This window comes from Aquarana catesbeiana, linkage group LG12, assembly GCF_042186555.1.
Source record: "Aquarana catesbeiana isolate 2022-GZ linkage group LG12, ASM4218655v1, whole genome shotgun sequence".
Taxonomy (NCBI): Eukaryota; Metazoa; Chordata; class Amphibia; order Anura; family Ranidae; genus Aquarana; species Aquarana catesbeiana.
In genome coordinates, this window is record NC_133335.1 from 187,590,764 (window position 1) to 187,734,942 (window position 144,179).

The window sequence follows — 144,179 nt, forward strand, 5'->3', positions numbered from 1 at the left end:
TAACTTGCAGAAAACCGGCACATTTTGAATACCCAGCCTGTCCATCCCCCTCCTCTATTCACAGAAGGTGTACTGCAGCCTCCAGCAATAAAATCCAACCCATCCCATAAATGGAGGATGGGCAGAAGAATGAAAGGTCCACCTCCTCCTTTCATAGTGAGCTTTTCATTGCTCTAAGCTACAGTGCATCTTTATGAATGGATGAGGGGGGCTCACCCAGCTGTGTCTTACTCCACTCCACCTTACAGACACCTGCTTCTTGCTTTCTTTCAGGTCTCTCCTGCAGGTACTGTAGGTTAACCCTTTCAGGACAACAGTCTCCATAGTCAGAGTTGGAGGTTCTTTCCCACCCAGAGATTCCAAATTCTGGGTCCCAAATAAGGACTCACCAATTCTGAGAGAACTGTAAATGAGTTTTCTCCTCTCTAACTCGACCACCCCAGAACCCCTCACCCTGCATGGGTAAGAAGCCCTGAATACTCCAAAAATGTCTTAAAGGGACCCCAACCCAAATAATGAGACACATTTCTCCAGTCCAAGACCCATCCTTGGCGTCCTGTACAATATGTAAAATAATTATGTATATTGTGACATGTAAAGGGTACCATATCCAAGTCTTTGTTGTATTGGTTGAAAGGTCTTCCCATATTCCCAGCTGAACCCTGTTTACCTTCTGCTCAAAACTCATCTGCCTCCATTTTCACTCACTTCTTTTGAGAGTAGGTGTACGTTGGACTCTCACTTTCGGGGCCTGATCTCCTGCTTTCAAGCTCCCATTAATGAGTCGCATACCAAAACTACTACTCTTTACCAAACAAAAAGGGCAGAGGAATTTAGCACTGTTGTAGCAAGCAAGGATTTGGAGGAGATTTTGTCAGCAGTGGCAAAAATAGTTAAAGAAATATACTTGAACTCGAAAGTACTTGTATGTGCCTGTTTAAATCTACACCATTTTATCCCCCTAATTGTTTTCAGGACTGTACCCAGTTAGGTTCTATTTCACAAATATGGTGGACATGCCCCAAGGTGAAACAACTCTGGGTTTAGGTATATACCTTAATAACATGTTGTCCTGCCAGCACCTATGTTAAAATTTGGAAATCCGGCAACCCTGAAATACCTATTATGTCCCCAAGAGTTTGATACCCTCCTTGTGGTCTCCTATATTACTTTACTCGTAACAGGAGGATGCTCAATGTGCTCAAGCATCTGGTATTTTTTTTTATTTTTTTTTCCCCCTACTTCTTTCTCTGCTCAGTTACTGCACCCAGGGCCAGCCCTATATGGGTCCCAGTGGGTCCACTGGACCCAGGCAGCACTTTGAGCGGGGCATCAGATTGAACCATGGCCTCTCCTTCTCTTCTATTTACCCAGCAAATTGTCAACCAAGATTTTTTTTCCAGCAGTTTTGTGTGTCATGATGATAACTGCCCCCCAGGCCACTCTGCCTTCCCCTATACTACCCTAGCACACCCCTATACTGCCCTAGCCTGTCTATATACTACCCTAGCCTGTCTATATACTACCCTAGCCTGTCTATATACTACCCTAGTCTGTCCATATACTACCCTAGCCTGTCTATATACTACCCTAGCTTGTCAATATACTACCCTAGCCAGTCCCCTGTCCATATACTACCCAAGCCTGTCTATACATTACCCTAGCCTGTCTATATATTACTACCCTAGCCTATCTATATACTACCCTAGTCAACCCCTATACTGCCCTAGCCGCTCCCGAATATACTGCCCTAACCTGCCCCTTGGAATTGAACATAATGGTATGTCATATAATTTTGCATATAGACAAGGTGCTGTTGCATGTAAATCAGACTTCCTGATAAATGTAATTTTAGTTTTAATTATCATGATATAAAATACCCCTGATTTTCATCTTTTGCCCACCTCCCCTCTCCTTCCTGCTTTCCCTCTCCTTATATTCTTATCGACCCTTTTACAATCCATTACCCTAAACTATGGGTGGGTTTAGCTGTAGAACCCACCTTTCCTTTTTGCAATTGTTACAATGATAGTGATATGACATTTGACATCCTAATCAATTTTGAGCTATTGTTATTGGCACCAGCCCTAGAGAAGGACATAAATTGTTTGGATATTTTGGCTTTTAGTATCCCTTTATGATCTCCCGGCCTACAGGTTGTGTAATATCTCACTAGATGACTTGTTGCCTTTGGATTTTCTGTAATTTTTGTCTCCTTGCCTAAGGCTGGAACGCCTATTACTTTGTCTTTTATGCTTCAATGTTCACAAATTCACAATGTTTGTTTCCTTCTTCAGAAAAAATGTTGCAAAAGAAAAAAAAATCCCTTTGATCACATAAACAGTTGTTTGTTTATGTGAGATATTATGTTGATAAAATGTTTACGAAGTCACCTTTTTTTATATTTACACCACCTACCCAAATAAAGCTGACAGCAGCTGTAAATGATTTATGTGATAAATTTATTAGACTAATTAATATTTAAAACACTTTGATGAGTAAAACCAAACACCAATTAGTACTTTTCACCTGAGCACCTTCTGAGTATAATTATAGTGTGTGTAATGCAGTAAACACATTTCAGAACTTTTTGTGAAAGATTGTTTGAGGAGTGCCTTTTTATTTTATTTTTCCAGGCTGGTAACCTTTTAATTACTTATGATATCCTTTTTAATATTTGGATATGTTTGATTTTCAAACTTGTATTGTCTTTGACACAGATTTTTAAACACTGAAAAAGAAAAATAACCTTAAAAGATGTTATAAAAAACAACTGAATGCCACATGACGTTCCAAAATAATGTGTCATCTTAGACACACCTGGTATGACAGTCCAGGAAAAAACAGGTTTAGGAGTTACCATATATGCATGTTAATGTGTATTTACTAAATGTTTGGGTGTATATGTGTGTGTGTCTGTGTGTACATGCGATCAATACAGATTAGCAGAAACAGACAAATAGTTTGAACAAGTCGATGGGACACCCAACAACCAGAGACAATCTAAAACCAAATAATTATGTATGGTTAAATGTACCCTTTTTGCAAAACCTATATTAAATATGCATGTATTTAGAAATAATAAGACCAAAACATACTCTTAAAATATATTTTAATTTTCTTTTTTGGGGAAAATGTTCAATTTCAATAGACACTTCCATAATATTAAAAGATTTCCACTTACAATATCACATTTGTCAAAAACATTTTGAAAAACTAGAGTCCAAATAATATTCCACCTGTCATCATCCAAAGATGCTTCATTGGTAGATTGTACCATTTAATATTGAGAATTAAGTAGGTGGTTTACAACAAAAGTAAGATCAAGGGAAATTGCCCTTTGTTTTAACTTTCCATTAACATTCTTAGGTGCTTAAAGCAAAGACTGGAAATTGTTTAGCAAGTCTTTCCCTCTTAGAATGATTTTCTGCTGGCTGGCACTTAGCGCTACTTACTGTCCACGATCCAGTGCCACCTCTGCTTCTATGACAGAGGGCCGCTGCTTAGGCCCCTTTCACACAGATGGATAGATTGGTGCTTTTAGCTGCGGATTTTCTAATTTTCTACCGCAGCTAAAAGCACACAATGCTTTCCTATGGCCCCATTCACACACTGTGTTTAGCTGCGAATTATATACATGCGGTTCTGTGCGGATAGAAAAAATAGAATTGCCTGCGTCCAGGAGCAATTTAGCGCAGCTATCCGCACATAACCGCAGGTAATCGCAGTGCACTGTGTCAGCTGCGGATAACAGCGCCGAGCTGCTCATCAGGAAAGGAAAAATCATTTTTCCTTTCCCAATGAGCGACAAGCACGGGGATCCGACTCGGATCCCCGCCAATGCCCGGCACTGTTTGGTATGAATCTTGAGGGGGAACTCCACGCCAAATTTTAAATAAAAAAATGGCATGGGTTCCCCCTCAGGGGCATACCAGGCCCTTCGGTCTGGTATGGATTTTAAGAGGAACCCCTACGATGAAAAAACGGCGTGGGGTCCCCCCCAAAATCCATACCAGACCCTTATCCAAGCACGCAGCCCGGTCGGTCAGGAAAGGGGGTGGGGGACGGGCGAGCGCCCCCCCCTCCTGAGCCGTACCACGCCTCATGCCCTCAACATGGGGGGTGGGTGCTTTGGGGAAGGGGGGCCCTGCGGGCACCCCCCACCCCAAAGCACCTTGTCCCCATGTTGATGAGGACAAGGGCCTCTTCCCGACAACCCTGGCCGTTGGTTGTCGGGGTCTGCGGGCGGAGGACTTATCGGACTCCGGGAGCCCCCTTTAATAAGGGGGCCCCCAGATCCCGGCCCCCCACCCTATGTGAATGAGTATGGGGTACATGGTAGCTGTCTAATAAATTACTTGAAAAATCTGTGTAGTGTTTTTTTTATTGACACTTTTTCCCTAGGTGAATGGGTAGGGTTACCATGTACCCCATACTCATTCACATAGGGTGGAGGGCCGGGATCTAGGGGCCCCCTTATTAAAGGGGGCTCCCGGAGTCCGATAAGCCCTCCGCCCGCAGACCCCGACAACCAACGGCTAGGGTTGTCGGGTAGAGGCCCTTGTCCTCATCTACATAGGGACAAGGTGCTTTGGGGTGGGGGGGGCCCGCAGGACCCCCCTCCCCCAAAGCACCCACCCCCCATGTTGGGGGCATGCAGCCTGGTACGGCTCAGGAGGGGGGGGCGCTCGCCTGTCCCCACCCCCTTTCCTGACCGACCGGGCTGCGTGCTCGGATAAGGGTCTGGTATAATTTTGGGGGGAACCCCACGCCGTTTTTTCGGCGTAGGGGTTCCTCTTAAAATCCATACCAGACCAAAGGGCCTGGTATGCCCCTGGGGGGGAACCCACGCCATTTTTTATTTAAAATTTGGCGTGGAGTTTCCCCTCAAGATTCATACCAAACAGTGTGAGTCGGCACCCTATCGGGTTGCCATGGAAATGGCAAACCGCAGCCAAACGCGACCGCAGCTAATCGCACTGTGCAAATGCAGCTGATCGCAGTGTCTGGAGTCTTGAACTCCACAGGAAAAAAAACATGCTTTTAACTGCGGCAGAATAGCCGTCCATGTGAAAGGCGTCTTAAAGTGTAACTTCACTCTCTGAATCAACATTGGCTATTTTTAATCCTTATGTTGCTTGCATTTTTAAATAGATAGCAATGCATATCATATTTACTTGTGTTAAACAAATTTTTTACGTTTCTTCATTCACTTCCTGGTTCCTTGCCTAGACAAATGATGTCATATATCCCAGGAGTCTTCTGGAGGGGAGGAGGGTTTTTCTCAGCTAAGCACGCCCTCCTGCTTGTACACATGAACTAAGGGCAGATGGATTCCAGGAAGTCAATGCTACATTAATCATTTTGCCCTTACTTAAGATGGCCACAGCCAGAAATGTTAGGGGATGTTTTTAAAAGTGATTTCTCAGCAAAATAAATCATGTAGACATGGATGATGAATTAGATGAAATAAATAGCATTTTTGCTTTGTGGTGCTGTGTAGTTCCACTTAAAAAAAACAGTTATTACAGTAACATGGAAGCTGCCATTGTTGACTTCTTTTTCTGTCAATGTTATATGCCAGTCATCATGCTGACACATGTTGAACCAGTGGGGCTCCTGATCATGTGACTACCAAGACAGCCAATCATAGTGTTCACATGCAGGCTGGAGGTCATTCATAAAAATAAACCACAGCAGCCTGACAATGGCAGTGTGCCTACTGTATGTTTAATACAGTAACTGTCAGATACAATTATAGTATTAAGTGGAACATAAAAAAATCTAGAACAAAAAATAACTTTCTCACATTTTTATCTAGTTGTCAGACTTTAATTAAAAACATAAACAAACAAAAAAAACATCCAAACAAGCAAACAAACAACGGAGCAGTGAATTTACTAAAGCAATGTATTAATAAAAAATGTTTATGTCCTTAAAAACTTGATTTAGGTGGGGAAATTAGTCCTAGAGTTATTGTTAAGGTCCCCAGGCTTCAATATTGATCATAAAGAGCGGAAAATTCTCTGACTTTCCTCCGAATTTTTGGATCCGCCAACTTGTTTATAGTCTTAGAAGTAACAAAGAAATAGGGGAAAAAAGGGACTTTCAAGGTATGACCCCCTCAACAAATGAATTAGTTTGAACATAAAATATAAAACAAAATCGTTATTAGTATACAAATGATTTGAAAGTCATATAGAAGGCTGTACAGGACAATAAATATTGATGCATATCTATACTTTACATCCAAATAAGAGGCTACATCAAGAGCCAGTAAGTGAATTATCCAGGTGTACACTATATTGTATTTATATCTGTACATCTGGATAGTTCACTTTATGGCTCCTGATGTAGACACCTATTCAGGTGTAAAGTATACATCAATATTTATTATCTTGTATAGCCTTCTAGCCTTGTATAGCCTTCTATGTAGCTTTTTTAACCATTTGTATACAAATAAAGATTTTGCTTTGTATTTTATGTTCAAAGTCATTATTTGCTGAGAGGTCATAATTGAAAGTTACAGTTTTTTTATTCTTTCTTTATTATAGACTTTATGGGATGTGATGTGACTATATGCCCAGTTTACTATATTCCCATATTTGCTTACATAGTCTAGAAGTACAGAAGCCAGTCAGCATAACTACTCTGCTAAAATGTTCTGCTATGGCAGCCTCTGTATTTATCTCATAACATGGATACTTTAAATCAGAATGGCATAGTTATCAAGACAAAGTTGCACATGACCTTTACCCAGGGAATGCCTTTACATAACTCCAAAAGTTAAATACGACTGACATGTCTTTTTTAAGACCTGGTTCACACCTATGCATTTTTTAGTGCGTTTTCAGATTTGCAGAAACACACTACGGTCCATTTAACATGGTTTCCTATGGGTTACGTTCACATCTGTGCATTTTATGGAGAGGGCCAGGGACTTTTTTCTGGTTTTTGGTTCCACAGACTTCAATGGATCAAAAACATGTATTGAAAAATGCAAAATTGCACCTGGAATACACAAACTGCAACCTGCATAGCTGAGAACCAAGCCTAACTAAATATCATTTGCAATCATTTATTTTTATTCTCAATAAACAAATGTACAAAAGTACCATGCAGTTCCTCTCACATAATGCGAATCATAGAATACAGGCAAATAAGTTAATTATACTGCAAATGCAATGCTACATTTGACTTTATATTTCAACAAACAGTTGCTGAAAAAACAAGTTAAACAACTGCTGGCTATACTTAGATTAAATATTATTTAAGGACAGTGCTTTGCAAAAGCAATCTGCTAAACGTTAACTCAATTTCTAATATTAAATATACGTATAAAAGCTTTACAATACAAGTACATTAGTGGGTCAACCTGCTTTACTCCTTTAGGTAAAATTCTGTTCCAGAACTTATCGGAATAAAGTGCAGCTAAAGCTAATTTTCAAAAGTTGATACTTAGGCCCCTTCCACACGAGGCAGATCCGCTCAGCGGAGTTCGCCAGCTCAGTAGGAGATCGCCCCGTTGATCTCTGCTGAGCCGGCGGATGACAGGTTTGTCTCTGCTCTTTGAGTGGGGAGGGGCCTGTCAGAGCGCCGCTGATTCATATGGAGAGATCGGACGAAAACTGACAGCATGTCTGTTTTCATCAGATCTCATCTGAACCGATGCGCCAAGACGGATGGCGAACGTATCATCATACATCTGATTTTAGCGGATCAGATGGCAGATGGGTGTCAGCGGACACATCTCCGCTGACATCCATCTCCCCATAGGAGTCAATGGATGGCCCGCTCGGATCCGCCTGAAAAACGGACAGGAGGATCCGAGCGAGCTTGTCGCGTGAAAGGGGCCTTAGGGTTACAGTGGCCATTTTATCTACCATTACAGGCATCAGAGACAGAATGCTTAACCAACATAAAGTTGTATTGTAGAGGCCTGGAGTGAAACTGGGCAAATCTTGAAGGAGGCTATCATCAGTCCTAGGACTCTCATGCAATAGCAAAGAATTAGACAACTCCCAGACTGGAAAATTGATTCAGAGACCAGAAAGTTTAAAGTTTCTCCTGTGGAAGATACGCTCTGTCCTGAGCTGTGTCCGAGACTAGACCCAGATACTGCAAATGAAGAACCAATTCCAGCAACAATTTTTGAATGATTAAGATTCACTCAAACCACTGCAACTTCTAGACAGTCATTACCCAAAAGAGCCAGCGCCATGTTCCCATCAATGGGAGGTTGTCTAAGCATCCCACAATGACATATTAGGGTTAACACTTTGGTGGACACCCAAAGTGCAAACAAGCGTCAAAAGGGCAGACTATGAACTTGTAGTGTAGAGGCCCAATAGCAAGCCGTAGGAAACCTAAATGTGAAAGTACATGTCCTTGAATTTATGGATTCAAATAAAGACATTCTGAACTTTGAGATCCAAGATGAGGCAAATGCCTCCTTTGTGTATGGGAACGCTGAACAAGTTGGAGTAAAGCCCATGAAATCGTTATGCCACAGGAAGTGGTGCAATGATATCTTGATCCAGAAGACCTGAAAGGGCTTAATGGAAATCTGCTAATCTGTGGAGAGACACAGGAAAACTGAAGGTGAGAATCCAAAAAGGGGACAAGGAGCAAAACTTCTGGAAAATCATCTCCTGTACCCAAGCATCAGAGATGCAAAACTGACCAAGCATCACTCCCATTCTGGAAAATGGGGACGTGTCTATATGTCAAGGAATACTTGTCTGAGAATTTGGCAGAGTTTGAGTGCCGGACCTTAGGATTGGAAAGGGAACCAAGCTTGAAGGGTCTCAAGGAGTTAGTTGAGAAACAAAAATAAACATTTCTTAACAGTCACTGAGAGAAAGACTTATCAGTCTATGTTTAGCTTTTTTCTGCTGAGAAAAATAGTGATGTTGCTGTCACTAGCGTCCTAGATAAACAGTATCTAGAATTGATCCAAAGAGACATTGTCCCTCAAAGACCATGCAGAACAAATGCTTCCTATACAAAAATTTTGCAGTCCAGCACCTTAACCAGGGTGCCCATGCCTTAATGCTGACAGGAGAACCATGCAATAGCAAAACCAGGAAACTTTTAGTGGACTGGCATAGCTACAATTAAAAATGACAGCCATTTGACCATAAATTTGTCCATGGTCTGACAAGCTGACAACCGCAACAAAAAGAAGACAAATGCTGATGTGGACATAATAGTCACAGATCGAAATTAATCAAAACAATTCTTCCTCAGACAGATGGGGTGAAACACTGTTAATAGTTGCATCAGGGTAGGTAGAGCTGCATGAGAACAATTGCACGTATTAATCCACAACAGCTGTTGTAAATCAACCAGATGAAACTTCAAATTTAAACTAAACCAAATTAAACCAAGTACTATTTGACTGTGTTCTGTTAAAAAAGCACCAAGTACAATCTGACAGTGATCTGTTACTCAGGATGCATTGGCATAGAGTACAATATAACTGAGTGTAGAGTGTGCCTGCTTGTGGAGAAGATATCACATGGTCACACTAATTCAGGATCCTGCCAGCTATCCAAAATTGACAATGTAATTCCACACTGAGAACTGGCTGTACTCATTGAAGAAATACACCATGTGAAGCAAATTTACAGCTTGGACTATTAACACTGCTTATCCAAGTTATTCTTCTTACTATGCAAGAAATTATAGTGGGTGTGTATGCTCCTGAGTGCGTCCTGCTGTCTTAAAGCTGCATTATCAACCCAAGCAGAAATAAATATGAGGGAACCCCCATATGCCCAACATGCAAAGTATATAAAGTGTAAGCAAGCTGAGAAAGAAAAGGAAAATTTAACTCTCTCAAAAATATCCAGTCAGCTATATTTGCTACTGTAGCAAATACCCTATACGTAGCCTCAGTACCAGACAGAGGAAACCTAAAGGACAGGAAAAATACCTTATCTCTGCACCATTAACTGCATAAGGAATCCCCAGACCTACTGGTCTGATTATAAAATCAGAGCCCTGTGTGAACTGGAACATGGATGGGCAGTCACTGTTGACTTCAGGACTGTCACAGAGAGAACACCAGTATAGATATTGAACTGGGAACCTGTGGGGGTTGGCTAACTGGAAAGCTGTTCTGATTGGAGAGACTTTCAGGGTTTAGGTTGTCTGGCACAAATCAACCGGCGTGTCAGAAACCATGAAATCAGACCGAGACAGAAGTACAGTTAAATCACGCTTGTTTAATAATAAAAGTAAAAAGAACAAACGTAGTCAAAACATAGCCAAAGTTCAGTAACCGGAACGGATAATAAGCCAAGCCAGGAGTTAGGGATCAAAGTAGTGGAACAGCAAGCAGGATCTGTAGCCAGAAGGGATGTCAGCAAAGCCAGGCTTTAAACAGGAACGCAGGAGATAGTTTCTTGTGACGTGACCAAGGCGAAGGCAGAGCTACTCTGGACTGGACGGCTTAAGTAGGCAGGACTGACGAGCAGATCATCAACAGCTGGGTAACTTTGGAGAGAGATGAGAGCTGGCAATTAGCAGACAGCTGAGCGGCCAGCTCAGAGAAGGAAGGGCTGAATCCAGCCCTGACAGTACCCCCTCCTCAATGACCCCTCCCCCTCGAAGGACCACCAGGCTTGAGGGGAAAACGTCTATGGAAATCAAGGAGGAGGACAGGGGCATGTACGTCCGAGGATGAGACCCAAGAGCGTTCCTCTGGACCGTACCCTTTCCAATGCACCAGGTACTGTATGCGCTCATGGAACCTATGGGAGTCAACAATGGACTGTACTTCATACTCCTCATGGTTCTCAATCTGTACAGGGTGAGGACGTGGCACTGAGGTGGTAAAGCGGTTTTAATAAGGAGACATGAAATACATTCGAAATACGCATATTAGAAGGAAGGTCTCATGTGTAAGCCACTGGGTTAATCCTGCGAAGAATACGGAAAGGCCCAATAAACCGAGGTGCGAACTTCAGTGAGGAAACACGAAGTCGGAGGTTGCGACATGACAGCCAGACCCTGTCCCCAACTTGGTAGGAAGACGCAGGCTGGCGTCTGCGGTCAGCATGGAGTCTGTACCTATCATTAGTATGACGCAAAGCCTCCTGGACTTGTGTCCTAGTGGAACGAAGACCACGGAGATGCTCCTCTAACGCAAGAATACTCTGCGGAACAAACGAGTCAGGCAACATGGAAGGTTGGAAGCCATAATTCACCATAAACAGGGACAATCGAGAAGCAGAATTCAAGGCACTGTTGTGAGCAAACTTTGCCCACCGTAATAGGTCTGACCAGTTGTTATAATGGTCAGAAATATAGCAATGTAGGAATTGCTCCAAAGACTGATTGGCTTGTTCTGTGGCCCCATTAGGCTGCGGGTGATACGCAGAGGAGAAAGCAAGCTGAATTCCCAACTGTGCACAAAAGGCTTGCCAGAACCGGGACACAAACTGACTACCCCTGTCCGATACAATCACCTTGGGTAGTCCATGTAAGCGAAAGATCTCCCAAGCAAAAATGGAAGCCAGTTTCTTAGAAGTGGGCAACTTTTTAAGTGGAATACAATGACAACTGGTCCACCACCATAAGGATAACCGTGTTGCCTTGGGTAACTCCACAATGAAATTCATAGACAGGTGGGTCCAGGGCCTCTCTCCATTGGGTATGGGTTGTAGGAGGCCCACCGGAAGGTGTCCTGGAGTCTTACTCTGAGCACACACAGAACAGGCAGCTGCGAAGGCAGTTACATCAGCACGTAGACTAGGCCACCAGAATTGTTGGGAAATGGCCCAAACAAATTTATTCTTCCCAGGGTGGCCAGGTGCCTTGGGAGAATGGTAAGTCTGGAGCACGGCAGTACGGAGACTCTCTGGGACAAAGCAGCTTTCACAAGGTTTCTCAGGAGCAGCATGGACCTGAGCAGCAAGAATTTTGTCACCTAAAGGAGAAGACTGGTGCAAACCATAGCCAGAATACGATCAGGAGGAATCACAGGAACCGAAACCGACTTCAACTTGGAAGTGGAGGAAAATTGTCGTGACAAGGCATCAGCCCTTACATTCTTAGTACCGGGTAAGAATGAGACAATGTAACTGAAACTTGACAAGAAAAGAGCCCATCGCACCCTTCTTGGAGAGAGGCATTTAGCCTCAGACAAGAATGTGAGATTCTTATGATCAGTAAGAATGAGAACCGGCACAGTGGTACCTTCGAGGAGATGTCTCCATTCTTTCAGGGCTAAATTGATCACCAACAGCCCTCTGTCACCAATCTCGTAATTGCACTCCGCAGGTGACAATTTCTTGGAAAAGTAGCCACAAGGATGCATAGCGCTCTCAGAGGTAGGACGTTGAGACAGAAGGGCGCCAACACCAGAAGCATCAACCTCAAAGATAAAAGGTAACGTAGGATCAGGATGTGCCAACACAGGAGCAGAAACAAAGGCAGCCTTGAGACTCTCAAAGGCCTTAATGGACTCCGGAGACCAACTCTGTGGGTTACTGTCCTTTCTGGTCATATCAGTCAGGGGCTTGACCAGAGACGAGAAGTTACGAATAAACTTCCGATAATAGTTGGCAAAGCCCAGGAAACACTGCAGAGGACGTAATCCCATGGGACGGGGCCACTGTAGGACTGCCGAAAGTTTCCCTGGGTCCATCGAAAAACCAGCAGTGGAAATGACATAGCCCAGGAACTTAACCTGTTCACGATGGAACTCGCACTTCTCCAGTTTACAATAGAGATTGTTCTCTCTTAGTTTCTGAAGCACACGACAGACATCTGTGTGGTGGTTCTCCAGGGACTTGAAAAATATGAGGATATGATCGAGATAAACCACTACACATAACTGCAACAAATCTCAGGGGACACCGTTAATAGATTCCTGGAAAACTGCCGGGGCGTTATAAAGGCCAAAAGGCATTATGAGGTACTCATAATGGCCTGTTCTGGTATTAAACGCAGTTTTCCACTCTTCGCCCTCCTTAATCCTTACAAGATTGTATGTCCCTCTCAAATCAAGCTTCGTGAAAACCATTGCTCCCTTGAGGCGGTCAAATAACTCTGTAATCAACTAAATCGGATAGGTATTCTTAATCATGAAGGTCAATTGCACAATCATACGGCCAGTGTGGAGGCAAACTACCGGCTTGACCTTTGTAAAAGACATTGCTAAAATCGCGGTACTCCTCCTCCGGCAGGGAGGAGAGTGAAGGGGTGCACAGGACCTTGGCTACCTTCTGGAAGCATGTCTCACTGCATTGTGGTGACCAGGAGAGAACCTCAGCATGGAGCCAATCAACAGAGGGGTTGTGCCTCTGTAACCAAGGATAACTAGCTGAAACTTAGGCGAGGAAATAACTTGGAATTGGATTATCTCATGGTGAAGAGCCCCTACGGCCATGGACAATGGAACCATCTCATGAGTCACATGGGCAGGCTGTAGAGGTCTCCCATCAAGAGCCTCAATGGCAAGTGGAGTGTCACGCAGCTGCAGTGGAATCGAGTGCTTCGATACAAAGGCGGCATCAATGAACAGGCCTGCAGCCCCAGAGTTGGGTAGAGTCTGTATCTCGACGGACGACTCAGCCCAAGAAACGGTGCCTGAAACCAGCGGCTTATCCTTCTGGATAACTGGGGACGAAACAACGCCACCTAAGGTCTGTCCGTGACAGGACCTCAAGGTTCGGGCGTTCCCTGGACGGGTAGGACAAAACTTCAAAAAGTGACCTGCCTGGCCACAATAAAGGCACAATCTCTCCATCCTCCTAAAGGTTCTCTCATCCACAGAGAGACGCGTGAAGCCCAAGTGCATGGGTTCATCTTCACTGACCGACTCGGTGCCAGGAGGCATGGGAGGTGAGGGAGGCACGGGTGGGACTGCAAAGCTCGGAGGCAAACGTACAGGAGGCTTCCGCAAGCGCTCCATAAAAGAGTCTTTCTCTTAGTCTGGAGTCAATGAGGATGGCAAATGTGATCAACTTTTCCAGCTCAGTGGGTATATCTCGGGCTGCTATCTCATCCTTGATGGAATCCGAGAGACCATGAGAAAAAGCAGCCACAAGGGCCTCATTGTTCCAAGCGACCTCTGCTGCCAGAGTACGGAATTCAATGGCGTAGTCGTACTCGGTTTGATGGGCATGAGGCACTTGGTAGAAGAAGCGGAGTGTACGGGAACGTCAAATACCATTTTAATGGAGGCCACAAACTCAGAGTAACTCAAGACTACAGGTTTTTGCGGCAGGGCTCTTTCCGAAAGGAAAGATATCACAAAACCTACTTTGCTTCTGTCCGTGGGAAACGCCTGGGGCAGCGTCTCAAAGTATATCTCAACCTGGTTAAGAAACCCTCTGCATTGAACTGGATTGCCCCCAATCGCTGGGGAAGTGGAGCAGAACCAGACATACCTCTTATAGAGGTAATACTAGAGGCGGGTGCCTGCACAGAGACTGGTGCAGCAGCAGGGACGGCCTACAACTCAGGTTGTACTGGAGCAGCCACAGTGGGAGATTCCTGGTGAGCCGTGCGACTCAGGAGCGTTTGTAACGCTATGGCATACTGATCCATGCGGTGATCTTGCTCATCCAATCTGGAAAAAATATTACCAACAAGTGGATTGACTGCATCTTCTGGATTCATGGCCTTCGCCTACTGTCAGAAACCATGAAATCAGACCGAGACAGAAGTACAGTTAAATCACACTTGTTTAATAATAAAAGTAAAAAGAACAAACATAGTCAAAACATAGCCAAAGTTCAGTAACCGGAATGGATAGTAAGCCAAGCCAGGAGTCAGGGATGAAAGTAGTGGAACAGCAAGCAGGATCTGTAGACAGAAGGGATGTCAGCAAAGCCGTCTTTAAACAGGAACGCAGGAGATAGTTTCTTGTGATGTGACCAAGGCGAAGGCAAAGCTCCTCTGGACTGGACGGCTTAAGTAGGCAGGACTGACGAGCAGATCATCAACAGCTGGGTAACTGTGTTGAGAGATGGGAGCTGGCAATTAGCCAACAGCTGAGCGGCCAGCTCAGAGAAGGAAGGGCTGAGCCCAGACCTGACACAGCGCTCATTGGCTGACTTCACAGACTTCCAGGATTTAACATATTCGGCATGAATCTTCCATCACTTTTCCATTTTTTTCACTTTTTTATTTTCCAAACAGAGAAAAGCACACATTAAGAAAACGCATCAACTCTCCTGAGGATACTAACAAATAACTGAGGCGTGATGGTTGTTGTTGGAGTTATTATGTGCTGGCAATTTTTTATTTATTTTACCAGAGTATTTTTCTCCTGTAGGAGGTAGTATAACCCAAAGATCTAGAAAGTCCTGTGTTCCTCCATGGATAAGAACGTTTTGTCTTTAGTTATACTTTAAAGTGACCTGCTTGGGGAAAGCAATAGCTTCACTTTAATCCATTCCCAACAATGCATATGCACCTTTCATTTGTTTCCCTGGTGTTCTGTTTAGCTGCCAAGAACAGGCGAAGCTACTCTATGTAAGCTGAAAGGTACTCAAGTCATACTTACCTAGGGATATGGTCTTAAGTGACGGCACTTGTTGATTGGCCCAATGTTGTCACATAGGGCGAGACATGCTCCTTCATAACTGAAAGTACCCAGAATTTTGTTTACTCCTATTGGCCCTTGGGGAGTGAAGGAAATGTAAATATGAGCTGCTGGAGATTGAAGTATAAAGGGGAACCTGTGTTTTGCTTGAATGGCAGCTGCAGAGACAGCTGAATGGGGTATGGTGCTGCTCTGCTTTCAGTTACCTCTGAACACCAATGATTCATTTCCCAGTGGGAGCCATATGGCACTGACACCAATGTAATAGAATCACAATAGCACTAACATAAACATAGTGGGCGAAAAGACTTCGCTTTAAGTCAATACTTTAATTTTTTGGCATAAAAAATTAGATAATATAATAAAACATTCTGCTTTTTTGCTGATGTATCTTTTTGTACTAATACTATATGGTAATCAGTAAATTAGGTTAACATACTTTCCTTTTACATGCATTTCTACTAAAAGTGCAATTATTTGATGGTAAAAATAAGGAAATTGAGATGACAAATTACATAATAAGTTCCACATGACTTTATGAGTAAATGACTTGGATAGGTACAGTAAGCTAATACTTTAAAAGCCCAGACACTTTTTTATTTATTTTTGATAGAGTTGGAAAAGGTTAAAATCTTTCAACATTTTGCAGTCTGAGTTTCTGTTTGGGGTGAGGCCTCACGTTCTTTCTATGTGACAGTAGTCAAACAAGAAGTGAAATCTCTCCAGCATGGGGCATGGACATCAATTAAAACCCAACCGTTTAAATGCTTCCTCACTCTATAAAAAAAAAATGGCTAGAGCTGGTTTTCAAAACTTTAAAGCATCAATAATTTCTTGTGGTAGAATTCCCCTTTCAGCAGAAATACCCAGAGAAAAATGTATGTAATTAAAAAGTGAGCATCGTGCTGCAGTAGAGCTATGTTGCTAAATTCTAGCCTCCAATAATGAAAAAGGCTTTGAATTTACCAGTTTACTGAATAAATAAAACATGTAACATGATTAGAAGACAATGTTGGTTGGTTACCAGGACTCCACATTTATCAACTGGTATCCTTTGATTGAAAAATATCTACATTTAAAATTGGCTATGAGTTGTCTTATTCCAGATCTGTATGGTGTTAGCTCCACCTTGAACTTTATTCTTTCATTCGGCTTCAGGTAAGGAACCCTGCATGAAGCATAAGAAAATGAAATTAGAAGTCATTATATTAACACCAAACTGGGGCAAAGCTAGACCCTTTGGGTTCTGAAGCACAATGGTAAGCAGTTTTTTTAATAAATCCAACAGGGTTTCACTGCAAAGAAGAAAGTTAATACTTACCTCTTCTGCAGCTGATAAATTGCTGTCTAAAGACTCAAGTTCCTCCTGCCAACCCATACGTCCCTTTAAGATACAGATACAGGAACCACTAATCACAGCAGGGGACTAGGAGATTGACACTCCCATAAAAGTTGATTTATGAAGCAGTGGCAGCTGGTGCTCAATTTTTTGTTGGGGGGGACAGCAAACCAACTGGGCCCCCTCACTTCCCTCCAGTCACCCCCCCCGCTCGATCGATCACCCGCTTGCTCGCTCGCCCATCCGCCTGCCAGGCCATCCACCAGCCCCACACTTGCCGTGACTTTGTTGGGGTCAGTTGTTTCCCCTGCATCTCCTCCTGAGTCCCGAGTGGTCGATTTTTCTCCCGGCCAATCGGGTCTTAGGACTCCCTGCCAATCGGGTCTTAGGACCAGCTTCCTGATTGGCTGGGAGGAGAAGCAGAAAGACTTAAGCGAATATTTAATTCACTAATATCACACAAGTGTGTGGGCCCTTTTTTAAGCCAATTAAGGCCTCAGGCTCTAATTTGTGTGCTTCAAAAAAAAAAAACCCACTGAAATTCATGCGCCCTGAATGGGGATTAGGGGCCGGGTGCATGGATTAGCTCGCAGCGCCCCTGCGCCCCTTATGAACGGCCACCACTGTTTTGAAGTCTGCAGGCAGCAATTTCTCTTCTTAGTGTCTGGGGCAGTAGGAAGAGGTAGGTAAGTATTTGCAATCTACAGAGAGGCCATGTATTCACTGTCTGACTTTCAGCTACCATATGCACAAATAATGTATGCATTGCAGAAAACCTGTAGGCATTCTAGGGAAAAAACTATTTCAACGAGGCATCCAAGTGAGCAACAAAAATGGTGAGATGTCTCAAGAATAGAACATATGAGAATAGACTTAAGGAGCTTAATGTGGTTTGTACAGCCTTAAGGAAGGAAAGGGAATGTAGGATATGACTGAAACCTTTAAATACATTAAAAGTGTAAATAAAGCTTAGCAGGACAGTATTTTCAATATTATTATGAGGCTATTAGGAACACTGGACATTACCTCAAACCGGCAAGAGGAAAGTTTAAAACTAACATTAGAAACTATCATTTTACTGAAAGAGTAGCGGAAGCTTGGAACAGACTTCCAAAAGAGGTAATGAGTCAACAGTAAGGACCCATTCACATCACACATGTTGGCCTAATGCCAAACTATTGCAGTAACAAGCCCAAATACATTGTTTCTAATGGGCTGAGTTCATGCCAACTTCTTGCATGGGTGTGCCCTTTGTGAAAATAGAACTGCTGCATGTAAAGTGCTATTAAAGGCTGATTTTTACAAAAATAACAAACATGTTGTAGTTACCTGCTCTGTATAATAGTTTTGCACAGAGCAGCCCCGATCCTCCTCTTCTCGGGTCCCCCAACAGTGCTCCTGGCCCCTCCCTCCTGCCGAGTGCCTCTATAGCAGGCAGCTTGCTATGCAGGCACCCGAACAGGCTGGCTTCTGAACCACTGCTCTGTGTGTCCATTCACACATGGAGCATGTCTCGGCCCCACCCCTACTCTCTTCTCTTTGGCTTACTGGCTGTGATTGACAGTAGCATGAGCCAGTGGCTCCTGCTGCTGTCTCAGCCAATGAGGAGTCGCTGCTCTTGTTGCTGGATCGAGATGGGTCTCAGGTAAGTATTGGAAGGGGGAGAAGCTTGGGGGGGGGGAGGGCTGCTGCACACAGAAGGTTTTTTACCTTGAGCCTTTACAACCACTTTAAGCACATAGCAACACGCTATAAGGACAGAAATATAATGTATGTTGGATCCTACCAAAAAATCTGCACATCATAGCAACATATTGAAATGATGTACATCAACAGAAAGCAATGTTTTTGAAACCAATGTAGGTGGACATCCACTAAAGTGCATTTAACATGCACTAAATGCAACAGAAGTGTTGTGAATCCAACATGCTTAGGATAAACCTAGGGCTATACACAGATGGGAAAGTTAAAACTCCTTCTATATTTCTTTTCCCTTACCTCAGTAAAAGGAAGCTAATTCTTAAGATGTAATTGGAGCTGGAACCAACAGAGCCGTGGTCCACAGTCTCCTATGCTACAGTTGCTACCACTGTTGCTGCACAATTAATGCAAGAGAAGTACTTTTCTGCAAAAAAGTGTAGAAAGCCCAGAATCCTCAGCAAACATGGTGTAACAAAAGCATCCTGTATTAAACATTTATTAGGTAATACATTAGAAATAAGGTAACACTCTGCATCAATAAACAACACAATTACATGTTCTCTACAACAGTTGTTACAAGTCAAAATATTAAAGGCTGGTTTTAGAATACACTTGTAAGGATTATCGTAATACTTACACTGCTATAAGTTGTCTGTCAACCAGTCCACTGCCTTCCACTACCAGGGTGCAGTCAGTAACCGCCATATGAAGTGGGTTTGTAAACCGGATCTCCAGTGCCATTGTTTTGTGCAGCATAGCAGTAGATAGAGGCTGGTAAAGAAAAGATGACATTCAGTCATTCAGGTGGTTTCTAGACAGTCCACTATGGTTGCTTATTCATGCTTATCAATTTAAAGATCCTGCAAGGGCAGAAAAATATTAATCTGCCAGAAATGCACTCAGCTCCTAAAGCTGGCCAAAGACCGTTCCAATCCCTGCCAATTCGAAACATGTATGGGCAGGCTGAATGTACCCAAGTTGATCGACCGATCAACTTGGGTACAACCAGCCAGTCAGATTTTACATGCGATTATTGCTAGTGGCTATTATAGCTGCTAGCAGTAATCACTGTGTCCTCTGGGCGGGGATGGCTCCGCCAAACTCCCCTGCGGGGAGAACACAATGGCTCCATGGGAGGGATTTCCCCATCAAAACTGACTGTGTTAATTGGGGTAATCAAGCAAATCACTCCGTCCGAGGCTGTCTTAAGTCATATTGTCGACTGAAAACACACAACACTTTTTGTGTAGTGGGGGGTTGTCAGGCCTGCTCAGTTCTCCCTGTTCAGTACTCTGGCTTGGGTTTTGTCCAGCTAGCTGCTATTCTAGCTCAGAGATCTCCCCCAATCTATTGCAGGATTCCATTTCAAGGGCATCTTAAGGACAGTGCTCTCAGAGAAAAGCACCCTTAAAAGATGTATTAGAAGGTGTAAAGATTTTTCTTAAAGTCATGGCACTCTATAGTTCCTTATTAAATAGACAATAAAAGTTGTGTAGCGCTAGGTGCTACAATGCAAGAACGGCTTCAGGTTAGCCTTACACTGCAATTCCTTGATGACATTTCCCTCCCCTGCCTTAATCATTGACATTTATTCTCTACATTTTTTGGGCTTATCTTGCACACCATAACTGCTTTTGACCCTTGTAGTGTCCTGAAGGTCTAGCTGTTAGGTCCTACTATAGAATAATGAGCTAATAATGTGGTCAAAAAGATAGCCATTGCTTTGTAGTCTTGGTAGACATGGTCCTTCTGCTGGGCCAAAGCACAGATAAACACCCAGTGGCATTTCACAGTGTTGAAAAACACAAACATGTCCATATTTGCTACTTCTATATGAATTGATAAGCCAGATTTCAATGTAACAGCAACAATTTCTTACTTCCTAAACAAGAATAACCACATACTTGTGAGTGGGTGTCAGCAAATTATCTGGTTTAATTGTTTTCTGTAATATCTTTTTTCCTGATTCACGATTGAAGAAGTTTATTGAATAAATCCACAAACTAATTTGCATAACTAGTTACTAGTTAATATCTATTTTAACAAACTACCAGTTGGCCTTTCCATTCAAGCAAAGAGCATTGACATTCCTATATTAGGAGCAATGGAATTGCAGTTCTGCATAATCTCCAACAGTTAATCTTCTAGACCAAGAACTCTAATGCAGAGTACACACAGTCGAACTTTACGACCGGACCGGTCCAATGGACCGAGTCCAGTGGACAATCCGATCGTGTGTGGGCTTCATCGGACCTTCAGCGGACTTTTCCAGTCGAGAATCTGACGAACTTTAGATTTGGAACATGCTTCAAATCTTTATGTCATAACTCCGCCAGACCCGGAAATCTGCTCGTCTGTATGCGAGTCAGACGGACAAAAAACGACGCTAGGGCAGCTATTGGCTACTGGCTATCAACTTCCTTATTTTAGTCCGGTGTACATTATCACATACGAATCCGTCGGACTTTGGTGTGATCGTTTGTAGGCAAGTCAGTTTGTTAAAAAGTCAGTCGGAAGTCCGTCAAAAGTCAGTTGAAAGTCCGTCGGAAAGTCCGTCGGACCAGTCCGGTCAAAAAGTCCACCCGTGTGTACGCAGCTTCAGTCCCACTTTTCTTTGTTTTTTTTTTTTTTCTGGTTTAAAGATCTTAGTAAACAGAATTATATCAATATCAGAAGTATAATATTGCACTAAACTTCCCCTGCTACACATTTAAATGCGTGCATTTCTTTTCACACTCGAGTATTAAGTAAAAGAGGTCTAAGTGAAAATCCTAGGACCCCATAGCAAAGTTTTGACAGGGCCCTCCCTTCTTGAGTTGGACATCTGCTTTTATGGTGATAAATAAACTGTCATGAGAAAAACAGCCCTAGAGTGGTACTGCCTTACATACAGAAGAGAAAATGACTTAGAAATAGGGAAAGACTGTCCTGGACACCTTAGAAGACTGCCTCGGATAGAGAAAGACTGTCCAGAAAAGGCTTGGGTGGGGAGCAACATAAAACCTCTCTGATGGGCTTACAGGGAAGTATCCTGTTTCTTTCCTGACTTAGAGAAAGGGAGACACTGTATCAGAGACACTTCTAGAAAGAGTCTTTTATGGAAACATGAAGTATGGGGGGGTATGTCAGGTTATGTCAAACTTCCATGTCATGGGCATTTTTTTGAGTAGCCCCTAACATACCCCCCCCATAACTCATCACTGTCTTTTATGGAAATATAAACAGATTTTCCTGGGAAAAAAGGACTGTCTTGGAGAGCTTTGGGAGAGACAAAAGAGAAAGGTTCTCTGAAGGGCCTAGAGGCAAGCATCTGGTTCCTCTCCTGCTTTAAAGAGAAGGAGAAGCTGTCTTGGTGACAATAACGCCCTGTACACACGGTCAGACATTCTGACGGAATATGTGCGATCGGAGCTTGTTGTCGGAAATTCCGACCGTGTGTGGGCTCCATCTGACTTTTTTCATCGGAAATTCCGACACACAGACTTTGAGAGCATGCTACAAAATTTTCCGACAACAAAATTCGATCCTGTAAATTCCGATCGTGTGTAGACAAATCCGACGGACAAAGTGCCACGCATGCTCAGAATAAATTAAGAGACGAAAGCTATTGGCTATTGCCCTGTTTATAGTCCCGACGTACATGTTTTACGTCACCGCGTTCAGAACGATCAGATTTTCCGACAACTTTGTGTGACCGTGTGTATGCAAGACAAGTTTGAGCCAACATCCATCAGAAAAAATCCGTGGATTTTGTTGTTGGAATGTCCGATCAATGTCCGACCGTGTGTACGGGGCATAAGAGACTATCCTGGAGCCACTAAAAGACTGCCCTGAAGACACTAAGAATGTTTTGGGAAGAGAAAGATTGTTTTGGAGATCCCTGAGGAGAGACAAAAGAATTTTTTTGAAGGGCATACAGGAAAGCATCCTGTTCCTCGTCTAGCCAAAGATCACTGCAAAAGCATAGTCCTGTGATTTTTTTTTTATGTCATTTTTAAGGAACTGGGTCACTGCAGTCAGCTCATACTGAGAAAGGCACAGCATGGTGTTGTATTTAAAGATTTTAAAAGTAATTTCTGCCAATTTCATTCTACTCACTAAAACTTGCTGGGCCCTCTCTCATCCCTGGGCCCCACTGCAACTGCCTAAGCTGCTTTTGCTGTAATTATACCTTTTTGGAAACGTAGTGTTGAAAACAGCATGAGGAGGCTTAATCATTCATTTTTTTTGCATGAATTCTTATGGCCTTCCAAAAAATTGGATCATGGCAGGCATTTGTAGTGTGCTTATATACTTTTCATTGACTATGTCCCTCTTTCCTACCTCAGAAAGTTGGGAGGTTTGGTCATGGAAGCCCTGTTGAGCAGGATATTTAGTACACACTTTCTCTGCTGTTTTATAGCTCCATATCTTGGACCTGTATATCTTTTTCTTATTACATAACAATACATGCTTACATTGGTTTTTTTCTAACTGTTGTGAGGACTGGCACCAGATTCTCCTAAATACAGTGGGGACGGAAAGTATTCAGACCCCCTTCAATTTTTCACTCTTTGTTATATTGCAGCCATTTGCTAAAATCATTTAAAAAACACAGAATTGTTGACATTTTTTGCAGATTTATTAAAAAAGAAAAACTGAAATATCACATGGTCCTAAGTATTCAGACCTTTTGCTGTGACACTCATATATTTAACTCAGGTGCTGCCCATTTCTTCTGATCATCCTTGAGATGGTTCTACACCTTCATTTGAGTACAGCTGTGTTTGATTATACTGATTGGACTTGATTAGGAAAGCCACACACCTGTCTATATAAGACCTTACAGCTCACAGTGCATGTCAGAGCAAATGAGAGTCATGAGGTCAAAGGAACTGCCAAGGTTACAAAAAAAATTTCTGCTGCACTTAAGGTTCCTAAGAGCACAGTGGCCTCCACAATCCTTAAATGGAAGACATTTGGGATAACCAGAACCCTTCCTAGAGCTGGCCATCCGGCCAAACTGAGCTATCAGGGGAGAAGAGCCTTGGTGCGAGAGGTAAAGAAGAACCCATAGATCACTGTGGCTGAGCTCCAGAAATGCAGTCAGGAGATGGGAGAAAGTTGTAGAAAGTCAACCATCACTGCAGCCTTCCACCAATCAGGGCTTTATGGTAGAGTGGCCTGAAGGAAGCCTCTCCTCAGTGCAAGACACATTCTTTGTCTGATGAGACCAAGATAGAACTTTTTGGCCTTAATTCTAAGTGGTATGTGTGGAGAAAACCAGGCACTGCTCATCACCTGTCCAATACAGTCCCAACAGTGAAGCATGGTGGTGGCAGCATCATGCTGTGGGGGTGTTTTTCCAGCTGCAGGGACAGGACGACTGGTTGCAATCGAGGGAAAGATGAATGCGGCCAAGTACAGGGATATCCTGGATGAAAACCTTCTCCAGAGTGCTCAGGACCTCAGACTGGGCCGAAGATTTACCTTCCAACAAGACAATGACCCTAAGCACACAGCTAAAATAACGAAGGAGTGGCTTCACAACAACTCCGTGACTGTTCTTGAATGGCCCAGCCAGAGCCCTGACTTAAACCCAATTGAGCATCTCTGGAGAGACCTAAAAATGTCTGTCCACCAACGTTTACCATCCAACCTGACAGAACTGAAAGGAGGAATGGCAGAGGATCCCCAAATCCAGGTGTGAAAAACTTGTCGCATCTTTCCCAAAAAGACTCATGGCTGTATTAGATCAAAAGGGTGCTTCTAATAAATACAGAGCAAAGGGTCTGAATACTTAGGACCATGTGATATTTCAGTTTTTCTTTTCTAATAAATCTGCAAAAATTCAACAATTCTGTGTTTTTCTGTCTATATGGGGTGCTGTGTGTACATTAATGAGGAAGAAAAATGAACGTAAATTATTTTAGCAAATGGCTGCAATATAACAAAGAGTGAAAAATTTAAGGGGGTCTGAATACTTTTTGTCCCCACTGTATATATTTTTGTACATGTATAAATGATATTGGTAGCAGCGCGTCAACCATTTTAATCAACCACAAAAACAAAATGAGGACTTTGTGGGTGGTGATCTTTTTTAAGTTTGTGTCCAACATACAGTCCAGTATATGTATACTCTCTTTTTTTTTTTATATTACCTTAATAATAATTGGTGGGTTCTCCAGCACAAGATCCTTAGTAACGACCAGTTTTGCGCCAAATGGTAATTCACAAAGGGCAACCACTTGAATCATGTTACCTTCATTGAGACCTTTGCTGTAGTGAGAGTATGGTATTTGTAAGGAAATATGCGCATCTGGAAAGAAAATATAAGTAATAAGAATTTGCTCACAATAAAAGAAAATATACATAGTATTTTGAAACTTTCTGACAGCACACTTACAAAATGGACTCTCTGTTAAATTGTGTATTAACTGCTTTAAATTTTGCAGTAGTGTGGATGTAAAATATGTTGGGGCATAATTACGGAGGGGCAGATAATGCAAGCACTACTGAGGCTATGAAGTATGCTCACATATATTAAAATACAGTAATTGGACACAATCAATTGAGATCTGCTATAAAAAAGAGGCATCATTAAAACCTGTTAACCAGAGGAAGGCCAAAAAACCTAAAGCTTGGTACACTTAGTTCTATTATGATATCTGATAAGTAGTTTCCTACAGGGTATGCTAGATCTACTTCCTATGGGAGAATATTCCACATTTTGCCTGCTCTTACAGTAAAGAACGCTTGCCATATGTAAAAGTAAACCATTTTTCTTTGAGTCACAATGAGTGTCCTCGTTTCTCCTGAAGTGACTTCAGTTTGAACAATTTTCTAAGAAATGTCCTGTTATTATGCAGCATATACATAGCCCCTTTTCTCAAATAAGAATGAATTCAGTTGAAATAATCTTTGCTGATATAGGCCTTCCTTTTATTAACATAGTTACCCTTTGACAACCCCCCCCCCCCTTGCATATTCAAGTTGAGGTCACACTCAGTGATGAGTCATAATAACGGCAAAATACATGGTTTTCTGGGGCCCCATACTCCAGGGGGGCCAACAGCGACACTAAAAAAGGTTCTGCACTTTAGTCTTGTTTCTAGTAAGTCAGTTTCAGCTTTGAAACACTTTGGACTTTCATCACAGCTGGTATTCTTCTCAGTAAGGGATTCTTTAAGAGAATCAATCATACACAACACATATTTCCTTTACCTAGAAAAATTGTTTTGACACTATCTTTACTATAATATGTGTCAATTTCAAAGAATTACTGTATCACCACATAATATTCTGTTCAAAATTTGAATTTTGCCTTCCAAATCCTTCAGAATAGCTTTATAAACACAGATGGCTAACTACATACTCTTATGCATGATCCCATTAAACTGGCCCTTGAACTGAAAACGGCCTGTGGCCCATGGTTCAAAAAGCCCATTCTTGGTCACATTAATACATTGTATAGTATTATGTAGTATCCTTTCCTTGACATTCCTGTTTCCTGGTGTTATTAGTTCTTTATTGATGGCATATTATTAAAACATCAGTTACGGTATGTATATAATCCAAAAATATTCACAGTATTAAAATATTTTTAAAAAATATTATACTGTATATTTTTGTATTCATTTTTTTTGTATGATATATGAGTGAACCCTGTTCATAATCAGCACTGGCATTTAGTTACACATCTGTCTTTCAGTAATTCCGTGCCATTCTCATTATATGAACCAAAATTAGGAGAATAAATTTCTGCTAATTTTTTAAAACCATTTAAAATGTGGCATTGTTAGTATTATTTTTAAATGTCTCTTAAAACAAGAAAAATAGAGATGACTGCTTTCTTTTCTCTTGAGTCTTTCCCAACCAATATAAAGTAAAACAGTGTGGCCTGGTGGACACTTTTAAAACTGCAGTTATAATCGTTCTCAGCTATGTTAGGGAGACATTCACACCTATGCTTGTGCATTGCCATGAAACTTATAATGCGAGTCAATGCTTGTTGCATATATGCATTTTAGGGATGTGTCCATTTATTTTTTGGGGCCCCCAACATTAATTCCTGTACAAAACATGTATATGATACAGGCAAGGCAGTGCAACACATACATCAGACACCTGCTCTGTACTGCAATGCATGTGGAGTGAAACCAAGACACTGGAAATTACATATTTGGATTTATATGGCAATAGCATATTAACACTTTGGTCATTTATTTAAAAAAAAAAACACGCAGAGATGAGGGGACATCTTTGAAGATGTCCTTCACTCTGCACAGTGCACTGGAGATTTTAGGTCTAACAGGGACACACAACCTCTATGTAAGCTCCTGCTCAGTAGTGTTTAAAGTGTTACTAAACCCACAACAGTAAAATCAGTCTGCATATGCAGTAAAGCATGCTTGTTATACTCACTGTGGGACCTAAGGGGTTTATCCTCTGCATTGTGTGAAAAGACTGTTTCATCCTGTCTTCTCTGATCCTCCCCTTTCTTCCACCGTCCCCAATTCATCTCCCGATAGTATAGAGCCTTAAGGGCACTCTGCATATGCTCTGTTTGGTGTGCATTGCTAGAGAGGTTTTTTGTTCATGGGAGAGTGCATGTGATCAGCACAGGGCCAATCAGCACTGTCCAGACAGAGGGTCAGGGGTCCTGCAGCCTCATAGGTCAGAGGAGAATGAAAACTCCTCCTACAAGCTTTAACCAGTGCTCAGCCAGACACTGATAGAAGTCACAAGACTGCTTTATATGGCTAATGAGAAAAGGTATTTAGCGGTTTATATTTACTAAAATAATTGCATTTCTATGTTCTGTGTACTGTAGGAGACCAGATATAGTGAATGCAGGGTCCTGGGTTTAGTAACACTTTAAAGCTCAACTCCAACCAAATTATTTTATTTTATTTTGAATAGAGTGGGGAAGCATCAGTTTATCTGTCCATCTGTGTCTCTGTTGGGGAGGCTTTCCTCATCCCCTGATATCCCTCTTAAAATATCTTCAACAGGAACACATACAAAAACACGTTTTTAGTAGAATGGAGACAGGTTTGAACTCCAGACAATCTGTGGAATTAAAAATGTGTGCACCATGTTAACTAAGAAGATAAACCTGTTTCAGAGTGAAATAGAAACTGGCGCAGAGTCTGCACATTATTAACAGAGGAACGCTACAGAGGCAGGCATTCCAATCATGTGACCGGTGTGATTGGCAGTCACAGTGGTCACATGGTTAGAAAGAAGCTACTGATCAAAAGTATGCATGGGAGCTTTCCATGCAGGGAGCGCGCTGTCAGCACGGTAATGAGTTTACATAGTGCCGCATATATGCAACCTCTCAGCATTGAAGTCCACCCACCGAGAGGCCACATACATGTGTACATCCGGCGGGAAGTTGTTAAAGATTAAATCATACAACCCATGTGCATGGGGCTATTGATGCCATGGATTGTAATAAACAGAAGGTATATTCTATAAATTCAGTTAATTTCATTGTGGATGTTTCTGCACATTTTTTCAAGACAATTTTTTCCTGTATTTGGCAAAATTGTTCTCATTGTTATGCAGTGCAGAATTATTTTGGCTAGTGAAATTTTCGAAGTTCTAGTATCATCCGTTCTAGTAACACGTGAACAGTTTACCTAATAAAAAAAAATAGTTGTGATGGGATTTTTAGAGCTTAAAACTTGTGTGATGAATCTATTTAAATCAGTGATGCTTAGAAGAATTAAACTAACTTCCTGCCACAGGAATGCGGCCACTATTGAGCATTAGAATGAATAAAATAGTAATATTGTATATAAATAAATTATGGAGCTAGTAAGGTATATGAGTATTGGTGATCTAGTCTGATAAGATGAATTTATTGACACTATTTTAATTCCAAGAACACCCTTCTAGCTTACTTTTAATGCAATAGAATGTTACTTGACGTACCTTGGTTTGGGCTGATAATCAAAGACTTCTGATCTGTGAATATGTCATTTACTCGTCTTCCAGTATAGAGAACAGCAGAAGCGCTAAGCATAACCTTTACTGGTCTGTGATAAGGTGTAAGATTTTTAAGAACCAGAAGCAGGTTAATGTCATCTCCCACCACTAGGGGGCTGAGGAGTCTAAATTTCCCAGCAACATCAGTCCCTGCAGATGCAGAAGAGGAAGGTTGGTGTACACCTGAAGAACGAGAAGAAGGCCTGTAAGCATTTGCTGAATTTGATGCATGTGATGGATGGCCAGAGAACAGAGAAGGCGATGATGGTCTTCCAGTTAAAGCAGCTGGTGAAGGTGATGAAGGCCGGTATCCAATTCCTGGAGCAGGGACAGGGGATGCATGACCTGTGACTAAAGCAGGTGATAGTGGTCTTCCAGTTGGTGCAGCCATTGAACTTGGTGAGGGTGATGCAGGCCTGTATCCATTCCCTGATGGCTGGGCAGATGATGGACGACCTGAGAAAGGCACAGGTGAAGATGACCTTCCGCTTGCTACAACTGGTGAGTTTGGTGATGGTGATGCAGGCCGGTATCCGCTTCCTGAAAGTGGTGTAGGGGATGAACGACCAGAGAACAGTGCAGGTGATGATGGTCTTGCAATTGGTGAAACCAATAAAGGTGAACCAGGCCGGAATTCAGTTCCCGGAGGCTGAACAGATGATGGACGACCTGAGAAAGGCACAGGGGATGACGACCTTCCCCTTTCTGCAACTGGTGCAGGCGATGCAGGCCGGTATTCATTTCCTGAACGTGGTTGAACTGAACGACCTGAGAACAGGGCAGGTGATGATGGTCTTCCAATTGGGGAAGGAGATGCTGGCCGGTATTCATTTTCTGAAGGCTGGGCAGTTGGTGGACGACCTAAGTACCTTGTAGCTGATGATGATCTTCCCCTTTCTGCAGCTGGTGAACTTGGTGATGGAGATGCTGACCGGTATTCACTTCGTGGTTGCACTGCACGACCTGAGGATGGTGAAGGGGATGATGATCTTCCATTCAGATCAGAATTGGGTGTAGGGGTTGATGATCGCATTGGGGACATATTTCTGTTCCTGTTCGTCATATTATTGGGTTCTGGGCTTACATTTTCTATTGGTGGTACATAATTAGGCATGCTCCTGCTGACCTTCTCAAATACCTGCCTTTCTTGTGGAGAGCCTGTTTTAAAGAACATACAAAAACATGTTTTTTTAAAATATGCTTTTGCAATATTTTAATTAATTAAAATATTAAAGCCATGTACATTTACAAATTTTACAGAATACAGGATAGTTTCATTTATTACAGGGAAATATGATATTCCTTATAAAACCCAAAAATTACAAGTACACACACTTTACAGCAAATATTGGTAAATGGCCACTGATAGAAATAGCACAAGAAGACGCAATGGGGGTTATTTACGAAAGGCAAATCCACTTTGCACTACACGTGTACTACACGTGCACTGCAAGTGCACTTGGAAGTGCAGACGCTCTAAATCTAAGGGGTAGATCTGAAGTGAGTTGAAGCTCTGCTGATTTTATCATCCAATCATGTGCAAGCTAAAATGCTGTTTTTTTATTTTCCTTGCATGTCCCCCTTGGATCTACAGGGACTGCACTTCCAAGTTCACTTCCAAGTGCACTTGCAGTGCACTTGTAGTGCAAAGTGGATTTGCCTTTAGTAAATAACCCCCAATGTCCCATACTTATATATTATCCCCCAAATTACACAACTCTTTACAGAGTACAGAGAACCTATCACATTCATTTAAATGCATACCAAAAAGTTTGTAATCTGAGGCCACTATCATACTCATGTACATTGGAACCAATTTTGGGAGAAGTCCAAAAATATGATTTGAGGCTGTGGGAGAAAACTGTAATACCCAACATAAACATGGGGGAAACATACAAACTCCATGTGAATGGCATCTTTGATAGGAATTCAGAACTTGAGCTACTGTTTAATCCATTTTTCAAAGACCAGTCTGACGGAGGTGTGCTGATTGCTGTGTTTGTGGGATTTAATCCCTTTACGACAGCATAACAAATATATGTGGTGTAGAGGAAATGGGCTTTAAACCTGGGTGCTGCATATATGTGTTGGGACTGGAAGCTGCGCTCCCAGCACAGAGACCTGGTCTATACTAACAATCAGGAACTGGAGGCACTGGATCCCAATCACATGAACACTGTGATAGCCTCCGATTGGCTGTTACAGTGATCATTTATTTTGCAGCTGGCGCCTGTGTTGTATCTCCTCTGTGAAGAGGAGACAACAAACATTTCTGCTTGTCAGTTAGTGTCAGTATAACTGTCAGTAGAGTTGGGCCGAACATCCCTCGGTTCGGTTTGCACCAGTGTTAACCCTATTAAAGTCTATGGGACCGAACCTGAAAAAGTGCCCATTTTGCAGGCTTATATGAAATATATGTTATTGGCCCTAAAAAGGGTATGGGGGTACTGCCCTGGGGGACATGTATCATGTTTGTGTGGGGGATGCTTTAAATGGGGGAAGACAGAGATCCGTGTTCCCGCTTAGCAGGAACACAAAATCCCCATCTTCCCCTCTGACAGAACAGCAGTCTGCCTTGTTTACATAGGCAGACCGCCATTCTGTCTGCCTTGGGAATGACACTACACTATACTCACACTATACCCAGACTACACTAATGCCCCGTACACACGGTCGGACATTGATCAGACATACCGACAACAAAATCCTAGGATTTTTTCCAACGGATGTTGGCTCAAACTTGTCTTGCATACACACGGTCACACAAAGTTGTCGGAAAATCAGATCATTCTGAAAGTTGTGACGTAAAACACGTACGTCGGGACTATAATCGGGGCAGTAGCCAATAGGTTTCATCTCTTTATTTATTCTGAGCATGCGTGGCACTTTGTGCGTCGGATTTGTGTACACGCGATCGGAAATTCCGACAACGGATTTTGTTGTCGGAAAATTTTATAGCCTGCTCTCAAACTTTGTGTGTCGGAAAATCCGATGGAAAATGTGTGATGGAGCCTACACATGGTCGGAATTTCCGACAACAAGGTCCTATCACACATTTTCCGTCGGAATATCCAACCGTGTGTACGGGGCATTACACTATACTGACACTCTACATTCAGAGTCACAATAACACACTAACTTGTTAGTAGCAAACTGAGCCCTGCTATCTCCACTCCAACAACACACTGCAAAAGATTTCTGTGGGAAGAAACCTTTTATAGTGTGGGGTTGGACTATGAGCATTGAGCCATGATTGGGCAAAGTCATCATGTGCTCTGTGCCCTGATTGGACAAAACCTTGCACCTGACCAGTGGTCAGATGCATTACTTCATCCAATTAGGGCTCCAGAATGCTCCGTGCAGCACACACCGGAATTTGCAGGGCGCTTGGCGCGATGTTCGCCCGCCGAGCACCTCGCAAATTCCGGTGTTGACTTTTGCTCAGCTCTAACTGTTCACCCAACTCTAACTGTCAGTTAGTGTCAGTGTCAGTTGGTGTCTGTGTCAGTTTGTGGCAGTGCAAGTGGCAGTTAGTGTCAATTAGTGGCAGAGTTAGTGTCAGTATGTTTTAGGTAAGAAAAACAGGTTCTATAATAGACATGGGTCAAACACCCCCCTGTTTGGTTTGCAGCAGAACTCCCAGACACAGGAAATGTTCTAACCCGAACGGCGAACCCCACTGAAGTCTATGGGTGCCCGAACAAGAAAAATCTAAAGTTCTAATTTTGAAGGCTTATATGCAAGTAATTGGCCATAAAAGGGGTATGGGGGTCTGGGTACTCCCCTGGGGGACATGTATTAATAAAAAAATGTTTTTTAAAAACTATTGTTCTTTCAAGAGCAGTGATTTTAATGATGCTTAAAGTGCAACAATAAAAAATGAAAAACTCCTTTAAATCCCCCCTCTGACGTCACAGACTGGTGCGTGCTGGACCTGTGATGTGAGGGGGCAGGTTTACTTGGTGACATGTCCAGGTGGCCCCACCCCTTACCTATACAAGAAATGTCAAAGTGCAGAGGAGGCATCTGGCAGGAGGCCATCGCAGGAGGTGGAGCGTTTTTTATATTTTTTTTTTTCGGGTTTACGATGGATTTACATCGAGGGACACAATTTTTTTATTTTTTATTTTAACCACTTCCCACCCAAGGTACGTACCGGTACATCCTTAGGTTTCAGTGGGTATACCGGGATGATGCCTGCACTTACAGAAGTAAAGCAGAAGTGATCTGAGTGGCTAATTAGCTTCTGCAGGTGGCGATCCCGCCGCTTCTCCCGGGCTCTCTGGTCGGTCCCTTTGCGGTTGGTGGCAATGGCTGCCCTGTACAGAGAGAGAGAAACGGACGCTCCTTCCCTCTCTCTGTAACCCTAGAAAGGGACGAGTAGTTCATTACTTCCGGTTACGCCCCTTTGTTTCTCGTTCTGATCGTTTGCATGGGGAGTCAGATGAGAGATTTGGGATCTAATAGACCCCAGATTTCTCCATAAAAGTCACGGCCCATGCTATCACAAGGGATGTTGTTCATCCCTTGTGATAGCAATAAAGTTAGTACAAAAAAAATAGGATAAAAAAAATTGTATAAAATAAATTTTCAAAAATTTAAAAATTTAAAGCGCCCACGTCCCACTGTGCTTACGCACAAATGCGAACGCATACGTTACTCCCGCATGCATATGTAAATGGTGATCGCACCACATATGTGAGGTATTGTTGCGAACATCAGACCGAGAGCAATAATTCTAGCACCAGGCCTCCTGTGCAACTCTAAGCTGGTAACCTGTAAAGGCGTTTAAAGTGTCTCCTATGGATATTTTTAAGTGCTGTAGTTTGCCGCCATTCCACGGGCAGACGCAAATTTAAAGTGTGACATGTTAGGTATCTATTTACTTGGCATAACATCATTTTGCACATTATACAAAAAAATTGGGCGAACTTTACTGTTTTTTTTTTTTTTTTAATTTATGAGAGGTTTTATTTTATTTTAAATGCGTTTGAAAAACCGCTGTGCAAATACCGTGTGACATAAAAAATTGCAACACCCACCATTTTCTTCTATAGGGTCTAAAAAAATATATAATGTTTAGGGTTCTAAGTAATTTTCTAGCAAATAAAAGTAGATTTTTACATGTAGGAGTGAAGTGTCAGAAACGGTCTGGGAAGGAGGTGGTTAATAAAGGAATGGTCAAAAACTTGTTTTTATTACTATTGTACACTTTTTTGGTGAATGGGTAGGGGTACTATGTACCCAATACTCATTCACATGAGGGGGCGGGATCTAGGGGCTCCCTTGTTAAAAGGGGCTTCCAGATTCCGATAAGCCCCCTGCCCGCAGATCCCCACAACCACCGGCCATGGTTGTGGGGATGAGGCCCTTGTCCACATCAACATGTGGACAAGGTGCTTTGGAGTGGGGCAGAGCCCCCCTGCCCCAAAAAACCCACCCCCCATGTTGAGGGCATGTGGCCTGGTATGGTTCAGGAGGGGGTGGGGGCGCTCATTTGCCCGCCCCCTTTCCTGACCTGCCAGGCTGCATGTCCGGATAAGGGTCTGGTACAGATTTTGGAGGGACCCCATGCCAGGTTTTTCATTTTGACGCGGGGTTCCCCTCCAATTCCATACCAGACCCGAAGGGCCTGGGCTGGGGGTGGACCCCACGCCTTTATTTTTATTATTCAGCAGTTTGTTTCTTGGCCTTACTACGGGTACAAATAACTAATCACATCCACATATGAGGTATTGCCGTAATCGTTAGGAGTAGGAGAATTAATTATGTTTTTTTTGGTGGTGGTACATGGTGAAATGGTGAAATTATACAGCTACATTTAAAAATATATATATATTTTTACTATTTTGGGACAGTTTTCCTTTGATAATAATAAAAAAATTCAAAAGATTAACATTTCCCACCACATTAAATTTCAATCTGTTCTGAAAGAAACAGGGTATAACCTTAATATACTAAGTAGGTACTATGTACCTTTTTTTTTCATTCAAGAGGACCTTACCCACACCATTTACATTGTCTGTACTACTATGACCCCATTAGACACCTCCTGCCTACAAATGCATCTTCCCATGTGAAGTTATAGGCACAGCTTTCACCAATTCCCCTAATTTGTGGCAGGTACATGAAAGTTGTAGCTGGACATGCATTTATTCCTAGGCAGCTGCCTATTTGAGTAATAGATAGAATCTAGATGATGTGGCTCTGCGCCTTCATATTTATTTCAGCATTTGCAGCTTTTATATTTTTTGTTCAAATTCCTTTTAAGGGCATTGATCAGCAAAAGCTTGTCTAAAAAAAGCCTTAAAATAGCTCACTTGAGCATCACATTGAAGCTATGGTTGCCACCTCATCCCTTTAAACCCGAACACATATGAATTACACGGGTTCTGTGGCTGATTAAGGTGGTAATGAAACTCACTTGGTGCCTTATCTGAATTCAATTAGCCTCAGAACCTGTGTAATTCAAAGGTGTTCGGATTTAAAGGGATGAGGTGGCAACTCTAATCAAAGCCAATGTTTTAGTTATAGTTATCTGAGTGGTTGGTTTGATATTATGATATATAATATGCAAGGCATTCAATTTTAGGGAAGATACACTTTAAAATGAGATACACTTTCTAATCTAGCCCAATACCAGTCTTCCAATTTGTATCTTACCTTCTGGATATTTGTAGTTGAGTGTAACATCCACCCGGGAGTCATTTCCCACTGCCTTGGTGCTGATGCTTTGGCCAACATATTTAGTATCACTGTGGGCTTTTTCTTTAGTTCCATCCTTTTGAACAACCCATGTAGCTCGGTCAGCGTTAACCTCAGCAAACACAAAAGGAGTATCGAAACTCAAGTGTATATCTCCTTCTTTCACTGCAATCACAGATGTTGGTCCACACCGATATACTCCTGAAAGACAGAAATTTTACTTAGTTTTTTTTTTTTTTTTTTTTTCTATTTAACAATGTGTTAGATACTCCAGTAAGCTATATACAGTATTTTAGATTTATACCTGCTATATAGGTCTAACACCTTGGAGGTACAATTTATGTGTTGCCTTTATTTATTTGTAAAATGCATTTTAAATAATTCATTTAAATCAGGGGTCTCAAACTGTCGGCCCTCCACCTGTTGCGAAACTACAAGTCCCATCATGCCTCTGCCTGCGGGAGTCATGCTTGTAACTGTCAGCCTTGCAATGCCTCATGGGACTTGTAGTTTCACAACAGCTGGAGGGCCATCAGTTTGAGACCCCTGATTTAAATGGACCTTTATTCAAATGTTAACATACAGCTTTGTTGTATTGGATGAGGAGAAAATAATAGAATAGCTGTTATATTTACCATTCAAGGACAAATTCTCAGGTTCCTTGGGGAATTGGTTAAAAAAAGCCTAGAAATTAAGTCATGTGATCTCTGCTGAATGGGGGTATTGGATTGCCTATTATATGAGGAGTACTGCAGAAAGCCAGGAGCGTTTTATCACCAGGAAAGGCGATGACTTCAACCTTTCTATTGTACTTTATGTATCCTAGTTATATAATTAACATAGCTTTGTGGTGACACTTAAGTATACAGTAAAGCTCTTTTCACATAGTTCCAAAATGAAATCGTCAGAGTAATTTTTTAAAAAGTTTTGATGCTTTAATTGTTAATTGCTTATTTTTTATTATAGCTCAACAAAACACACTGTACAGTGGAACCTTGGTTAACTAGTAACGCCGTTAACGAGCAGTTTGAACGACGAGCAACTTTATTTTTTAAATTCTGAATCGGTTTGCGAGTGTTGTCTCGCAAAACGAGCAGAGTGCAAGCTAATGGGTTGTGCAGTACCGCATTTGGCCAGAGGTGCGGGGGCGCTGGTGACACTCAGAACGGTTCGGAGCCGTTCGGAAATACTCGGAAACACTCGGAAATAATCAGTTCCCGAGTGTTTCTGCGTTTCCGAGCCTCCCCGAGGCTTTCCGAGTTCAGTCGAGCTGTCCCCGAGTATTTCCAAGGCTCTCCGCCGCCCCTCCCCACCTCTGGCCACATGCAGTATTGCATGCAGTATAAGTCAATGCGGAACAAATTATCTTAGTTTCCATTGACTTCTATGGGGAAATTCGCTTTGATATACGAGTGCTTTGGATTACAAGCATTCTCCTGGAATGGATTATGCTCGTAATCCAAGGTTCCACTGTATTTACTTGAATTTATTAGATGTGTGTGTTATGTTGATTTTTTTCTGAATATACATTTTTTTTTGCTTTTAAACAAAGCAAAACTGACAAATTATGTCAACTAGTAAGTAACTCAACCAGAGTAGTCATACTTATTTTTTGTTGCTGGGTCAGAGATTATTCAATTGTGGAGTGGTTCATGTCTACTCTGCTTGAGACACTATTAAGATTTTGAACATCTTAGAGTGAGGATCAGTTGCAGTAAGGGTATAGCACCATGAGCTGCATCCTGTAGCATTTGCAAACTTTAGGCTCAATTAATTAGGCTTTATCATGTTTGTTATTTCTCAATGATAATAGGATTTTAGCCATTTTCAGCTCTCATTGGCTCAGATTGCAGGAGTGCAGACTATGGGAAATAACAATCAATATAACTTAATGGTTTAAGTCTTGTATTTTTCTTATTGAATAAAGGTTTCAGAAGGGTTCAGAGATGTAATGTAAATGTAAAATAGGAAATCCATTAAAGAAAGTTTTCAAATGCTTTTTCCCACCCCAAAAAGTGCAACAGCTGTTCACATGGCTTGGTATATAGAAGTCTAAATATTTAGGACAAACGATGTTTAAAGAGAACATCTGTACAGCACCTTCCCAGACAGACTAAACTATCTCCGCAATACAAAATAAACTCAGCAGGTGGCGGTACAGCTGATAACTAACATTGTACCACCATTACTATGTGAAATATTCAGCAGCAGATGTGGTTGAGGAGGCTAAAAGTATCCTTTAGTATTTCTTGTCTGATAAATGAATACTTTTCCTTTTGCCATAATTTTTGTGGAAGTTTTGATTTTTTTTTTAAGCAGTTGCCTCATATTTCTAAAGAATGCTTCAAGAGTGGAGAGAAGCTATTGAAAATTGGTAACAACACGTTCCCTGACTTTCATTGTATTTTAGTTAAATGTATGTGTGTATTGTTCATGGTTAAAGACCACCTTGAATTAGATCATTTTATTCAAAGTTTAGAACAACGTGAAGATGGCTAGAACCTCTGTTGTTGATTTCTTTCCTTATTGGCAAAAAAATGTTTTTCCATGTCATCACACCTCCAGAACAGGAAATGCTTGGGATGCCCAAGTGCTGACACGGGGACAAGTATAAGCTCTCACCAGACCAATTTGGAGCTTACAGGAGGCTTTTTCTTTGCAATATGCACCTTTAATCCAGAACCGGAATAAACTTCTGCTGTATTTCCGTGTCGCCACTAGATGTCACCAGTCTTCCAAACTGAATAATGGCTAACATCATTCAACTTACTTCCTGTAAACCCAAACTGTTATAGGCTCACCCTTAGGGAATCAAATGTAGAAGAGTATTGTGCAGTTGTCACTGTGTCCGATTAGTAGTAAACATGCTCTGGCATGTGACAGCACAATAGTAGATGGTGAGCCACAGTTCACTCATGCACTTCTTAGCTGCCAGAAATAAACACAGTAATCAAATGATTGTTGCTTACATTGACAATCTCTGCATTGGGCCCCAGGCAGCTTACATGTAGAAACATGTAGAAACGTGTATGATTGGACACAAAGCTCTCTAGAAATTTGGGCAGCCATTTTGGATTCAGAGAGGCTATAAATAACCCCTGATGGGTCATTTAGGCACTCCCAGAATGTGGGAATTATATAGATAGGTACAGACACCTGTTTGTTAAAAGTAGAGAAAACCTACGGCATGGTTCCTGAGGAGGAGAGATAGATAAGGGATGGTCCTGCATACCACTTGGAGACCTCTGGCTTTGAGAAAGGACCTTGTGCCCAGCTAGCTATCTGTATTGGAGAAATCTGCACACTGTTCTGCCAGCACAGCATACCTTTATTAACTTCAAGGGTACAAGCCTGAAGAAGCAATCCACAAGCACTTTGCCATATGTAAGTCTTGCATGGGTTTTCAATGGATGTCCAAAGGTGCCTTACTGTTCACAGTGCAATGAAGCACATTGTTGTAACTACTGACTATTCATTCCATAAATAAAAAATCTGGAAAAGACAGTGGAGTTGATTTACTAGCAAAATATCTGGTGCAGCTGTGCATAGAAACCAACCAGCTTCCATTTTTTTTTTCAAAGCTTAACTGAACAAGCTGACGTTAGAAGCTGATTGGCTACCACATTAAGCTGCACCAGATATCTCCAGTTTTAGTAAATTAAACCTATTGTCTTGTCTGTTCTCTGTAAACCACAGCTCCATTGCTAGCCTTGCCCACAACTGCACTGGCCTAAGTACATCTTTCTTACCTTGGCTTTGCTCCTGTGGTGTTGAATCCAGAACTTGCCAGCCACTGTAATAAAGGCCAAGGTCTCGTCTTAAGAACCATGATTCATTCCACACATGAAAGTTCCTGCATTGTAAAGAGAATTTAGAACATGTTGACACTCACCAATCCTAAAATTTGGAATGTCTCCTTTATTGGTGTAGATTGATCAAGATTTCGTGGAGTTACATTTTTTTTTTTATCTTTATTTTATAAATGTTTTCATTTTAAACAACATACATACAAGAAATTTGAAAAAAAGAAATGGTTAATTCATACAATAAACATATTATGTTAAAGATATCCCTTTCCTTTGTCCAATTTACATCATCCTATTAAAGTCTAACGGTGGGACAGTTTCTTATCATTCAATGGATTTTAAGGTTATGTCTCAGTTTCAAAGGCCTGCCCTATCAAGAAATTCATTCTCTCAATCTAAATATATACCTATAAAAAAACGTATGTTTCCCTACACACCTAAATAGGGTATCTATAACCCGTTTATATGTCAATAATTATACCTATATTCCAAGTAACATTTATTGGAATTATCTTGATCCTAACCTCAAATTAATATCAAGTTTCTTCTACACACACATGTGGACCAAGACTTACAAATTAACACAACACAAAAAAAAAAAAAAGGAGAAGGGGGGCCCTAAGTCAAGTTGCGCTAGAAATATTTTGATAATATTACAGAGGTTCGGAATTCTTCCCATTGTTGCCATGTCTTTAAGATTTGTTCTTTTAAACCCTCTTGTGCCATTATCCTCTGTTCCAAGGACTGCATCTCGCTCATCTCACACACCCATGCTACCATGCAGGGACCTATCGGTTACGATCTATGACCATACGTGCCGTGGTAAGCATATGTCATAGAATATCTTTTTTAATAGATTTTATTGATCCAGGAATAATAGCACAGACATAAATACTGTATATCTGGTTGGATGGTAGATTCTGTAATTTTCCGATAGATACTAAAAATCTTTGACCAAAATGAAAAAACAGTAATACCATATGTGCGACATTGTGCCACTTGCATTAAGACATCTCCAACATGTCTCCTGATGCTCAACATTGATTTTGTGCATATCCACCGGACATCGGTACCATCTTGCTAAAATTGACAACCATACCATGATGATTTTTTCATGATTTCAAAGTATATTGAAATAATACACAGATGATGCAACAAATTTGAATGCTATCCAACCTAGCATCTTTTAATCCCTGATGATTATGCAATAGAAGGACCTTTAATACTGCTACCTCTGAATGGTCACCCCATATCTAGCACTGCATGGACACTCCAGATCTAGCATCTATAACCAACACCTCCCTCGTGTTGAATTACCCGAACCCACTGAGCCACCAGCTGGGCATTGGCTCTGATGGACCCTTGTGATGCTCAGAGGACACTATGCAGCTTATTTTTAACATTGGGTATTATTTCTATATGCACCTACTACTCTAAAGAAGGCAATCTGTTTTTTTTAATGTTCTTGCACCCCTGAAGAAGAAAAATCTATTTAGAAACGCGTTGGGTGTTTCCCATCATCATTCTCTTTTTGGTGTTTCCCCTTTCGAGTACAGTGTACCTAGATAGATCATCCATCCCAATTTTAACATGTATTGTCATAAATATCTTTTGTACAGTTTGTAATAATAAAGAATAATAATTACATAGCTGAGTTTTGGGATTGGGATTTGATGATCCCAGACTAGACAGACAGAAAGGCTTGGTCCATATAAGCAACCCCAGAAGGCAAAAAAGGTTGTGTATGTATATGTTTAAATGCTGCAATATTGACCTTTAACTTAAGTGTACCTTATGTAATAGTGGAAGTTGACTTGGTTAAAATGTTTATTCTTTGATTTGAATAGAATTGGAAAGACTTATATTCTCCACTAGGTTTTATTGTGCTCACTCATTTACTGTCCCAAAGGTAGTGGTCACTATAAATGGAAGGGAGGGTTAATAAAAGTTTTGGGTTGAGTTAATCTTTAACCACTTCAGCCCCAGAAGATTTGGCTGCTCAATGACCAGAGCACTTTTTGCGATATGGCATTGCGTCGCTTTAACTGACAATTGCGCGGTCGTGCGACACTGTACCCAAATAAAATTGACGTCCTATTTTTTCCCACAAATAGAGCTTTCTTTTGGTGGTATTTGATCATCTCTGTGGTTTTTATTTTTGTGTGCTATAAACAAAAAAAGAGCGACAATTTTGAAAAAAACACAATATTTTGTACTTTTTGCTATAAAAAATATCCCCAATTTTTTTTAAAAAAGCTAATTTTTTTTCTCAGTTGAGGCCAATATGTATTCTTCTACATATTTTTGGTAATAAAAATCGCAATAAGCGTATATTGACTGCAACAGGCACGTGCACGCACCTGCTATCCCGCTTAAAGGAGCTGACGTTAAGCTACGACGGCTCGCAGGATCATGACAAACTGCCGCAGTATAATGACAGCGGCTGGTCGGCAAGTGGTTAAAGATGAATTCCTTGAACCAATGTAAATATGTATGTGCCATATCTGTGAGATCCCCGTAGAAGTAAATTACCATAGTAGGCACTGCTTCTACAGTTATTTTCACTAGATTCCGGGTCCCATTTTAAGCCGTTGCCCTGCTGCTTACCGAACACAGGAGATCACCTCTCGACACTGATGCCATTCAGAGAAAACTTTGCATTTTCTCAATGAATGCAAAGCATTCTCTGCTTGGATGAGGTGGAGATTGTGATGTCATCACCCGACCTCCCCACCTCATCCAATCAGAGAAGACTTTACATTTATTGTGAAAATGCAAAGCTTTCTCTGAATGGCAATTGTGCCAAGTGACTACCTCCTGAATAGCTGAGCAACTGCTTGGCATGGGAATTGGAAGCTAGTGGAAATCACTGTAGTAGTGGCTTGTAGGGCACCTGTGTGTTCACAAAGCAGCAGAGCAGTCAGTGATTTCTAGCTCAATTTTAGAAGCAGTGGGAGGGGTCACGGGGTCACGGGGTCGCCCCCCCCCCCCCACACACACACACACACACACACACACCACTTTCCAGTGGTTCATGAACAATACAGCATGACAGGTCCTCTTTATGGAGAGATCCACTACAATAAAAAGCAATAGACGAAAAATAAAAAACAATTTTTTACTGTTTTTAAAAACATGGCCTTGTGTACATCGGACCGGAACCGGACATGACATCATGACTTCGCTCCTAGACCATAGAGTTTAGCTGAGGCCATCTTTCCTCAGTTAATCTCTGTGGTAAGCCGCTGCAACTGCCGGATTGGTTCCTGGGGCTACCGATCTTAAGGGGGAACCCCACACCAAAATATAAACAAAAACGGTGTGGGGTCCCCCACCCAAGACCACACCAGACTCTTCAGTCCTTTGGCTCTACAAAAGATGAAACCTCATGCTAAATTTATAAAGAAATGCTGTGGGGTCCCCCCCAAATCTATACCAGGCCCTATGAGTCTGGTATGGATCTTGAGAGGAAACCCCATGCCAAAATAAAAAACAAACATACCTGACCCTTATCTGAGCATGCAGCCTGGCAGGTCAGGATGGTGGGGGACAAGCGACCGCTCCCCCCCCCCGAACCATACCAGGCCACATTCCCTTAACATGTGGGGTGGGTGCTTTGGGGCAGGGGGGAACTCTGCCCCTTACCCCAAAGCACCTTATCCCCATGTTGAGGGCATGTTGCCTGGTATGGTTCAGGAGGAGGGGTACTCGCTCATTCCACCCCAAAGGACCTTGTTCCCATGTTGATGGGGACAAGGGCCTCTTCCCCTCAACCCTGGGCTGTGGTTGTGGGGGTTTGCAGACGGGGGCTTATCGGAATCTGGAAGCCCTCAGATCCCGGCCCCTATGTAAATAAGTATGGGGTACATAGTACCCCTACCCATTCACCAAAAAAAAATCCAGTGTATTATAATAAAAACATGAGAGTTTTCGACAGGTCCTTTATTAAAAATTGCTAATGTCCCCCGTGGTAACTCCAATGTCGATCACAATGTCTTCCTCGGACGCCACAGACCCCACACCATTGCATTCCTAACATTGCCTCTGAGCACAAGTCGCATGTCACAAGTCGGATCAGTTAAGATGCTAATCTGACTTGAATGTGACTTCCTTTCAATTCTATGGGCTGAAATCGGACAGAAGTCTGACCAAAGTAGTGCAGGAACCTTTTCAAAAGTCAGACAGACCAGTTAAGACAGCTCTTATAGGGAACCATTGATTTTGACATGTCATGTGACTTGTGCTCTTGAAATCGAAGCACTTGTTGCACCAGTGTGAACCAGCCCTTAACAAAAGAGTAAAAAAAACACCTTTTTACTTTCCAGGGGGAAGGGGAGAGTGCAGGGATGTAATAATAATGAATACCATAACTGTGCAGAGTTACTCATGTAACATTTATACTTGCTTGCTTACTACTCTTCACTTACTTTGTTCAATAAACATAAGTTATACACTGTAAACATAGTTTTTAAAACTATTTTTACATTGTATAATTCATGCATAATAAACTTTATAAAAAATAACCGACTGTCTGGGGATCACACATGTTGTATGTTTCCTACTTAGGTCACTCTATTGTTTACTGTAAAATACAACTTACCAAATGCTGTCATCAGAGAGTTCCAAGAACTTCCCATCTGTGTCATAGTACATGTCTATGACCATGTTCCCATCTGTGTTATGGGCGGAGTTGAAATTTGTAATGACTCTGGTAGGGATGCCCAGACACCTGAGGGCTGATGCAACAAGAGACAATCATATAATTAGCATATATCAAGGTGATTTCCAACAAAGGTTGACAGTAATGTATGATTTCTATTTTGAGAAAAGCGCATTAGTGCATTACAGGGGGTCCCCGACTTACGAACATCCGAGTTGCGAACAACTCCTACTTACGAACGGGGCCCGAATGACGTCACTGCCGGCCGAATCTTCCTCTCCTTGCTTGACTGAGCCGTTCCTCCGTTCCTGGCCTGCCCATCCACAGGCCTAGTAAGGTCCGGTGGCCTGCCAGGCCGCTAAAACTGCCCGTCGTGGCCGCGGCCTAGTGAAGCCTCCAGGATCCCCGGTCTTTCCTGTGCCGCTGCCCCGCCGAGGTGCACTGCGGCCGGCCAGGCGGCCGGCCGGCCTGCCCGTACTCGGATCACAGACACTGCTGCTGTCTCCATCCATCCATCTCCCTGCTGTGCCATCACACATCAACACATCGGCTCCCCTCTCTCTGGTGTCTCCTGTCCCTGCTGCCATGTAAACTGTAAGAGGGGAGAGCTGTGCTGTGCTGTGGAAATCTAGCACAGTGCTGGGACTCCTGTTTTGGAGGTGACAGGGTCAAAAAAGAGAACCTGTCACCTCCAATTGCTATCACACAGGGAATTGTTTTCTCCTGTGTGATAGCAATAAAGTTTAAATGAAAAAAAAATTGATATGTAATTAAAAAAAATAAGAAATACAGTAATAATTAAATTAATAAAATAAAAAAGAAGTCATTAAAAAAGTAAAGAATAAGAAAAATAATATTAAAAATAAGAAAATTATACAAAAATAAATAAAAGACTGGATTTGCACTGAAAAAAAGGTACTGTTCCGACTTACAAACAAATTCGACTTAAGAACAAACCTACAGTCCCTATCTTGTTCGTAACCCGGGGACCCCCTGTATGTTTACCTTCTTAGTTATAAAGTATATTAGATTCAGCATAACATTTATTGACTTGGATGCAAAACCTGTCACTCCCTTTTTCTTCTTGGCTAAAAAGTTATTTTGACAGGTTGACTTTAAAGTGTATCCAAACCCAACAACAAAAAAAATATATACTATGATATAATTGTAGCACTACCTCCGCAAGGGCCACTGAGTTGTGTCCCAGGTTCTTTTCCCTTTGTATAGCGGGAGCCAGACAAACAGAAATTTTCAGTCTTCTTGCTCATAAAACTAGGGATTGGCGTTTTAAAAGTTTATTGCAGATTAGCTTAGGTGGGGTTTAGGGAGCTGTGGCATATTCCAGGACACCAAACAAGACTGTGAGGACACTCTTTCCTTTGCAGATACTTCTTAAACAGTGGCGGTCCGTCCATTAGGGGCGCCGCTCCCCTAATCCATGTGTCCAGCCCCTAATCTACATGCAGGGTGTCGGACGCATGGATTCCAATGGGGTTTTTTTTTTTAACACATGATTAGAGCCTGAGGCTCTAATTGGCTTAAAAAAAAGGTGGGCTTGGGGCGCAGAGCACTGTGCCCCGAGCCCGCCCAGTTGTCTGACATCAGCAAATTAATATTCCCTAAGGTCTTCCTGATTCTCCTCCCAGCCAATCAGGAAGCGGTTCCTGAGACCCGATTGGCCAGGGAGTCTTAGGATGGGTCTCAGGACCCACCTGCTGTTCGGCCGGGAGGAGAAGCAACGCCTGTAACTGGAAGGAAGAGATGGAGCGGACGAGCGGGAGCTGGTGCGGAGAGCGGGGAGCCCGATCAATTGAGCGGGAGCAAGTGCGGAGAGAGGAGAGTGGGGAAGCAGTGTCAGTACCTCCCGAGGCCTCTCCTTTTTGTTGCTGCTGTCATTTTGGATATGACAAAGCCTGTTTTCCGGATTCTGGAGTGGCAACAGGGTGTCTTGTTTGCCGCCCCCCCAAAAAATATACAGCACCAGCTGCCATTGTTCTTAAGGCCTCTTTCACATAGACAGTCCAATCAGGTCTGCCTGTCAGTTTTTTAGGCGGACCTGATCGGATCATCCAGTTTCTTCTATGGAGTGGCGCCAACAGATCCGATCCTGTCTGCCAAAAACTAAGAACAATTACAGCAAGTAAAGAAAATGACCTGTTGATCCTGCTAGAAATCCAATGTCCTTGCACATGTTTCTGCACTGAACTGAAATCTCAAACAATGTTATTTATCTTCTGCAAAATACCAAATATTCCCTTCCCCATGTAATGGAGATGAGAAAAGGGGGAGGTGTTTGCAGTGCAAATCAAGATAGCAGCTTTGGGTGACAACATTGCTCCTTTATAATACAATACAGCGAGTAAGTCTTGTCACAAAATAAAGAAAAAAAGCCTGAACAATAAAACTAAAGCAGCCACCACATCTAAGGACTGTTAAGCTGCATTGTAATAATATATTTTTTTAATTATTCATTTATTTGTAATATACCTATTTTAAAATGTAATTACCATTTTATTTCAACCATCAGCCAGCTATGATTTTCAAGTACTGTCAAAATAACAATTTGCTTCTGTGAAGCCAACACTGGGAGCATACTTTTTTTGCAGAGAATACTCTCAGATTCAATTTTTCTGTTCATCTGGTTGCCTTTGTAAGCAAATTATTACAAAGTTGAGAGTGATAATGTGATTATGGCAGGTACACTGTTTCTTTGTCCAGTGTACAGGAGTTCAAGGAATGGCCTGTTTCAACCAAAACTATTGGGACACCTGCCTTTACACGCACATGAACTTTATTGGCATCCCAGCCTTAGCCAACAGGGTTCAATATTGAGTTGGCCCACCCTTTCCATAGGAGTGTGTCTATGGGAATGTTTGACCATTCTTCCAGAAGTGCATTTGTGAGGTCAGGCACCTATGTGGACAAGAAGGCCTGGCTCATAGTCTCTGCTCTAATTCATCCCAAAGGTTTTCTATCGGGTTGAGGTCAGGACTGTGTGCAGGCCAGTCAAGTTCCTCCACCCCAAACTTGCTCATCCATGTCTTTATGGACGTTGCTTTGTGCACTGGTGCGCAGTCATGTTGGAACAGGAAGGGGCCATCCCCAAACTCTTCCCACAAAGTTGGGAGCATTAAATTATCCAAAATGTCTTGGTATGCTGACGCCTTAGGACTTCCCTTCACCGGAATTAAGAGGCCAAGCCCAACCCCTGAAAAACAACCCCACACCATAATCCCCCCTCCACCAAATGAGTTGGAGCAGTGCACAAAGCAAGTTCCATAAAGACATAGATGAGTGAGTTTGGGGTGGAGGAACTGGCCTGTACAGAGTCCTGACCTCAACCTGATAGAACACATTTGGGATGAATTAAAGTGGAGACTGTGAGCCAGGCCTTCTCGTCCACATCAATGCCTGACTGTGAAGGAATGTAATGTAAATAATAATAATAATCTGAAAATGTCTATTTTCTTATGTGCATACATATTTTTCTCCTTACTCATTATATAAGTATACAGATTTGCTCTGTTTCTATATTTTTCTCAAAATGGCGGGTACCCCCTACATCCCACACATCAGAAGAACGCGGAACTGAAGATAAAACCAAGGACAGCCAAACCTCATTATGAAGATTCTCCATCTTCTTTTCTATCTTAACCAATGAGATGTACCTATTAGACTAACATAGCAATGACGTATTTTTGTGTATAAAACATTAGCACCGCCTTGAATAAATTAGAAGTGTAAAAAGTAACGGAGCTGAGCGTGTCTCAGAGTGTTTACTTTTATATGCATGCATATCCACACTTTCCAATTAGAGACAGCAGCAGATAACCTTGGGCTCGATTTGAGCTCTTAATCATTTCCATAACAGACCTCACAAATGCGCTTCTGGAAGAGTGGTTAAACATTCCAATAGACACATTCCTAAACCTTGTGGACAGCCTTCCTAGAAGAGCTGAAGCTGTTATAGCTGTGATGGGCCAACTCAATATTGAACCCTATGGACTAAGACTAGGATGCCATTAAAGTTTATGTGCATGTAAAGGCAGGTGTCCCAATACTTTTGGTAATATAATGTATGTAAAGAAATTTGTTCCTGTTTGCAATATGTGCATCTGATCTGGAGAGACTTTTTTTTTTTTTATAAATAAAGTTTCATTTTGAACCTGAAACCCCCTATAATTGCTGTTTTAGTTTATGTATGGTTCTGTTACAGCCAAGATCAAAACACTAGCCGATTCTGCCTCTTAGGTGCAGTATTTGAATTACACATCTTGGCATCCAGGGATTTATTATTTTATGTTATAATCATCAAAAAAAAAGAAACTTTATATCTTTAATATATGCTAGTCGCAGCAGACACCCTGTGGGGCCTGGCAGCATACTTCAGGTATGTAAATGGTTTTCACAGTAGTAATTATGAGTCATAATCGCGTGATTAGTAGGTATATTCCTACATAAATTATAGCATATTCCTGCATCTCATTTCCAAACTCCAGCACCAGTTTTGGGAAGCAAGAACCCTTGTTACAATTAATAATTTCATATTTTAAGATTTTTTCAGATACATATAAGGTGAATGCCATGCAAACATTGAAATACACTGACGAAACAGCTGCTTTATCCATGAAAGTATTTGTATTTCTGTTTCTCCAGCTCTGAAATTTACATAGCCCTGTCACACAGCAGTCATGCCTGGCAGGGCAAGGAACCTAACTTTTCTGTGCTGCAGTTAAAGCAGTTAAAAAAAAAAAAAGTCAGCAGCTACAAATCCTGTAGCTGCTGACTTTTAATAAAAGGATACCTAACCATCCAGGGATCCAGCGCTGTTGTCTCCCGGGCTATTCACTAGTCTTCTGGTTCCCGGTGCCGGCATCCTAACTGTGGGCAGCCGACTGTGCTGCTCTCAGCTTCACAGCTGGCTGCCCGCTGTGCATGTGAGAGCCATGCTGCACTTTGTGAATGGTCCCGCAGTCTTCTGGGACCTGTGACGTGACCTAGAAGACTGCGGGAAGGGGGGGTTGGAGAACTTCTTTTTGTATCGCCTAGGCGATCCGAGCAGAAGTGGGAGCAGGTACCTGTCAAAACTGGATACCTGCTCTCCCTCCAAAAAAAAATGATATGTCAAATATGGTAGAGGAGGGGGGAAAGATGACTTAAAGCGTAACTTCCCCTTCTGGGTGAAGTATCACTTTAAGTAACACTCACTTAGTTCATGTCCCTTCCCTATCCTGTGCCTGAGCAGTGAAAAGAAAAGTAGAATGCTAAGGAGATCACTTTCTGCCACCTACCTTAGCTTTCCTCTCCTCTGCAGCCGGCACTGAAATTGACTGTGTCAGCGACCCCCGAGAGGAAGGCGTTCATTGCCTTGGCCATGTGACAGTGTTTGAGCGATTGGCTGCTAGGCCCAGGCACTACCAAGGGGAAGCAGATCCCATGCACCTCCATACCTGTAATTGCCAGGTATTCCTTCTGGTTGTAGTGCAACAAGGAGCAGTGAGGAAGTGCAGGTGAGGTGAGTATAAAGGCAGAGACACTGTCACTATTCCCTACATCGGCATGGCCGCTTGGCTTTTGCACATAAAAGGAACAATTCCGAACTGCACACAAAATATAACTATGGGCATGTTGCACAATAGCAAGAAAATGTACACCTCACCTGTACACATTACAGCTGCAAAGACCCAGCACTGGCCATACTTTACTGGTTTGTATTCGTCATTTTTCCATTTCCAAAGAATTTCCACGCTTCCATTCCAGCTGTTTGGGTCAGCCCCATCTGAAAAGTCTTTTTCCCACTTCCCTTCAAGCACACCAAAGTCATCATTGCTGTTGACCTTCAACCACAAACAGAATTTTGTTACTATTGTTTTCTACTTCATTGCATAATGGATATAATCAAGGTGAGGGATCCAATTGTGTCTACAGAAACTGTTAAAAATTCTCAGTCCCATAGCATCACCTTGGTGATCCTTTAAAGAGTTTGTTACCCCAACACTTCATATTCTTGATATGTGACTGCTGTACCATGTACTTGTATGAGAAAGTCTCCTGTTCTCTTTGGATTGTTTACCTTATGTGAAATCCCTGGTGTTCCTGCCAGTCCCTCTGCTTTGCTATTAAAATCTGACCACACTAGGCATGAGAGCACAGTGTGGTCAGTTCTCTAGCTATGCTGGGAACTCAGTTTACTCTCCTCCAATGATCAGATTTGTCCTGACACGCCTCCGCTGCACAGCCATTCACTGGGAAGGTCAGTGCACTGCTGCTTCTCCTCCCCCAGCTCTTACACAGCTGAGAACAGAGAGAATGTCATCAAAAAGGTATTTATAATGTTTTTTATATATATAGAAAAATGTTTTAACTTTAATTTCTTTTTTAAACTAAATGGGTTGTTTTACAATGTGATCATTTACAATCACTTTAACTGTTCTTTCTGGCCAAGTAAAGAAGTTCCATGTAGTATATGTAATAAATGCTTAGTACAAGCATTAACAAAACTAATGGTGGTGCAGAAGGTGTTAGTAAACCAACGAGAGCTCTGAGCCGTTGAAGGCTATTGGGCTTCTTCACATATTGGGCATAGTGGATCAACAATAATAATGGTGTCAGTTGACCATACTCTTGGCCATCTTTCTAGCAATTTTGTCTACTAGTATACCTTCTTTGACTGCAACTCAATTAAGGGATTTAAGGTAACCTTCTCCTCCAATATTTTTATGATTTTCATGTTCAAACTCTTGGTGGTAAGTTCTCCTGATACATCAGGCCATTTTCGTAATAGCAATTCGTAATTGTCGATAGCAGTTAAATTGCAAAAAAAAAAAAAAAAAATTGAATTGCCAGAGTATATGGTCAGATAATAATTTTGAACAGACGCAACAATTTTCAAACAATCTTAGATACCGTACATTTAACCAAATTTTGCTCTCTAAAAAAATCAAAGCAATATGATATCAAAGGTTTATGATAGCTTGCTTAAACCCATTATTCATTTTTTTCAGAATAAAAATTAGTTATAAGTGATTGAAACCAACTGAAAAGTGTATTGTGCGTGGATGTGTTATTTTCTCATAACGAGATTCAAATTTTAGACTCAGAGCTAAACCTGATTTATGATTTTGTACAAATCCCAACAGTACTTAGTGCTGATATGGTAAGACCTATGTTTCCTGTGCTTATGGAGATATCAGATGTCCTCTCTACTTTAGGTAATCTGATAAAAGGACAACACTGAGATTGTAATGCTCTTCAATCTTTATAAATCAGCTTCACTGTATTCCAAGGATCTCTGCACACAAAATGATCCATTCTTACCATTGCACTGATGACTCTTCCCACATAGATGGGACTGTACCTCTGGGAGCAATCTAGAGCTGGGTCTTTCTGATAGTTCAGACTTCTATCCAAGATGTCCAAGCAGATATTCAGAATATTATTTTCAAACTAGACAAGTCAAACATAACAGATAAAAGCCATGTAAGCTGGACACAAACATTAAATATAATACTATAAACGGATGTAGAAGAAGATGCTATAGAGTTTATGAAAAAGACTAATAAGGTACATGAGGTCCATACTGCCTTCCATTACTTCACTGAGATATTCACCACCACCCCTTTTCAGAGCACTGACTGCATTTGCTTGACCAAATCAAGAAAAGTCTGGGTAGCCCATTTTCAACAACAAGTTATGTCAAATTAATTGTGCATGGTCTGATTTCAGAACTCATGGTAGACTTGCAGTCTAGTTTGTGAGCAGATAGGGTAACTAAAGCTGGCCATAGATCCATCTTTTTTTTTGATCAGCTGGTGGGCTGATCAAAAAAAAAACAAAACAAAAGGATTCCCCCATCAACACAAGTGAGGTGGATGAGGGAATCCTCCACACTATGCTATTGTATTTTGACTCCACGGAGGAGTCAAAATAGGGGGGACTCCTCAGCTGTCAGAATACTCTGATTAGCAGATCAAGTGAACATTTTCCAACATTCCCATTCAAGAGAAGCCAATTATTGGATTGACTTTTCGGGAATGGGAACAGCCATAGATGGATAGAAAATCTTCCGCTCCCCTCTGAACCGAACGATTTTCAACTCATCTATGGTCAGCTTTAGTTCTGCCTCATATTACCATCATGTGTATTCGCTCCTTTATTGGCTACATAATATCAACCTTGACAGTATGAGCCTAAAATTAGTGAATTTTCTGTTTCCTGGCGTATATTTATAATTGGTTGTTGACAGACACATTTAAAAGGACTGGATATTAAATCGTAAATAAATATGACATTGGTGAAATACACTCTGCTTTATATATCTGAATGTCTTATGAATTTACCTGACCATAGTTCCATCCTATCCCTGTTACATGTTTCTCATTTCCCATGAAAAGGACACCATGGTCATTTAGGATATATTCTTGCCTTTCTTCTTCATTGGCCATGTACACATCATCGTCTATAGAGAAGAAGTTAAGACATAATCTTCATTGAAAGCTTAGTTATGGAACATATCTAGGAAAGTTATATTTAGCTAAGCATACAATATATGTATTTAGAGCCCAGTTGAAGTCTCACACTTTTTTTAATCCTGAATCCTGAAAATTGTTGGTACGAAATCTATCTAACTACATATATTTATGTGATTTATGTTGGGCTTTACGTTTGCCTTCTATCATGCTAGAAAAAGGGCAGATTGGTACTTGCCAATATTATTATTTATTATTAAACCTAGATTTTCTTTCCCATATTTCATTTACAGAATACATACATACATGCCTTGATAGGCAGTTTTACACACTTTATACAGTATCTTTTATATGTTACTTTCTAATATATTCAATTATTTGCCAAATTATTTATTTTCTTGATTTCATATATGCTTTAATCTTGACAGTGTACTATGGCTAGTTAGTTGACTACAATAGGGAAGTAGAGAGTCAAGACAGTAGTTTGACTTGGGATGTAAGAAGTTTAAATCTCCCCCTCTAAAAAAAAAAATTCTATGCAATACAAAGAAATTGTATATGAATCTTAAAGGTGATGTATTTTAAATATTCATTTTTATAACTCATTCCTTCTTTGAAGCTCAGAACTAAAATCTGTGGCCAATGTACCTTTGCTTTACCCTTGTATCTTGCACACTCTAAAAAGCTCATAGTGTACATTAAAAGCTGCCCACTTCCCTATAACCGCTGTATCAGTGGATGATGACCAGCATTATCCAGGCTTGTCCTCCTGATTGGGTGTAACCATTGGCGATCTGCATGCTAGGAATGCCTCCTTATCATGACTGACACCTGTAACTCTGCCAGCCCCTTCCACCAGCCACAGCGGGTGGCAGAGTTGAAGAGACACACTGATGACGTGACTGGGCCAAAAATATTCTATATATCAAAACAGCACAGTGTGAGTAGAATATTCTTTTTTCTGGTGGAGTAAACAGGGAACCAGTGAGGTCATCATTTTCATTGACTAGAGTTTAGCTTTAACAAAGTATTTCAGTGTCCCCAAATTTACAGCCAGTGAAAATTGTCTGTTAGAGTTTTCTGACTGCTGCAAAGGATTGTCATTGCTTTGAAATACTCATTGTTAATCACATGAGACTCATAGATGTAAAGATCCTTGTAAAAAAAACTGTCTATGGTCAGTAATACTGATGTCTCCTAACTCTGCCTCAGATGAGTATATCAATGTTCACATTAATTGTTGAAAATTTAAATTGCTTTATAGTAAACAGATTTTTGTCAGTGCTTCAGTCAGTTAGGCCTTACCTAGACACCAGGGGTTGAAAAGCAGAATGAATTTGCCAAGGGAATATGTAACTGTTTGACCCATCACAGAAATCCGAACACTGAGGTCATATCTCCCTATGACCGCTGTGGCAGGACTAGACATGATTATCTTCAGGGAATTGCCAGGGCTGGACTCTAGCACTGCACTCCACATGCCACTGCTCCATGAGCTGGACAGAGGAAACTCCACATTTGTGTTGGCATATCCTGAGTTTGGTGGACCTTTCAAGGACACACAAAAGACAAAAAAAATGCATTAGTATGCAATCTGAGAGGGAAACATAAGTATATTTTACCGGGCTAGATGTAGGAGAAGGGGGACAAGAGGGTGGGACTTTAAATGAATCTCGTGGTTGCAAAGAGGTAATTGGTGAACATGTTGGGATTTTAATGGTTGCCATGGAGTACAAACAGAAATATATAAAGACATAATAAAATATTGCATGGTTAATGCAGTACATCTTGGTTACAACATGAGTATCATGAAAAACAATGGCAAGCAAACAATCCTCCAAAATGCACCAGAATAAATTGAATAAAAGCATAATACATGAAAGTGCCTGCAAAGCCTCGGGTCTCTCGGATCAATGAATGAAAATTGACAAATGGCTAATAGAACAATGTAAATATTGATAGGTGGCAATATGAATGGCAGCTCAACGCGTTTCGTGGCTAGAAGGCCACTCATCAGGAGCCATCACTTGATATATCTAGAGGTAAAAAATTATAATATAAATTTAGATGGTATAATAATTGCACATACGAACGGGGGGTAAAGGTAATACCCCAGGTCGATTGCAAGTTAACTTGCTCCCCACCGGGAGCCGCGGCGAGCTATACAGCGGGGGCACCCCAGGGGCCCCAACCAGGCCGGGCATGGGACCGAGGTGACCTGTGTGAGAGTGATAAAGAGGGTGAACCGAGGTTCACAGTAGGGAGTGACACTCCCTACTGTGAACCTCGGTTCACCCTCTTTATCACTCTCACACAAGTCACCTCGGTCCCATGCCCGGCCTGGTTGGGGCCCCTGGGGTGCCCCCGCTATATAGCTCGTCGTGGCTCCCGGTGGGGACAACAGTCGGATGGCACGTGAGGCTCAGCACCACACCACCATCATATGAACTCAAGCAAGTTAACTTGCAATCGATACGGGGGTATTACCTTTACCCCCCGTTCGTATGTGCAATTATCATACCATCTAAATTTATATTATCATTTTTTACCTCTAGATATATCAAGTGCTGGCTCCTGACGAGTGGCCTTCTAGCCACGAAACGCATTGAGCTGCCATTCATATTGCCACCTATCAATATTTACATTGTTCTATTAGCCATTTGTCAATTTTCATTCATTGATCCGAGAGACCGGAGGCTTTGCAGGCACTATCATGTATTATGCTTTTACTCAATTTATTCTGGTGCATTTTGGAGGATTGTTTGCTTGCCATTGTTTTTCATGATACTCATGTTGTAACCAAGATGTACTGCATTAACCATGCAATATTTTATTATGTCTTTATATATTTCTGTTTGTACTCCATGGCAACCATTCAAATCCCAACATGTTCACCAATTACCTCTTTGCAACCAAGAGATTCATTTAAAGTACCACCCTCTTGTCCCCCTTCTCCTTTTGATTAATACAGGGATGGAAATTTGTGACCTTACTGGGCCACAATTTCAATTAAAGTCCTGAGGGATGGAACAACTGACCTTACCAGGTCATACCTTCAATTAAAGCCCCTAAAACCAGTCTCATTACTAATACCAGGATAGATGTAAAAAGCACAAGTAAAGTATTCATTCAAAACTGTATATTGTCATTATCATTTTTGCATCAGTTATTCAGTGGAAAATACTGGTATACCAAAGTGCCTATTTCATATCCTCAAATTTTCCGAGATGAGAGAGAGAGAGAGACACAAGGTTTAGTACAAAGTATGTAGGGTAAAGGACTCTGTCCTGCTACATCCCCGGTTAAACAACCCATGAAGAAATAATATGCAAAGATGATTAGAAAAACGCATAAATAAAAGTGCTTCTTTCATCACTACTTTTCCTTCATATGGTCTTCCAAATAACAACAATCAAAATGATTGATGGTTGGATGGATGGTACAACATTTTTTGTTAGAGTTGAATTCCAACACCAATTACCATCAGTCTTGCAAATTTGTACATGATCCTCGCCTGTACTGAAAGTGCTTACTCTGATTTCACTGCACACTGTGAGCTTTTCCATTGCAAGTTGCCTTCTTTCCTGTTCGGCATCATATAGTAATCACCTCCACAGCCTTACTTTACATGGCCCACCACTTTCATTTATTAGATTTCAATTCTTGCAATCATGGAGGATCAGCATCAAATTTGGCTGACACCTGGAGCAGTCTACATGTAAATGTAACCTAGGATCACCAACTCCTTCAGACTAAGATCCACCCACCAAGACATTTTAATGCCTCCCAAGAGCATAACCCCTGCTGTGCAATACTACTGGACAGCCATTGTATTAATTTGCTCATGATATGGATGCCTATTTGGTCATTTTTAACATAATAGTTGCTCCTGTTAGATGAGATGTCCTGGATAATTGCACACCTCTGATGGTTTTGCAGATACAGTGTATATATTGTTGTGTTTCATATTTATAATATATGATGGTTTTGCAACAGTGCAGGCATGTTTACCACTCTTCAGCATCATGTTGATCATTTTTGATGCTTACATAACAGAGTGGACTATTCTTTATACTATATTAAAGTTCAAGTGCACAGTTATCCAGTCCCTTGGGGGGGGGGTGTATTTTGTTTTTAATATGATTTTATTGTTTATATGAAGGCTATTATTTAATCAGGTGTAGTGGAGATAGGACAACCATCTCATGCATGATGTTATTTAGCTACGTTCAAAGTTGGTGTCCATATTGGATCTGAGGCGATTTTGGTCAAAATGTCCTCAGGTGTGTGTTTTGGGGGTTTTCTTTTGTAAAGCTATAGATGCAGTGCAGTGCAAGGTAGCTGATCAACATGACTATAATGTTACAGGCAGACAAAGCCTAATATATAAAGGTAATTGTGAAACAGTGACTGCTTGAATATAGCAAAGCAAAACTGCATATACCAACACAAATAGGATAAATAATGACACAATGCAAAAAAATATATAATGCAAGAAAAATACATGTGGGCTAGTGCCCCATTAGCAAAAACGTGCCAAATCCTGGTGGACTACAAGTGACAAATCCCTAGGACAAACATGAATATTAGTTCTAGTTCTTCTCATCCTCTGAAGAAGTCACGTGACGTGACGATATGCATTAGGATTGGAGCATGGGACGCTGCCACAGACAAACAACAGGAGACGAGCTCGGCGCTCGTAGTTACTACACACTGCAGCATTGTTTTAAATGTAAGTTGATTGGACTTGTTTTATCAAATAAATATACCTTTTATATGGGATCACGCTATGTGCATCTCTTTCCCCCTCACACTGTACATCACTACTCTACCTGACGAACACTGAGGAGAGAGGCACGGGGACAAATTCCAGTTTCCAGGCACGGAGACAGATTCCAGATTGGTGATACCCCTGGAGGCATACGAGCTTGGCGCTCGTGGATTGATGCCCACACTCACTTCATGAAAGTGAGTGCAACCTCCCCCCATGTGTGTCTTGCCCCCCCCCCCCTCCACTGTGGTCATCGCAGAGTTATTTTACATGCTGTATATTTTTTATTCATTATATTTCGCTTGGCATGTTCATCATTGTCACTACCTTATATACGGAACGTCTACACCTGCGGGTCATTTGCAACACAGGCTGTACACCTTACAGCTGTAAGGTAAGAAGCTTGCAAACACGGAGGTGTCCTCACTGAAGATCCCCCTTCCCTTCACGATTGGAATTGTTTTGTGTTTCTCATCACGAGTTTTTGTTTTTGGACTGGATGATAGAACTAATATTCATATTTGTTCTAGGGATTTGTCACTTGTAGTCCACCAGGATTTGGCACGTTTTTGCTAATGGGGCACTAGCCCACATGTATTTTTCTTGCATTATATATTTTTTTGCATTGTGTCATTATTTATCCTATTTGTGTTAGTATATGCAGTTTTGCTTTGCTATATTCAAGCAGTCACTGTTTCACAATTACCTTTATATATTAGGCTTTGTCTGCCTGTAACATTATAGTCATGTTGATCAGCTACGTTGCACTGCACTGCATCCTTACCATGTTCTTTTAGCATGTAGGATCCATTCATGCTTTGGCCCGTTTCTTTTTCAGTTCACTTTGCCACTTTAGTCATCTTTGTAGCCCCCCCCCCCCCTTCATCATAGCGCAACTACCATCTTCCCCCACTTTTGTCTCATTTGTCCTGCTTTGGATCAGTACTTAGGTGTTGCAGCAGTGTCCTTTTAGCGTAGGCCCCCCCGACAGCGCAGGAGTTTCCACTTTCACATTATAGATGCAAATGTGTTTTTTTCTAATGTGTATTCAGGGACCTTGATGCCTTTGCCTTCTTCTGATGCCAATGACAAACAACCTACAATTACAACAAGAAAGTATCCAGTTTCTCAGTTCAGAATTTGTAAAACAAAACTGTGAAGTGTGGTCCTTCTAGAATGTCTTCCCATCAACCTGAACAGCACCAGAAGAACTCCAACCCTAATCTATAGATTAGAGCAATCATAGCACCAATGACAGGAAATGCCAGATGAAAGATACCTGTGCGTGCAACAAACACTATGCTCTGCCAGTCACGTAGTGGTTTGTTGAATTCCAGAGTTAATCGACAGGATTGCCCTCTACGCAGTATCAGTTCAGAGCTGTTAAACATATCCGTATGGTGGGCCTTTTTATTGGATTCTGCAGGAATAAGAAAGAAGTCAATTTAAAGCAGGAAAGGGCATAAAAGGAAATTACATATTTACATAATTGGGTTAAAATAAGTCCATCTAGATCAACCAATAGAGCAAATAAATAAATAGTATGGTCCAATGATTATTGTGTAAGTAAATATAACATATGTACCACCCCCTTAAAGTGAAGTAAAAGTTAATATATATATAGATATATCTCTCTATATATATATATATCTATCTATATGAATATATAGATAGATCTATATATATATATATAGATATATCTATATATATATATCTATATATATAGATATATCTATATATATATAGAGAGAGAGAGAGAGAGAGATATAGAGATATATATATATATAGAGATATATATATAGTGACAGAGGGACGTTCTGTCACTGTAATGCCCCGTACGGTCGGATTTTCCGACGGAAAATGTGTGATAGGACCTTGTTGTCGGAAATTCCGACCGTGTGTAGGCTCCATCACACATTTTCCATCGGATTTTCTGACACACAACGTTTGAGAGCAGGCTATAAAATTTTCCGACAACAAAATCCGTTGTCGGAATTTCCGATCGTGTGTACACAAATCCGAAGCACAAAGTGCCACGCATGCTCAGAATAAATAGAGATGAAAGCTATTGGCTACTGCCCCGTTTATAGTCGCAACGTACGTGTTTTACGTCACCGCGTTCAGAATGATCGGATTTTCCGACAACTTTGTGTGACCGTGTGTATGCAAGACAAGTTTGAGCCAACATCCGTCGGAAAAAATCCTAGGATTTTGTTGTCGGAATGTCCGATCAATGTCCGACCGTGTGTACGGGGCATTAGTATATAGGAAAATGTGACACAAGATTCATATTAAGGGTTAATGTGTGGTTCAGAACTATAATTTCTGAGTGGACAAAGCTGTGTTTTTGGCTTTCTCCTGTGTTTGGGTTTTGCTAGATGTCTGTAACCTGACTGACTACACAGGTATGCAGGTTCATTATATACTGGGGTTTGAGAATTGCTCAGAGCTCCAGTTTCGGAGACAGCTTCCAGTTTGGAGACCCCTCCTAGTGTGGGAGACGAAAGGTCTCCCCCCGGGGTCAGGGGACCCCAACCAGAAGCCAGGAGACAGAAGTCTCATCGAGGGGTCAGAGGACTGAGCCACAAGCCAGGAGACAGCAGGTCTCGGTTCCAGGAGTCAGGTCAGCTTCTATCAGGGGTGCCGGGACAACCCCAATCCTTAGGCCAGAGGTGGGCCATGCAACTACAACTGAAGGCTAGAGAGCCAAGTGTTCCAGGAGAGCTGAATGACACAGTCAAAAGGACCGATAAGAGGAGCAGCAGTGCTGCAACACGTGAGCCAGGCCACTCAGTATTTTTGTTCATGCATGTTATGTGGAAAAAAAACCTGCGTGGGCAACTGATGTACAAGTGAACTTTTCATGTATTCAATAACAGTAGGCTGCCACGCCCTAAAATTACAGTTTGGACTGGCGCAACTCATTGTAAATGCACCTGTTGCTTGAGTTTCATCACCACAATCTTATATATATATATATATATATATATATATATATATATATATATATATATATATACAGTATATATATATATATATACAGTATCTCACAAAAGTGAGTACACCCCTCACATTATCGTAAATATTTTATTATATCTTTTCATGTGACAACACTGAAGAAATGACACTTTGCTACAAGCCCAAATTTAACACACCTGCTCCCCATTCACACCTGAGACCTTGTAACACTAACTAGTCACATGACACCGGGGAGGGAAAATGGCTAATTGGGCCCAATTTGGACATTTTCACTTAGGGGTGTACTCACTTTTGTTGCCAGAAGTTTAGACATTAATGGCTGTGTGTTGAGTTATTTTGAGGGGACAGCAAATTTACACTGTTATACAGGCTGTACACTCACTACTTTACATTGTAGCAAAGTGTCATTTCTTCAGTGTTGTCACATGAAAAGATATTATAAAATATTTACAAAAATGTGACGGGTGTACTCACTTTTGTAAGATACTGTGTGTGTATATATATATATATATATATATATATATATATATATATATATATATATACTATATATATTACCAAAAGTATTGGGACGCCTGCCTTTACACGCACATGAACTTTAATGGCATCCCAGTCTTAGTCTGTAGGGTTCAATATTAAGTTGGCCCACCCTTTGCAGCTATTACAACTTCAACTCTTCTGGGAAGGCTGTCCACAAGGTTTAGGAGTATGTCTATGGGAATGTTTGACCATTCTTCCAGAAGCGCATGAGGTCAGACACTGATGTTGGATGAGAAGGCCTGGCTCACAGTCTCCTCTCGAATTCATCCCAATGGTGTTCTATCGGGTAGAGGTCAGGACTCTGTGCAGGTCAGTCAAGTTCTTCCACCCCAAACTCATTCATCTATGTCTTTATGGACCTTGATTTGTGCACTGGTCTAAATTGTTTGACAGGGGCAGCACCCAAATAAAGCTGAATACACACTATACAATTTTCTGTAGATTTTTTCCTTCAGATTTATCAAAACCATATAATTTGAGGTCAAACCTTAAGAGCTTCAATTTGTATGCAATCAGGCAGGCCCTTGCACTACATCAGGGGTGTCCAAACTTTTTTCAAAGAGGGCCAGATTTGAAGTGAACATGCGTGAGGGCAGACCATTTTGACTGACTTTTTCGGAACCATTAACATTAAATGCAAATTAAATATTTTATGCAAAATTTATTGCAAACGGAATACTATTCATTTCATAACACTGATGACAATATATGATGATATATATATCTTCTCTTCTCAGGGCAACGATGAGCTCAGGCGTGTCATGTAAAAAAAAAAAAAAAATTATATATATATATATATATATATATATATATATATATATATCTTCTTTAGCCTCTGACCAATCCCCAAGCACCTCTCGGGGTAAGGATGAGCTTGAGCGTTATTTTTTAAAATAATAATCTTTTCTTTAGCCAGCCAAATCCACCAGCACCTCTCACTGTAAGGATGAGCTCAGGTGTTTTCTGTTATTTTTTTTAAATGATAATCTTTCCTTCAGCTGGCCTAATCCACCAGTGCCTCTCATTGGCTGAAAGGAACAGTGTTCCGGTTTGATGTGGCCCCCACTTGGAATTTACATATATATCCATCTGTGGCCCCCCAAGTATATCCATCTGTGGCCCCCCCATACCTGTGGTATGTTTTTTTTGCTGTGGATACATCTATTTTCTTTAGCTGAATAAATCCCCGAGCACAACGCTCATTGTTAGGGGGTGTGTGGCTGGGCGTGTTCAGAAGTCCATGGGCGTATTCAGAAGTCCATGGGCATATTCAGAAGTCCATGTGCCCGAACCCGCAAGGAAGCTGACAAAACATAACACGGTCGAGCTTGGGGGCCACAGATGGATAGATGTGTAAATTCCAAGTGGAGGCCACATCAAACCGGAACGCGGGCCGGACTTTGGACATGCCTGCACTACATGGTTTTGGTAAATCAGACAACAAAAGTTGTATAGTGTGTATGGGGTCTTATGCCCCGTACACACAATCGGACTTTCCAACAACAAAACCGTGAACTTTTGTCCGAAGTGTGTTGGCTCCAACTTGTCTTGCATACACACGGTCACACAAATGTTGGCCAACAATTACGAACGTAGTGACGTACTAGACGTACTACGTGGTTTTTAAGCTCTTTAGCGCCACCCTTTGGGCTCCTTCTGCTAATTTCGTGTTAGTAGAAGTTTGGTGAGTGTTGATTCGCGCTTTTCTTTTTGCGTTTTTCATTTATCGCTTTTCAGTTAATTTCTGAATGGCCGTTCACCAACCAGACATGTTGCGGAATCAGAGGAGATAACGTGTTATTTATTATTGGCTTTGGAGTTATTGCTTTGACATTATTTTTTGGGTTGAATAATAATGAATTGATTTGGTATATTTTCTATATTTTTGGATGCAGGTCTAATTTTTTTTTTTAATAATGCACAATAAAAAAATTGTGGAGAATAATACTTGGCTATGTTTTTTACTTCACATGACAGTTTGGGAGTAGGCAGTTACATTTTATAAAATACAATGTAAAATTAACAGAGACACAAACATAGTTGTATCTTTGATCTTAAAAACTACGGGATAATGGTGTTGTGGTAACTTGCCCAAAAATAAATAAATAAAACATAATAATATTATTCTTGATATCACTAGAGAAAAAAAAGCCTTTGAAACCTTGTTTGCAATAACTCCATCAGTATCACCAGCAAAGCAGCTTCATTATTATCCCATTAAAGAAGAAGAGAATTGTGCACTGCATTTGAAGATTTCATAATTTGCCAAGTCACGAATGTTAATTCTCCATTACGAGCGCTAGTATACAAGACTGACTGCTTCTGAGCATGCGTGAACTTTTGTACGACGGACTTGCGTACACACAATTGGAAAGTCCAACAACAAAAATTTGTTGGCGGAAAATTTGAGAACCTGCTAGCCAACATTTGTTGGCGGAAAGTCCGACAACAAATGTTCAATGGAGCATACATACGGTCGGACTTTCCGCCAACAAGCTCACATCCAACATTTGTTGTCGGAAAATCCGATCGTGTGTACGCGGCATAAGAAGTAGGACTTGTGGGCAACACAGCATTGTGTACATTAAAAAAGTGACAGGTCCATTTGCAGCAGAAACATGTCTTTTACAATGTAATCAGTATATAATTATTGGGGAGGGGTCCATCTGACTCTTTCGTGAATTTCATGATTGGTTTAGGCTGTCCAACCAAACTGAGTAGTTCTACTCTCCACCTGTGATTAAACGTCCATTATTCCACGGTGATTGACACAGCAAGATACAGCTTTTTCCTAAAATAGGTTTTACTGCTTCTTTCATCTGGGAAGATGACAGGTCACTTTGAACTCCTGTGTGATGTGAGGAATGCCGTTGGATCATGAACATATGTTTACATCAACTATCAAACTTGAATGTATATAATGATGTGGGTGAATATCCTGTACCAATCGTCCCGCGCTCATAATGTTAAATTACTCAGATGTTAATCTGTCTCATTTTATTGTGACTGTATGTGCATGCCCAAGTCATCCCTCTTAGTGGAAAACTATTATTAAGGATCTTGCTGATGTCACAAGAATAATATTTTTGGATGAGTTCGATCAGCCAGGCCTGCTGAACACATGGCAGAGACAAGGTGTACAAGCACACTCACTTAAAAGGGAAGTTTTATCACAACGAAAACATTGTCTATTTACATGTGGCTGGTGGAATTCACTAGCAGATTAGGTAAATAGCAGTACCTATACACACTGCATGAACAAAAATACTTTCAATCCCGTGAGTACACAGTGACGCCATTGTGCAGCGTGACAGTGTTATCATGCTGGCCTTGGTTATGTCACAGGTTTTGGAGCCTTCACATGCTAAATTAATTGCAGATGTTCTTAGAAAGAGGCTTATTACATAAGAATAATGTGAATAGAGAATATAGCAACCAATCAGCATTAATCTTTTCTGTTCTGGCTGCCCTATACTGATAAAGGGAGAAACTTGATTGGTTGGTATGGATTACTAAATTTCAAAGCAGTTAATCTCAACCAGAATTCTGTGGAACCCTAGGGTTTCTTCAGAAGTTGCTAGAGATTCCTTGATTCACCTCTCATTTTATGGTGCCTAGATAGTTCTGAGGCTAATGCCACTTGAAAGAGCCAGTGGCATGACACCAATGATCATTTTAGTTGTCTGGAGGGGGTGGCTTTCTGACTACCACTATAAGAAGGTAATTTTTCCCACTGTCCATGAATGTATGGGACATATTTGCTACTGTCTCCTTATAAATTGGTTTAAATAGACATTCCCTTAAACCTAAATTTGTTTTCAAAGGTTCCTTGAGGGTAAAAAAGTTGAGAAAGGCTGCTTCAAAGTGGCACTAAATTCTGGTTACATATTCAAGTTTGGATTCCTATATAAAAACTGATCATTGTAAGCTCTTCCAATAGTGAAATTGGGTTTGTCCCAATGCATGCAAAGGTGGGGTCTGATATAAATAAAGGCATGTGAAATAAAAAAGGAATTCATATGCTGAATTCTATCATTACAGATATTAACTCGTACTAACAGATTATTAACACAGTTACCAGAATACGCACACAAAAAACGTGTAGAAACTTGTATGCGTAATCACAATAAATCCAGTGCTCCAATTAAAACATCAAATCATTGTGAAACCATATCATAAAAATCCTGCTACTATACATGTCTAACTAACATCCAAATGGTTACCACATGGACTTCTTTTACATAATTGCCAGGTTTGCTTGCACTGCCTCCAAATATTTTAATCATTATGTGCCCTATAATTTTATGTTCGATCATTCATGTTGCTCAGATTATTTTAGCAGGAATTTTTATAGTTGAAATCTTACAAATTAGGTAATCATATAAATCTTGTGTTATGTGCCATCCTGTTTATTGCCATTCTGCTGAATTCTACAATCTATATACAAATTACTGATGCTGTTTTTATTGGAAATGTTACAGCCTTGCAATTATAGTGTAACCAGTTCCAGCACATTACTGGCATTTCAAGGATTTTTCCAATATCATATAACTGAAATAAGTGGGAAAAATCACACTAGATCCATTGGCATTGGGTGCAAATAGTAAAAGTGGATCACACCCAATAGGGATAGGATTTTTTTGCTTGTTGGTGTAAGGTGTGGGCCACTGGATATCTCGTAGCAGTGGGTATTTCCAGTCAGTTTTTAAGCAGTGTAAAGTGAAAATTTACCTTAAGCTAACCATACACTATAGATCCATCAAAGGACCCTTAAAATAATTTTTATGTGTCAGAGAACCCCCCCACTAAAATTATTATATCTACAGTTCAAAGTACACTAGCATGATCAGTAGGTTGTAAAGAGAGTATTTGACACCTAAATCCAGATCATATTTAATAACACCATGGCTATATACTATAAAGTATTTTCAGTAATAATCATGATATACATAAATATAACAGCCTTCCTTACTTTGAAAGTCAGTGGAGAAGTGCCCTATTACATCGGATGTTAGAGGAGAAGGGCCCTACTTATATTGGGGGTCAGTAGAGAACTGCCCCCTCAATCAGTAGGGTAAGGGCCTACTCTACACTGGTGGCCAGTGCAAGGAGGGCCCACTAATACTGGCTGATAATGGTAGGAAGACTGGTGATCATTGATGGTCAGTGGTTTTTTTATCTGAAAAATTAGATGCTTCACTGGTGTCATACCACTAATTCTGCAGCGAGACATTTTCCCCATAATTATGCATACACCATCAGATAGGTCTTTAATCCATCACTTGTCACTGCTTAGGAAACTCTTATAAACTCCTGAAGGATACCTGGTTGAGATATATTGATCTACTCTTTCTATTTTTACAGTTCTTCATTCCTTGAAAACCACAACATAAAATGTACTAGGTAACCGCTGGCTTGGGAAAAAGGTTACTGTAAAGCAGATTTCCAAATTGTGGTTACAAGTCAAATTAAAAGGGTGATTCACCAAAGTCTAAGCGTCCCCCTGGGCCAAATTATTAATTTCCAACACTCAAATTAGGAGTAAATGACTGGCATTTGCTAGTGGATGTTTCAAGAAACATTGGCTGTTTGCTAGTTTATATAAAACATTTTTCTTAGTAAATCATCCTTTTGTTGTAAAATACAGCAATAAAATATCCATAATTCTATACATTTCATACTGGGTTCATGCAAAGGCTGATGTTTGCTTTTTGTGAATCTGTTGTTTCTTATCTGGAGATCCTGCCAGTAACAGCAGTTTGTGTTGCAGGGTGACAACGCTAAGCCACTGCCTTGCAATTAGCAGGAGCATTATCAACCTGCCACATGTGCTCTTTCAGTAGGCAACTGGGCTGTCGACTAGATAGACCTGAATCTCCAGGTAAGAAAACTGTACATAGTGATTCCAAACACACTGAAAATAGATTGTGGGCTTACATACATTTTAAAGTAGAAGTCCAGCTAAAAATTGTCATAGGTAGATTTTACCCTCACTTTGCGTAGATGTCCTCTTATTTCTGCCTAAAAAATGGAAGTGAGGGGACATCAGCCAGACCCCCCCCCCCCCCTTGAAAGGTTTGACTGATGTTCTACTTTAAAGTATAACTAAAGGCAGAACATTTTCTTTTTAAGTTTTGGATACAGTGAAGAGGGGTTAGAACACTTATCAGGTCTTTATTGTTGTCTGTGCCCTGTTAGGGAGATTAACCTTCTCTATTTGTCCTGGTGACCATTATCACTGAAAGTGAAAGTAAAAGAAAACTCCAAATTTGGGGTTGTCCCCAGAGCTATAATAGAGAAGAAATCTTCCATTGGGGACACTAGTTCTGGTGATCCTGGTGGCAACCAGGAATTCACTCACTTTGGATGGATTTCCTCTCACTTTCTGTTTTAGCCCCAAGGGATTCCCTATTTGCAGGAATTTACACTCACTTCCTTTTTGCCTATGGGACAGGAAGTGAAGGGAAATCTCCAAAATAGAAAACAGATTAGGAAAAAAAAATTGACGGGTTATAACAGTCCTTTGCTCTATCCAAAATGAAAAAAAAAAAAGTTTTGCCTATAGTTTTACTTTAAAGTATATCGAAAGTCAAAACCTTTTTAAATTTTGGGTAGAGCAGGGAAAGAACTCTGTTGTTTGGTGGCTGTGTGTGTTGGTTTGCATGATGTTGATCTGTTGGGAGGATTTACATTATACTTCCTAAGCCACAACAGGAAGTGATTGCATATCTAAAGTTAAGAGAAATCCCTTTCTTAGACATCTGTTACAAGAACCATTGGAATCTAATTTTCTGCTTTAGTGACAACTGTCAAATGATAATTTTTCCATCACTTTTTATCCCAATGACAATGGTTATCAGGAAAAACACCATGAAAAACAGAGTGAATCTTACAGCAAGGACACAGCAATAAAAACATAACAGGGGTTCCATCAAAACAAGCTGGAGGAAACAACCAAAACAAGAAACACATGGTTTCGATAGACTGCTGAACAGAATTTTTTATGGTCAGGATTTCCTTTACTTTTGGCCCTACATGGCCTAGTACTTTGGGATTAAGATCACTAGCTAAGGTACTATTGTCACAAAAAAGAAAGGAACATGGAGTTAAGAAGTTCTGTTTTCATGAACCGTTTTCTGTTTTGCTAAGAATATAAGAATACAATGTATGGTAATTATATTACCAGCAGATAATTATTGTGACTAATCAGACACATGTAATGTATGTCTAATGGCCTGAGTATTGCATAGGAACGCTGATATCTGTGTATACTCAGATTATTAGCTGACTGAATTTTCCACCTAAATATATCCCATGTTTTGTATTTGTTATCAAATGTATCCTCCCCCCAAATAATGGATTGAAAAAAGTGGAAATGTGGAAATGATGCATATGGCAATCAGTTAAAATCCGAGCCTCATTTTTGGCTACTCTTTGCTTCTACAAACACTTCTACAGTTCCTTTCTATCTCTTTCATATAGAATACACATTTCAGGTAGTACATATGTGGGCCAATATTCACAAGTAATATGACCAAACTGAGCATTTATTCCAACAGTCATGAAAAACAAGCACTTCCAAAGATTGGTTGAGTTTGTTATCGTCAGCTAATTGTTGGAAAAGTTTCCAACATTCTTGCTCTGAATTTTGGCCAAAAAAGGTCTTGGTGGGTCCTAGCAGTGCACAGTCTAAAAGTGGATGGGCAAATATTATGATGCCCATTATTCCCCATCGCCATTTATGCTGGGTACCCTATGAGATTTTTCAACTGAAATTCTTATGTTTTTGAAATTATCAGAATGGATGGATGTTCGGTAGCGGTAGCACATTTCCAAATGTGCCACTGGCAGCATCACCAAGTGAAAATAAAGGTAAAAAGTCTGAAAAAAAAAAATGCAGCCACCCCATCTTAGGACAGGTAAGCTGTGACATATATAACATCTTTGTTTTTGGGTTTAGAGACATGTTATTTCTGTGTATAATTATATAGATGCTAAGTATAGTCATTTTCATACCATTTTTGGGAAATTTTAGCTTTAGGTCATCTTACTCAATTCTACACTGTGAATATTCTACATTCAATGTAACTTTATGTAAGTGAAATTAAAGTTAAAAAATAAATATGCTTATTGGCAGAGCTTTTTTTTGTAGAAGAGACTTTGTAAGTCTCTTCTGCCAACAAGCTCCACTTCTTTTTCTATAGCAAACATATGCACAGCAAAACCATCATCAGTGGCTGCTCAATGGCTGAGAATATGTTTGGTTCTGGATGAGGGCAATATAGGAGATAAGTCCCTCCATTACGTGCACATTATGGCAAATGCTCACACAGCCCCCCCCCCCCCTCCCTACCCCCAACAACACACATGCACACATATAATTCCACTTTAAATTTGGAATATATTATGCAACAGGATTAAAGCAGTTGCAGGATCTGCTATGGTCCAACAACCACATCGACACTTGATGGGTGGCCTTCATTTTACAATACTTCAGACCAGCACAATGAATACAAAAAAGCACTTCTTTATTAATGTTCTTTAAAATTCATACTACAAACTCTTTAAAAAATTGACTTATGCAACATTTCAAAGTTTAATGCTCTCTTTTTAAGCTGTATATGCTTGGAGACATTGCAAAAGCTTAAAATATTATTTTGTTAAAATGTATTTTAAAGATCCATAATAAAGAAGCGTTTGTAAGTGGGGATGGTGCTGGCCCGAAGCATTACATTCAATATGGCCACATACAAATAATATATACTCTGTTTCATTCATTTGAAATAATTTTTTCAATTTTATAGAGCACAGCAGTGGTTTTTATAAATAGTTCAACACACTGGGGCAATTCATAGATTAAAAATAAAATAAAGATGAAAATATTTAAAGTTTTCTTACAGCTTTACCAAAGCTTCCCGTATACCTGTAGTGCAAATGTCCTCTTTGTAGTTAGAGGGATTCTTTTACCAGTTACAGTGTATGTAAAATGAAAAAAAAATAAATAAATTTTGTATAGAGTAGTGAATGGTTAAGGGCCTATGTCAGATTTTTTTGCCCCTTCACTTCCTGTCCCAGGAACACAGCAGAAGGTAAGAGGAGATAAATGGCCCCTTTAACGGGTTTGCCCTTTGGGCACCTCCTGTACCTGTGACAACTTCAAATTATTGGACTTCCAATTACTTTCAAAGACATGGTCACCAGGTTCAACGGTGAAAATGAATATCCCTAGTGGAGACCCAGACAGCAATAAAAATCAGACCTGAGATTCTATTCCTTCCACACTGCAAAATTTTACCAAAAATGAAACATTTTGGCTTTGCATACTTTAATAACTAAACGTAATTTCACCTAAAATATGACCAATTCCTTGGAATCACTGTACAAAGTGTATTGCTTTACTGAATGTTTATATTAAGGTTTGTATTGTGTTTTGTACTGCTTTATTGTAATACTATGTATTGCATTTTATTTTGTATGGCTGTTAACTAAATACTATCATATATTGTATTTACACTGTGGGTTCAGTAACAAGAAGACACTCAATTAGAAGCTGAAACTTTGCTTCAATAAAGCAGTACAAAAACCATATTTTTTTAAAATCCATAATCTGTCTTTGGCTTTATATTACCATAAAATATTAAATTAATATTTGTAACATGGTTTTAAAAAAAAAAATATCAAAGTCAGAAAATAATCAACTAACTTACCGTCCATGGTGCTTTGATGTCCTCTCTCTCTGCTTTGTGGTTTAGATAGTGCTTGGACAAACTACCGGATGAATGTGAATCAACCATTATTTGTATCACTCACTGCCCTCACTATTAAAATTCCAGTGACTGAATGTTTTATGAGAGTGTTAATGGGACATGCCTTAATGCTTACACTGTACACTCTCTTCCTGGTCTACTGCAGTGCACACATGATATCCCGGAAGTGCCAAACTGAAGAATGTGCCAGTCTACCATCTCCTTGGCACGCACTTCAACAGCCACAAATGAAAACTGGCTGGACGTTCCTATGTAAATGCTTATCTTGTGACTGGGAACCCGTCTATCAGTCTGAACTGTTCCATGAAGTAAATCATATTTTTACAAGCTCTTGCAGACAGTTCAGAATAAACTCTCAAACATGCCTGGCCTAGTTCTTGCACATGTCCCAGATAATTTTTACAGCTGGGGACATGCTGTGTAGTTTGTTTTACACTAAAATTACTAAGGGTGGTGCAAAGGCACGTTGTATTGCAGACACAAATGTTGCTGTTAAAGTTTATCTAGCTGCTCAAAACCTGTATATCACAGTGTCTTCTAGGTTTGGCTGAATTTGTTAGCCAAAGCTGAATTCATTTACTGTAACTGACATTTAGTTAAACATAAGGGTTGATTTAATAAAGGTGTAGAGAGTGTTCACTTTGCAAGGGAATTTTTGCTTAGCTTAGTGAATAAAGTAAAGCTGCGTTGACTTCCCTTTTCACATTTTTTACGTTTTGCTTGCGCTTTATTTTTTTTTTCAAATATATGTTTTATTATTTTTTGAGAAAAAAGGGGCAAAGCCCAAAGAATACAAACAAAGAAAAAAGAAAGGGGGGGGTCGCAGCCTCCCAACATTATATCGTATTGATACATAGCATATTTCGAATATTGACATACAAGTTCCGTTTTATGTAACTAGAGTCCATATATGTACCTTTAACCAGGTTACTACAGCTCAGAGTTATAATTACCATGACTGTATATAGCAATCCGCAATCTGGGTCGCCATTCATATGTCTTTGCCTAAACATGTAAGACTTAGGTACTTGCAGTCAGGAGGTGGTGATCAGTAGGTGGAGTAAAGACATAAAAGTATAGGTAATAAAGAAGAAAAGGAAAGGGTGGGCGAGGAAAGGTGGGGGCAGGGACAGAGGGGGAGGGGAAAAATGGGTGGGGTGTAATGGGGGTGAACTAAGGTCATTAGCTCTGTGAGTTATCTTCTGTCTGCTGGGTCTATTAATTTGAGGTCTCAAAGAGAGTTTTGCCTTCATCTGAGTATTTGAACATATTCCAGAGTGACCAGGTCTTTTGATATTTTGCTTGTCTGTTTTGGGCTGTCATTATTAGATTCTCCATTTTGTTTATTTCTTCTATTTTCCTCAACCACATTGCTATGGTTGGTGGGGAATGCTGTTTCCACAATTTTGGTATACAGGACTTGGCTGCATTTGTTAGATGTCGTAGGATGGATTTTTTATAGGTTTTGAGTGGCATGGAAGATACATGAAGTAGGAAAAATGCCGGGTCGTTGGGGATCTGAAAGTCAGTGAATTTCTGAGAAATGGAACGTACCGCAGTCCAGAAATTTGTCAAGCTGGGGCATGACCAAAACACGTGTAGAAGCGTTCCCACTTCTTTCTGACAGCGCCAACAATATTTAGATGCCTCAGTGAACATAATATGTAGGCGACTAGGTGTTAAATACCACCTTGTTAAGATTTTAAAATTCATCTCCTGTATTTTAGTACAAATGGAGGATTTCTGGGAAAGAACTATCATGTTTTGTTTCTGGACTGCTGTGAAAGTACGCTGAAGGTCTGTTTCCCACTTTGTAATGCATGGCAGGCAAGGTGGCTGTGTAGGTGTGTTTACCAGTGTGTACATTTTGGACAGTACCTGTGATAACGGTTCTGGGTCTGAGCATAGTTCCTCAAACTCTGTTAGGGGTCTAGTGTAAGATTTAGGATTTGGGATCGTCCATAGAAAGTGGTGGATTTGAGCTGCATTCCAGAATGTTAGTGCAAACGGACCTACCAGGTCCATTAATTCCTCAATGGAGGGCCATCTGTCCTGCCTCACAAATTGCAAGGCTCTGTCACATCCAACACTCTTCAATGTCTGAAACTGTCCAGGACTTATCCCAGGAGGAAATTTAGGGTTTCCCAAAATTGGGGTCAGAGGAGATTCCGTGGTCGTTAATGAATCTTGCAAAGTAGCCTGAAGGCATTGTTTTATAGTATTGCCTATGAAGGGGTGTGCTTTTAGTTCTAATGGAAGGGAGTCATAGCACCACAATGCAGACTGTAGTGGTATATTTGTTTGATGTTGCTCTAATTGAGCCCATAATTTAGTTTCTTTATGTCGATTCCAATCTATCACTCTGCCCAGGTGTACTGCGTAGTAATATCTCTGTATGTCTGGGAGTGCCACTCCACCGTAATGTTTGGGTAGGGATAGTTGTGATCTGGGGATGCAAGGTTTTTTATGCGCCCAGAGAAAGCGAGTAAAAAGAGTTTGCACTTGTTTAAAGTATGTGGGTGGTATTTTAATTGGTAGAGCTTGAAAGAGGTACAAGAATTTGGGTAATATGCACATTTTGATTAGATTACACCTCCCAAACCAGGAGCGTAGTCCCTTAGTCCAATCCTCCAATATCAGTTTAGTTTTGGTTAATAGGGGGGGAAAATTGCTGTCATATAGCAATGTTGGGTCCGGTGGTACCTTCGTGCCCAGGTATGTTAAGGCAGAGGTGGTCCATCTAAACTGAAAATTTGATTGCAAATTTGTAAGGACATTAGGTGATATAGATATACCCATCGCCTCCGATTTTGAAAAATTAATTTTTAGCTTTGACAGCTTCCCGTATGTTTCAAATTCCTTTAGGAGGTTGGGTAAGGACACTACCGGGTTAGTTAGTGAAAAAAGTAGGTCATCCGCGTATGCTGATAATTTATGCTGCATGGGGCCGATTGATATTCCGTGTATATCAGGGTTTAACCTGACTTTGGAGAGAAAAGGCTCGAGAGAGAGGGCAAATAGGAGAGGGGACAGGGGGCAGCCCTGTCTCGTCCCATTTGTGATTGAGAAGGGGTCTGACAATACCCCATTCGCTTTTACCTGCGCTGTGGGAGTGGAATAAATACCAGCTATTCGGCTGAGCATCACCTCCCCTAGGCCTATGTGTCTGAGTACCGCATTCATAAATGGCCAACTGACACGGTCAAAGGCCTTTTCTGCGTCAGTATTAGGGATGAGCCGAACACCCCCCGGTTCGGTTCGCACCAGAACCCGCGAACGGACCGAAAGTTCGCACGAACGTTAGAACCCCATTGACGTCTATGGGACTCGAACGTTCGAAATCAAAAGTGCTCATTTTAAAGGCTAATTTGCATGGTATTGTCCTAAAAAGGGTTTGGGGACCCGGGTCCTACCCCAGGGGACATGTATCAATGCAAAAAAAACTTTTAAAAACGGCCGTTTTTTCGGGAGCAGTGATTTTAATGATGCTTAAAGTAAAAAAAAAAAAAGTGAAATATTCCTTTAAATATCGTACCTGGGGGGTGTCTATAGTATGCCTGTAAAGTGACGCGTGTTTCCCATGTTTAGAACAGTCCCTGCACCAAATGTCATTTTTAAAGGAAAAAATCTCATTTAAAACTGCTTGCGGGTTTAATGTCATGTCGGGTCATGGCAATATGGATGAAAATCAGTGAGACAAATGGCATGGGTACCCCCCAGTCCATTACCAGGCCCTTTGGGTCTTGTATGGATATTAAGGGGAACCCCGCACCCAAATTAAAATAAGGAAAGGTGTGGGGCCACCAGGCCCTATATACTCTGAACAGCAGTATACAGGCGGTGCAAACAAGACAGGGACTGTAGGTTTGTTGTTAAGTAGAATCTGTTTGTAATTTTGAACATTTTTAACGTGTTTAGCTCCAGCCAAAAAATCTTTTCTAAGCTTTTTGGAAAACATAGGGAAGGGTTATCACCCCTGTGACATTTGTTTTGCTGTCTTTCCTCCTCTTCAGAAGATTTCACCTCACTTTTTTGTCCCAATGAAAAATGTTTTTTGAAAATTTGGGTTTTTTTGTGGAACAAGGATTGGAAAGCATCAGTGGAAAGGAGAAATTGTTTTCCCATATTAACTCTTACAGGAGAGAATTTCCCTTCCTAGGGGTAGATTTCATCTCACTTCCTGTTGTCTCCTTCCGTTTGCAAGTAGGAGTCGTTTGTAAGTTAGATGTTTGAAAGTAGGGTCCTGCCCTATATACTCAGCAGAAATTTGGGCCTTAGGTGTTGCTGTGGCCACAACACTGTAAGCCCTCACAGGGCCCTGCTGTGAAATATTAGATCAAGAATTGTAATTACATGCCCCTGTTGAACAGGAGCTGAAAAATTAGGCCTTAGGCACTGGTGCTGGTGCCACAACACTGCAACCCCTCACAGACACTCTAGTTGGAACGCAGGAACGAGCCCTGCTGCAAAGTATTGCTTCAAAAATTGTAATTACACGCCCCTGTTAGACAGGGGCAGAAAAATTGGGCCTTAGGCACTGGTGCTGGTGCCACAACACTGCAACCCCTCACAGACACTCTAGTTGGAACGCAGGAACGAGCCCTGCTGCAAAGTATTGCATCAAAAATTGTAATTACACGCCCCTGTTAGACAGGGGCAGAAAGATTGGGCCTTAGGCACTGGTGCTGGTGCCACAACACTGCAACCCCTCACAGACACTCTAGTTGGAACACAGGAACGAGCCCTGCTGCAAAGTATTGCATCAAAAATTGTAATTACACGCCCCTGTTAGACAGGGGCAGAAAAATTGGGCCTTAGGCACTGGTGCTGGTGCCACAACACTGCAACCCCTCACAGACACTCTAGTTGGAATGCAGGAACGAGCCCTGCTGCAAAGTATTACATCAAAAATTGTAATTACACGCCCCTGTTAAACAGGGGCTGAAAAATTGTGCCTTAGGCACTGGTGGTGGCGCCCAGAACCAAAAATGTTCTTACAAGCTATCAGCGTGATGATTGAGGAGGAAGAGGATAATTACTCAGGGATAGTCACTCAGCATCAGCATAGGCAGTCTTTGAAGGGATCTGAGATTTCAAAAAAAATTATTCGGTTACATCAGCATCAGGTGCTTGGTAGCTGGTGGTGATCCAAGACTCATTCATTTTTATGAAGGTCAGCCGATCGACCGAGTCGGTGGACAGACGCACCCTGTGATCGGTTACCACGCCTCCAGCAGCACTGAATGTGCGTTCCGAAAGAACGCTGGATGCAGGACAGGCCAGTAGCTCAATTGCATACTGTGCAAGCTCTGGCCAGTGATCCATCCTCAAGACCCAGTAACCCAGAGGATTTTCGGTGGGAAAGGTGTCCAAGTCTGATCTTGCCCCTAGGTATTCCTGCACCATGTAAAACAGACGCTGGCGATGGTTGCTGGAACCGATCATACCTTGGGGCTGCGGACCAAAAAATTGTCTGAACGCATCGGTCAGACGGCCACCTTCTCCACCGCTCCTTCTTTGACTGACCGAAGCCTCAGCAACACGTTGTCCAGAAACAGGAGTTTGTAACCTCCCAGTCTCTGGGAACGCGTTGCACAGACCTTTCTGCAAGGCCTCCCGAAGATGTTTCATCCTCTGCTCCCTCTGCGATGGCAAGATAAGGTCCGCAACCTTACCCTTGTAACGTGGATCAAGGAGGGTTGCCAGCCAGTATTGGTCCTTCTCCTTGATACCACGAATACGAGGATCCTTACGCAGGCTTTGCAGGATCAGGGAGGCCATGCAGCGTAGGTTTGCTGAGGCATTCGGTCCGGAGTCCTCTGGGTCACTAAGAACGACATGGTCCGCAGCCACCTCCTCCCAGCCACGTACAAGTCCATGTGTTTCTTGGGACTGATCCCTTAAAGACTGCTGCTGATGCTGAGTGCCAGGCTCCACCTCCATACTGACACAATCTTCCTCCTCCTCCTCTTCCTCCTCGTCCTCTTCCTGTGTGATCGGCGGGCACGCAGGAACACTGTCTGGATAAAGGGGGCCTTGAGAGCTAAGGAAGTCCTCCTCTTCCTGCCTCTGTTCTGCCTCAAGTGCCCTGTCCATTATTCCACGCAGCGTGTGCTCCAACAGGTGGACAAGGGGGACAGTGTCACTGATGCATGCACTGTCACTGCTCACCATCCTCGTGGCCTCCTCGAATGGTGACAGGACAGTGCATGCATCCCTGATCATGGCCCACTGGCGTGGGGAAAAAAAAACCAAGCTCCCCTGACCCTGTCCTGGTGCCATAGTCGCACAGGTACTCATTGATGGCCCTCTGCTGCGTGTGCAGCCGCTGCAGCATGGCCAACGTTGAGTTCCACCTGGTGGGCATGTCACAGATTAGGCGGTTCTTGGGCAGGTTAAACTCCTTTTGGAGGTCCGTCAGCCGAGCACTGGCATTATATGACCGGCGGAAATGCACACAGACTTTCCTGGCCTGCCTCAGGACATCCTGTAAGCCCGGGTACCTGCCCAAGAACCGCTGCACCACCAAGTTAAGGACGTGAGCCAAACAGGGCACATGGGTCATTTGTCCCTGTCGGAGGGCAGAGAGGAGGTTGGTGCCATTGTCGCAAACCACCATTCCTACCTTAAGTTGGCGTGGCGTCAACCACCTCTGAACCTGCCCCTGCAGAGCTGACAGAACCTCTGCCCCAGTGTGGCTCCTGTCCCCCAAGCACACCAGCTCAAGCACCGCATGGCATCTTTTGGCCTGCATACTTGCGTAGCCCCTTGAACGACTACGGAGCACCGCTGGTTCCGAGGAAGAGGCCATGGAGGAAGAAGAAGAGGAGGGGGTGGAGGAGAGAGGTGTGTCACAATCAGCATTTTGGAGGCGTGGTGGCGGAACAACCTCCAACACTACTGCACCTTGTCCTGCATCCTTCCCAGCTGCCAGCAGAGTCACCCAATGCGCCGTGAAACTTAGGTAACGTCCCTGTCCATGCCTGCTGGACCATGAGTCAGCGGTAATATGCACCTTACCGCTGACCGCCCTGTCCAGCGAGGCATGGACATTGCCTTCCACATGCCGGTAGAGAGCCGGAATTGCCTTCCGTGAGAAAAAGTGGCGTTTGGGTACCTGCCACTGAGGAACCGCACATTCCACAAACTCACGGAAGGGGGCAGAGTCTACCAACTGAAAAGGCAGCAGTTGAAGTGCTAGCAATTTTGCCAAGCTAGCATTCAACCGCTGGGCATGTGGATGGCTGGGAGCAAACTTCTTTCGGCGGTGCAGCAGCTGGGGCAGGGAAATTTGCCTGGTACAATCTGACGTCGGTGTACCAAAAGCAGATTGCCCACAAGTACTTGGCTGTGACACACCTAATTCTACACCTTCATTCCTCTCACTGCAGGTCTCAGAGAGGACTGAAGGTCTAGTGGGGTTGGAAATCTCAGCTGATGAGGAGCAAGGAGAGATCCTCTTTGTTCTTTGGTGTGGGTCTTTTAGATACGCTTGCCAACGAACTGCATGGCAGGTCAACATATGTCTGGTCAAGCATGTGGTACCCAAGCGGGAGATGTTTTGGCCACGCGAGATACGCTTGAGACATATGTTGCAAATAGCAGCGGTGCGATCTGATGCACTCGTCTCAAAAAAGGCCCACACCAAAGAACTTTTTGAATAACGCGCAGAGACTGCAGCGCCCTGCACATGTGGAGCTTTGGGGTGTGATGCAGTCAATGTGCTGCCCTTAGGCTGGCCCCTGGAGGGCATCCTGCCTCGTTGGTGATGTGCCGCCGCCTCCTCCTCCTCCTCCTCCTCCTCCTCTCTCCTATCAGGCACCCACGTTGAGTCAGTGACCTCATCATCCCCTCCCTCCTCATCACTGGAGCAAACCTGGCAGTATGCTGCAGCAGGGGGAGCATGACTGCCAGATTGCTGTCCTTCTTGGGCACCCCCTCTGTCCGTGCTCATGTTACTGCCTTCATCGAGCTCAGTATCGTCATCAGAGCCTTCCAAACGCTGGGCATCCTCCTGGAGCATGTACCCAACACTGTGGTCAAACAGTTCGAGGGAATCCTCATGAGGACATGGTGGAGCTAGGGAAGGAGTCACTGATGACATTGAACTGAGGGAAGAGGCCGCTGCTTTGCCAGACAAAGCACCCTGGGCATGGGTGAGAGAGGATGAGGAGGATGAGGACGGCTTGGTCATCCACTCGACCAAGTCTTCCGCATGTTGCGGCTCAACACGGCCAGCTGCCGAAAAAAAGGCCAAGCGTGTCCCATGGCCACGTGCTGATGAGGATGCACCGTCTCCACGACCAGCACTAGACACAGAGCCTGCTTGCCCTCTCTTATTGGCTTGTGACTGTCTGCCTCTCCTTCTTGGCCTTCCAGACATACTAATGGCCTGTAGCTGCACTAAGCTGGGATAGAACACCTGTAATTTTCTTCAAGTAGCTTTATATACTGTAACCAGACAAGCCTGCCTGTCAGTAGGAAGATAACAGGAACGGATCTAGCTGAACACTGTGAGCAGGACGCACTGTACTAAATGTAAATAGTCTAGCTGCCTGACCGTGGTACTAATAGGATCAAATAGAACACCTGTAATTTTCTTCAGGTAGCTTTATATACTGTAACCAGACAAGCCTGCCTGTCAGTAGGAAGATAACAGGAACGGATCTAGCTGAACACTGTGAGCAGGACGCACTGTACTAAATGTAAATAGTCTAGCTGCCTGATCGTGGTACTAATAGGATCAAATAGAACACCTGTAATTTTCTACAGGTGGCTTTATATACTGTAACCAGACAAGCCTGCCTGTCAGTAGGAATTTAACAGGAACGGATCTAGCTGAACACTGTGAGCAGGACGCACTGCACTAAATGTAAATAGTCTAGAAGATAACAGGAACGGATCTAGCTGAACACTGTGAGCAGGACGCACTGCACTAAATGTAAATAGTCTAGAAGATAACAGGAACGGATCTAGCTGAACACTGTGAGCAGGACGCACTGCACTAAATGTAAATAGTCTAGAAGATAACAGGAACGGATCTAGCTGAACACTGTGAGCAGGACGCACTGCACTAAATGTAAATAGCAGGAACTGATCTAGCTGAACACTGTGAGCAGGACGCACTGCACTAAATGTAAATAGTCTAGAAGATAACAGGAACGGATCTAGCTGAACACTGTGAGCAGGACGCACTGCACTAAATGTAAATAGCAGGAACGGCTCTAGCTGAACACTGTGAGCAGGACGCACTGCACTAAATGTAAATAGCAGGAACGGATCTAGCTGAACACTGTGAGCAGGACGCACTGCACTAAATGTAAATAGTCTAGAAGATAACAGGAACGGATCTAGCTGAACACTGTGAGCAGGACGCACTGCACTAAATGTAAATAGCAGGAACGGATCTAGCTGAACACTGTGAGCAGGACGCACTGCACTAAATGTAAATAGCAGGAACGGATCTAGCTGAACACTGTGAGCAGGATGCACTGCACTAAATGTAAATAGCAGGAACGGATCTAGCTGAACACTGTGAGCAGGACGCACTGCACTAAATGTAAATAACAGGAACGGATCTAGCTGAACACTGTGAGCAGGACGCACTGCACTAAATGTAAATAGCAGGAACGGATCTAGCTGAACACTGTGAGCAGGACGCACTGCACTAAATGTAAATAGCAGGAACGGATCTAGCTGAACACTGTGAGCAGGACGCACTGCACTAAATGTAAATTGCAGGAACGGATCTAGCTGAACACTGTGAGCAGGACGCACTGCACTAAATGTAAATGGTCTAGAAGATAACAGGAACGGATCTAGCTGAACACTGTGAGCAGGACGCACTGCACTAAATGTAAATAGCAGGAACGGATCTAGCTGAACACTGTGAGCAGGACGCACTGCATTAAATGTAAATAGTCTAGATAGAAGATAACAGGAACGGATCTAGCTAAACTGAATACAGTGTATATATATATATGCAACACCTGGGATGCATATATATACACAATACACTGTAAGTGCAGCTAACTGACTGACTGTTCTGCCTAATCTATCTAACTCAAATCAAATGACACTGTCTCTCTCTCTCTCTATCTCTCAGCACACCGGAACACACACTACACAGGGCCGCCGTGCAGGCGGCCTTATATAGTGTGGGGTGTGTACTAAATCCCCTGAGCCATAATTGGCCAAAGCCACCCTGGCTTTGGCCAATTACAGCTCTCTCTACTGACGGCGCTGTGATTGGCCAAGCATGCGGGTCATAGTGCATGCTTGGCCAATCATCAGCCAGCAATGCACTGCGATGCCGCAGTGAATTATGGGCCGTGACGCGCCACACGAATTTAGCGCGAACGGCCCATAACGTTCGCAATTCGGCGAACGATCGAACAGCCGATGTTCGAGTCGAACATGGGTTCAACTCGAACACGAAGCTCATCCCTAGTCAGTATTAAGAAAGACACATGGGGTTTTCCTGGATCTAGTGATATGTAATAAATTTAGCACTTTTGTAGTGCTATCTCTAGCTTCTCTAGAAGGAATAAATCCAACTTGGTCTAGATGGATGAGTTGTTGGAGGTGCTACGCCAGCCGAGCAGCTAGAACCTTAGTGAATATCTTAAGGTCTAGGTTCAACAATGATATAGGTCTGTAACTCCCACATGCCGCCGGATCCTTCCCCTCCTTATGAATTACTGAAATATGGGCCCCTAATGTTTCCCTAGCGAAAGCTGTACCTGTTCCAAGTTTGTTAAATAGTGTGGCCATGCGGGGTCCTAGTATTGGTAAGAGAGTTTTGTAATATTGTAATGTATAGCCGTCAGGGCCTGGGGCTTTGTCTGGTTTCATTGTTTTTATGGCGCCTTGTATTTCCGTCAGAGTTATAGGTAAGTCCAACTCGTCCCTGGTCTCCTGGGCGAGAGTTGACATTTGGGAGGATTTAATATAATCTTCCAATACAGTAGTGGGGGGAGTTTCCCGTGGTAGATTGTATAACTTTGCATAAAATTGTCTAAATTCCTCAGTTATATGTGTGGGCAGGGTTACTTTTTTGCCTCCCATCGCAGTGATATGAGGGATATAGGTCACTGATTTGTTACTTCTAACTATGTTAGCTAGTAATTTCCCACACTTATCCCCTGACTCATATGTTTTTTTGTGACCACATTGTAGGGCCGCTTTTGCTCTATAATGTAAAAGATCAGTGATTTTGCGACGAAGGGCGGACAGTTGGGTTTCCGATGACTGAGTGGGGGCGTGTTTGTGTTTAGCTTCCATAGTGGTAAGTTCCTTTAAGAGCTGTGTCAGCATTTTATTCCTCTCTCTCTTTATTCGGGCCCCATGAGAAATGAGGATCCCCCTCATAACGACCTTGTGGGCTTCCCATAATGTCCCCGGGTCACAGTCTTGGAGGTCATTTTCCTGGAAATAAAGGTTTAGTGCCTTAGTCACTTCTGTTAGAACTTCTGAGTTTTGTAAGAGGCTTTCGTTAAGCCTCCAGAATCGATGTCTGGGAGAGGAAGTGTCCGATAAGCGATAGCTCAGGAATATAGGTGCATGGTCTGACCAAGTCCTAATTCCAATCGAAATCTGTTCAACTGCATGTAGTTGTGTGTGGGGAATCATAAAATAGTCAATTCTGGTGAATATTTGATGCATGTGGGAGTAGAATGTAAAGTCTCTTTCTCCTGAGTGCTGTAAGCGCCAAACGTCTATTAATTGTAGTTTGTGAAGTGTTTTAGCTATACGCTTGAGTTGGTTCGGCGGGATCGATGTTTTGCCCGACGACGTGTCTGTTGAGGGGATCAGTGGAGTGTTGAAGTCACATCCTAAAATCAGTTGTCCTTCTTTGAAATCATTTAGTTTCTCTAATGTCTCTCGTAGGAACGTGGCCTGTTGCTCATTAGGGGCATATATAGTTGCAAGCGTTACCTGGACAGTGCCAATTGTGCCCCTCAGGAAGATATATCTTCCTGTCGGATCTATTATGGAGCTCTGGTGTTGCCGGGGATCTTACTTGAAATTAGAATGGAGACTCCTTTGGATTTGGAGTCCGGGTTCATGGAGTGGTAGGCTACTGGGAAGTGTCTGTTTTGTAAGTATGGTAATCTATTAGTCTTAAAATGTGTCTCTTGGATGAAGGCTATATCGGTATGGTTTCTCTTTAAGTCATCTATTAGCATACGTCTCTTCTCTGGTATGTTAAGTCCTTTTACATTCAGGACATCACCTTAATTTTACTGGCCGCCATATTGTAGGGAGGGGGAAAGGGGGATAGGGAAAAATCAAAGGAAGGGAAGAGGGGGAGGGGAAGATAGAAAAGGAAGTAAAAGTAGGAAATACAGAAAGAGAGTTAGTAGAGAGTTGTGAGATACAGACAAGGCCTAATGTCTTGTCTGTTGCGTTCCCCTAAAACAGTGGGGATTGTATTTTGCATATAACTTCCAGGTGGCAGAATTCTGTCCTCTAGGAGTGTATATGAACCTAATCGGGTGGGAGGAAGAACAAGGCTCCTAAATAGAGTCTCCCATCCGTCCCCCCACTCCAGCATGTCTGATCAACATAACTATAGACAGTACTATGCAACTCTATAACCATCATAACAGATAAACTCTGTAATGTGAACCGAACAGTCAATATAATCATCTCCTTGCAATGTTACCTACTAAGAGATAAGGTAGTGCCCTGTCTTTTCTTGTCTAGTGTATCGATCCATTTTTAGTTATCATGACTTAGTGGATCTTTACTACTACTAGGACCAGGGATAAATAACAACATAAAACAGTAAACCCCTTCTTTGTGTTAACATGTAGCATGTCTCTAAAAGAGATCCTGCTTCTTTAGTCATAGTATTAGGGCTGCGGGGTAAGCACTTCGTCACTCCACTGTTTAGGAGCCAATATGTTTCCCCATGGAGCCTCTAAAATAAGGCTCTGCAGACCAATTTTGAAACCAAGCTTGAGAAGGGCGAATGATCATATATGACACATTTATATAACCCTATCAATGTTACTGCTGATCTTGTAATCTGTGCAGGTTGTCGGACACTCTGTAGATATCTGTACAACAGACCTTGGGAGAGGGATGTGGATGTTTTGTCCCTCTGCTCATCAATTCCTCAGGCTATTACAGCAGTTTTATTGCTCTGGCGTCTGTGTAAGGTCTCGTCTTCCCTTAAGTGCAGGGCCTCCGGCCCTTACAGTGTGTTTCTGGAAAATAGTACCTGTAGGGGTGGGACTGAAAATTCCGTCTACTTGATGTAGCTGTCCTAAAGATCTGCTTCTTACAGCAAGAATCAGGTAAGTTCCAGACTCTTATGTTATTAAGGTGGGCAAGTAGCCATCAGTGTAGGTAAAGAGCGATTAAACGTAATCAGTTAGTAATATTATAACTTGTGCATCAGTTCTCTGATCTTGAAAATAATGCGGTATTACAGAAGTTCAAGACTCACGTGCATCCTCCTGTGAAGGTGCTCTAGGCCGGCGGTGGTTCCTTTGTTGTCTTGGTGGCAGACTATTTCCCATTCTCTGCACGGGCGGTCTCGGGAGAGGGCCCAGCCAGGTCGGGACATCTATTGGCTCTGCTCCGAGAAAAGTAAAAAGAGCTGGCAGGGCGTCTGGCTTGCGTAAGGTGAAGGATCCTTGGTCTCGTCTAAATGTAACAGACAAGGGGTAGCCCCAGCGATATGTGGCTCCTTTTCGTCTAGCCAGGTCAAGAAGTGGCTTTAGAATCGCACGTCGCTGTAGGGTTGCACGAGACAGGTCTGGAAGGATCTTGATCGTGACGCCATCCAATTCCGGGTTGTCTGCTTCCCAGGCCTTGCGCAGGATTTGCTCCTTATGTATATAGTGGTGGACTCTGCAAACGACGTCTCTAGGTCTCAGAGGGTCGGTAGGTTTAGGGCCCAAGGCGCAGTGGATTCTATCAATCACAATGCGGTCTGGCAAATCTATACCTGGCAGGCTACGAAAGATTGCTACTGCCGTGTCTACTAGGTCTTCAGGCCCTGTGGCTTCTGGGAGTCCTCGGAATCGCAGATTATTCCTGCGACTTCGGTCTTCCATCACCTCTAATCGCAGTATCTGCTCTTGCAGTGCCTCTGCCTGTGTGTCCTGGGTTTCTTCTACTGCCGACATTCGGCGTTCTAATGCTGCTAGGGAGCTCTCCCCTGTTTCCAGTCTAGTGGTCAGCGCATTAACATCCGCCCTGACTGCCTTCATCTCCCTACGGTGGGTAGCTTCCACCGTAGCTATGAGGGCAGTAATGTCTGCTTTAGTGGGCAATGCCAATAGAATAGAGCGTAGCTCTGCATCTCCTCCTGGCACTTGGAGAAAGGGTTGTGACAACTCACTGCGGCCAGCGCGGAGATCCGGAGGGAAGCCAGCGTAGGTAACTGTAATCAGTGTGTCTTCTAGCGGTGACTGGGAGTCTCGCGCCCTCTGTCTCTCCTGATGCTCTCCACGCGGCGTCGCCATCTTAAGCTCCGGCGAGCGGAGGAGGGAGAGCTGGAATCGCCTTCTAAGTTCGCTGGAAGAGGGCGGTTGTGGAGCGGATTTAGTTGATCTACTGCTCTGCTTCACCGCTCTCTTTCTTGAGGAGTGCATAGCTTGGAATATCAGCTGGATTAGCTAGAGTGGGGGTGAGACGGCCGGGAGCTCAGACACCACACGTCTTCATTCAGCCATGTCCAGGCCACGCCCCCTGCTTTCGCTTTATTAGGTATTTCTTTCACAGTGCATTTTCAGCACATTCACAAAGTTAAGTGAAAATTCTCCTTCAAAGTGAAAATTTCCATCCTTCAGTAAATTAACCCCAGTGAATTTCCACTTTGATATGGCATAATAGTGGGAAATTTGGTAAAATTGGTAAAAGTGATATACTTTACTTGTTAATTTAAGTTAGCCAATAAAGTTTATCTTTAAATATAGAATCAGTAGGGTAAGAAACTACTCTACACTGGTGGCCAGTGCAAGGAGGGCCCACTAATACTGGTTGATAACGGTAGGAAGACTGGTGATCATTGACGGTCAGTGTTTTTTTATCCGAAACATTAGATGCTTCACTGGTGCCATATCACTAATTCTGTAGAGAGACATTTTCCCCAGAATTATTCATACACCATCAGATAGGACTTTAATCCATCACTGATTAGGAAACTCTTATAAACTCCTGAAGGATACCTGGTTGAGAGATATTGATCTACTCTTTCTATTTTTACAGTTCTTCATTCCTTGAAAACCACAACATAAAATGTATTAGGTAACCGCTGGCTTGGGAAAAAGGTTACTGTAAAGCAGATTTCCAAGTTGTGGTTACAAGCCACAATAAAAGGGTGATTCACTAAAGTCTAAGTGTCACACTGTGTCCAATTATTGATTTCCAACACTCAAATTAGGAGTAAACGACCGGCATTTGCTAGTGGATGTTTCAAGAAGCATTAGCTGTTTGCTAGTTTATATAAAACATTTTTCTTAGTAAATCATCCTTTTATTGTAGAATACAGCAATAAAATATCCATAATTCTATACATTTCATACTGGGGTCATGCAAACTCTGTTTATGAGAATTGTTTTAGAGAGCTGATGTTTGCTTTTTGTGAATCTGTTGTTTCTTATCTGGAGATCCTGCCAGTAACAGCAGTTTGTGTTGCAGGGTGACAACGCTAAGCCACTGCCTTGCAATTAGCAGGAGCATTATCAACCTGCCATTATCAACCTTTCAGTAGGCCATTGGGCTGTCTATTAGATAGACCTGAATCTTCAGGTAAGAAAACTGTATATAGTGATGCCAAACACACTGAAAATAGATATTGGGTTTACATACATTTTAAAAAATAAGTCCAGCTAAAAATTGTTATAGGTAGATTTTAGCCTCACTTTGGGTAGGTGTCCTCTTATTTCTGGAAGTGAGGGGACATCGGCCAAGAACATCAGCCAGACCTCCCCCTTTAAAGGTTTGACTGATGTTCTACTTTAAAGTATAACGAAAGGCAGAACATTTGCTTTTTAAGTTTTGGCTACAGTGGAGATGGATTAGAACACTTATCAGGTCTTTATTGTTGTCTGTGCCCCGTTAGGGAGAGTCACCTTCTCTATTTGTCCTGATGACCATTATCACTGAAAGTGAAAGTAAAAGAAAACTGCAAATTTGGAGTTGTCCCCAGAGCTGTAATAGAGAAGAAATCTTCCATTGGGGACACTAGTTCTGGTGATCCTGGCGACAACCAGGAATTCACCCACTTTGGATGGATTTCCTTTCACTTAATGTTTTAGCCCCAAGGGATTCCCTATTTGCAGGGATTTACACTCACTTCCTTTTTGCCTATGGGACAGGAAGTGAAGGGAAATCTCCAAAATAGAAAACAGATTAGGAAAATAAAATTGACAGGGGTTATAACAGTCCTTTGCTCTATCCAAAATGAAAAAAAAAAAAAGTTTTGCCTATATTTCTGGGAAGTTAGGGTGTAGTGAAACAATTAAGTAAGAGATGCTGTACTGAACAGTAAAGCATATCTGCAAAAACCATAAGTGAAATGAAATGAACAAACACAGTATAAAGTGTCCACATATGGTAAATGGATGATTCCAAACTCAAATTATTAAGAGGAACTGGTATGGACCAAAAAATGATGTGAAACTAGAAAATAAAGTCAATGGTGCACGGTGTGGATCTGTGACTGTGAGTCAACAACGGGGTACAGAACTTCCGTAGCTGTAAACCAACATCTCGATATGGGGCATCAGAATGAAAACATCAGGAAGGAAGATAAGATGGGTACTCTTACCAGATGACGTGGACTCCACTGTCATATGACATGGAGTCAATGGTGCATGGAGCCAAACCTAGGCTGGAAAACGATATCCGGAACGGTGGAACCTCTGTCTCACTTCTCGACTTCTCTGGTGGGGTGAAGAAACATCAGGAAGGGCCGCCAACTGGATATCAGCCAATAGACCTCAAGGATGTGTTCCAAGGAGAAGCCGGGGACAGATTTGATCCAGACCCCGTGATGGAAGTAGGGCTACTGGAAGGCAGTTTCTTGCATCGGGATAATATGCAAATAAAAAATAAAAAGCTTCTGCATAGTGCAGGTAAACCAGGGATTTTTATTTCTAAAAATACCATACAAAAAATGGATAAAAGTGATCACAATTAAAATAAAATCTAAGCAGCGTAAGGAAGGGGAGATCGCCCCTTCCTTACGCTGCTTAGATTTTATTTTAATTGTGATCACTTTTATCCATTTTTTGTATGGTATTTTTAGAAATAAAAATCCCTGGTTTACCTGCACTATGCAGAAGCTTTTTATTTTTTATTTGCATATTATCCCGATGCAAGAAACTGCCTTCCAGTAGCCCTACTTCCATCACGGGGTCTGGATCAAATCTGTCCCCGGCTTCTCCTTGGAACACATCCTTGAGGTCTATTGGCTGATATCCAGTTGGCGGCCCTTCCTGATGTTTCTTCACCCCACCAGAGAAGTCGAGAAGTGAGACAGAGGTTCCACCATTCCGGATATCGTTTTCCAGCCTAGGTTTGGCTCCATGCACCATTGACTCCATGTCATATGACAGTGGAGTCCACGTCATCTGGTAAGAGTACCCATCTTATCTTCCTTCCTGATGTTTTCATTCTGATGCCCCATATCGAGATGTTGGTTTACAGCTACGGAAGTTCTGTACCCCGTTGTTGACTCACAGTCACAGATCCACACCGTGCACCATTGACTTTATTTTCTAGTTTCACATCATTTTTTGGTCCATACCAGTTCCTCTTAATAATTTGAGTTTGGAATCATCCATTTACCATATGTGGACACTTTATACTGTGTTTGTTCATTTCATTTCACTTATGGTTTTTGCAGATATGCTTTACTGTTCAGTACAGCATCTCTTACTTAATTGTTTCACTACACCCTAACTTCCTATTACTTCTTAGCGCTGCATTTTTTTCCCATTTACCAGTTATTGTTTGTCACAATGTATGTAGCTGCTGGCTCACATATATTTTATTTTTGCTATTAGAGCGCAGTGTTTTCTTATTCTCTTGCCTATATTTCTACTTTAAAGTATATCGAAAGTCAAACCTTTTTAAAATTTTGGGTAGAGCAGGGAAAGGTTGAAAACTCTGTTAAAAGCTGTTGTTTGGTGGCTGTGTGTGTTGGTTTGCATGATGTTGGTCTGTTGGGAGGCTTTACATTATACTTCCTAAGCCACAGCAGGAAGTGATTGGATATCTAAAGTTAAGAGAAATTCCTTTCTTAGACATCTGTTTCAAGAACCATTGGAATCTAATTTTCTGCTTTAGTGACCACTGAAAAAAAATCTCTGTGGGGAAGGAGGCTTACATTATCACATACTGACAACAGTGGCGTATTCTGAGACTGCAGTTGGGTTGAAGACTAGCACAGGACTGCTGAGCATTTGAGTCACATTTTAGCACTAGCAGGGTGCACACAGAAATAAAAAACTTAGCACTGACAGATGAGATCTACGTGGTAGGTGGAGCAGTGTGACTCTGTCAGCAGTGAATTTTGGGATTATCAGACTATTGTGAACTTAGCAAAATACATGCATGATTTTGAGTCACTTAACACAATGTAAAGCTAGCTCAGTACAGCTAGGATTACTCTATCCTACTCAGTCCTTGCAGGTAGCTTCTATTACACAACACGACCACTCCTTTAATGGCACCGGACTCTTTCTGTAACCATACTTTTGCCACGGCTGTCTCACTTGTTGTCCCTTACATGTCCAAGCGATAGTTTCCATTTTCCTCATACAGCAATATAACCTACATTATGAACTTAACAATTCACTAGACCTCTCAAACTATACTTTTTTTTTTCAAAGAGGAGGACCTACAAAATGAAAAATCATTTTGACTAAGAATTAATTCCCTTAATCCCCTTAATTCCCTTAATCTCTTTGCAAAGTCCAGTTGCACTCTGCAAGTGCAGTTTCATCTTGAGCATAGTAAATGAGGTGAAGCTTCACTTTGCGAAGAACAACCAATCACATGCAAGGAAAATAAAAAAAAGCATTTTTGCTAGCACATGATTGGATAATGGAAGTGAGCAGAACTTCCCCTCATTTATTTAGCTCTGGAGCAGCTGCTCTTGCAGAGTGCAACTAAATTTTGCAAAGTGCACAGTCTATTTGTCTATAGTAAATCAACCCCTAATGCCACGTACACACGATCGGAATTTCGGCCCGCAAAATACAGACGAGATTTTTTCGGCAGAAAATGCGACCGTGTGTATGCTCCATCGGTCTTTTGCTGGCAGAATTCCAGCCAGCAAAAGATTGAGAGCATGCTCTCAATTTTTCAGTTGGGAAAAGTCCCTATCCGAAAATGCAATCGTCTGTGGCAATTCCGACACGCAAAATCCCTACGCATGCTCGGAAACAATTCGACGCATGCTCGGAAGCATTGAACTTCATTTTCTCGGCTCGTCGTAGTGTTGTACGTCACTGCGTTCTTGACGGTCGTAATTTCAGCAAACTTTTGCGTGACCGTGTGTATGCAAGGCAAACTTGAGCGGAATCCCGTCGGAAAAGCCGTCATATCTTTTTCCGACGAGAAATCCGCTCGTGTGTATGTGGCATTAGAGTGCTAATCAACCGATGAATGTCCAGATTCATTATTATTATTCATGACACTAAATAAAAATGGCCAATGTATTTCAAGGGTTCAAAAAACATCCTTTATCAGGACTGGAATGCAGTAAAAATTAGATCTGGAAGGAGATTTATTTTTTGATGAATACAGGGAAAAATTCTAAATGTTTGTTAAAAGTGTCTGTACGGTTGATGAACTGTGAGCTGGAATAGAGGTTCTTTGCAAACATTTGGTCTTAAACAGCCAGGTATGTACAGGCTGAGTGAGCTAAGTGACAGTCAAGAGGAACCATGTAATAATTATTTTGTAGACACTATTCACACAGTCATTTTTACAGTATGTAATGTTATAGTCAAAGCTGAACTCCAGGAAGATAAATAAACACCATTAAATACAGTAAAATATGTATTTCAGAGTACAGTAGATGATTGTATTTTACAAGTATAGGTACCTGAACATGACTTGATATCGGCCTCCTATCATCCAACGCACAGCAGCACTTAGACTAGGAGTATCTGAAGCATCTTCTGCATACACATATTGACAGGAAGCATGCAGACGAAGGAGGGAGGTAAGTAAACAGACAAGATGGCTTACTGCTCCTTCATGGTGTATTCAGCAGGTGCAGACGTGATACCACCATTTTCCTGAACGCTAACAAAGAAAGCGGGATCATGCGCCTGAATCTACTGTCTGGTTGAGATAAATAGGACTAGGAAAGGAGGGACCAAATATAAGAACACCGCATCCCAAACGTATAGAAAAATAAAAATGTATTTATTTATTTAAACATTAAAAAAAAATCACAAAACATGATTTAATATAGACAAACAATTTTTTCATCATAAAATTCAGTAACGTATCGCAAAAGATACCACTTTTCTCAGAAAGGTGGTAAAAGAGAAAAGTGGTATCTTTTGCGATACGTTACTGAATTTTATGATGAAAAAATTGTTTCTCTATATTAAATCATGTTTTGTGATTTTTTTAATGTTTAAATAAATAAATACATTTTTATTTTATTCAAACCCTTGATGAATTGATATTTAAGATATAAACACCTTTAAAGTCCTAAGGTTGGTTACCTCAAAGTCCATTTTCTTCTACTGTCTGGTAGAGGTCTATGAATCACAAAAGTGACTAGTAAGACTTACAGATCTTTGAACGGATAAAACAGTTCACATGTGTATTTCAAGCAAAATAAAAATGGCAAATACTCAGATCAGTTTAAACTTAGCATATGCAAGGTGCACATGGTCAAGGAAGTTCACAGATCGGTACAGTACAAAAGGTACCGAAGGCAAACTTACCAGCTAGCCAACAAAAAAAAAGAATGTATGAACCGCTTTAAAATGTTGCTTTTAAAACATACGTTTTGATGCATAGACTTGCAAATGTATGTAAAGCCATACTGTCGTACAGTGGCGGCGCGTCCATAAAGGGAGCAGATGCGCCGCCCCCCCTCTCCTGTCACTGTCTAATCACCACAGATAGAAAAAAATTTTGATCACCAGCCGCCACTGCTGCCATACCTTTGCAAAGTGTGGTCCCTTATACTCCATTTATAGGTCACCTTTGAAGATTAATTTGGGCATCCTCTGAACTCATCTCTAGCTTGAACTCTGAACTTCCACATTTTTGTACTCCAGTGAGCTGTGGGCTGGATCGCTGTGGGATGAGGAATGACTCGTAGCTCACTAGAGTACAAAAAAGTCAGCGTTCGGGTTAGAGACAAGTTTAAAGGACACCCAAGCTCATTTCTGGTCACCTTAGCCAATATGGCAAAGTTCAGAGACTCTGCTAAGTGGCCCCTGGACCCATTTATTCTTGTTAGAACTCCCCAGCTGCCTCTGCCTCCTTTGCAACCAGCTATACCCATCATTTATAGTTATGGGGGAAAATGTGATCTCCTTCCCTGTGAAAATGTTTGAGTCTAGCGTTCAATCACTAGACCTGAGCTCACATGACTGAGAGCTTGATATCACCACCCCCTTGTCACTGAGATTGAGGATTTTACTGGCCCCTGTGATATAAGAAGGAGCAGTAGGGAGTGTGGGATTGATGAGAAAGGGGGTTGGGGCAAGTTGACAGTGTCTTATTCAATTTCAAATTGTAAAACAGCCTTTCTCAATTTTTTTTAACATGGAGGGAACCTTGAAATAAATTTCCGTGTTCAGAGAAGCCCTGCTAATAATTCTATATCTGCAGCTCACAGTACAATAGTGTGAAAGTCACTGGGAAGAATGCTCCTTAAACTTGTGGTCATTGGGAAGACCCCCCCCCCCCTTATAGATTGCTAAAAAGATCATTGGTGTCAATGGTTATTCATTTAAGAGGCAAAAGTTGCTCATAGCTCACAAAACCCCTAGAAACCTTTGGAGGAACCTGGGTTGAAAAAAAACTGCTGTAGAATGTATCCAATGACTTTCACTAAGTCTGGTCATACATTCATTTTTTTCAACCTGCGGGAAACAAAGAGAAATTTTTCTAACAGGCTGGTTGTACATAAGTCGATTAATAGTGTGGCATAACCATTTGGCATGTGAAGAATGTCTGCTGATAGAATGCAAACAATGGCTCATGACATATTTTCAGGCATGTAGAAAAACTATTTTTGCCTCATTGGAAACATTGACATCACAGGACTACCTGTACTATACAAAACAGTCATCATAGCACATAGATATTGTACAGAAAAATAAAGTGTATATATACAAAAAAAAATAAAAATAAGCAACAACGTGTGCTTAAAAGTCCTATTCACCTTATAATTGGACATTATTATTTCAGGATATACTGTATTTGTGTTAATGAGTTACCTGTATAATTAATCTGTTAATTAAAATACCCACAGTTGGAGTCCTAATGGTGTTTGAATTACATTTAATTATCAATAGGAGCATAATCGGATTGCTAGATTAGGGCATTTACATTGCAGTAGTTATTTTAAGTAAACTGAACTCCAGACAAATATTAATTACATACATTACCCAGCTCTTTATTCATTAATACATAGTTAATTGTATTTTTGAATGCAAGCAATGTAAGTACCTGAATTTTGATTTGGTTTCTGCTTTTTGCCACTAGCCAAACAGTAGAGCTTATCCTAAGACTGAGTAGCAACGTAAGGAGGTATAGTGCTCACGTGCTAACAAGGAGAAAACAGACAGGAGGAGAGAGCAGAGTGATGAAGGGATAAGCTCATCAGTCTGCTGTCATGCTGTGTCTGCTATTACTGTCCATTCAAAAGCTGGGGAGGGACAAGACCTGTAGTGCTACTGCAGCAGAGAAAAATCAGGTCTCCTGCCAAGCTGCAATAATGTTATCAGGCTTGTACGCTCTCTGCTGACATGGGCCCCAAAAAAGGCAAAAAGCTCTTTTATGTAGTTGCATTAGAAGGTGAAAGGAGGGTCCATATTATCAGGATGGAGGATACACTTCTCTGATTTCCACCTAACCATTCCATTTGTACAATAATTGATAATGATGTTTATAGCGAACCTTGCAGTGGTGGCCGCTCATGCAGGGCGCAGGGGCGCCCCCTCTAATCCATGCGCCCGACCCCTAATCTACATGCAGGGCACCGGACGCATGGATTTCAATGTGGGTTTTTTTTTTAAGCACATGATTAGAGCCTGAGGCTCTAATTGGCTTCAAAAAGGATGGGCTCGGGTCGCAGAGAACTGCGCCCTGAGCTCACCCACTTGTGTGACATTAGTGAATTAATATTCGCTAATGTCTCCTGCTTCTCCTCCCAGCCAATCAGGAAGCGGGTTTTGAGACCTGATTGGCCAGGGAGTCTTAGGACTCCCTGGCCAATCGGGTTTCAGAACCTGCTTCCTGTTCCTCTCCTGGGAGGAGAAGCAACGGCCCCGACTCTTCCGTCCGCTGCGGGCCATGTGCAGAAAGGAGCAGCAGGTGGAGGTGTGCTTATCTTGTAGACTTCCCCATTTACAAAAGAAAGTTACATTTTAAAAAATGAATTAAAATAAAACAGTAAAAGTTGCTCATCTCAAGCCCAATGCACATATACCGAAAGTTGATCAGTTCAGCAGGAACAAGCCAAATTTTAGTCAGTGTGTATCGCTGTCTGTTCAACAGAAGGTGGTCTAAAAATCGGCTTTTGTCGAACTGTCTTGCTGGAAAACCAACTTTCAATCTGCACTGGCAGCCAATGGCTTTAAGCACTAATCAGTGTTTTCTGATGGAGGGGTTGAATCCCCCTGACAGAATACAAAGGCACAGTGGGGGAGATCCCTACATCAACATCACTTGTGTTGTTGCAGGAATCTGTGGGGTTGATGTACTAAAATTGGAGAGTGCAAAATCAGCTGCACCAGATTTTACACTCTCCAGTTTTAGTAAATCAACCCCACTGTGTGTAACCAGCTTTACACTCCAGTTTCTGGCTGCTCCTAGCAGGCAAAAGTTACATCACTAGGCTTACTGAGGAAGTCAAATCTGATGTATACAAGAAGTAGCTGGGTGCCACTCTCTTATTATAATGCAGGATTTATATAGCACCAACAGTTCGCACAACGCTTTACAACCTTAGTGCAATGCTTTTGGTGTTTTGTTTTTCAAACCATGCTTTTTTTGGGGGGTGTTGGCATTTACAGAATAAGCAGACCTTAGTAGAGTGTATGTATGAGTATGTTTATTGAGTATTATTCATCTCAAACCGGGATCATATAGAAAGCAAAGATGTGCCCCCTCAATTGTAACAATTTGAACGCTCTTTTGATCATCTCATGCAATAATCTAGAACAGCTTTTCTCAAAATTTTTACCCCAGAGGAACCACTGAAATCATTTTTCGAGGAACCCCTGCTAAAATCAGTTCATCAGGGAACAGTGGGAAGAATGCTCTATATATTGGTAGTCAGTGCAAAAACTGCTCCTTACATAGTTTATCAGTGGGAAGAATGTCCCTCTTACATTGACTGTCAGTAGGAGGAATGTCTCCTTACATAGGCAGTCAAAGGGACGAATGACCTCTTACACTGGTGTTCAGTGGAAAGAATGTCCTTTGCTTTCGTGGTCAGAGGGAAGTTTGTCCCCTTACATTGGTGGTCAGAGAGAAGTAAGTCCTCTTACATTGGTGGTGAGAGGGAAGAATGTCCTTTTACATTGGTGATCAGAAGGAAGTATGTCCCCTTATATTGGAGGTTAGTAGAAAGAATACTTCTTACATTGATGGTGAGTGGAAAGAATGCCAGTGAAAATAGTGGTCAGAATGCCACCGTTAACGTTCGCTAAAAAGAGTGTTGGTGTTATCGCACTGGACACAGATCTATCCAGGCATTATCATATTGGAGGTCAGTCAGCCACATCTCAGGGAACCCTTAACAAACAGTGGAGGCACTTGAGGGTTCCACAGAACCCTGGTTGAGAATGGCTGGTCTAGAAGAACCTATTGGGATGGATTTCCTTAAGGCAAATAGACTGTTCCCTTTGCAAGTGCAGTTGCACTCATTTTTCTTAGTAAATACAAATGTGGCGAAGCTTCGCTTTGTAAAGAATATCCAATCAAGTGCAAGGAAAATGAAAAAAAAAAAACAGCATTTTTCTTGAACATGGTTGGATGATGGAATCAGCAGAGCTTTACCACATTTACTAAGCTCTGGGAAAAAGTAATGCAACTGCACTTGCAAAGTGCACAGTCTATCTGCTTTTAGTAGGGCAACCCCATTGTCTTTTTGGAGCCCATGTATGGTAGTCTGGGGTATAGTATAGTACCTTTATTGATTTTGGCAGGCTTTTGTAATTACAAACTCCATGGCCAGGTCACAGAAATCTTGGTTATTTACCTGTGAGGGAAATCTTATATTTTGTGTTCTATGAAGCAACTATTTGCAAAAGTTATGTGAGAATAAACACATGTAGGATAGCTTGGAAGTCAAACCTACAGACTTCAAACTACTGTAATCCTACTACAGGCAAGCTATTAACATTATAAGATTAACATAGGCCGTGGGTGGGGACATACATCCTTTTAAAAATAGTTGCACTAATCTTTTGTGATGATTGCAAGGTTATACAGTGATATATAACCTTATATTATATACAGTGATGCTGCAGCTTATAAATACCTGTTACCTTTTTCTACGGACTACATTTGTGGAAAAACATTACATTTACATCCTTCTATAAAGCCCAGCTGAACTTTTAGTCTTTCATTGCTGGAGAATTTTTTTCATTTTTTACACACCTGTTAAAATCTGCATTTTTGTCTTGAAATATACTAAAACCCATTATTCTGAAGTCAGAGGCCATGTAGAATTAAAAAAATTATAGTTGTATTTTTTTTTTTTAGAATCCCCTTTTTTTGTAAGAAAGAAAAGACGAAATTGTGTTGATTAAACAGATATCAAAATATGTCAGACATCAAAACTGTGGGCTTGAAACAGGAAACAGCTTTGGTACCCAAAATTATCCCCAGGCAATCATTTAAATTTTCTTTAGCTCACTACTAAAGAGAAAACCATAAATGAGGGACCTAGAGTTATTTCTCTTACTCTGGTGTGTGCTGTGGTACCTAATATGTGTTGTAAAATTGGTACATACATACACCTGGGCACCCTATGCACAAGTTGCATTTATATGTATGAGTACGCTGTCACTTTCCACTTAGGTTTATTTCTACAACAAGGGGACTAACAAGTTCCTTTTGTGATAGCACTGGGCAGATAGGAGGGAGTCATTATGGAGACATCAGGGTCTATAAGTCCTCCTATTTTCTCCCCTGCTCTCTGCTCCAGTGACTAAACACAGCCTTTGCTCAATCTGCTTGTTACCCTGCTTTGCAGATTGTATTTTAACAGCCCTGAACCTGGAAGTGCTCAGAGCTGAGCGCTTACATGTTCACACCCCACAAAAAACATTGGGGAATGGATATTACTCAATGGGGTTGATTTACTAATGGCAAATAGGCAAAAATAAAAAACTGGAAAGTTGGGACTATAAATGATGCCATGGACATCGTGGGAGTAAATGGTGGAAAAATGTATATTTATTGAAAATAAAACATGTATGAAACATGTCAATTTCACAACTACTTAAGGAGAGACATTGTAGTGAATATCAATCCATAAATGCTCACACACACATAATATGTGTGCATGTAACATGGGCAACAAGGGTACATGAAATATATATCGACTTGGCACCACATAGTGGTCACAACTGATTATTAAATACATTCAATGAATCCGTATATATACATTGCAGCAGTATTGACAGAATAAGTAACAAATATATAAGAAAGCAGTAAAACCATGAATGAGGAAAATGTATACATGTTCTTGATTGGAGGTGTGATATTAACGAGTCTGCAACATCAAATTGACTGACGCGTTTCATGTAAACCACTCATCAGGGGCTGATGCTGTAGAATATCTATAGAGTATAGTAAGGTGTAATTAATATGAGGGTAACTAATTGACAGGGAAAGGCAAGTGAGCCCACCCTATGTACTCACATGGATTTAAAACTGGAAGGTGTGAAAGGCATGGAGCCAGGGCCGGAGCAGTAGCCTGTGGCAAATAGGCTGTGCGCTTTGGAAAGTGCAGTTGCTCCAGAGCTTAGTAAATAAGCACAAGCTCTTCTGACTTCCATCATCCAATCATGCGCAAGCAAAAATGCTGTTTTTTTTTTAATTTTCATTGCACATGATTGGGTACTCTTTGCAAAGTGAAGCTTTACCTCATTTACTAAGCTCTAGAGCAGCCTTTCTCAACCCTTTCAATACAAAGGAAACCTTGAAATATCTTTACGGTCTCAGGGAACCCCTACTAAAAATGATGATATCTACAACTCATGATACATTAGTGTGATGGTCAGTGGGAAGAATGCTCCTTACACTTCTGGTCATTGGGAAGAAATACCCCCTTACAGATAGCTAAAAAGATCAATAATGTCAGTGGGAACTTATCTGAAAGTAAGAAATTGCTGATTGCTCAAGGAACCTCTGGAGGAACCCTAAAGTTGAACCCTGGTTGAGAAACCCTGCTCTAGAGCAACTGCACTTGCAGAATGTACAGTCTATTTGCCTTTAGTAAATCAACCCCTAAGTCCTTTTTCTCACTTTACTGACAGTTTTTCTCTGTAGTCTCAGGAGAAATAGTAGAGCCCAAGAACGACTAAGGGGGCAGAGGGCAAGGACACCTTTTGAGTCGTGAGTGCGTTTTAAAGTGGTTCTAAATTCTAAACTTTTTTTTACCTTAATGCATTACATTATGGTAAAAAACACCCCACTACCTCTTCTATGCCCCATCCGTAAATGCTTACCTACCTCCTCTCATGGCCCAGGGCTGTCCCATCTGTAGCACCACTCCTTCTCTTTCTGGTCTCATAGGAGATACAGGCAGCTGCGGGAGACATAAACTCCTGCTGCTCTCATGAAATCCTGTGAGGAGGGAGCAGGGGGCGTGGTTTAGCTGCACTGTATTTGTCTGTGGACTGGCCGGTGGGGGACTCCACAAGAGGAGGTAGGGGACTGGTCTGCGCAATACCATTATACAGAGCAGCTATGTATGACATTTTTTTTTTAACTTTTTTTTAAAAAAACCTTTAAAGTCACTTAAACACTGTCAGGTTGATTCATGCCATGCCCGCACATGAATCACACTGGAACCCGCTGTGTGTTCCTGTGCGATTCACATGCAGATCTGTGTGGTGCAAATTCAACTCATTCATTTTCAAAATCGGGCTAAAATCGCACCACACCAAAAATAGTGCACTACTTTTTGAAAAGGCCTTGTAACTGGACCGCCTGGTACAAAAGTACCAGGCGATCCAGTGTGTTTTCGACCTGCATTTGCGGTGTCATCAACTTTCGTTTGACACCTGCTGCAGATCGCAAATAGAGTGTATTTTGCATGTGGTTTGAATCGCACAGGAACACACAGCACATTTCTGCGTGATTCATGTACGAGCATTGTGTAAACCGGCCCACAAAAGGTTAAGTTTAAATCAGCTAAATATATAGTTACATAGTTTATTAGGTTGAAAAGAGACACCGGTTTATCCGGTTTACCCTATGTGTGTGTGTATGTGTATGTGATTTTTATACTCTAACAATTCTCATAGCTCTGTATAGTCTGCTTCCTGAGGAAGACATCCAAAAGTTTTTGGAAATTGTCCACACTCTCCGCTAGTGCTACTCCCTGGGGGAGGGAGTTTCACCTTTTACCTGCTCTAATTGTAAAGAACCCTGTAAGAGAACTGTTGCTTCCGGGTTCACTCGCGCATGCATGCACGCATAAGGGATTCTTTGGATCGCAGATGCGCCAATGCGCGTGCGCAAAGGAATGTGCGCGCCCGCGGGTGCGCGTCCACGCACCCCTTTGGCACCAGACGGCCTAATTAAAAGGGCACACTGACTGTAAACAGATTCTGACTGACCTTCAGCTGTTCCTGTACCAGTACCCTGTGTTTTGCTTGTCTGCCTGATATCCGTTGCTGAACCCTTGGCTTCCCCTGACCTTGCTTCTGGACTCTCCCTTATCTTTGATTACTGGTTCCTGATTCCGGCTTCCTATTTGACTCTGCTCCTGCCTGATGATTTGGTACCTTTCTGCCCGCCTGCTTCCGAACCCGGCTATTCCTGTGACTTTGCTTTTGTCTCCTGTTTGGCTCCAAGCTGCCTGCCAAGTTGCTGCATCTCCACTCCTGCGATCTGCTGCGACTTACTGCATAACCAAAGTCGCATCATCTGCCTCAAGCTTCCAGGGCTACATCTGCAGGCACTCGTGTTCCTCCTTTCCTTTGGGTCCTTCTGTTCCCACTCTCAGCGGGAGCTGGGTTGGAGATACAAGGGAGGCCGACCTTGTCACTTCAGACTCCGATAAGGTACGTGACAAACCCTTTCCACAATCTAAGGTTAAACCTCCACTCTTCAAACTTCAAATCTTGGCAGTGTGTCCTCTTCAGGTTCTTTAGAGTAGACAGTTTATCAGTTACTGGATCAACTTTGGTATATTCGTATAGGCCGACCTCGTCACTTCAGACTCCGATAAGGTACGTGACAGTATCAGTCATCCAGCAATGGAGTCTGAAAGGGAGGCCTCGCCTGTTATGGACATCTGCCAAGCAATTTCTGCACTAGCCCATACTGTACGGAATCTCCAGGAGGACCTGGGCCAGATGGAAGATCGTCTACCGGACCTGCTTGATGTTTCATCTGCCTCTACCCACCTTGCTCTTGTGAATGCTTCTGTGCAAACCGACTTTTGCCTGCTCAGTGAAACCTCTCTGCCTCCTGAACCCAGAGTATCCTTGCCTGAGCATTTTTCAGGGGATCGCAAACTGTTCCGCACTTTCCAAAATGCCTGTGAACTTTATTTTTCCTTGTTACCCCGAACTTTCTCATCCGAGAGTATTAAAGTGGGATTTATCATTACAGTCCTACGAAATGAACCACTCTCCTGGGCTCATCGTCTTAAAGAACATCATGATCCAGCTTTGTCTACCACTGACTCCTTCTTTTTAGCCATGTCCCAACTGTATGCTGACCCCTTCCTCTAACAGACTGCTGAATCTACACTTGGTAAACTCCAACAAGGCTTAAGATCCGTAGAAGACTATGTAACTGATTTCCGTGTCTGGAGTTTAGATACGCAGTGGAATAAAGCCGCTCTACATCATCAATTTCGTCTTGGACTCTCTGACACATTAAAAGACGAACTTGCCCGAGTAGGGGTACCATCATCCCTGGAAGATCTGATCCATCTTGTTATCCAACTCGACCGTCAACTGCGTGAAAGGCAATCTGAGAAAGCTAGTACCATGCCATCTACTTCCTCAGGAGTTTTTGCTTCTGTTTCTACAGTCACTTCCAGATTACCAAGGGGACCCCACAAGAATAAGGCGCACCTTGAGTCTCCCCACAGAAGCTTTCTAAGACCACCACAGTCTCCCTCTGAACGCCTCCGGCAACTACATGACAGACTATGCTTTTACTGCGGAGTAGAAAGTCATTTCATTCAGGCTTGTCCCATAAGACCTGCCAAGCCCACTCCTACTTCACCTCACATGATGCATCCTCCTGGGAGGGATCTGCTACATCTCCCTCTTTCGCTCCAGTTTCAGTTGCCGGGGAGGACTATTCCTGTAACCGCAATTATAGACTCAGGAGCCTGCAGTTTTGTGGACTCAGCCTTTGTCACTTTTCATCAACTTCCTGTATGCACCAAAAGGCAGGAATTTACTGTGCATCTTGCAGATGGCTCTGGTCTCAAGTCTGGGCCTGTTACACAAGAGACTGTACCCATTCTCTGCCAAACTTCTTCGGAACATCAGGAACTTCTCCGTTTGGATGTCATAACTTCCCCCCATGTTTTCTGTTATCCTGGGGTTACCTTGGCAGAGGGCCCATAACCCTCATATTGACTGGCTCACGGTAGATATCTCCTTTTCCTCTAATTATTGTCAGAGACATTGCTACCCAGAAAAGTTTGCTAATCCTGCTCCTCTCCTCAGCATCCACTCGGACCCCGAAACTATGAAGTTAGTACCCGTAGTTTATCATGAATTCCTGGATGTATTTAATAAAAAGAATGCAGAGAGCTTACCTCCCCACCGGACTTACGATTGTCCCATTGAACTTTTACCAGGGGCAGAGATTCCTTTCGGACAAATTTAACCTCTCTCGGAACCCGAACTAGAGGCCTTACGCAAATACATAGATGAAAGTCTAGAAAAAGGTTTTATTTGGGCCTCTTCCTCTCCAGCAGGGGCTGGTATCTTTTTTGTGGAGAAAAAGGATCACTCCCTGAGGCCCTGTATTGACTATCGTGATCTTAACAAAATAACTATCAAGAACCGGTACCAACTTCCTTTAATTCTCAAGTTGTTCCAGAGACTGCGTGGAGCACAAGTCTTTTCCAAGCCAGATCTGAGAGGTGCCTACAATTTGGTTTGAATCAGGAAGGGAGATGAATGGAAGACTGCCTTCAGGACACGTTTTGGGCATTTTGAATACCTAGTCATGCCCTTCAGTCTCTGCAAAGCCCTAGCCACCTTTCAGCACCTGGTAAATGACGTTTTTCGGGACTTCCTTGATCTGTTCATCCTTGTCTATCTTGATGATATTCTTATCTTTTCTGACTCAATCGAGGTCCACCGTACCCATGTGAAGAAGGTTTTGAGTAAACTTCGTGAACACCACCTCTATGCCAAGGCTGAAAAGTGTGACTTTGAAAAACAGACAAAACAATTTCTGGAACTTGTCATCTCCGCTGATGGTATCTCCATGGATCCCCAGAAAGTCGCTGCTGTCTTGGAATGGACAGCTCCTACAGACCGGAAGGCGGTACAAGGGTTTGTGGGATTCGCTAATTTCTATAGGAAATTCATTAAGAACTTTTCTGGCATTATCTCTGCTATTACCCTTTTGACTAAACAGCATGTTCCTTTCCGGTGGAGTACTGAAGCACAAACTTTTTTTGAGCAGTTGAAAGCTTTGGTCACCTCAACCCCCATCTTAAAGCATCCTGATCCTTCCTTGCCCTACATTCTGGAAGTAGACGCCTCTGAAGACGCTGTGGGGGCCATATTGTCGCAGCGACAGGGCCCTAAGTCTCTACTCCATCCTGTGTCATTCTTCTCCAAGAAACTGAATCCATCTGAGAAAAATTATGATGTAGGGGATGGGGAACTGTTGGCCATTAAAGCTGCTCTCGAGGAGTGGCGTTACCTGTTAGAAGGTGCCCTGCACCCTATACTCATCTTCACCGACCACAAGAACCTTGAGTACTTGAGAACAGCTGAAAGACTTAGACCTCGGCAGGCAAGATGGGCATTGTTCTTCTCCTGCTTCACATTCCACATAACTTTCCGCCCTGGTTCAAAGAATGGTAAACCAGACGCGCTGTCGCGCATGTTCCATGATCCTATTCGTCCCTCGGAAGCAGACACCATTTTACCGGCCAAAGACTTTCTTCCTCTCCAAACTGATCGGACGTCCCAAATAAGAGCTGAGTTGTTGGAGCATCCCCCTTCCCAAGACTTATCCCTTCAGCTAAAGGACAGGGTCTATTACCATAGGGAACAGGTCTTTGTCCTGGAGCAGTTTAGAGTTTCTGTCCTGAAGCGTTGCCACGATCATCTTTTGGCGGGCCATTTTGGGATCCACAAGAGTATCGACCTAATTTCCAGTTCTTTCTGGTGGCCAGACTTGATTCAGGACTGTAAAAGATATGTCAAATCCTGTGTGACTTGTCAACGCAATAAGACTGATCGAGCCAAGACTTGGGGCCTATTAGAATGTCTTCCTGTGCCTAAGAAACCATGGAGCATGATATCCATGGATTTCATTGTTGAACTCCCCCTGTCTGAGAACTTTACCACCATATTTGTCGTGGTTGATCGCCTGACTAAGATGGCACACTTTTTACCCTTGCAAGGAACCCCTTCTGCCACAGAGACTGCTTCCATGTTCATCGAGAGATAGTGAGGCTACATGGTATCCCCGACAATATCACTTCTGATCGAGGGGTACAGTTCACTTCCAGATTTTGGAGATCTCTCTGTGAAGCTATGAACATCGAGCTCCGTCTGTCTACTGCTTACCATCCTCAAACTAATGGACAGACGGAGAGAACCAACCAGACTTTGGAGCAATATTTGCGTTGCTTCTCCTCTTTTTCACAAAACGATTGGTCACCTCTGCTTCCGCTAACGGAATTTGCATACAATAATTCCATCCACTCTGCTACTAACAAACACCCTTTTTCTCCAATTATGGATACCACCCTTCCTTTTTGCCTAAATTACCCGTGGAATCTTCTGTGCCTGCTGTCCAAGACAGATTGAGTTTGTTCAACGCCAACAACAAATTGCTTCAGGACACCATCTCTAAGGCTCAGGCTAACAACAAAAGATTTGACAGGAAAAGGAGGGGTAACTTGAATCTGAAACCAGGAGACAAGGTCTGGTTATCCACTGCTAATTTGAAACTTAAGTGTCCCTCCAAGAAACTTGGTCCAAAATACCTGGGGCCCTTTCCTGTAAAGAGAAGGATCAACTCTGTGGCCTTTGAACTTATCCTACCAAAGAACATAAAAATTCACCCTGTTTTTCATATTTCTTTATTGAGAACATCAGTGCCCAATCCCTTTCCCAACCGGGAACCGGAAAACCCTCCTCCAGTGCTCGTTGCGGGCAGTGAAGATTTTGAAGTAGAAGCCGTTCTCGACTGTAGAACCAGGAATGGCCTGACACAGTTTAATTAAATGGAAGGGCTATGGCCCTGAGGACAATTCTTAGGAACTAGCTTCTAATGTACATGCCCCACGAAAGGTACAGGCCTTTTTTCAGGACCATCCAGAGAAGAAGCCCCTGAGGGGCAATGTAAGAGAACTGTTGCGTTCCGGGTTCACTCACGCACGCATGCGCGCATAAGGGATTCTTTGGATCGCAGATGCTCCAATGCGCGTGCGCAAAGGAATGTGCGCGCCCGCGGGTGCGCGTCCACGCGCCCCTTTGGCGCCAGACGGCCTACTTAACCACTTGACCACTGGGCACTTAAACCCCCTTCCTAACCAGACCAATTTTCAGCTTTTGGTGCTCTCACATTTTGAATGACAATTACTCAGTCATGCAACACTGTACCCATATGAAATTTTTGTCCTTTTTTTCACACAAATAGAGCTTTATTTTGGTGGTATTTAATCACCACTGGGTTCTTTATTTTTTGCGCTATAAAAGAAAAAAGACCGAAAATTCTGTAAAAAAATAAATTTTTCTTCATTTCTGTTATAAAATTTTGCAAATTAGTAATTTTTCTTCATATATTTTGGCCAAAATTTATACCACTACATATCTTTGGTAAAAATAACCCAAATCGGTGGATATTATTTGGTCTTTGTGAAAGTTATAGCGTCCACAAGCTATGGTGCGAATATCTGAAAATTGATCACACCTGAAGTACTGACGGCCTATCTAATTTCTTGAGACCCTAACATGCCAGAAAAGTACAAATACCCCCCAAATGACCCCTTTTTGGAAAGAAGACATTCCAAGGTATTTAGAAAGATGCATGGTGAGTTTTTTGAAGTTGTCATTTTTTCCCACAATTCTTTGCAAATCAAGTTTTTTTTTTTTTACTTTTTTTTTTTTCACAAAATTGTCATATTAGCAGGTTATTTCTTACACTCCACATATGCATACCACAAATTACACCCCAAAACACATTCTGCTATTACTCCCGAGTACGACGATACCACATGTGTGAGACTTTTACACAGCGTGGCCACATACAGAGGCCCAACATGCAGGGGAGCACCTTCAGGCATTCTGGAGTGCCCAGGCCAATTCTGACATTTCTCTCCTACATGTAAAAATCATCATTTATTAGCTAGAAAATTACATAGAACCCCAAAACATTATATATGTTTTTTTTAGCAAAGACCCTAGAGAATACAATGGCGGTCGTTGCAACTTTTTATCTCACACGGTATTTGCGCAGCAATTTTTTTAACGCTTTTTTTTGGAAAAAAAAACTGTTTTGTGCTTTACAAAAACCAAAACAGTAAATTTAGCCCAATGTTTTTGCATAATGTGAAAGATGAAGTTACGCCGAGTAAATAGATACCCAACATGTCACCTTTCAAAATTGCACGCGCTTGTGGAATGGCGCCAAACTTTGCTACTCAAAAATCCCCATAGGCGACACTTTAAAATTTTTTACTGGTTACATGTTTTGAGTTACAGAGGAGGTCTAGGGCCAAAATTTTTGCGCTCGCTCTACCGATCGCAGTGATACCTTACATGTGTGGTTTGAACACCGTTTTCATATGTGGGCGGGACTTATATATGCGTTCGCTTCTGCATGCAAGCACACAGGGACAGGGGTGCTTTAAAATTTTTTTTTTTTTTTTTATTGTTCATTTTACTTTATTTATTTTTGTTTGATGCTTTTTTACAAAAAAAAAAATTTTGACCACTCTTATTCCTATTACAAGGAATGTAAACATCCCTTGTAATTGGAATATGGCATGACAGGTCCTCTTTACAATGAGATATGGGGTCAATAAGACCCCACATCTCACCTCTAGGCTGGGAAGCCTGAAATAAAAAAAAAAAAACGATCCTGGCTTCGATCGTAGCGGTGAGTCGGTAGAAGCAGTGGAGTGCGGCGTAAGAACGATCAAGCAGTGGAACAGCCGCTATGATCGTTCTTATGGTGTAGGGAATCGCCGGCTGAAAAAGCTGATATCTGAATGATGCCTGTAGCTGCAGGCTTTATTCAGATATCCCCGCACAAAGTCAAGGACGTTGTATGACAGTCGGCGGGCGGGAAGTGGTTAAAACTTATTTTTTTTTTTTTTTTAACACAAAGTTGTCCATTTATACAATATTTCTAACACATAGCATGTACACAAAGCAAAAATGACACCCCAAAATAGATTCTCCTGCTCCTCCTGAGTACGGCGATACCACATGTGTGAGACTTCCACAGCCTGGCCACATACAGAGGCCGAGTACAGCCGAGCGTGGCTCAGCATGGCAGGGTATGGCTGGGTATGGCGGGGTATTGCAGAGTATGGCGGGGTATTGCAGAGTATGGCGGGGTATTGCAGAGTATGGGGGTATTGCAGAGTATGGGGGGTATTGCAGAGTATGGGGGGTATTGCAGAGTACGACGGGGTATTGCAGAGTACTGCAGGGTATTGCAGAGTATTGCGGGGTATTGCGGAGTATTGCGGGGTATTGCAGAGTATTGCGGAGTATTGCGGGGTATTGTAGTGTATTGCGGGGTATTGCAGAGTATTGCGGAGTATTGCGGGGTATTGCAGTGTATTGCGGGGTATTGCAGAGTATTGCGGGGTATTGCAGAGTATTGCGGGGTATTGCAGTGTACTGCGGGGTATTGCAGAGTACTGCGGGGTATTGCAGAGTATTGCGGGGTATTGCAGAGTACTGCAGGGTATTGCAGAGTACTGCGGGGTATTGCAGAGTATTGCGGGGTATTGCAGAGTATTGCAGAGTATTGCGGGGTATTGCAGAGTACTGCGGGGTATTGCAGAGTATTGCGGGGTATTGCAGAGTATTGCGGGGTATTGCAGAGTACTGTGGGGTATTGCAGAGTATTGTGGGGTATTGCAGAGTAATGTGGGGGTATTGCAGAGTAATGTGGGGGTATTGCAGAGTAATGTGGGGGTATTGCAGAGTAATATTGGGGTATTGCAGAGTAAGGTGGGGCATAGCAGAGTATTGCAGAGTAGTGGGGATGGCTGAGCATGGATGGATGGATGGATGGATGTCTCTGTGCAGCGCTGTGGGCACTACACAACCAGCCCACAGCGCTGCAGACATCCATCCATCTCCCTCTCCTCCACAGTGTACCGATCGGTACACAGGAGGGGAGGAGAGGAACCGGCGTCATCAGACGCCGCCGGTCTGTTTACATGTGATCGCGCCGTCATTTGACGGCGCGATCACATGGTAAATGGCCGCGATCATAATGTCGAATCTTTTGAGGACCCGGCGGTCACGGATGTGTTCGGGTGCGCGCCCCAGGGGGCGCGCGAGAGGGGAATTCTGAGAGGACGTCATATGACGTCCTCCCAGAGTTAAGCAACCGCCCTGCAGCCGTCATTCGGCTATGGGCCGGTTGTTAAGTGGTTAAAGGGCGCACTGACTGTAAACAGATGCTGACTGATCTTCAGCTGTTCCTGTACCAGTACCCTGTGTTTTGCTTGTCTTCCTGATATCCGTTGCTGAACCCTTGGCTTCCCCTGACCTTGCTTCTGGACTCTCCCTCATCTTTGATTACTGGTTCCTGATTCCGGCTTCCTATGTGACTCTGCTCCTGCCTGATGATTTGGTACCTTGCTGCCCACCTGCTTCCGAACCCGGCTATTCCTGTGACTTCGCTCTTGTCTCCTGTTTGGCTCCAAGCTGCCTGCCAAGTTGCTGCATCTCCGCTCCTGCGATCTGCTGCGACTTCCTGCATAACCAAAGTCGCATCATCTGCCTCAAGCTTCCAGGGCTACGTCTGCAGGCACTCGTGTTCATCCTTTCCTTTGAGTCCTTCTGTTCCCACTCTCAGCGGGACCCGGGTTGGAGATACAAGGGAGGCCGACCTCGTCACTTCAGACTCCGATAAGGTACGTGACAAACCCTTTCCACAATCTAAGGTTAAACCTCCACTCTTCAAACTTCAAATCTTGGCAGTGTGTCCTTTTTCAGGTTCTTTAGAGTAGACAGTTTATCAGTTACTGGATCAACTTTGGTATATACGTATATTGTAATCATATCCCCTCTTAAAGAGGAAGTAAACCCTGATGGGTTTTACTTCCTCTTTGTCCCCCTGCAAACCCTGCAAAGTAAAAGCATAATGGGCTAGTATGCATCGCATACTAGCCCATTATGTGCCACTTACCTGCAAACAAAGACCGCAGTGTCCCCTCTGGTGGCCGCATCCATCTTCTGCCCTCTTCCTTCCAGGGCCATGGACTCCGGCTCTGTGACCGTCCGGAGCAGCGTGACATCACTCCGACACATGTGCACGGGAGCCATCAGTCACGGCACATATGAGTGGAGAGATGGCACGGCGGTCAGTTTTTTCACAGCACATGTGCCGATTACATCATTGGCGCAGTGTACAGGAAATATCTCCTAAACATCGCACGTTTAGCAGATATTTCCACTACCTATAGGTAAGCCTTATTATAGGCTTAAAACTACAAGATCTCATAAAACTGGGATCTATACACTTCGTCACAGATAATTAAATGAAATTGAATATAAGTAAGCAGCCACTTTCAAAGAACACAGTATATAAAAAAGTACCAAATATGAATGAATATAGAGGTAAACTGTTTTTTTATTCATTCATATTTGATACTTTTTTTATATACTTATTATAGGCTTACCTATAGGTAAAGCTTACATATGTGGGTTTACTGCCACTTTAAGTGCCTCTTCTCTAGAGTGAATAACTGTAATCTATGTAATTGATCTTCAGAGCTGAGATGCTCCATCCACCTAAATCATTTTGTTGCACTTCGCTGAACTCTTTCTGATTCAACAATGTCTTTTCTGAGGATTGGTGACTAGACTTGAGGACACACTAAAATATTTTGTTTCGGAATTTCGTTTTCGTCCGAAAAATACATTTTTTTAGTTACTCCCGAAATTAGTTTTTATTTATTTTGTTTTGTTAAAAAAAATGCATTTGTCTGAAAATCCGATATAATTAAGGTCGAATCTGTCATTGAAGGCTTATGGTGTCTGTCGAATGTTCTAAGAAGATTCGACGGAGCAGCTAAACTGTACGACGCCACAATCCTACATTTCCGGTCGAATGTTCCGCCTACAAGCTATAGTAGAATTCTAATGTTGTATGACACTAGTAATAATTATATTTATTAATTATTATTACTAGTCAACCAACATTAGAATTCTTCTATAACCTATGGGCGGAGCATTTGACCATAAATGTCCGCTCACGGCGACTGCTTCGTCAAATCTTTATGTCGAATCTTTTCTCTCTATTTTGAATAATCTTGGACTAATAGAGCTAGGTTAGACACATTCGACCTTTTTTGCTATATTCTCTATAATGTCGAATCTTTTCTCTCTATGTCGAATAATCTTGAACTAGTATGCCCTGTACACACGGTCGGACTTTGTTCGGACATTCTGACAACAAAATCCTAGGATTTTTTCCGACGGATGTTGGCTCAAACTTGTCTTGCATACACACGGTCACACAAAGTTGTCGGAAAATCTGATCGTTCTAAACGCGGTGACGTAAAACACGTACGTCGGGACTATAAACGGGGCAGTGGCCAATAGCTTTCATCTCTTTTTTTATTCTGAGCATGCGTGGCACTTTGTCCGTCGGATTTGTGTACACACAATCGGAATTTCCGACAACGGATTTTGTCGTCGGAAAATTTTATATCCTGCTCTCAAACTTTGTGTTTCGGAAAATCAGATGGAAAATGTGTGATGGAGCCTACACACGGTCGGAATTTCCGACAACAAGGTCCTATCACACATTTTCCGTCGGAAAATCCGACCGTGTGTACGGGGCATTAGAGTTAGGTTAGGCACATTCAACCTTTTTTGCTATTGTCTCTATAATGTCAAATCTTTTCTCTCTATGTCGAATCTTTTCTCTCTATGTAGAATAATCTTGGACTAATAGAGCTAAGGTTAGGCACATTCGACCACAGGTTCAATGGACACAGATCGCTATTGTCAGCGTCATGTCGAATCTCCTATCTATATCGAACTTTTGTCGCAATGAAAACGAAAATAAAGCATTTGTTTATGTCGGATTTTTTGGTTTTCGGATTCTGCACGTTCGTTATCGTTTGTTAAAACGATAACGAAAATACCAGAAATTCGGACGAAAATGCATTCAGACGAAAACGAATGCACATGTCTATTGGTGACCAATACTGAGCTGCATATTCAAGATAAGGGCAAATCAGTATCTTGTAAAGGAGTAGAATTGTTGATGTATCTATTGAATGTGTGCCCTTTTCGATGCATGAAAGTTTTGCTTTGTTTGCCGTGGCTTGGCATTGCATACTATTGCTACAGTCAGGTCCATAAATATTGGGACATCGACACAATTCTTATCTTTTTTGCTCTATACACCACCACAATGGATTTGAAATGAAACGAACAAGATGCAATTTAACTGCAGACTTTCAGCTTTAATTTGAGGGTATTTACATCCAAATCAGGTGAACGGTGTAGGAATTACAACAGTTTGTATATGTGCCTCCCACTTTTTAAGGGACCAAAAGTAATGGGACAGATTAAGAATCATCCATCAAACTTTCACTTTTTTTATACTTGGTTGCAAATCCTTTGCAGTCAATTACAGCCTGAAGTTGGGAACACAAAGACATCACCAGACGCTGGGTTTTATCACTGGTGATGCTCTGCCAGGCCTCTACTGCAACTCTTGGGGCATTTTCCCTTCAGTTTTGTCTTCAGCAAGTGAAATGCATGCTCATTCGGATTCAGGTCAGGTGATTGACTTGGCCATTGCATAACATTCCACTTCTTTCCCTTAAAAAACTCTTTGGTTGCTTTCGCAGTATTCTTCGGGTCATTGTCCATCTGCACTGTGAAGCGCCGTCCAATGAGTTCTGAAGCATTTAGCTGAATATGAGCAGATAATATTGCCCAAAACACTTCAGAATTCATCCTGCTGCTTTTGTCAGCAGTCACATCATCAATAAATACAAGAGAACCAGTTCCATTGGCAGCCATACATGCCCACACCATGACACTACCACCACCATGCTTCACTGATGAGGTGGTATGCTTTGGATCATGAGCAGTTCCTTTCTTTCTCCATACTTTTCTCTTCCCATCACTCTGGTACAAGTTGATCTTGGTCTCATCTGTCCATAGGATGTTGTTCCAGAACTGTGAAGGCTTTTTTAGATGTTGTTTGTCAAACTCTAATCTGGCCTTCCTGTTTTTGAGGCTCACCAATGGTTTACATCTTGTGGTGAACCCTCTGTATCCACTCTGGTGACGTCTTCTCTTGATTGTTGACTTTGACACACATACATCTACCTCCTGGAGAGTGTTCTTGATTTGGCCAACTGTTGTGAAGGGTGTTTTCTTCACCAGGGAAAGAATTCTTTGGTCATACACCACAGTTGTTTTCTGTGGTCTTCCGGTTCTTTTGGTGTTGCTGAGCTCACCGGTGCGTTCTCTCTTTTTAAGGACGTTCCAAACTGTTGATTTGGCCACACCTAATGTTTTTGCTATCTCTCTGATGGGTTTGTTTTGTTTTTTCAGCCTAATGATGGCTTGCTTCACTGATAGTGACAGCTCTTTGGATCTCATATTGAGAGTTGACAATAACAGATTCCAAATGCAAATAGCACACTTGAAATGAACTCTGGACCTTTTATCTGCTCTATGTAAATTGGATAATGAGGGAATAACACACACCTGGCCATGGAACAGCTGAGCAGCCAATTGTCCCATTACTTTTGGTCCCTTAAAAAGTGGGAGGCACATATACAAACTGTTGTAATTCCTACATCGTTCACCTGATTAGGATGTAAATACCCTCAAATTAAAGCTGAAAGTCTGCAGTTAAAACACATCTTGTTTGTTTCATTTCAAATCCATTGTGGTGGTGTATAGAGCCAAAAGGATTAGAATTGTGTCGATGTCCCAATATTTATGGACCTGACTGTATGTCTGCAATCTACAAGTACCCTCAGATAATTTTCCATTATTCATTCTCCCAGGGGAGCCCCTCCTAATGTGTAATTTGCATGTGTTTTTTTGGCACCCAAGTGCATAACGATACAATACTCAATATTGAACCTCATTCCCTGGCATAATTTGGTATCATCAGCAAACAATGAATTTGAACTCTTGATTCCAACCTCTATATCATTAATAAACATTTTTGTTACTCAAGCCATGACTGCTGTCTAAAGAAAATGAACTGTAATGCCTCGTACACACTATCAAACTTTTCGACAACAAAACCATGGATTTTTGTTCGAAGGTTGTTGGCTCCAACTTGTCTTGCATACACACGGTTATACAAATGTTGGCCAACAATTAAGAACGTGGGAATGTGGTGACGTTCAAGATGAACGACGAGCCGATAAAAAGGAAGTTCAATAGCCAGTGCGCCACCCTTTGGGCTCCTTCTGCTTGATTCCGAGCATGCGTGAACTTTTGTGCGACGGACTTGTGTACACATGATCGGAAAGTTCGACAACAAATTTTTGTTGGCAGAAAATTTGAGAACCTGCTAGCCAACATTTGTTGGCAGAAAGTCTGACAAAAAATGTTTGATGAAGCATACACACGGTCAGACTTTGTACAACTTTTACTTTGATGTACCTGGAATGCTGGAACCCGGTGATCAACTCTGACCTTCCCCAAACACAGCTCTGTGAGTGTAAACAACACAGAGCTGTGTTCAGTGGCATGGGATCTAGTTGTTTTTTCATTCCTTGCTAAGCAGGGAATGAAAACAACTAGATCCCCAGTAAAAGTAGCACACAGTACGCAACTAAAAACACTTATTTAACCTCTTGATTGCCCTAGATGTTATCCCCTTCCTGCCCAGTGTCATTAGTACAGTGAAGGTGCATATTATTAGCACTGCTTGCTGTAATAATGGCACTGATGATGTCAGTGGCAGGTAATTAGTTTACCCTAGCATCAGTAAGTGTCAGATTGTCCGCTGCACTATCGCAGTCCCGTTGCTGATCACTACCATTAGTAGTATAAAAAAAAAATCTATTATGTATGCCATAGTTTGTAGATACTATAACTTTCACTCAAAACAATCAATATACACTTATTGGGATTTATTTATACCAAAGACATGTAGCAGAATACATTTTGGCCAAAATGTATTAAGAGATTTGATTTTTTTTGTTTTATAGTAGAACATTTAAAATATTGTTTTATTTTTCAAAATTGTCTTTTTTTCATTTATATAATAAAAAAAAAAAATAAAAAACAGAGGTAATCAAATACCACCAAAAGAAATCTCTCTTTGTGTGAAAAAAAAATATATAAATTTTGTTTGGATACAGCATTGCATGACCGCGCAATGGTCTGTTTTCAATAGTGCAGTGCCGAATAACAAAAAATGGCCTGGTCACGAAGGGGGTAAAAACTTCTGAAGTGGTTAGAGTAATATTCTGTATGTAAACAATATGACAGCAAAGTCTCCAAAGATGTATGCATCCTTTATTAAAAAAAAAATACATCTTTCAGTCAAACTTCCAATTTACATAGTCTGCTATGCACACCCATAAAACAAAACTTGCATATAAAGCCACAAACTAAAACACCAGCCAAGTCCTAATAATTATGCTTACTATGTTATTTGATGTTTACTATGCTTCGGCTTCACAGACTACACCTAAAGTTGCCTCCAAGTGACTACATGCTGCTACTACACTTAACAGAAATAATATAATATGTATGAGTGTACTTAATAGTTGAATTATTTATAATAATATATAATCATTATCACCTATCATTATCATTACATTGTTCTTACTCTCATTATTTAATTCCAAAAAGTCACATTTTTTAAAATTGTTTTTTAGTTTTGAATAGAGAAGAGAGAGGGTGAAATCTCTCAGTTTATTTTTTTGCTGTCTGTATCCTACTGGAGAGATTTCCTTTCACTTCTTGTTCCACAAATGCAGCAAGAAGTAAAAGAAAATCTTTAAAAAAGGAAGAGGATATCTTCTCTTAGACAGTTGTCACTGGAATACCCGCACCCCTTGAAAGAAATACTCTTCACCTATTATTTGAGTGACAATTTCGGTAACATTTTGAATTTCCCATGCATTTCTTGTAATTCCACTGGGCAAATCTAAGGGCCAAGATCTGGGAACGTAACAAAACTCATACTTGCTTTAGGGGGTTTCAGGCCCAGTTGCGTTTACACTCAGCACATCAGCTGGTGATGCCACTAAAAGTAAGAACTGGGTGCATCTTAGCAATGCCCTAACAAAAACACAGGACAGGGGTATGCCATCTCTGGGAATTTTTTATTCAGGCTTCGTAAGGTATGTAAATGGCCTACACCTATAGCAAGGGCATTATTCAAGCTATTTAAGCTTCACAGTTTGTTTTTATGTATAGCTGCCCCGTACCTGTATAGGCAGGGCTGCTGCAAGGATTTTTGACACTTTTTTTGCCCTGCCCATGTATACCTCACCTTTTTAATGAAGTGCCCATTAAATGCAGCCTCACCAGCGCCCATCAATGCAGCCTACCAGCGCCCATCAAATGCAGCCTACCAGCGCCCATCAAATTCAGCCTCACCAGCGCCCATCAAATACAGCCTCACCAGCACCCATCAATGCAGCCTACCAGCGCCCATCAATGCATCCTCACCAGCGCCCATCAATGCAGCCTACCAGTGCCCATCAATGCAGCCTCATCAGCGCCCATCAGTGCAGCCTACCAGTGCCCATCAATGCAGCCTCACCAGCGCTCATCAAATGCAGCCTACCAGTGCCCATCAATGAATGTTTGCTTGCTTCCATTAATTCGGGAGTCAGGACACAGACACAGTCCTCCACTGCCGCTGCACCTCTGACACTATGTGCGAACAGAGCGGCGTCTGCCTGCTGATGCTGAGACTTAGTTGCTTGCTGCAGAGAGAAGAGTGGCCAGGCACCCTAGGCAGCAGTGCGCCCTAGGCGGCTGCCTGCTTTGCCTACTGGTAGTACCAGCCCTGTGTATAGGCAGTATTATTATATAAGCAAACTATCCCGTTAAGGTGGGATTTAGGCCCATTTATGGTGGAATTACATACAACACACTATTCTGCTATCTTAGTCTTGCCTTTCCATATAGACTGTAACCATTTGCTGCAAGCAGCAAAATTGGATTTCAGGAAACCAGAAAAAAATGTGACACTGAAATTGTGATCTATTCAGCAACAAAGATGTAATAAGGGGATAGAACTTAAACATTTACAGATAATTTAGGTTCTCATTTTAGTTGTTAAAAGAACAGCAAAAAAATCATAAACCACCTTATTCAGAAAGATGATTTTAATGCGGTCCTAATTGTAAATGGTTTAAAATGCCAGGACATGGTGGGTTTCCATTCTATCTAGTGTGCCTTGCCACTAACAGTAGAAGCCCTTGCTCTATCAGTCTCTTCATAGGAGTCATGTTTGCTAAGAGAATTTGGTATTCAGAAAGGACAAAAAATTATTTTCTGAAGACTGGCACTTGCAAATTTAAATCCTGTATTCTCTGGTTTGTATTTTTTTTAAAGGGCGCATAAACTAAAGGGTAACTTCACTTTAAAAGAAATATATAAAAATGTATACGGCATATAGAATTGCCACGCAATGCTTTTTTTTTATAAACTACAAGGAACAATTAAATAATTAAAAAACAATTAACACCCGCATCCATGTAAAGTGAATGATTAATACCTGCCCCAGACTTCATGGCATCATGGGATTGGAAACCTCCCATCATTTTCTTGGAAAACCATCATCTTTTATAGTTATTGGTTTAAGATAACTGAGCGCCCAATGTGGTGCTAAAAAATAGTGCCGTATGTTCCTAACACTTGGAATTTTATTGGGTGAGCAGGTAAACATTACAGAAAAAGTCTATTTGAAGGTGTCTAATTATTACTGTCCTTATAATTTAGTGTTAATAAAAATTCATAAGGTAATAAAAATCTTCACCAGAACACTGTGGTATAGTGACAGTCTTGTTCTTCTCCGGATTTAAACCACCAGGCATCACATGCCCATATTTCAAGACCTTCAGCGTCCCGTTCTCAAGGCAGAGGTCTAGAAATGTCAGCTTGTAATCCCATTTGCTCTATGTGATGAAAACACAAAGACTGTCACTATACTACAATACTGGTAAGGATCAACCACCTCCTGCCTGCCATATATTAAAATGATGGATGCAAGGTGGCTCTCTTGTCCTGGGAGTCATCCCTCTGTCCCAGGAGTCAGTAGTTAATGATGGCTTGGTGGGGTTTCTGAATCCAGACTGCCCACAGTTCTTGGATACGTGTCCATAGCAGCCACACCACCAGCAATTTTGGTCCCATTTGGGGTCCCTGCTCAGTGAGTTCTCGCCCCTATGGGGATCGGGTGAGTACTTTTTGGAGAAGGCTACTTCCTGTTTCAGCTACATCCTGAGCTAGTATTGTCAGTAGGGCTTGCATGGCTGAAGGGGTGAAGGTGCCAAGGCTTACTCTTTAAAGTATGCAGGTTCAACTGCCACCGTTGCAGTCGTCTTACTGTTCCTACACAACCGCATCCACCACCGCATTATGGAAGAAGGTGGCTGGCTGCACCTTAACTTTCTCTTGCAGGGCTTTCCGGACTGGGCCAGCCTTCAGGCCAGCCATTAACTATAGTCCCTTAAAATGTGGCCTGAGTCAGTGATGTCAGCACAGCCACGCACATCCCTCTTCAGGCGCCTCCAGAGGTTCTGCATTGCTACCTCATAATTGGTGGGGTTGTCATCCCCCTGCTGTTTCCTTAAGAAGAACCTTCACACCTCTGGAAGTGTTGTCTTTTCCTCAAACAGGCCCTCTAATAGGGATGAGCTTCGTGTTCAAGTCGAACCCATGTTCGACTCGAACATCGTCTGTTCGCCCGTTTGCCGAATTGCGAACGATATGGGCCGTTCGCGCCAAATTTGTGTGGCGCGTCATGGCCCATAATTCAATGCGGCATTGTAGTGCATTGCTGGCTGATGATTGGCCAAGCATGCACTATGACCCGCATGCTTGGCCAATCACAGCGTCGTCAGTAGAAAGAGCTGTTATTAGCCAAAGCCAGGGTGGCTTTGGCCAATTATGGCTCAGGGGGTTTAGAACACGCCCGACACTATATAAGGCTGCCTGCACGGCGGCCCTGTGTAGTGTGTTCCGGCGTGCTGAGAGATAGAGAGAGAGAGAGACAGCGTCATTTCATTTGAGTTAGCTAGAGTAGGCAGGACAGTCAGACAGTTAGCTGCACTTACAGTGTATTGTGTATATATATGCATCCCAGGTGTTGTATATATATATATATATATATATATATATATATGTACACTGTATTCAGTTTAGCTAGATCCGTTCCTGTTATCTTCCTACTGACAGGCAGGCTTGTCTTGTTACAGTATTTATAGCTACCTGAAGAAAATTGCTGGTGTTCTTTTAATTCTATTAGTACCACAGTCAGGCAGCTAGACTATTTACAGTTAGTGTAGTGCGTCCTCCTCACAGTGTTCAGCTAAAGCTACAAGTTAGTTTAGTGCGACCTCTGCACAGTGTGCAGCTAAAGCTACAAGTTAGTGTAGTGCCTCCTCTGAACAGTGTTCATCTAAAGCTACAAGTTAGTGTAGTGCATCCTTTGAACAGTGTTCAGCTAAAACTACAAGTAAGTGTAGTGCGACCTCTGCAGTGTTCAGCTAAAGCTACAAGTTAGTTTAGTGCGACCTCTGCACAGTGTTCAGCTAAAGCTACAAGTTAGTGTAGTGCGTCCTCTGAACTGTGTTCATCTAAAGTTACAAGTTAGTGTAGTGCGTCCTCTGAACAGTGTTCGGCTAAAACTACAAGTTAGTAAGTTAGTGTAGTGTGTCCTCTGAACAGTGTTCATCTAAAGCTACACGTTAGTGTAGTGCGTCCTCCTCACAGTGTTCAGCTAAAACTACAAGTTAGTGTAGTGTGACCTCTGTACAGTGTTCAGCTAAAGCTACAAGTTAGTTTAGTGCGACCTCTGCACAATGTTCAGCTAAAGCTACAAGTTAGTGTAGTGCGTCCTCTGAACAGTGTTCATCTAAAGCTACAAGTTAGTGTAGTGCATCCTCTGAACAGTGTTCAGCTAAAACTACAAGTTAGTGTAGTGCGACCTCTGCACAGTGTTCAGCTAAAGCTACAAGTTAGTTTAGTGCGACCTCTGCACAGTGTTCAGCTAAAGCTACAAGTTAGTGTAGTGCGTCCTCCTCACAGTGTTCATCTAAAGCTACAAGTTAGTGCAGTGCGACCTCTGCACAGTGTTCAGCTAAAGCTACAAGTTAGTGTAGTGCGTCCTCCTCACAGTGTTCATCTAAAGCTAAAAGTTAGTGTAGTGCGTCCTCCTCACAGTGTTCAGCTAAAGCTACAAGTTAGTGTAGTGCAACCTGCTCACAGTGTTCAGCTAAAGCTACAAGTTAGTGTAGTGCATCCTCCTCAGTGTTTAGCTAAAACTACAAGTTAGTGTAGTGCGACCTCTGTACAGTGTTCAGCTAAAGCTACAAGTTAGTGTAGTGCGTCCTCCTCACAGTGTTCAGCTAAAACTACAAGTTAGTGTAGTGCATCCTCTAAACAGTGTTCATCTAAAGATACAAGTTAGCGTAGTGCGTCCTCCTCACAGTGTTCAGCTAAAGCTATAAGTTAGTGTAGTGCTTTCTCTGAACAGTGTTCATCTAAAGCTACAAGTTAGTGTAGTGCGTCCTCCTCACAGTGTTCAGCTAAAGCTACAAGTTAGTGTAGTGCATCCTCTGAACAGTGTTCAGCTAAAATTACAAGTTAGTGTAGTGTGACCTCTGCACAGTGTTCAGCTAAAGCTACAAGTTAGTTTAGTGCGACCTCTGCACAGTGTTCAGCTAAAGCTACAAGTTAATTTAGTGAGACCTCTGCACAGTGTTCAGCTAAAGCTACAAGTTAGTGTAGTGCGTCCTCTGAACAGTGTTCATCTAAAGCTACAAGTTAGTGTAGTGCATCCTCTGAAAAGTGTTCAGCTAAAACTACAAGTTAGTGTAGTGCGACCTCTGCACAGTGTTCAGCTAAAGCTACAAGTTAGTTTAGTGCGACCTCTGCACAGTGTTCAGCTACAGCTACAAGTTAGTGTAGTGCGTCCTCCTCACAGTGTTCATCTAAAGCTACAAGTTAGTGTAGTGCAACCTCCTCACAGTGTTCAGCTAAAATTACAAGTTAGTGTAGTGTGACCTCTGCACAGTGTTCAGCTAAAGCTACAAGTTAGTTTAGTGTGACCTCTGCACTGTGTTCAGCTAAAGCTACAAGTTAATTTAGTGAGACCTCTGCACAGTGTTCAGCTAAAGCTACAAGTTAGTGTAGTGCGTCCTCTGAACAGTGTTCATCTAAAGCTACAAGTTAGTGTAGTGCATCCTCTGAAAAGTGTTCAGCTAAAACTACAAGTTAGTGTAGTGCGACCTCTGCACAGTGTTCAGCTAAAGCTACAAGTTAGTTTAGTGCGACCTCTGCACAGTGTTCAGCTACAGCTACAAGTTAGTGTAGTGCGTCCTCCTCACAGTGTTCATCTAAAGCTACAAGATAGAGCAGTGCGACCTCTGCACAGTGTTCAGCTAAAGCTACAAGTTAGTGTAGTGCGTCCTCCTCACAGTGTTCATCTAAAGCTACAAGTTAGTGTAGTGCGTCCTCCTCACAGTGTTCAGCTAAAGCTACAAGTTAGTGTAGTGCAACCTCCTCACAATGTTCAGCTAAAGCTACAAGTTAGTGTAGTGCGTCCTCCTCAGTGTTTAGCTAAAACTACAAGTTAGAGTAGTGCGACCTCTGCACAGTGTTCAGCTAAAGCTACAAGTTAGTGTAGTGCGTCCTCCTCACAGTGTTCAGCTAAAACTACAAGTTAGTATAGTGCATCCTCTAAACAGTGTTCATCTAAAGATACAAGTTAGCGTAGTGCGTCCTCCTCACAGTGTTCAGCTAAAGCTATAAGTTAGTGTAGTGCTTCCTCTGAACAGTGTTCATCTAAAGCTACAACTTAGTGTAGTGCGTCCTCCTCACAGTGTTCAGCTAAAGCTACAAGTTAGTGTAGTGCATCCTCTGAACAGTGTTCAGCTAAAATTACAAGTTAGTGTAGTGCGACCTCTGCACAGTGTTCAGCTAAAGCTACAAGTTAGTTTAGTGCGACCTCTGCACAGTGTTCAGCTAAAGCTACAAGTTAATTTAGTGAGACCTCTACACAGTGTTCAGCTAAAGCTCAAAGTTAGTGTAGTGCGTCCTCCTCACAGTGTTCACCTAAAGCTACAAGTTAGTGTAGTGCGACCTCTGCACAGTGTTCAGCTAAAGCTACAAGTTAGTGTAATGCGTCCTCTGAACAGTGTTCATCTAAAGCTACAAGTTAGTGTAGTGCCTCCTCCTCACAGTGTTCAGCTAAAGCTACAAGTTAGTGTAGTGCGTCCTCTGAACAGTGTTCATCTAAAGCTACAAGTTAGTGTAGTGCGTCCTCCTCAGTGTTTAGCTAAAACTACAAGTTAGTGCAGTGCGACCTCTGCATAGTGTTCAGCTAAAGCTACAAGTTAGTGTAGTGCGTCCTCCTCACAGTGTTCAGCTAAAACTACAAGTTAGTGTAGTGCTTCCTCTGAACAGTGTTCATCTAAAGCTACAAGTTAGTGTAGTGCGTCCTCCTCAGTGTTTAGCTAAAACTACATGTTAGTGTAGTGAGACCTCTGCACAGTGTTCAGCTAAAACTACAAGTCAGTGTAGTGCGTCCTCTGAACAGTGTTCATCTAAAGCTACAAGTTAGTGTAGTGCATCCTCTGAACAATGTTCAGCTAAAACTACAAGTTAGTGTAGTGCTTCCTCCTCACAGTGTTCAGCTAAAACTACAAGTTAGTGTAGTGCATCCTCTGAACAGTGTTCATCTAAAGCTACAAGTTAGTGTAGTGCGTCCTCCTGACAGTGTTAAGCTTAAGCTACAAGTTAGTGTGGTGCATCCTCTGAACAGTGTTCATCTAAAGCTACAAGTTAGTGTAGTGCGTCCTCCTCACAGTGTTCAGCTGAAGCTACAAGTTAGTGTAGTGCGTCCTCTGAACAGTGTTCAGCTAAAACTAGAAGTTAGTGTAGTGCATCCTCTGAACATGTTCAGCTAAAACTACAAGTTAGTGTAGTGCGACCTCTGCACAGTGTTCAGCTAAAGCTACAAGATAGTGTAGTGCATCCTCTGAACAGTGTTCATCCAAAGTTACAAGTTAGTGTAGTGCGTCCTCTGAACAGTGTTCAGCTAAAACTACAAGTTAGTGCAGTGCGTCCTCTGAACAGTGTTCATCTAAAGCTACAAGTTAGTGTAGTGCGTACTCTTCACAGTGTTCAGCTAAAACTACAAGTTAGTGTAGTACGACCTCTGCACAGTGTTCAGCTAAAGCTACAAGTTAGTTTAGTGCGACCTCTGCACAGTGTTCAGCTAAAGCTACAAGTTAGTTTAGTGCGACCTCTGCACAGTGTTCAGCTAAAGCTACAAGTTAGTGTAGTGCGACCTCTGCACAGTGTTCAGCTAAAGCTACAAGTTAGTGTAGTGCGTCCTCTGAACAGTGTTCATCTAAAGCTACAAGTTAGTGTAGTGCATCCTCCTCACAGTGTTCAGCTAAAGCTACAAGTTAGTTTAGTGCATCCTCCTCACTGTGTTCAGCTAAAGCTACAAGTTAGTGTAGTGCGTCCTCTGAACAGTGTTCATCTAAAGCTACAAGTTAAAGTAGTGCGTCCTCCTCAGTGTTTAGCTAAAACTGCAAGTTAGTGTAGTGCGACCTCTGCACAGTGTTCAGCTAAAGCTACAAGTTAGTGTAGTGCGTCCTCCTCACAGTGTTCAGCTAAAAGTACAAGTTAGTGTAGTGCTTCCTCTGAACAGTGTTCATCTAAAGCTACAACTTAGTGTAGTGCTTCCTCCTCACAGTGTTCAGCTAAAGCTGCAAGTTAGTGTAGTGCATCCTCTGAACAGTGTTCAGCTAAAAATACAAGTTAGTGTAGTGAGCCCTCTGCACAGTGTTCAGCTAAAGCTACAAGTTAGTTTAGTGAGACCTCTGCACAGTGTTCAGCTAAAGCTACAAATTAGTGTAGTGCGTCCTCCTCACAGTGTTCATCTAAGCTACAAGTTAGTGTAGTGCGACCTCTGCACAGTGTTCAGCTAAAGCTACAAGTTAGTGTAGTTCGTCCTCTGAATAGTGTTCATCTAAAGCTACAAGTTAGTGTAGTGTGTCCTCCTCACAGTGTTCATCTAAAGCTACAAGTTAGTGTAGTGCGTCCTCTGAACAGTGTTCATCTAAAGCTACTAGTTAGTGTAGTGCGTCCTTCTCAGTGTTTAGCTAAAACTACAAGTTAGTGTAGTGCGACCGCTGCACAGTGTTCAGCTAATGCTACAAGTTAGTGTAGTGCGTCCTCACAGTGTTCAGCTAAAACTACAAGTTAGTGTAGTGCTTCCTCTGAACAGTGTTCATCGAAAGCTACAATTTAGTGTAGTGCGTCCTCCTCACAGTGTTCAGCTAAAGCTACAAGTTAGTGCAGTGCGTCCTCTGAACAGTGTTCATCTAAAGCTACAAGTTAGTGTAGTGCGACCTCTGCACAGTGTTCAGCTAAAGCTACAAGTTAGTGTAGTAGGTCCTCACAGTGTTCAGCTAAAACTACAAGTCAGTGTAGTGCATCCTCTGAACAGTGTTCATCTAAAACTACAAGTTAGTGTAGTGCGTCCTCTGAACAATGTTCAGCTAAAACTACAAGTTAGTGTAGTGCGTCCTCCTCACAGTGTTCAGCTAAAACTACAAGTTAGTGTAGTGCACCCTCTGAACAGTGTACATCTAAAGCTACAAGTTAGTGTAGTGCATCCTCTGAACAGTGTTCAGCTAAAGCTTCAAGTTAGTGTAGTGCGTCCTCTGAACAGTGTTCATCTAAAGCTACAATTTAGTGTAGTGCGTCCTCCTCACAGTGTTCAGCTAAAACTACAAGTTAGTGTAGTGCGACCTCTGCACAGTGTTCAGCTAAAGCTCCAAGTTAGTTTAGTGCGACCTCTGCTCAGTGTTCAGCTAAAGCTACAAGTTAGTGTAGTGCTTCCTCTGAACAGTGTTCATCTAAAGCTACAAGTTAGTGTAGTGCATCCTCTGAACAGTGTTCAGCTAAAACTAAAAATTAGTGTAGTGCGACCTCTGCACAGTGTTCAGTTAAAGCTACAACTTAGTTTAGTGCAACCTCTGAACAGTGTTCATCTAAAGCTACAAGTTAGTGTAGTGCATCCTCCTCACAGTGTTCAGCTAAAGCTACAAGTTAGTATAGTGCGACCTCTGAACAGTGTACATCTAAAGCTATAAGTTAGTGTAGTGCTTCCTCTGAACAGTGTTCATCTAAAGCTACAACTTAGTTTAGTGCGACCTCTGCACAGTGTTCATCTAAAGCTACAAGTTAGTGTAGTGCGACCTCTGAACAGTGTACATCTAAAGCTACAAGTTAGTGTAGTGCATCCTCCTCACAGTGTTCAGCTAAAGCTACAAGTTAGTATAGTGCGACCTCTGAACAGTGTACATCTAAAGCTACAAGTTAGTGTAGTGCATCCTCTGAACAGTGTTCAGCTAAAGCTACAAGTTAGTGTAGTGCGTCCTCTGAACAGTGTTATTCTAAAGCTACAATTTAGTGTAGTGCGTCCTCCTCACAGTGTTCAGCTAAAACTACAAGTTAGTGTAGTGCGACCTCTGCACAGTGTTCAGCTAAAGCTTCAAGTTAGTTTAGTGCGACCTCTGCTCAGTGTTCAGCTAAAGCTACAAGTTAGTGTAGTGCGTCCTCTGAACAGTGTTCATCTAAAGCTACAAGTTAGTGTAGTGCATCCTCTGAACAGTGTTCAGCTAAAACTAAAAGTTAGTGTAGTGCGACCTCTGCACAGTGTTCAGTTAAAGCTACAAGTTAGTTTAGTGCAACCTCTGAACAGTGTTCAGCTAAAGCTACAAGTTAGTTTAGTGCGACCTCTGCACAGTGTTCATCTAAAGCTACAAGTTAGTGTAGTGCGACCTCTGCACAGTGTTCATCTACAGCTACAAGTTAGTGTAGTGCGTCCTCATAGTGTTCAGCTAAAGCTACAAGTTAGAGTAGTGCGTCCTCCTCAGTGTTTAGCTATAACTACAAGTTAGTATAGTGCGACCTCTGCACAGTGTTCAGCTAAAGCTACAAGTTAGTGTAGTGCGTCCTCCTCACAGTGTTCAGCTAAAACTACAAGTTACTGTAGTGCTTCCTCTGAACAGTGTTCATCTAAAGCTACAACTTAGTGTAGTGCGTCCTCCTCACAGTGTTCAGCTAAAGCTACAAGTTAGTGTAGTGCATCCTCTGAACAGTGTTCAGCTAAAAATACAAGTTAGTGTAGTGCGACCTCTGCACAGCATTCTGCTAGAGCTACAAGTTAGTGTAGTGCGTCCTCCTCACAGTGTTCATCTAAAACTACAAGTCAGTGTAGTGCGTCCTCTGAACAGTGTTCATCTAAAGCTACAAGTTAGTGTAGTGCGTCCTCTGAACAGTGTTCAGCTAAAACTACAAGATAGTGTAGTGCGACCTCTGCACAGTGTTCAGCTAAAGCTACAAGTTAGTTTCGTGCAACCTCTGCACAGTGTTCAGCTAAAGCTACAAGTCAGTGTAGTGAGTCCTCTGAACAGTGTTTATCTAAAGCTACAAGTTAGTGTAGTGTGTCCTCTGAACAGTGTTCAGCTAAAACTACAAGTTAGTGTAGTGCGTCCTCTTCGCAGTGTTCAGCTAAAACTACAAGTTAGTGTAGTGCGTCCTCTGAACAGTGTTCATCTAAAGCTACAAGTTAGTGTAGTGCGTCCTCTGAACAGTGTTCAGCTAAAACTACAAGTTAGTGTAGTGCGACCTCTGCACAGTGTTCAGCTAAAGCTACAAGTTAGTTTAGTGCGACCTCTGCACAGTGTTCAGCTAAAGCTACAAGTTAGTGTAGTGCGTCCTCCTCATAGTGTTCAGCTAAAGCTACAAGTTAGTGTAGTGCATCCTCCTCAGTGTTTAGCTAAAACTACAAGTTAGTATAGTGCGACCTCTGCACAGTGTTAAGCTAAAGCTACAAGTTAGTGTAGTGCATCCTCCTCACAGTGTTCAGCTAAAACTACAAGTTAGTTTAGTGCGACCTCTGCACAGTGTTCAGCTAAAGCTACAAGTCAGTGTAGTGCGTCCTCTGAACAGTGTTTATCTAAAGCTACAAGTTAGTGTAGTGTGTCCTCCTCACAATGTTCAGCTAAAACTACAAGTTAGTGTAATGCGTCCTCCTCACAGTGTTCAGCTAAAACTACAAGTTAGTGTAGTGCGTCCTCTGAGCAGTGTTCATCTAAAAGCTACAAGTTAGTGTAGTGCGTCCTCTGAACAGAGTTCAGCTAAAACTACAAGTTATTGTAGTGCGACCTCTGCACAGTGTTCAGCTAAAGCTACAAGTTAGTTTAGTGCGACCTCTGCACAGTGTTCAGCTAAAGCTACAAGTCAGTGTAGTGCATCCTCTGAACAGTGTTCATCTAAAGCTACAAGTTAGTGTAGTGTGTCCTCCTCACAGTGTTCAGCTAAAACTACAAGTTAGTGTAGTGCGTCCTCCTCACAGTGTTCAGCTAAAACTACAAGTTAGTGTAGTGCGTCCTCTGAACAGTGTTCATCTAAAGCTACAAGTTAGTGTAGCGCGTCCTCCTTGCAGTGTTCAGCTAAAGCAACGAGTTAGTGTAGTGCGTCCTCTGAACAGTGTTCATCTAAAGCTACAAGGTAGTGTAGTGCGTCCTCCTCACAGTGTTCAGATAAAGCTACAAGTTAGTGTAGTGCATCCTCCTCACAGTGTTCATCTAAAGCTACAAGTTAGTGTAGTGCGTCCTCCTCACAGTGTTTAGCTAAAACTACAAGTTAGTGTAGTGCGTCCTCTGAACAGTGTTCATCTAAAGCTACAAGTTAGTGTAGTGCGTCCTCCTCGCAGTGTTCAGCTAAAGCTACAAGTTAGTGTAGTGCGTCCTCTGAACAGTGTTCATCTAAAGCTACAAGGTAGTGTAGTGCATCCTCCTCACAGTGTTCAGCTAAAGCTACAAGTTAGTGTAGTGTGCCCTCTGAACAGTGTTCATCTAAAGCTACAAGTTAGTGTAGTGTGTACTCTGAACTGTGTTCAGCTAAAACTACAAGTTAGTGTAGTGCGTCCTCTGAACAGTGTTCATCTAAAGCTACAAGTTAGTATAGTGCGACCTCTGAACAGTGTACATCTAAAGCTACAAGTTAGTGTAGTGCATCCTCTGAACAGTGTTCAGCTAAAGCTACAAGTTAGTGTAGTGCGTCCTCTGAGCAGTGTTATTCTAAAGCTACAATTTAGTGTAGTGCGTCTTCCTCACAGTGTTCAGCTAAAACTACAAGTTAGTGTAGTGCGACCTCTGCACAGTGTTCAGCTAAAGCTTCAAGTTAGTTTAGTGCGACCTCTGCTCAGTGTTCAGCTAAAGCTACAAGTTAGTGTAGTGCATCCTCTGAACAGTGTTCATCTAAAGCTACAAGTTAGTGTAGTGCATCCTCTGAACAGTGTTCAGCTAAAACTAAAAGTTAGTGTAGTGCGACCTCTGCACAGTGTTCAGTTAAAGCTACAAGTTAGTTTAGTGCAACCTCTGAACAGTGTTCAGCTAAAGCTACAAGTTAGTTTAGTGTGACCTCTGCACAGTGTTCATCTAAAGCTACAAGTTAGTGTAGTGCAACCTCTGCACAGTGTTCATCTACAGCTACAAGTTAGTGTAGTGCGTCCTCATAGTGTTCAGCTAAAGCTACAAGTTAGAGTAGTGCGTCTTCCTCAGTGTTTAGCTATAACTACAAGTTAGTATAGTGCGACCTCTGCACAGTGTTCAGCTAAAGCTACAAGTTAGTGTAGTGCGTCCTCCTCACAGTGTTCAGCTAAAACTACAAGTTAGTGTAGTGCTTCCTCTGCACAGTGTTCAGCTAAAGCTACAAATTAGTGTAGTGCGTCCTCCTCACAGTGTTCATCTAAGCTACAAGTTAGTGTAGTGCGACCTCTGCACAGTGTTCAGCTAAAGCTACAAGTTAGTGTAGTTCGTCCTCTGAATAGTGTTCATCTAAAGCTACAAGTTAGTGTAGTGTGTCCTCCTCACAGTGTTCATCTAAAGCTACAAGTTAGTGTAGTGCGTCCTCTGAACAGTGTTCATCTAAAGCTACTAGTTAGTGTAGTGCGTCCTTCTCAGTGTTTAGCTAAAACTACAAGTTAGTGTAGTGCGACCGCTGCACAGTGTTCAGCTAATGCTACAAGTTAGTGTAGTGCGTCCTCACAGTGTTCAGCTAAAACTACAAGTTAGTGTAGTGCTTCCTCTGAACAGTGTTCATCGAAAGCTACAATTTAGTGTAGTGCGTCCTCCTCACAGTGTTCAGCTAAAGCTACAAGTTAGTGCAGTGCGTCCTCTGAACAGTGTTCATCTAAAGCTACAAGTTAGTGTAGTGCGACCTCTGCACAGTGTTCAGCTAAAGCTACAAGTTAGTGTAGTAGGTCCTCACAGTGTTCAGCTAAAACTACAAGTCAGTGTAGTGCATCCTCTGAACAGTGTTCATCTAAAACTACAAGTTAGTGTAGTGCGTCCTCTGAACAATGTTCAGCTAAAACTACAAGTTAGTGTAGTGCGTCCTCCTCACAGTGTTCAGCTAAAACTACAAGTTAGTGTAGTGCACCCTCTGAACAGTGTACATCTAAAGCTACAAGTTAGTGTAGTGCATCCTCTGAACAGTGTTCAGCTAAAGCTTCAAGTTAGTGTAGTGCGTCCTCTGAACAGTGTTCATCTAAAGCTACAATTTAGTGTAGTGCGTCCTCCTCACAGTGTTCAGCTAAAACTACAAGTTAGTGTAGTGCGACCTCTGCACAGTGTTCAGCTAAAGCTCCAAGTTAGTTTAGTGCGACCTCTGCTCAGTGTTCAGCTAAAGCTACAAGTTAGTGTAGTGCTTCCTCTGAACAGTGTTCATCTAAAGCTACAAGTTAGTGTAGTGCATCCTCTGAACAGTGTTCAGCTAAAACTAAAAATTAGTGTAGTGCGACCTCTGCACAGTGTTCAGTTAAAGCTACAACTTAGTTTAGTGCAACCTCTGAACAGTGTTCATCTAAAGCTACAAGTTAGTGTAGTGCATCCTCCTCACAGTGTTCAGCTAAAGCTACAAGTTAGTATAGTGCGACCTCTGAACAGTGTACATCTAAAGCTATAAGTTAGTGTAGTGCTTCCTCTGAACAGTGTTCATCTAAAGCTACAACTTAGTTTAGTGCGACCTCTGCACAGTGTTCATCTAAAGCTACAAGTTAGTGTAGTGCGACCTCTGAACAGTGTACATCTAAAGCTACAAGTTAGTGTAGTGCATCCTCCTCACAGTGTTCAGCTAAAGCTACAAGTTAGTATAGTGCGACCTCTGAACAGTGTACATCTAAAGCTACAAGTTAGTGTAGTGCATCCTCTGAACAGTGTTCAGCTAAAGCTACAAGTTAGTGTAGTGCGTCCTCTGAACAGTGTTATTCTAAAGCTACAATTTAGTGTAGTGCGTCCTCCTCACAGTGTTCAGCTAAAACTACAAGTTAGTGTAGTGCGACCTCTGCACAGTGTTCAGCTAAAGCTTCAAGTTAGTTTAGTGCGACCTCTGCTCAGTGTTCAGCTAAAGCTACAAGTTAGTGTAGTGCGTCCTCTGAACAGTGTTCATCTAAAGCTACAAGTTAGTGTAGTGCATCCTCTGAACAGTGTTCAGCTAAAACTAAAAGTTAGTGTAGTGCGACCTCTGCACAGTGTTCAGTTAAAGCTACAAGTTAGTTTAGTGCAACCTCTGAACAGTGTTCAGCTAAAGCTACAAGTTAGTTTAGTGCGACCTCTGCACAGTGTTCATCTAAAGCTACAAGTTAGTGTAGTGCGACCTCTGCACAGTGTTCATCTACAGCTACAAGTTAGTGTAGTGCGTCCTCATAGTGTTCAGCTAAAGCTACAAGTTAGAGTAGTGCGTCCTCCTCAGTGTTTAGCTATAACTACAAGTTAGTATAGTGCGACCTCTGCACAGTGTTCAGCTAAAGCTACAAGTTAGTGTAGTGCGTCCTCCTCACAGTGTTCAGCTAAAACTACAAGTTACTGTAGTGCTTCCTCTGAACAGTGTTCATCTAAAGCTACAACTTAGTGTAGTGCGTCCTCCTCACAGTGTTCAGCTAAAGCTACAAGTTAGTGTAGTGCATCCTCTGAACAGTGTTCAGCTAAAAATACAAGTTAGTGTAGTGCGACCTCTGCACAGCATTCTGCTAGAGCTACAAGTTAGTGTAGTGCGTCCTCCTCACAGTGTTCATCTAAAACTACAAGTCAGTGTAGTGCGTCCTCTGAACAGTGTTCATCTAAAGCTACAAGTTAGTGTAGTGCGTCCTCTGAACAGTGTTCAGCTAAAACTACAAGATAGTGTAGTGCGACCTCTGCACAGAGTTCAGCTAAAGCTACAAGTTAGTTTCGTGCAACCTCTGCACAGTGTTCAGCTAAAGCTACAAGTCAGTGTAGTGAGTCCTCTGAACAGTGTTTATCTAAAGCTACAAGTTAGTGTAGTGTGTCCTCTGAACAGTGTTCAGCTAAAACTACAAGTTAGTGTAGTGCGTCCTCTTCGCAGTGTTCAGCTAAAACTACAAGTTAGTGTAGTGCGTCCTCTGAACAGTGTTCATCTAAAGCTACAAGTTAGTGTAGTGCGTCCTCTGAACAGTGTTCAGCTAAAACTACAAGTTAGTGTAGTGCGACCTCTGCACAGTGTTCAGCTAAAGCTACAAGTTAGTTTAGTGCGACCTCTGCACAGTGTTCAGCTAAAGCTACAAGTTAGTGTAGTGCGTCCTCCTCATAGTGTTCAGCTAAAGCTACAAGTTAGTGTAGTGCATCCTCCTCAGTGTTTAGCTAAAACTACAAGTTAGTATAGTGCGACCTCTGCACAGTGTTAAGCTAAAGCTACAAGTTAGTGTAGTGCATCCTCCTCACAGTGTTCAGCTAAAACTACAAGTTAGTTTAGTGCGACCTCTGCACAGTGTTCAGCTAAAGCTACAAGTCAGTGTAGTGCGTCCTCTGAACAGTGTTTATCTAAAGCTACAAGTTAGTGTAGTGTGTCCTCCTCACAATGTTCAGCTAAAACTACAAGTTAGTGTAATGCGTCCTCCTCACAGTGTTCAGCTAAAACTACAAGTTAGTGTAGTGCGTCCTCTGAGCAGTGTTCATCTAAAAGCTACAAGTTAGTGTAGTGCGTCCTCTGAACAGAGTTCAGCTAAAACTACAAGTTATTGTAGTGCGACCTCTGCACAGTGTTCAGCTAAAGCTACAAGTTAGTTTAGTGCGACCTCTGCACAGTGTTCAGCTAAAGCTACAAGTCAGTGTAGTGCATCCTCTGAACAGTGTTCATCTAAAGCTACAAGTTAGTGTAGTGTGTCCTCCTCACAGTGTTCAGCTAAAACTACAAGTTAGTGTAGTGCGTCCTCCTCACAGTGTTCAGCTAAAACTACAAGTTAGTGTAGTGCGTCCTCTGAACAGTGTTCATCTAAAGCTACAAGTTAGTGTAGCGCGTCCTCCTTGCAGTGTTCAGCTAAAGCAACGAGTTAGTGTAGTGCGTCCTCTGAACAGTGTTCATCTAAAGCTACAAGGTAGTGTAGTGCGTCCTCCTCACAGTGTTCAGATAAAGCTACAAGTTAGTGTAGTGCATCCTCCTCACAGTGTTCATCTAAAGCTACAAGTTAGTGTAGTGCGTCCTCCTCACAGTGTTTAGCTAAAACTACAAGTTAGTGTAGTGCGTCCTCTGAACAGTGTTCATCTAAAGCTACAAGTTAGTGTAGTGCGTCCTCCTCGCAGTGTTCAGCTAAAGCTACAAGTTAGTGTAGTGCGTCCTCTGAACAGTGTTCATCTAAAGCTACAAGGTAGTGTAGTGCATCCTCCTCACAGTGTTCAGCTAAAGCTACAAGTTAGTGTAGTGTGCCCTCTGAACAGTGTTCATCTAAAGCTACAAGTTAGTGTAGTGTGTACTCTGAACTGTGTTCAGCTAAAACTACAAGTTAGTGTAGTGCGTCCTCTGAACAGTGTTCATCTAAAGCTACAAGTTAGTATAGTGCGACCTCTGAACAGTGTACATCTAAAGCTACAAGTTAGTGTAGTGCATCCTCTGAACAGTGTTCAGCTAAAGCTACAAGTTAGTGTAGTGCGTCCTCTGAGCAGTGTTATTCTAAAGCTACAATTTAGTGTAGTGCGTCTTCCTCACAGTGTTCAGCTAAAACTACAAGTTAGTGTAGTGCGACCTCTGCACAGTGTTCAGCTAAAGCTTCAAGTTAGTTTAGTGCGACCTCTGCTCAGTGTTCAGCTAAAGCTACAAGTTAGTGTAGTGCATCCTCTGAACAGTGTTCATCTAAAGCTACAAGTTAGTGTAGTGCATCCTCTGAACAGTGTTCAGCTAAAACTAAAAGTTAGTGTAGTGCGACCTCTGCACAGTGTTCAGTTAAAGCTACAAGTTAGTTTAGTGCAACCTCTGAACAGTGTTCAGCTAAAGCTACAAGTTAGTTTAGTGTGACCTCTGCACAGTGTTCATCTAAAGCTACAAGTTAGTGTAGTGCAACCTCTGCACAGTGTTCATCTACAGCTACAAGTTAGTGTAGTGCGTCCTCATAGTGTTCAGCTAAAGCTACAAGTTAGAGTAGTGCGTCTTCCTCAGTGTTTAGCTATAACTACAAGTTAGTATAGTGCGACCTCTGCACAGTGTTCAGCTAAAGCTACAAGTTAGTGTAGTGCGTCCTCCTCACAGTGTTCAGCTAAAACTACAAGTTAGTGTAGTGCTTCCTCTGAACAGTGTTCATCTAAAGCTACAACTTAGTGTAGTGCGTCCTCCTCACAGTGTTCAGCTAAAGCTACAAGTTAGTGTAGTGCATCCTCTGAACAGTGTTCAGCTAAAAATACAAGTTAGTGTAGTGCATCCTCTGAACAGTGTTCAGCTAAAACTACAAGTTAGTGTAGTGCGACCTCTGCACAGTGTTCAGCTAAAGCTACAAGTTAGTTTAGTGCAACCTCTGCACAATGTTCAGCTAAAGCTACAAGCCAGTGTAGTGAGTCCTCTGAACAGTGTTTATCTAAAGCTACAAGTTAGTGTAGTGTGTCCTCTGAACAGTGTTCAGCTAAAACTACAAGTTAGTGTAGTGCGTCCTCCTCGCAGTGTTCAGCTAAAACTACAAGTTAGTGTAGTGCGTCCTCTGAACAGTGTTCATCTAAAGCTACAAGTTAGTGTAGTGCGTCCTCTGAACAGTGTTCAGCTAAAACTACAAGTTAGTGTAGTGCGACCTCTGCACAGTGTTCAGCTAAAACTACAAGTTAGTTTAGTGCGACCTCTGCACAGTGTTCAGCTAAAGCTACAAGTTAGTGTAGTGCGTCCTCCACATAGTGTTCAGCTAAAGCTACAAGTTAGTGTAGTGCATCCTCCTCAGTGTTTAGCTAAAACTACAAGTTAGTATAGTGCGACCTCTGCACAGTGTTAAGCTAAAGCTACAAGTTAGTGTAGTGCATCCTCCTCACAGTGTTCAGCTAAAACTACAAGTTAGTTTAGTGCGACCTCTGCACAGTGTTCAGCTAAAGCTACAAGTCAGTGTAGTGCGTCCTCTGAACAGTGTTTATCTAAAGCTACAAGTTAGTGTAGTGTGTCCTCCTCACAATGTTCAGCTAAAACTACAAGTTAGTGCAGTGCATCCTCCTCACAGTGTTCATCTAAAGCTACAAGTTAGTGTAGTGCGTCCTCCTCGCAGTGTTCAGCTAAAGCTACAAGTTAGTGTAGTGCGTCCTCTGAACAGTGTTCATCTAAAGCTACTAGGTAGTGTAGTGCGTCCTCCTCACAGTGTTCAGATAAAGCTACAAGTTAGTGTAGTGCATCCTCCTCAGAGTGTTCATCTAAAGCTACAAATTAGTGTAGTGCGTCCTCCTCATAGTGTTCAGCTAAAACTACAAGTTAGTGTAGTGCGTCCTCCTCACAGCGTTCAGCTAAAACTACAAGTCAGTGCAGTGCATCCTCTCAACAGTGTTCATCTAAAACTACAAGTAAGTGTAGTGCATCCTCTGAACAATGTTCAGCTAAAACTACAAGTTAGTGTAGTGCGTCCTCCTCACAGTGTTCAGTTAAAACTACAAGTTAGTGTAGTGCATCCTCTGAACAGTGTACATCTAAAGCTACAAGTTAGTGTAGTGCATCCTCTGAACAGTGTTCAGCTAAAGCTTCAAGTTAGTGTAGTGCGTCCTCTGAACAGTGTTCATCTAAAGCTACAATTTAGTGTAGTGCGTCCTCCTCACAGTGTTCAGCTAAAACTACAAGTTAGTGTAGTGCAACCTCTGCACAGTGTTCAGCTAAAGCTTCAAGTTAGTTTAGTGCGACCTCTACTCAGTGTTCAGCTAAAGCTACAAGTTAGTGTAGTGCGTCCTCTGAACAGTGTTCATCTAAAGCTACAAGTTAGTGTAGTTCATCCTCTGAACAGTGTTCAGCTAAAACTAAAAGTTAGTGTAGTGCGACCTCTGCACAGTGTTCAGTTAAAGCTACAAGTTAGTTTAGTGCAACCTCTGAACAGTGTTCAGCTAAAGCTACAAGTTAGTTTAGTGCGACCTCTGCACAGTGTTCATCTAAAGCTACAAGTTAGTGTAGTGCGACCTCTGCACAGTGTTCATCTAAAGCTACAAGTTAGTTTAGTGCGACCTCTGCACAGTGTTCATCTAAAGCTACAAGTTAGTGTAGTGCGACCTCTGCACAGTGTTCATCTAAAGCTACAAGTTAGTGTAGTGCATCCTCCTCACAGTGTTCAGCTAAAGCTACAAGTTAGTATAGTGCGACCTCTGAACAGTGTACATCTAAAGCTACAAGTTAGTGTAGTGCATCCTCTGAACAGTGTTCAGCTAAAGCTACAAGTTAGTGTAGTGCGTCCTCTGAACAGTGTTATTCTAAAGCTACAATTTAGTGTAGTGCGTCCTCCTCACAGTGTTCAGCTAAAACTACAAGTTAGTGTAGTGCGACCTCTGCACAGTGTTCAGCTAAAGCTTCAAGTTAGTTTAGTGCGACCTCTGCTCAGTGTTCAGCTAAAGCTACAAGTTAGTGTAGTGCATCCTCTGAACAGTGTTCATCTAAAGCTACAAGTTAGTGTAGTGCATCCTCTGAACAGTGTTCAGCTAAAACTAAAAGTTAGTGTAGTGCGACCTCTGCACAGTGTTCAGTTAAAGCTACAAGTTAGTTTAGTGCAACCTCTGAACAGTGTTCAGCTAAAGCTACAAGTTAGTTTAGTGCGACCTCTACACAGTGTTCATCTAAAGCTACAAGTTAGTGTAGTGCAACCTCTGCACAGTGTTCATCTACAGCTACAAGTTAGTGTAGTGCGTCCTCATAGTGTTCAGCTAAAGCTACAAGTTAGAGTAGTGCGTCTTCCTCAGTGTTTAGCTATAACTACAAGTTAGTATAGTGCGACCTCTGCACAGTGTTCAGCTAAAGCTACAAGTTAGTGTAGTGCGTCCTCCTCACAGTGTTCAGCTAAAACTACAAGTTAGTGTAGTGCTTCCTCTGAACAGTGTTCATCTAAAGCTACAACTTAGTGTAGTGCGTCCTCCTCACAGTGTTCAGCTAAAGCTACAAGTTAGTGTAGTGCATCCTCTGAACAGTGTTCAGCTAAAAATACAAGTTAGTGTAGTGCATCCTCTGAACAGTGTTCAGCTAAAACTACAAGTTAGTGTAGTGCGACCTCTGCACAGTGTTCAGCTAAAGCTACAAGTTAGTTTAATGCAACCTCTGCACAATGTTCAGCTAAAGCTACAAGCCAGTGTAGTGAGTCCTCTGAACAGTGTTTATCTAAAGCTACAAGTTAGTGTAGTGTGTCCTCTGAACAATGTTCAGCTAAAACTACAAGTTAGTGTAGTGCGTCCTCCTCGCAGTGTTCAGCTAAAACTACAAGTTAGTGTAGTGCGTCCTCTGAACAGTGTTCATCTAAAGCTACAAGTTAGTGTAGTGCGTCCTCTGAACAGTGTTCAGCTAAAACTACAAGTTAGTGTAGTGCGACCTCTGCACAGTGTTCAGCTAAAGCTACAAGTTAGTTTAGTGCGACCTCTGCACAGTGTTCAGCTAAAGCTACAAGTTAGTGTAGTGCATCCTCCTCATAGTGTTCAGCTAAAGCTACAAGTTAGTGTAGTGCATCCTCCTCAGTGTTTAGCTAAAACTACAAGTTAGTATAGTGCGACCTCTGCACAGTGTTAAGCTAAAGCTACAAGTTAGTGTAGTGCATCCTCCTCACAGTGTTCAGCTAAAACTACAAGTTAGTTTAGTGCGACCTCTGCACAGTGTTCAGCTAAAGCTACAAGTCAGTGTAGTGCGTCCTCTGAACAGTGTTTATCTAAAGCTACAAGTTAGTGTAGTGTGTCCTCCTCACAATGTTCAGCTAAAACTACAAGTTAGTGTAATGCGTCCTCCTCACAGTGTTCAGCTAAAACTACAAGTTAGTGTAGTGCGTCCTCTGAGCAGTGTTCATCTAAAGCTACAAGTTAGTGTAGTGCGTCCTCTGAACAGTGTTCAGCTAAAACTACAAGTTATTGTAGTGCGACCTCTGCACAGTGTTCAGCTAAAGCTACAAGTTAGTTTAGTGCGACCTCTACACAGTGTTCAGCTAAAGCTACAAGTCTGTGTAGTGCATCCTCTGAACAGTGTTCATCTAAAGCTACAAGTTAGTGTAGTGTGTCCTCCTCACAGTGTTCAGCTAAAACTAAAAGTTAGTGTAGTGCGTCCTCCTCACAGTGTTCAGCTAAAACTACAAGTTAGTGTAGTGCATCCTCTGAACAGTGTTCATCTAAAGCTACAAGTTAGTGTAGCGCGTCCTACTCGCAGTGTTCAGCTAAAGCTACAAGTTAGTGTAGTGCGTCCTCTGAACAGTGTTCATCTAAAGCTACAAGGTAGTGTAGTGCGTCCTCCTCACAGTGTTCAGATAAAGCTACAAGTTAGTGTAGTGCATCCTCCTCACAGTGTTCATCTAAAGCTACAAGTTAGTGTAGTGCGTCCTCCTCACAGTGTTCAGCTAAAACTACAAGTTAGTGTAGTGCGTCCTCCTCACTTTGTTCAGCTAAAACTACAAGTTAGTGTAGTGCGTCCTCTGAACAGTGTTCAGCTAAAACTACAAGTTATTGTAGTGCGACCTCTGCACAGTGTTCAGCTAAAGCTACAAGTTAGTTTAGTGCGACCTCTACACAGTGTTCAGCTAAAGCTACAAGTCTGTGTAGTGCATCCTCTGAACAGTGTTCATCTAAAGCTACAAGTTAGTGTAGTGTGTCCTCCTCACAGTGTTCAGCTAAAACTAAAAGTTAGTGTAGTGCGTCCTCCTCACAGTGTTCAGCTAAAACTACAAGTTAGTGTAGTGCGTCCTCTGAACAGTGTTCATCTAAAGCTACAAGTTAGTGTAGCGCGTCCTACTCGCAGTGTTCAGCTAAAGCTACAAGTTAGTGTAGTGCGTCCTCTGAACAGTGTTCATCTAAAGCTACAAGGTAGTGTAGTGCGTCCTCCTCACAGTGTTCAGATAAAGCTACAAGTTAGTGTAGTGCATCCTCCTCACAGTGTTCATCTAAAGCTACAAGTTAGTGTAGTGCGTCCTCCTCACAGTGTTCAGCTAAAACTACAAGTTAGTGTAGTGCGTCCTCCTCACTTTGTTCAGCTAAAACTACAAGTTAGTGTAGTGCGTCCTCTGAACAGTGTTCATCTAAAGCTACAAGTTAGAGTAGTGCGTCCTCCTCGCAGTGTTCAGCTAAAGCTACAAGTTAGTGTAGTGCGTCCTCTGAACAGTGTTCATCTAAAGCTACAAGTTAGTGTAGTGTGTACTCTGAACTGTGTTCAGCTAAAACTACAAGTTAGTGTAGTGCGTCCTCTGAACAGTGTTCATCTAAAGCTACAAGTTTGTGTAGTGCGTCCTCCTCAGTGTTTAGCTAAAACTACAAGTTAGTGTAGTGCGACCTCTGCATAGTGTTCGGCTAAAGCTACAAGTTAGTGTTATGCGTCCTTCTCACAGTGTTCAGCTAAAACTACAAGTCAGTGTAGTGCGTCCTCTGAACAGTGTTCATCTAAAGCTACAAGTTAGTGTAGCGCGTCCTACTCGCAGTGTTCAGCTAAAGCTACAAGTTAGTGTAGTGCGTCCTCTGAACAGTGTTCATCTAAAGCTACAAGGTAGTGTAGTGCGTCCTCCTCACAATGTTCAGATAAAGCTACAAGTTAGTGTAGTGCATCCTCCTCACAGTGTTCATCTAAAGCTACAAGTTAGTGTAGTGCGTCCTCCTCGCAGTGTTCAGCTAAAGCTACAAGTTAGTGTAGTGTGTCCTCTGAACAGTGTTCATCTAAAGCTACAAGGTAGTGTAGTGCGTCCTCCTCACAGTGTTCAGATAAAGCTACAAGTTAGTGTAGTGCATCCTCCTCACAGTGTTCATCTAAAGCTACAAATTAGTGTAGTGCGTACTCCTCACAGTGTTCAGCTAAAACTACAAGTTAGTGTACTGCGTCCTCCTCACAGTGTTCAGCTAAAACTACAAGTCAGTGTAGTGCATCCTCTGAACAGTGTTCATCTAAAACTACAAGTTAGTGTAGTGCATCCTCTGAACAATGTTCAGCTAAAACTACAAGTTAGTGTAGCGCGTCCTCCTCACAGTTTTCAGCTAAAACTACAAGTTAGTGTAGTGCATCCTCTGAACAGTGTACATCTAAAGCTACAAGTTAGTGTAGTGTATCCTCTGAACAGTGTTCAGCTAAAGCTTCAAGTTAGTGTAGTGCGTCCTCTGAACAGTGTTCATCTAAAGCTACAATTTAGTGTAGTGCGTCCTCTGAACAGTGTTCATCTAAAGCTACAATTTAGTGTAGTGCGACCTCTGCACAGTGTTCAGCTAAAGCTTCAAGTTAGTTTAGTGCGACCTCTGCTCAGTGTTCAGCTAAAGCCACAAGTTAGTGTAGTGCGTCCTCTGAACAGTGTTCATCTAAAGCTACAAGTTAGTGTAGTGCATCCTCTGAACAGTGTTCAGCTAAAACTAAAAGTTAGTTTAGTGCAACCTCTGAACAGTGTTCAGCTAAAGCTACAAGTTAGTTTAGTGCGACCTCTGCACAGTGTTCATCTAAAGCTACAAGTTAGTGTAGTGCGACCTCTGCACAGTGTTCATCTACAGCTACAAGTTAGTGTAGTGCGTCCTCATAGTGTTCAGCTAAAGCTACAAGTTAGAGTAGTGCGTCCTCCTCAGTGTTTAGCTATAACTACAAGTTAGTATAGTGCGACCTCTGCACAGTGTTCAGCTAAAGCTACAAGTTAGTGTAGTGCGTCCTCCTCACAGTGTTCAGCTAAAACTACAAGTTAGTGTAGTGCTTCCTCTGAACAGTGTTCATCTAAAGCTACAACTTAGTGTAGTGCGTCCTCCTCACAGTGTTCAGCTAAAGCTACAAGTTAGTGTAGTGCATCCTCTGAACAGTGTTCAGCTAAAAATACAAGTTAGTGTAGTGCGACCTCTGCACAGTATTCTGCTAGAGCTACAAGTTAGTGTAGTGCGTCCTCCTCACAGTGTTCAGCTAAAACTACAAGTCAGTGTAGTGCGTCCTCTGAACAGTGTTCATCTAAAGCTACAAGTTAGTGTAGTGCGTCCTCTGAACAGTGTTCAGCTAAAACTACAAGTTAGTGTAGTGCGACCTCTGCACAGTGTTCAGCTAAAGCTACAAGTTAGTTTAGTGCAACCTCTGCACAGTGTTCAGCTAAAGCTACAAGTCAGTGTAGTGAGTCCTCTGAACATTGTTTATCTAAAGCTACAAGTTAGTGTAGTGTGTCCTCTGAACAGTGTTCAGCTAAAACTACAAGTTAGTGTAGTGCGTCCTCTTCGCAGTGTTCAGCTAAAACTACAAGTTAGTGTAGTGAGTCCTCTGAACAGGGTTCATCTAAAGCTACAAGTTAGTGTAGTGCGTCCTCTGAACAGTGTTCAGCTAAAACTACAAGTTAGTGTAGTGCGACCTCTGCACAGTGTTCAGCTAAAGCTACAAGTTAGTTTAGTGCGACCTCTGCACAGTGTTCAGCTAAAGCTACAAGTTAGTGTAGTGCGTCCTCCTCATAGTGTTCAGCTAAAGCTACAAGTTAGTGTAGTGCATCCTCCTCAGTGTTTAGCTAAAACTACAAGTTAGTATAGTGCGACCTCTGCACAGTGTTAAGCTAAAGCTACAAGTTAGTGTAGTGCATCCTCCTCACAGTGTTCAGCTAAAACTACAAGTTAGTTTAGTGCGACCTCTGCACAGTGTTCAGCTAAAGCTACAAGTCAGTGTAGTGCGTCCTCTGAACAGTGTTTATCTAAAGCTACAAGTTAGTGTAGTGTGTCCTCCTCACAATGTTCAGCTAAAACTACAAGTTAGTGTAATGCGTCCTCCTCACAGTGTTCAGCTAAAACTACAAGTTAGTGTAGTGCGTCCTCTGAGCAGTGTTCATCTAAAAGCTACAAGTTAGTGTAGTGCGTCCTCTGAACAGTGTTCAGCTAAAACTACAAGTTATTGTAGTGCGACCTCTGCACAGTGTTCAGCTAAAGCTACAAGTTAGTTTAGTGCGACCTCTGCACAGTGTTCAGCTAAAGCTACAAGTCAGTGTAGTGCATCCTCTGAACAGTGTTCATCTAAAGCTACAAGTTAGTGTAGTGTGTCCTCCTCACAGTGTTCAGCTAAAACTACAAGTTAGTGTAGTGCGTCCTCCTCACAGTGTTCAGCTAAAACTACAAGTTAGTGTAGTGCGTCCTCTGAACAGTGTTCATCTAAAGCTACAAGTGAGTGTAGCGCGTCCTCCTTGCAGTGTTCAGCTAAAGCTACAAGTTAGTGTAGTGCGTCCTCTGAACAGTGCTCATCTAAAGCTACAAGGTAGTGTAGTGCGTCCTCCTCACAGTGTTCAGATAAGTCTACAAGTTAGTGTAGTGCATCCTCCTCACAGTGTTCATCTAAAGCTACAAGTTAGTGTAGTGCGTCCTCCTCACAGTGTTCAGCTAAAACTACAAGTTAGTGTAGTGCGTCCTCTGAACAGTGTTCATCTAAAGCTACAAGTTAGTGTAGTGCGTCCTCCTCGCAGTGTTCAGCTAAAGCTACAAGTTAGTGTAGTGCGTCCTCTGAACAGTGTTCATCTAAAGCTACAAGGTAGTGTAGTACATCCTCCTCACAGTGTTCAGCTAAAGCTACAAGTTAGTGTAGTGTGCCCTCTGAACAGTGTTCATCTAAAGCTACAAGGTAGTGTAGTGTGTACTCTGAACTGTGTTCAGCTAAAACTACAAGTTAGTGTAGTGCGTCCTCTGAACAGTGTTCATCTAAAGCTACAAGTTTGTGTAGTGCGTCCTCCTCAGTGTTTAGCTAAAACTACAAGTTAGTGTAGTGCGACCTCTGCATAGTGTTCGGCTAAAGCTACAAGTTAGTGTTATGCGTCCTTCTCACAGTGTTCAGCTAAAACTAAAAGTCAGTGTAGTGCGTCCTCTGAACAGTGTTCATCTAAAGCTACAAGTTAGTGTAGTGCGTCCTCTGCACAGTGTTCAGCTAAAGCTACAAGTCAGTGTAGTGCGTCCTCTGAACAGTGTTCATCTAAAGCTACAAGTTAGTGTAGTGTGTCCTCCTCACAGTGTTCAGCTAAAACTACAAGTTAGTGTAGTGCGTCCTCCTCACAGTGTTCAGCTAAAACTACAAGTTAGTGTAGTGCGTCCTCTGAACAGTGTTCATCTAAAGCTACAAGTTAGTGTAGCGCATCCTCCTTGCAGTGTTCAGCTAAAGCTACAAGTTAGTGTAGTGCGTCCTCTAAACAGTGTTCATCTAAAGCTACAAGGTAGTGTAGTGCGTCCTCCTCACAGTGTTCAGATAAAGCTACAAGTTAGTGCAGTGCATCCTCCTCACAGTGTTCATCTAAAGCTACAAGTTAGTGTAGTGCGTCCTCCTCGCAGTGTTCAGCTAAAGCTACAAGTTAGTGTAGTGCGTCCTCTGAACAGTGTTCATCTAAAGCTACAAGGTAGTGTAGTGCGTCCTCCTCACAGTGTTCAGATAAAGCTACAAGTTAGTGTAGTGCATCCTCCTCACAGTGTTCATCTAAAGCTACAAATTAGTGTAGTGCGTCCTCCTCACAGTGTCCAGCTAAAACTACAAGTTAGTGTAGTGCGTCCTCCTCACAGCGTTCAGCTAAAACTACAAGTCAGTGTAGTGCATCCTCTGAACAGTGTTCATCTAAAACTACAAGTTAGTGTAGTGTGTCCTCCTCACAGTGTTCAGCTAAAACTACAAGTTAGTGTAGTGCGTCCTCCTCACAGTGTTCAGCTAAAACTACAAGTTAGTGTAGTGCGTCCTCTGAACAGTGTTCATCTAAAGCTACAAGGTAGTGTAGTGCATCCTCCTCACAATGTTCAGCTAAAGCTACAAGTTAGTGTAGTGTGCCCTCTGAACTGTGTTCAGCTAAAACTACAAGTTAGTGTAGTGCGTCCTCTGAACAGTGTTCATCTAAAGCTACAAGTTTGTGTAGTGCGTCCTCCTCAGTGTTTAGCTAAAACTACAAGTTAGTGTAGTGCGACCTCTGCATAGTGTTCGGCTAAAGCTACAAGTTAGTGTTATGCGTCCTTCTCACAGTGTTCAGCTAAAACTACAAGTCAGTGTAGTGCGTCCTCTGAACAGTGTTCATCTAAAGCTACAAGTTAGTGTAGTGCGTCCTCTGCACAGTGTTCAGCTAAAGCTACAAGTCAGTGTAGTGCGTCCTCTGAACAGTGTTCATCTAAAGCTACAAGTTAGTGTAGTGTGTCCTCCTCACAGTGTTCAACTAAAACTACAAGTTAGTGTAGTGCGTCCTCCTCACAGTGTTCAGCTAAAACTACAAGTTAGTGTAGTGCGTCCTCTGAACAGTGTTCATCTAAAGCTACAAGTTAGTGTAGCGCATCCTCCTCGCAGTGTTCAGCTAAAGCTACAAGTTAGTGTAGTGCGTCCTCTGAACAGTGTTCATCTAAAGCTACAAGGTAGTGTAGTGCGTCCTCCTCACAGTGTTCAGATAAAGCTACAAGTTAGTGTAGTGCATCCTCCTCACAGTGTTCATCTAAAGCTACAAGTTAGTGTAGTGCGTCCTCCTCGCAGTGTTCAGCTAAAGCTACAAGTTAGTGTAGTGTGTCCTCTGAACAGTGTTCATCTAAAGCTACAAGGTAGTGTAGTGCGTCCTCCTCACAGTGTTCAGATAAAGCTACAAGTTAGTGTAGTGCATCCTCCTCACAGTGTTCATCTAAAGCTACAAATTAGTGTAGTGCGTACTCCTCACAGTGTTCAGCTAAAACTACAAGTTAGTGTAGTGCGTCCTCCTCACAGTGTTCAGCTAAAACTACAAGTCAGTGTAGTGCATCCTCTGAACAGTGTTCATCTAAAACTACAAGTTAGTGTAGTGCATCCTCTGAACAATGTTCAGCTAAAACTACAAGTTAGTGTAGCGCGTCCTCCTCACAGTTTTCAGCTAAAACTACAAGTTAGTGTAGTGCATCCTCTGAACAGTGTACATCTAAAGCTACAAGTTAGTGTAGTGTATCCTCTGAACAGTGTTCAGCTAAAGCTTCAAGTTAGTGTAGTGCGTCCTCTGAACAGTGTTCATCTAAAGCTACAATTTAGTGTAGTGCGTCCTCTGAACAGTGTTCATCTAAAGCTACAATTTAGTGTAGTGCGACCTCTGCACAGTGTTCAGCTAAAGCTTCAAGTTAGTTTAGTGCGACCTCTGCTCAGTGTTCAGCTAAAGCTACAAGTTAGTGTAGTGCGTCCTCTGAACAGTGTTCATCTAAAGCTACAAGTTAGTGTAGTGCATCCTCTGAACAGTGTTCAGCTAAAACTAAAAGTTAGTGTAGTGCGACCTCTGTACAGTGTTCAGTTAAAGCTATAAGTTAGTTTAGTGCAACCTCTGAACAGTGTTCAGCTAAAGCTACAGGTTAGTTTAGTGCGACCTCTGCACAGTGTTCATCTAAAGCTACAAGTTAGTGTAGTGCGACCTCTGCACAGTGTTTATCTACAGCTACAAGTTAGTGTAGTGCGTCCTCATAGTGTTCAGCTAAAGCTACAAGTTAGAGTAGTGCGTCCTCCTCAGTGTTTAGCTATAACTACAAGTTAGTATAGTGCGACCTCTGCACAGTGTTCAGCTAAAGCTACAAGTTAGTGTAGTGCGTCCTCCTCACAGTGTTCAGCTAAAACTACAAGTTAGTGTAGTGCTTCCTCTGAACAGTGTTCATCTAAAGCTACAACTTAGTGTAGTGCGTCCTCCTCACAGTGTTCAGCTAAAGCTACAAGTTAGTGTAGTGCATCCTCTGAACAGTGTTCAGCTAAAAATACAAGTTAGTGTAGTGCGACCTCTGCACAGTATTCTGCTAGAGCTACAAGTTAGTGTAGTGCGTCCTCCTCACAGTGTTCAGCTAAAACTACAAGTCAGTGTAGTGCGTCCTCTGAACAGTGTTCATCTAAAGCTACAAGTTAGTGTAGTGCGTCCTCTGAACAGTGTTCAGCTAAAACTACAAGTTAGTGTAGTGCGACCTCTGCACAGTGTTCAGCTAAAGCTACAAGTTAGTTTAGTGCAACCTCTGCACAGTGTTCAGCTAAAGCTACAAGTCAGTGTAGTGAGTCCTCTGAACATTGTTTATCTAAAGCTACAAGTTAGTGTAGTGTGTCCTCTGAACAGTGTTCAGCTAAAACTACAAGTTAGTGTAGTGCGTCCTCTTCGCAGTGTTCAGCTAAAACTACAAGTTAGTGTAGTGAGTCCTCTGAACAGTGTTCATCTAAAGCTACAAGTTAGTGTAGTGCGTCCTCTGAACAGTGTTCAGCTAAAACTACAAGTTAGTGTAGTGCGACCTCTGCACAGTGTTCAGCTAAAGCTACAAGTTAGTTTAGTGCGACCTCTGCACAGTGTTCAGCTAAAGCTACAAGTTAGTGTAGTGCGTCCTCCTCATAGTGTTCAGCTAAAGCTACAAGTTAGTGTAGTGCATCCTCCTCAGTGTTTAGCTAAAACTACAAGTTAGTATAGTGCGACCTCTGCACAGTATTAAGCTAAAGCT

General features: G+C 42.1%; 1 protein-coding gene across 1 annotated transcript; it reads right to left on the bottom strand.

Moving 5' to 3' along the window:
- Window positions 1–15,863: 15,863 nt before the first annotated feature.
- Window positions 15,864–70,543, bottom strand: LOC141113285 (protein-glutamine gamma-glutamyltransferase E-like). The gene is made up of 13 exons (XM_073606318.1): window positions 70,214–70,543; window positions 58,267–58,407; window positions 53,522–53,764; window positions 52,088–52,206; window positions 51,066–51,194; window positions 49,408–49,585; window positions 43,689–43,824; window positions 39,032–39,135; window positions 35,241–35,483; window positions 28,524–29,735; window positions 24,743–24,900; window positions 19,240–19,373; window positions 15,864–16,730 (listed from the first exon to the last, which is right to left on the bottom strand). The coding sequence occupies exons 1-13, from the start codon at window positions 70,218–70,220 to the stop codon at window positions 16,583–16,585; spliced, it is 2,952 nt and encodes a 983-aa protein (XP_073462419.1). The 5' UTR covers window positions 70,221–70,543; the 3' UTR covers window positions 15,864–16,582.
- Between the last annotated feature and the right edge of the window lie 73,636 nt (window positions 70,544–144,179).

Bases quoted from the DNA above. Each gene is read 5' to 3' on its own strand.
- LOC141113285 (XM_073606318.1), bottom strand. The intron at 51,195-52,087 runs GTAAATTCATAA...TGACTTGTCTAG, and splicing joins TAGGATGGAACTATGGTCAG to TTTGAAAATAATATTCTGAA. The intron at 35,484-39,031 runs GTAAGAAAGATG...TCTGTCTTTCAG, and splicing joins ACCACAGGAGCAAAGCCAAG to GAGTATATCGGTGTGGACCA.